The sequence below is a fragment of the Nomascus leucogenys genome, chromosome 9, assembly GCF_006542625.1.
Source record: "Nomascus leucogenys isolate Asia chromosome 9, Asia_NLE_v1, whole genome shotgun sequence".
Taxonomy (NCBI): Eukaryota; Metazoa; Chordata; class Mammalia; order Primates; family Hylobatidae; genus Nomascus; species Nomascus leucogenys.
Window position 1 is genome coordinate 74,621,004 of NC_044389.1, and position 144,179 is coordinate 74,765,182.

At 36.7% G+C, this 144,179-nt stretch overlaps 1 pseudogene; it reads right to left on the minus strand.

Annotated features, from left to right (window-relative positions):
• Positions 1 to 128,546: 128,546 nt before the first annotated feature.
• On the minus strand, positions 128,547 to 130,132 carry LOC100600103 (annotated as a pseudogene).
• Positions 130,133 to 144,179: the final 14,047 nt, after the last annotated feature.

A 144,179-nucleotide genomic window follows, 5' to 3' on the forward strand; every position in this document is an offset into this window, starting at 1 on the left:
TTTCTTAAAACTGTACTATAAAGTTATTGTATGTCAGGCTCAGTGTGAGGTGTTGAGGATGCAAATATAAAGATATATTCCTGCACTCAAGACAAATGATTAAATGAAGAATGCAGTTCTACAAGCAAAAGTTATGTTGTACTGTAAATAATACTGTAGGCATGAACAAGATCAATTGTTAGCCAATTAGTCGTGTTTTGGCTTCTTTTCATTTAGAATCTTTCTTTTTAGTTAGCTATATATTCTTCTTTGATATTAACATTAGTTTAAATGCTTTATATAGCATATCTTCTTTATGTGAAAATAATATGTACAAACTAACAGGAACTATTGATTTACCCTAGAATAAAACTTATCTCTACCTCTTATTTAAATACTCAGTAGATCTATGTTTGAGTTATTGCAATCAACTTCCATAGTGTGTCATCAGTACTACCCTTGAGATAACAGTGGCTCATAGAGTCGAATATCTAGGACATATTAAGAAAGTAGGGGAACTCCTACAGGGAAAGTTAACAGCTTTATGTGAACCTAACTTTCACAATCAACCCAGATGATTGTTGTGTTCCAACCAACTGTACATTTGGCTGAACTGCTGAACACCTGTCCTAGTTTCAGTCACCCCTGCTGAGTGTGCCTATGCTTGAATCACTTCACAAATTAATTATTGCAATCCCTTAATGTTTAGTATCTAAAAACAAGCTTTAAGAATATTGCAAATTTATGCATATTCAAATGTTATAGTGCAACAACCAAAATATGGAAAACAAATGCACTGGAAAACTAAACTTTCATTTATAATAAAATGAACCAGAAAGCAGCATCTTATATGATAATTATCATTTTTTTCAGATAATTATCAGATTATTTGACTGCAATCAAGAGAAACTCATTCTACTCAAGCCAAACAAAATGGATACTATAGAAAGGATATTTGAAACACAAAATCCACTGGATACTAGAAAATCAAACCCAAAATTATAAAAACTAAGACATCTGTAAGGTCCAGAAAACAGAAATAAAATAACACTGTCCTACAGGGATGATTATGATCAGTTATATCTTTGTGATAACTGAAAATCCAACCATTTACCACTTCATTGTCATTCTGCTCACTATCCAATTTTCAGAAGTTACAACATCTAGCATAGAAAATGTGCCATTGAAATAGGAAAAGTTCGCTTATCCCCCTTGTAGGGTGTTCAGTGGGGGTGTGGCTCACTTCTTTGGTGCCTCACAGCTCAAACCCCTAGGGGGAGCATGCAGAAAGGCAGGTCATGGGGAGCCTGAGGAGACAAAGACAGTGTCTAGCGTTGAGTGTTTACAGGCCCCAAAGCCCTAGTGGGTATGTGTTACAGTTAATCAGCTCAATTAGACCCTCTGCCTTAACCCAAGGACAGAGGGCTTTCTGTATCCTGAGCTCTTGCTTTAGTGTACCAGAAAAATTGGAATCACACGTGGACTTGGAGGATGGGTGCAAGGTTTTTTATGGAGTAGTGGAAGTAGCTCTCAGAAGATGTATGGGGAGGCAGAAGGAGGATGCAGTGAGAAGGTGGTCTTCCCTTGGAGTTAGGCCGCTCAGCAGCCACGTTCTCCTCCGACCACCCTCAGCCGAATGTCCTTTAGTGTTCACGTTATTCCACCATCAATGGCCTGCCTGTGTCTGTCAGTGTGTTCTTCTACCAGTGTGTTCCTCTCGATGTCCAGCCACCTGTGTCTGTGCCTGCTAAGGTCTCAGGGTTTTTATAGGCACAGGATGCGGTAGTGGTGGGCAAGAGTAGTCTTGGAAAATTCAACATTAGGGTGCAAAAACAGGAGTGCCTTTCCTCACTTAGGTACATGGGCACAAGCCCAAGGGTGGAGCCCTTGCCAGGGACCCCACCTTTCTCTAACCAGCACTTTCCTGCCCCCCTCCCATATCAGCATTGGTTAGTGACAATAGAGGGAAAAAGAAACTTTTTGAAATGAAACTGGGCATGGTATGTAAATCGATTTTAGACATGGAAAAAATATAAAATATTCACTACATAAAATGTGTACTCCTATTTTTAATATTGCACTCTGCTTAGACAAAGGAAGATTATATTTGTCTTAGTGAGTAAGCAATGCTTAATTACTTATGTAGCATTAATAATGTTTTAAGATAGTCTAGTAAGACTTCCAGTTTAAGTATAAAGAAATAGCTAAAAAAAGAAAAGCTTCCATTCCTATGTTAGAAAAAAGCTGAACATGCAGCAAATTAATGACTTTTTGTGAAACTATCAAATAATAGATATTATAAGACAAATGGCCTTCCCAAAGTAAGAGAGAAACCTTCAGGGAGAGACAGGAGCTAAGCATTTACTATCTGAGGAACAAAATCACTTGGTACCTCTGACGGTTAATATTGAGTGTCAATTTGATGGGATTGAAGGATGCAAAGTATTGTTCCTGGGTGTGTCTGTGAGGGTGTTGCCAAAGGAGATTAACATTTGAGTTAGTGGATTGGGAAAGGCAGACTCATCCTCAATCTGGGCACAAGCTAATCAGCTGCCAATGCGGCTGAATAAAAGCAGGCAGAACATGAAAAGACAGACTTGTTTAGTCTTCCGGCTTACATCTTTCTCCCATGCTGGATGCTTCCTGCCCTTGAACGTCAGACTCCAAGTTCTTCAGCTTTGGGACTTGGACTGGCTTCCTTGCTCCTCAACTTGCAGACAGCCTATTGTGGGACCTTACCTTGTGATTGTGTGAGTCCATACTCCTTAATAAACTCCTTTATATATACATCTATCCTATTATTTTTTCCCTCTAGAGAACCCTAATACAATATCATATCATCTTAAAGTGACAATAAACTAAAAATTTTGATAAATTTCAGAGGATAAGTGTGGGCTGGTATGAGAGTGAGAATCTCTTGGAGGATGCAATCATAGGGTTAGTTCCCACTCTTTTAGAGGCTTTTGCTCTGAGAAACTCCAGGCTGTCACAAAGAAGATGAAGAAGGTTACTGATAAAGGTCACCTATTGAGAATGGCCATCCAGATCCATCTTCCTCACTAATCTGTGGAAGGAAGAGAACAACCTGAGGATACATGTCAAGTCCCATCTCAGTTGGAAGAAGGAACCTGAGCAAACTCCAGTTACCCTGTCTGTATTGGTTTGCTAGGGCTGCAATAAAATATGTCACAGACTGGATGGTTATAACAATATAAACTTATTTCTAACAGGTCTGAAAACTAAAAGTTCAAGATCAGGGCTTCTACAGGTTTTGTTTCTTCTGCAGTCTCTTCCCTTGGCTTGTAGATGGCTGCCTTCTTGCTGTGTCCTCAGATGGACTTTTCTCTGTGTGTTTACAGTCTTGGTGGTACCTCTTTGTGTGTCCTAATATTCTTTTCTTATACACACCAGTCAGATTGAATTAGGGCCCACCCTAACACTTCATTTTAACCTAAACTTGTCTTTAAAGGCTCTGATTTCAAATACAGTCACTTGCAGAGATGCTAGGGCTTAAGGTGTCAACATTTGAATCACTTGTGATATGATTCAACAACAGCACTATATCACCTAAAAGAAAAGGGCACAAGTATTAGTTTGCAAAGAAGGACACCTCAAACACATAGACTGAGAACATTGGAAGACATCATCAAAGCTGAGAACAAAATAGGGGAAGGATTAAAAAAGCTATACCTATGAAGGTAGAACAGAAACATTTGTGAATGTTATACTAAGATACAGGCTCACTGTGTACATTAGTGACTGAGACTTACTCATAACCTTACCATATGCTCCCCTCCCCTACATGCTACTACTACATTAATAGGCCTCTAGCAATAATGCCAAGAGTTTTTAGCTAGGTGATCTGTAAAAGGCACACTTTTTCTGAGGAGTGGTAGAAAGGGAAGATTCAGAATCAGGAGTAGAGAAACAAATAAAGTCACTATATGAATCTGGGGTCTCTAGTACCCATAGCAACACCATACTTTAAAGATAGCACAGCCTCTGACCAGGTTAGTATAAATCCCCACTTTAGAGGCCTATTACCTCAGCATTCACTGACCCATACAACATATCTAGCTTTCAACAACAACAAAAAATTGCAAAGAATGCCAAAAAGTAAAGAAAAAATAGAAAAAATAAAGGAACTGTTACCATCAGACTATGACACAAATATTGATATTATCAGACAGATTTTAAAATAACTATGATTAATGTGCTAAAGTTCTATGGAAAAGATAGTAAAACATGCCAGATGAGATAGGTAATTTTAGCACAAAGATGCAATCTATAAGAAATAATCAGAAATATTAGAAATTGAAAATGCTGTAACAGGCATAAAAATGCCTTCAGTGAGCTCATCAGTAGACTCAAAAAGCCAAGGAAAGAGTAAGTAAACTTGAAAATAGGGCTATAGAAATTAGACAAATTGAGATGTCAGCAAAAAATTGTTTTAAAAAAGAAAAGTATATATTCTGCAGTATAATCTCCAATGATGTAGCATATATAGTTGAAAACCAAATGGAAAAGAAAGTGAGAACACAGAAATCATCTTTGAAGAAACAGTGGATTTAAAATTTCCAAAATAAGTAACAGACAGCAACCCAGAACTTCAAGCTCAAAGAACACCAAAGAAAATAAATACCAACAAAACAAGCAAATGACCTAGGCATATGATTTCCAAACTGCAAAAATAAATAAATAAATAAATAAATGACAAAATCTTGAAGGCAATTGAGGGGTGGACTGAGGGATAGTGGGGGCACTGTACCAACAAGGGAAACATATAAGAATTATGGCAGACTTCTCATTAGAAACCAGTCAAACAAGAAGAAAATGGAGCAAGGGTCTTCAAAGTTAAAAAAAAAAAAAAAAGAAGTGGTCAATTTAGACTTCTATATCCAGAAAAATTATCTTCAAAGGTGAAAGATAAATAAATACTTTCCTAGGCAATGAAAATCTGATTTCATTGACAACAGACCTATTCTTCAAGATTGTTTATAAGAAGATGTTCAGAGTGCTATCAGCAAGATGGCAGAATAGGAAGTCCCTAGCTAGTATAGTCCAACACAAACAATAATCTAACAGCCACTGATGGAAAAAAGTACCTTTCTGGGAGCTTTCAGATCCAGGGAGGATATTATAAAACCTCAGTGAAGCAAAATTCCAGGGAGAGCTGCTTTAAGAAGGCAGGCCCAACCTTCATGGTAGGCTCACCAAACATGGGGCCAGCTGTAGACCAAGAACAGCCTATCCCTCTGTGGACTTTGCTTGAGCCCTACTTGGCTGCAGTCCTGCAACTAGCCCTGTCGATGAAGGAAACCAGAAGAAGTCATGCCTGTTTGTGCCCCAGTAATAGGTCCACTAGTAATGGACTTGACCATGGATTCTAAAGCAGCCCTTTGATATGGCTCAAGGCCTACTCTGCTGGTCCAGAGTGAATCCTTCCTTCACAGGTATCTGGTAGGATACACACTGTTTACAAGCCTGACAACTGGTCCTGACTGCAAATACTGAAGTGATACTGTAACCCGGCTCCAGCCTTGCTCTCCTCCCACCCAGGGATCCAGCAATACCTGTACAAGTCCCTGGGAGCAACCTTGTTGACCTCACTCCTAGTTGTAAACCCCAAAGTCAGTCCCAGCTGTGGAGCTTGAAGCAGAACTGATAATACTAGCCCCATTTGGCTGTGATCTGGGGTAGCACTAACCCTCCACACAAAGAAATTGACAGGCAATATGCTCATCTGAGCCCCTGTTATAGATCCACTGACCAGGTTCTGACTGCAGACTCTGAAATAGCCTTGTAACTTTATTGCTGGTCTAGTCAGTCATGCCAACTCAGGAACCGGATAGGTGCCACGCTTGTTCTCACACTTGGTAACAGGCTCACTACCTGTGGACTCAACTGCAGACACAAAAAAGACCCAGTCACATAGTTCCAGCCCTACTGAATAGTGGTTCCAAAGGTAGTTCAATTCAATTGAATCAGGAAAATAATTCATTACCCAAATGAGAAATTCAACAAAGAGGGATATGCCATAAAAAAACCCAACAAAACAGAAATCTTGGAGTTGAATAACTAAATAAACAAAATAGATATACAATTGAGAGATTCAAACTCAGATCAGATCAATCAGAAGAATACACTTCTGAACTTGAAGACAAGTCTTTTAAAATAACCCACTCAGAGGAAAAAAAATAAAAAAGTACTAGTTCATTCTCACACTGGTATAAAGAATACCTGAGACTGGGTAATTTATAAAGGAAAGGGGTTTAATTGACTCACGGTTCCACATGGCATGGAAGCCTCAGGAAACTTACAATCTTGGTAGAAGATGAAGGAGAAGCAAGTACCTTCTTCACAAGGTGGCAAGAGAGAAAGTGAAGGGAGAAAGAGCTCCTTATAAAACCATCAGACCTTATGAGGACTCACTCACTGTCACAAGAAAAGCATGGGGGAAACCACGACCATGATCCAATTACCACCCAGCAGGTTCCTCCCCTGACATGGGGATTACAATTTGGATTACAATTTGAGATGAGATTTGGGTGGGGACACAGCCAAACCATATAATTATTTCTCATTCATTTGTGAAGAATAGCTTTTCTGGATGCAGTATTACTGACTGCGGTTTTTTTCTCTCAACACTTTGAATAAATCATCCCAGTCTCTCCTGGCCTGCAAGAATTCTGCTGAGCAATCTGCTGACAGTCTTATAGGGATTCCTTTATATGCATGACCTGATGCTTTTCTCTTGCAGCCTTTAGAATTCTGTTTGTTTTTGACTTTTGACCATTTGATTATAATGCGCCTCAGAGAGGATCACTTTGGGTAAAATTTCACTGGGAACATTTGAGCCTCCTGAATTTGGAAGAATATCTCTTCCAATGCTTGGTAAGTTTTCAGCTATTATTTTGTTAAATGGATGTTTTGTGCTTTTCTTAATCTTATTTTCTTTCAGAATTTCTATAATACAAATATTTGTTTACTTAATGTTGTACTGTAAGTTCTGCAGCCTTTTTTATTCATTTTTTAAAAATTTTTTTCTTCTGAATGGGTTATTTTAAAAGACTTGTCTTCAAGTTCAGAAATTTATTCTTCTGATTTATCTAATTTGAGTTTGAATCTCTCAACTGTGTATCTATTTTATTCCTTGAGTTATTCAGCTCCAAGATTTCTGTTTTGTTGTTGTTGTTTTTAATGGTATATCTCTCTTTGTTGAATTTCTCATTTGGATAATGAATTATTTCCCTGATTCAATTGAATTGAACTGCCTTTGGAATCATTATTCAGCAGGGCTGGAACTAGTGACTGGGTCTCTTTTGTGTCTGCAGTTGAGTCCACAGACACTGAGTCTGTTACCAGGTATGAGAACAAGCATGGCACCTATCTGGTTCCTGAGTTCGCAAGACTGACTAGACCAGCAATAAAGCTACAAGACTATTTCAGAGTCTGTAGTCAGATCACTCTTGCTATGCTTTAGCAAAGAGACTGGAGGCACTGTGCCCCTGACCTAGAGATCTGTGGAGCTTTGAACTTGAGGGAGATGATATGAAATTGGAACTCATGTTTAAAAGGGAAACAGAGCATAAAGTTTGGAAAATCTGCAGCCTGACCATGTGGTACAAACGAAAAACTTATTTTTTCTGGGGAGAGATTTAAATCAGCTGCAGAAATTTGCATAAGTAACAAGAAGCTTAATGGTAATAGCCAAGACGATGGGGAACATGTCCCCAGGGCATGGCAGAGGTCTTCATGGCAGGCCTTCTTATGACAGGCCCAGAGGTGGAGGAAGAAAAAATGGTTTTGTGGACCAAGCCCAGGGCTCCAATGCTGTATGCAGCCTTGGAACTTGGTGCCCTGCATCCTTGCTGCTCTATCTCCAGCCATGGCAAAAGGGGTCATGGTACAGCTCAGGCCATTGCTGCAGAGGTTGCAAGCCCCAAGCCTTGGTGGCTTACACATGGTGTTGGTGCACAGAAGCAAAGAATTGAGGTTTGGAAACCTCTGCATAGATTTCAGAGAATGTATGGAAACATCTTGATTTCCAGGCAGAAGTCTGCTGCAGGGGGGAGCCCTCATGGAGAACCCTCTACTAGGGCAGTGCAGAAAGGAAATGTGGGGTCGAAGCCCCCATAGAGTTCCCACTGGGGTATTGCATAGTGGATCTGTGAGAAGAGGGCCACTGTCTTCCTGACTCCAGAACAGTAGATCCACTAAAGGTTGCACCATGGACCTGGAAAAGCCACAGGCACTCAACATCAGCCCATGAGAGCAGCCACAGAGGCTAAACCCTGCAAAGCCACAGGGGTGGATTTGCCCACGGCCTTGGATGCCCACTCTTTGCATTACCCTGGATGTAAGACATGGAGTCGAAGGAGATTTGGATCTTTAAGACTTAATGACTGCCCTGCTGTATTTTGGACTTGCATGGAGCTTTGTTTTGGCCAATTTCTCCTATTTGGAATTGGAACACTTATCCAATGCCTGTATCCCCATTGTATCATGAAAGTAACTAACTTGCTTTTGATTTTATATGCTTCTAAGTAGAAGGGACTTGCCTTGTCTCAGATGATACTTTGGACTTGGACTTTTAGGTTAATGCTGGAATGAATTAAGACTTTGGTGCACTGTTGGGAAGGCATAATTGTGTTTTGAAATGTGAGAACATGAGATTTGGTTGGGGCCAGAGGCAGAATGATATGGTTTGGCTGTGTTTGCACCCAAATCTCATCTCAAATTGTAATCCAAACTAATTCCCACATGTCAGAGGGAGGGAGCTGATGGAAGGTAACTGGATCATGGGGGCAGTTTCCTTCATGCTGTTCTCATGACAGTGAGTGAGTTCTTACAAGATCTGATGGTTTTATAAGAGAGTCTTCCCCTTCATGCACTCTCTGTCCTGCCACCTTGTGAAGAAGGTGCTTGCTTCCCCTTCACCTTCCACCATGATTGTAAGTTTCCTGAGGCTTCCCCACCCAAACAGAGCTATGAATCAAACCTCTTTTCTTTATAAATTAACCAGTCTCAAGTATTCTTTATAGCAGTGTGAGAATAAACTAATAGAAATACTTTCCCAGCAGAGCAAACACTAAATAATTCATCACCAATAGACCAGCCTTACAAGAAGTGCTTAAGAAAGTGCTATAACTGGAAATGAAAGTACAATAATTACTATCATGAAAACACACAAAAGTATATAACTCAGCAATAGAGGTAAATTCATATATGAAACTCAGAATACCTTAGTGATTTAATGTTGCTTTGTAAATCTCTCAATCCCCTAGTATGAAAATTTGAAGTCAAAATGGTCAAAAACAACAACAACTACAATTATTGACTATGTAACACATAATAGATAAATAAGTAAATTAAGGCAGCAAGTATATAAATTTTGGGGGTGATGGAGGGAAGTGTAGATTATTTTATGTAACCAAAGTTAAGTTGCTATCACCTTAAAATAGTATAACTACAAGACTATGTTAGGTCTGTGGTAACCACAAAAAAAGAAATTACAGCTCCACACCTATGAGGAAAATATTAATAAATAAAACAAAGCCTAGAACCACAGAAAACCCTGAAACCAAAGACATCAAGAAAAGAGGAAGAAAGAAATAAAGGATTTACAAAATAACCAGAACCAAGCACAAGAAAAGAATGCCCACTTTCACCATTTTTATTCAACATAGTATTGAAAGTTTTAGCTAGAGCAATTAGATAAGAAAAAGAAATAAAAGACATCCAAATTGGAAAGACAGAAGTCAGTGACTGGTTTGCAGATGACATAATCTTACATATAAAAAGCCCTGAAGACTCCACCAACAAACTTCTAGAATTAATAAATTCAGTGAAATTGCAAATTACAAAATAAACATACAGCAGCTTTTCAATATGCTCACAGTAAAGTATCTGAAAAAGAAATCAAGTAAACAATCCCATTTGCAATACATACAAAAATATATATATCTAGGAATAAATTTAATCAAGGAGGTAAAATATCTCTATAATGAAAACAATAAAACATTGATGAAAGAATTTAAAGAGGACACAAATAAATGGAAAGATATTTTGTCTTCATTTGTTGGAAGGATTAATATTTTTAAAACAGTCATACTACCCAAAGTAAACTACCATTTTGATACAATCCTGATGAAAATATCAAAGACACTCTTCATAGAAATAGAAAAAAAAATCCTAAAATTTATAAGGAACCATAAAATACTCCAAATATTTAATCCTGAGGAAGAAAACTGGATGCATCATACTTCCTGACTTTAAAATATACTACCAAACCATAGAAATCCATAAAATATGATACTGCAATAAATACAAACACATAGCTCTGTGGACCAGGATAGAAATAAATTCACATGCCTACAGCAACTTATTTTGACAAAGGTGCCAAGAACACACATGGAGGAAAGGATAGCCTTTTAATTAATTGTTGCTGGAAAAATTGGCTATCTACATGCAGAATAATAAGAAAATTTTACTGTCTGTCACCATATACAAAAATCAATTCAAAATGGATTACAGACTGAAACGTAAGACCCAGAACTATAAATCTACTAGAAGAAAATTTAAGGAAAGATGTTTTGTAACACTGAGGCTGGGAAAGATTTTTAAATAAGACCTTAAAAGCACAGGCAACAAAAGTGAAAATACACGTATGGGAATACATCAAACTAAAAAGGTTTTTTACAGTAAAACAAACTATTCACAGAGTTAAGAGACAATCTACAAGATGAGAGAAAATATTTAAAAGCTATACACCTGATAAAGGATAAATATTCAGAATATATAAGAAATGTAAACAACTCAAGCTCAAAAAACAAAACCTCATTCAAAAATGGCAAAAAAAAAGACCTTAATAGACTTTTCTTAAAAAATAAAAAAAATAAAAAAATAAAAACAAACACATTGTTAACAGGTATATGGGAAAAATTCTCAACATCACTAAGAAAAGTGTGTTACTTTTACACCATGGCAAAGTTGAAAAATCATAAAATCATAAGTCAAACAATTGTGAGACAGGAATTGCGTGTATAAAATCCATTGCCAAAGGTAAGGAAAAAGTCAAATTCAGAATATTGTAATACTTAAATGATGGTATGTAACTCATTTTTAACTCTACTTAAAGTTTAAAAAAATGTTAAATATAACAATCATTGGTTAATATATACATAAAAATATGTAACTCATGACATCAAAAACATTAAAAGTGGCATGGGAGTAAAATAACAGTTTTGTACGCAATTTAAGTTATTATCAGCTTAAAATTTACTAACAATTATCTTTTTGGTACATAATATTTGTATACTTATTGAGTACATGCAATATTTTCATAATGCAAGCAATATATATTGATCAAATCAGGATTTTTAGGATATAAATACATTTTTATGATACTTAATACATTGACATCCAGATCCATCCCTCCTGCTGCAAACGAAAGGATTTTATTCTTGTATATTTTGAAATAATATTTCATTTCATATCTATATCCCCCAGATAGTGTACTTGAGTACTGGTGGCAAGCTGGCTGGGACTGTCAGGTTCCCTGGTAGTGTGCATACGTTGTAGCACTGATGAGTGGGGTGGAACAAGCTCCAGACCCCCAGTCAGCACACTTGGGTTGCAGTAGTAGTGGTAATGGGCAGGGTAGGCCTATCCTTAGGCTCCGATAGTACATGTGGGCACCAGTGGTGATGGATGGGGTGTGTTCATCCCCAGACAGTGTGTGGGCACTGGCAGTGGCAGTGGGTAGGTGGACCTGTCCTTAGGCCCCTCAGTGGTGTTCAAAGAACCAGCTATGGCAGGTGGAGCAGGTTGATACCCAAACTCCCAGATAGCTGCCTCAGCTGGTGGTGGTGTTGGTGGTGACAGTGATCAATGGCAGGCCTGTCCTCAAACCCTGAGATGGTAGCTGGGTGAGCTCATCCCAGGCTCTCTGGTGCATGCAATTGCACCATCACCCTGCTGCTTGTAAGTGGGCCAAGTTGCTGTTAGTGGCATCAGAACCAAGCAACCTGTTCTGTAGCTCAGGGAAGCACGCATTTCAGTTCCCTTTGTGCTGGGGCCATCCTCAACAGTGTACTGTGCCTCTCATTCCCTGGGATGTAGATCACCACATGAGCTAGAATACTGGAGACCCTGCCAGCAATGCTGGGTCCAGCCAGCATTACAACACTGCAGTCCTCCAGTTCTCATGTCTAGGTGGACATGAAGGGATGTCAATGGGGCTCCAAGAATGTGGTGATGCAGGCTCTGTTGGGCCCCAGAGAAAGAAGTAGCCTGGTGGGGACTGGGCTCTCAAAATTGTGGTGTGCTATAGCTCCTTGGGTGGGCAGAGGAGAGTGTGTGACCCAGTGCTAACACCCTTCCTAGCCTTCCTAGAATAATACCATTGCTTGGACCCTAGGTAGCTCCCTAAGCTAGTCTCAGGACCCACAAAGGCTGAGGGGCTCTTCATGGCTAGAATTGCAGGAGTCAGCGATGGGAATGTGAACCACTGTGGAACCCTCTCTTACCTTTTCTCTTACTGGGGAGTTTCTTCTGGCTTTGAGCCAATCCTTGCCGGGCAACTTGCTTTATTTCCCTATCATCCCATACTACAGAAGTTTTCTGTCATTTCCTTGCTAAATTCTAGTGGTATCTTTTAGATGCTCTACTCAGCAGGTGATTATCTACTCACTGTTTTGGTCTTCTTTGTGAGAGAAGCAGTTGTCTCCAGTTAGCCATCTTGAAGGCTTACTTCCTATAAGATACTTTATATAAGCCTCATATTAATCAGAAAGCAAAAATGTATTATATCTACACAAAATATAAAGAGAAAAGGATCAAATCCTGTAACTAAAGGAAATCATCAAATCACAAGGGAAGACAGGAAGAGAGGAACTACAACAGTCAGAAAACAATTAATAAAAGAGCAAGACAATACTTACCTATCAATAAGTACTTTAAATATAAATGGATTAAGTTCTCAAGTCAAAAGATATATAGAATGTCTGGTGGGATAATAATTTTATAAAATTCAACTATAGGTGACCTACCAGAGACTCATTTCATGTTTAAGGATGCACGTAGGCTGAATGTGAATGAAAAGATATTCCACACAAATGAAAACAAAAAAGAATAGGGGTATTCATATTTATCAAACAAAAAGACTTTAAGTCAATAACTGTCTCTAGAATCAAACAAGGTTATTATGTAATGATAAAAGAGACAATTTATCAAAAAACATAACCTCTGACAAGATATACGTACCCAAGATTGTAACACCTAAATAGATAAAATATCAATACAATAACATTATGGAACTTGAATACACAACTTTCAATATTGGATAGATTATCCAGACAGAAAATCAATAAGGAAACATTGGATTTGAACTACACTGTAGACCAAAAAGATCTAAGAGACATGCATAGAATATTACATCCAACAACAGAATACACATTCTTCTCAAGAACACCCAGAACATTCTTCAGGATAGAGTATATATAAAGCCCAAGCCAAGTTTTTAAACATTTAAGAAATCCAAAATCACATCAAGTATGGAACTGGAAATCCACAACAGGAAGAAAATTGGAATATTCACAAATATGAAGAAAGGATATAATACCCTCATGAAAAACCAATGAGTCAAAAAAGAAATCAAAGGAAATAATCTTGAGACAAATAAAAATGAAATGTCACACAACTTGTAGGATGCAGCAAAATTAGTTCTAAGAAGAGTTGTAGTGACAAAAGTTTACTTTGTTTAAAAAAATTCAAACAATTTAACTGTATACCTCACAGAATTAGAAGAAGAATATACTAAATTGAGATGTAGTAAATAGGATAAATTAACAAAGATTAGAGTTAAAAATTTTAAATAGAGGCTAGAAAAATAAGAATTGATCAACAAAACTCAGAGCCAGTTTTTTTAAAAGATAAAATTCACAAAACTTTAGAATAAGAGAAAAAAAAAGAGAAACAAATAAAATCCAAAATAAAAGAAAAGATATAACTGATACCACAGTGATATAAGGGATCCCCTTCAGTGATCTTATGAATGGATAACTTCAAATAAGTGGATAAATTCCTAGAAACATACAACCTAAAAACACCAAATCATGAAGAAATAGCAAGACTGAACATAGCAATAGTGAGTAAGGATACTAAATCAGTAATCAAAAATCTCCCAACAGCAACAACAACAAAAACAGAACTACATGGCTTCATTGGGTAATTTTACGAAACATTTAAAGTTGAATTAATACCAATTCCAATAATTCTCAAAATTTCCAAAAAAAATAAAATAAAATAAAGAGGAGGGAATAATTCAAAAGTCAGTTTACGAGGCCAGAATTACCTTGACAGAAAAATTATACAAAGATACTACAAGAAAAAAAAATTCTCAGTCCTGATAAATATAGATGCAATACTGCACAACAAAAATACAAGCAGACTGAGTTCAACAACATTATTCCTTATATATTATATATTGTGATCAATTGGGGATCATTCCAGGGATGCAAAAATGATTCTGCATACACAAATCAATCAATGTGACACATCAAATTAACATGATTAAGGAAAAAATATGTTTGTCTCAATAGATGTATAAAAAAACATTTAACAGAATACAACATTCTTTCATCTCTCACCAAATTAGGTACAAAAGGAATGTACCTCAACACAATATACACCATATGTGACAAGCCAATAGCTAACATTAGACTTAATGATGAAAAGATTAATGCTTTACTTCTAACATCAGGAACACAAGAATGCCCCCACTGGCCCCTTTAATCAATATAGTACTGGAAGTTCTAATCAGAGCAATTAGAAAAGGAATAGAAATAAAATACATCCAAACTGGGGGAAAAAAGTAATATTGTCCCTGCAGAAAACATTATCTTATATATAGAAAAAAACCCAAGACTATGAAATAAACTGATAGAATTAATAAACCAATAGAGAAATATAGTAAAGTTATAGGATACTAAATGAACATATTCATTAAGTTAAATTTTTATCCCCTATTAACAAACGCTTAAAAAAATAGAGAACAATCCCATTTACAATAGCATCAAAAGGAATTGAGTACTTAGGAATAAATTTAACCAGGAATACAAATTATTTGTACCATGATAACTATTAAACGATGAAAGAAATTGAAGAAGACCCAAATAAGTGGAAAGCTATCCTGTGTTTCTGGATCAGAAGGGCTAATATTGTTAAAACATTCATGCTATCCAGAACAATCTGCAGATTCAATTCTATTCCTATCAAAATTCCAATAATATTTTTCAAAGAAATAGAAAAAAAAGTTCTAAAATTCATATGAAATCAAAAAGGGTGCTGTAGCCAGAGCAATCTTTAGTGAAAAGAACAAAACTGAAAATATCACACTACCTGGCTTCAAAATACACTACAAAGCTACCATAATCAAAACAGAATGGTACTGCCAGAAAAACAGACAGAGTCCTGTGGAACATAATAGAGAACCCAGGAATGCACTTACTGTCCTTTGACCTTTGTCAAATGTGCTGAGAAAACAAGATGGAGAAAGGACAGTCTCTTTAAGAAAAGGTTTTGAAAAAACTGGATAGCCACTGGCAGAAGAATAACATTGTACTCTTATTTCATACCATATAAAATATCAACTTAAAAATGAATTTAAAAAATTAAATATAAACCTGAAACTGTAAAACTACTAGAAGAATAAATAGCAGAATGATCCCTGACACTGATGTGGTCAATGATGTTTTGGAAATGGCTCCAAAAGTATAGGCAACAAAAACAAAATAGACAAATTGGATTCCTCCAAACTAAAAAGCTTATGTACAGCAAAGGAAACAATCAGTAACCTATGGAATAAAAAAAAAAAATTACAAACCATACATCTGACTAGGGGTAGATCCTTCATAAATAGTTAGCAAGAAAACAAATAACCTTATTTTTAAATATACAAAAGACATGAATAAATATTTATGAGAAGAAAACACATCCATGACCAAAAGTATATGAAAAAATTTCTCAGCATCACTAATTATCAGGAAAACACAAACTCAAACCATAATGGCTAATACGGTTTGGATCTATGTCCCCACCCAAATCTCATGTTCAATTGCAATCTTCAATGTTGGAGGTGGGGCCTCATAGAAGGTGATTGGATCATAGGGGTGGATCCTTAATGAATAGTTTAGCATCATCCTTTTGGTGCTGTTCTCATTATAGCGATCTCAGCAGATCTAGTTGTTTAAAAGTATGTAGCATACCACCTGCCCCCAATTCTCTCCTGCCTCTGCTCTAGACATGTAAGATGCACCTGCTTTCCCTTCATTTTCTGTCCTGATTGTAACTTTCCTGAGGCCACCCAAGAAGCCAAGCAGATGCCAGAATCATGTTTCCTGAAGAAACCATGAGCTGATGAAATCTCTTTTCTTTATAAATTACCCAGTCTCAGACATTTCTTTATAGAAGTGTGAGAACAAACTGATACAGAAAATTTGCACAAGAACTGGGGTATTGCTATAAAGATACCTGAAAATGTGGATGCAGCTTTGGAACTGGGTGATGGACAGAGGTAACATTTTTGAGGGCTCAGAAAAAGACAGGAAGATGAGGGAAAGTATGGAACTTCCTAGAGACTTGTTGAATGGTTGTGACCAAAATGCTGAAAGTGATGTGGACAATGAAGTAGAAGCTGATGAGATCTCAGAAAAAAAGTAAGGAATTTATTGGGAACTAGAGCAAAGGTCACTTTTGCTGTACATCAGCAAAAAAACCTGGCAGCATTGTGCTCCTGCTCTAGGGAACATGAAACTTCCAACTTCAGAGTAATGACTTAGGGTAACTGGTGTGAGAAATTTCTAAGCAGCAAAATGTTCAAGATGTTGCATGTTTCTAACAACCTATGGTCATAGTGTGAGCAAAGAAATGACGTAAAACAGGATCTTAATTCAAAGGGAAACCAGAGTGTTAAAGTTTGAAAAACTTGCAGCCCAGTTATGTGGTAAAATAGAAAAGCCCATTTACAGGGGAGAAATTCAAGCAGACTGCAAAAATTTGCATAAGTTAAAAGGAGCCAACTGGGGAAAAGGCCTTGAAAGCATTTTAGAGACCTTAATGGCAACCCCTCCCATGACAGGCTTGGAGGCCTAGGAGGGAAGAATGGTGTTTTGAAACAGGCCCTGGATCTTGCTGCCCTGTGCAGCCTTGGGACACTGCTTCTGGCATCCCAGCTGCTCCAGCTCCAGCCATGTTTCAATGGGACCCTGGTGCAGTTTGTGCTGCTGCTTCAGATGGTGCAAATCATAAGCCTTGGTGGCTTTTACTTGGTGTGAAGCCTGCAGTTCACAGAGCACAAGAGTTCAGGCTTGGGAGCCTCCACCTAGATTTCAGAGGAAGTATGGAAAAGTCTGGAAGCCTGCTGTAGGGGGAGAGCCCTCAAGGAGAACCACTACTAGGCTGGTGTGGAGGGGAAATGTGGGGTTGGAGCCACAACATAAAGTCTCCACTTGGACACTGCCTAGTGAAGGTATGAGAAGATGACCATCATTCTCCAGACTCCAGAATAATAGAACCACTAGCAGCTTCAACCTTGTATTTCCTGAAACTGGGTAATTTATAAAGAAAAATGTTTAACTGACTCACAGTTTCACATGGCTGGGGAGGCCTCAGGAAACATACAATCATGGCAGAAGGCACCTCTTCTCAGGGCGGCAGGAAAGAAAATGAGTGCAACCAGGGGAAATGCCGGACACTTATAAAACCATCAGACCTCATGAGACTCACTGACTATTACGAGAACAGCAAGGAGGAAACTGCTTCCATGATTCGATTACCTCCACCTTGTCCCACCCTTGACCTATAGGGATAATGAGGATTAAAAGTCAAGAGGAGATTTGGGTAGGGACACAGCCAGACCATGTCCTTCCACTCCTGGCCCCTCCAAAATCTCATGTCCTCACATTTCAAAACACAATCATGTCTTTCCAACAGTCCCCCAAGACTTAGCTCATGATAGTATTAACCCAAATTTCAAGTCCAAAGTTTCATCTGAGATAAGTCCCTTCTGCCTACAATCCTGCAAAATCAAAAGCAAGTTAAGTACTTCCTAAATACAGTGGGGTTACATGCATTGGGTAAATACACCACTCCAAATTGGAGAAATTAGCCAAAACAGTGGGGCTATAGGCCCAATGCATGTCCAAAATTCAATAGGGCAGACATTAAACCTTAAAGTTCTAAAATGATCTTTGGCTCCATGTCTCACATCAGGTCATGCTGATGCAAGAGGTGGGCTCCCACAGCCTTGGAGAGCCTTGCTGAAGTGGCTTTGCAGGGTAACGCCCCCATCCTGGCTTCTTTCACAGGCTGGCACTGAGTGTCTGTGGCTTTTCCAGATGCACTGTGCAAGCTGTTGGTGGATCTAACGTTCTGGAGTCTGGAGCATGGTGACCCTCTTCTCCACTAGCTCCACTAGGCAGTGCCCCAGTGGGGACTCTTTGTGGGGGCACATCCCCACATTTCCCTTCTGAACTGCCCTAGCAGAACTTCTCTGAGGGTTCTGCCCCAATGGGAGACTTCTGCCTGGACATCCAGGCATTTTCATATATCCTCTGAAATCTAAGCAGAGGCTCCCAAACTTCAATTCTTGACTTCTGTGCACCCACAGGCCCAACACCATGTGAAAGCCACCAAGACTAGGAGCATGCACCCTCTGAAGCAATGGCCTGAGTTGTACATTGGCCCTGTTAGCCACAGCTGGAAGGCAGGGCACCAATTACCAAGACTGCACAAAGTGGCAAGGCTCTGGGACCAGCCCACAAAACCTTTTTTTCCTCCTAGGCCTGCAGGCCTGTGATGGAGGGGCTGCCCTGAAGGTTTCTGACATGCCCTGGAGACATTTTCCCCATTGTTTGGTGATTAACATTCTACTCCTTGTTACTTATGCACATTTCTATGGCAGGAATAAATTTCTGCCCAGGAAATGGGGTTTTATTTTCTATTGCATTGTGAAGCTGCAAATTTTCCAAAGTTTTATGCTCTGCTTTTTTTGAATGCTTTGCCTCTTAGAAATTTCCTCTACCAGATATTCTAAATTATCTCTCTTGGGTTCAAAGTTCCACAAATCTCTAGGGCAGGGGCAAAATGCTTCCAGTTTCTTTGCTAAAGCATAGCGAGGGTCACCTTTGCACCAGTTCTCAAGAAGTTCCTTATCTCTATCTGAGACCACCTCAGCCTGGACTTTATTGTCCATATCACTATCAGCATTTTGGTCAAAATCATTCAACAAGTCTCTAGGAAGTTCCAAACTTTCCCACATCTTTCTGTGTTCTCCTGAGTCCTCCAAACTGTTCCAATCTCTGACTGTTACCCAGTTCCAAAGTCACATCCACATTTTTGGATATCTTTACAGAAATGCCCCACTACCTTGGTACCAATTTATTGTATTTGGCTGTTCTCACACTGCTTGAAGAAATACCCAAGACTGGGTAATTTAAAATAAAAAGAGATTTAATTGACTTACAGGTCCACGAAGCTGGGGAGGCCTCAGAAAACTTACAATCATGCAGGAAGGCACCTCTTCACAGGGCAGCAGGAGAGAGAATGAGTGCAAATAGCGTAAATACCAGATACTTATAAAATGATCAGATCTCATGAGACTCTCTCAATATTATGAGAACAGCATGGGGCAAAATGCGTCCATTATCTGATTACCTCCACCTGGTCCTACTCTTGACACGTGGGGATTATGGAGATTATAATTCTAGGTGAGATTTTGAATGGGGACACATCCAAACCATATCACACCCACAGACCGGAAGAGCCACAGACACACAACACTTATCCAAGGAGCAGTTGCAGACACTGTACCCTGCAAAGCCACAGGGACAGAGCTTCCCAAGGCCTTGGGAGCCAACCCTTTGCATCAGTGTGTCCTGGATGTGAGGCATGGAGTCAAAGTACATTATTTCAGAACTTTAATGTTTAATGGCTGCCCTTCTGGGTTCCAGACTCGCATGGGGCCTATAGTCCCTTTCTTTATTCCAATTTCTGTTTTGTTTTTTTTTTTTTTTTTGAATGAGAGTATTTACCCAATGCCTATACCTCCACTGTATTTTGGAAGTAGCTAACTTGTTTTTTTTTTTTTTAATTTTACAGGCTCATAGGCAGAAGGGACTACCCTTTCATCAGATAAAATTTTGGACTTTGGACTTTTGAGTTAATGCTGGGATGAGTAAAGATTCTGGGGACTGTTGTGAAAGGATAATTTTATGTTGTAATGTGAGGAAATGAGATTTGAAAGCAGCCAGGTGCAGAATGTTTAAATCTATGTCCACACTCAAGTGTCACGTTCAATTGTAATCTTCATCATTGGAGGTGGTGCCTGGTGGGAGATGATTAGATGACATGGGTGGATGCATCTTGAATGGTTCACCACCATCTCTTTTTGTAGGATATCCCTTTGTGATGGAGTTCTCATGAGATTTGGTTGTTTAAAAGTGTGTAGCACCTCCCCCCAACAACTTTGCTCCAGCTCCAGCCATGTAAGACATGCCTGGTTGCCCATTGCCTTCTTCCATGATTGTATGTTTCCTGAGACCTCCCTAGAAACTGAGCAGATGACAGAATGCCAGAACCATGCTTCCTATGCAGCCTGTGGAACCATGAGCCAATTAAACCTCTTTCCTTTATAAATTATCAGTCTCAGGTATTTTTTATAGCAGTGAGAGAACAAACTAATACAATGGTTTATCACCTCACATCTGTTGGAATGCGTATTATTAAAAAACAGGCAGCAAGTGTTGTTGAAGATGTAGAGAATAGAAAATACTTATATACTATTGGTTATGATGTAAATTGGTATAAACATTATAGAAAACAATACAAAGAATGCTGAAAAAGTTAAAAATAGAACTACCTCATGAGTCAGCAATCCCACTTCTGAATATATATTCAAAAGAAATAAAATAATGATCTGAAAGAGAGATATGCAATTTGCAATCCCATATTTATTGAGGCATTATTCACAGTAGCCAAGCTATGGACACAACCTAAGTGTCTTCTGGTAGACGAATGGCTAAAAATTGTAATATGTGTGTGTGTGTGTGTGTGTGTGTGTGTATGTGGCTGTGGGTGGGGCAGCAGTGTACATATATAAATATGTATATGATGGAATCATATTCAATCTAAAAAGAAGAAAATTCTGCTATTTGCAATGATATATATGAATCTGGAGCACATAATGCTAAGTGAAATAAACCGGACAGGAAGAAAAATACTGTATGATCTCACTTACATGTGGAATCTAAACAATTGGAAGTCATAGAAACATAGGGTAGAAGTGTGGTTACCAGGGGCTGAGGAAGTAGAGAGACAATGGTCATATGATACAAACTTTCACTTATCAAATGAGTAAGTTCTGGAGACCTAACAAATAGCATGGTGAATATAGATAATGATAATGTATTGTATGCTTGAAATTTCCTAAGAAAAATCTTAACTTTTCTCACTATAGTCACACACACAGAAAACAGGAAAGGTAATTACGTGAGGTGATTAATATGTTAATTAGCTTGATCGTGATAATTATTTCACAATGCATATATATCAAAACATCACACTGTATACCTTAAATATATTTATTAATTATATCTCAATAAAGATGGATAAAAACGAAGTTATTAAGGCAGAAGTAATAGAATCCAATCAGAAACAGATTGCACAAAGATATGAAGATATAAAATATTGACTGAATATAAAATGTATTTTTCTTACATTAATTGCTCTAAAAGGTAGCTGACTAAAGCAATAACAATATGTTGGTTGTTTTATAGCATATATAAAAATGTGAAGAGAAAGACTTTTTAACTATGCTCCAAATTCTTATGCAGCAACTAGCTACTGGTATTCCTAAAATGCAAACAATGAGAACATATTTCCTTGACTTGATTAGTTAATATAATTTATAATTTGCTTGACTTGATTTCGAAAGCTTTATCCCATTAGTTCCTTCCCATAGCATGTTCTTATTCTAATTAGATCTTTCACAATGTGCTTATACAAGTGTGACTCTTCTTGAAACAACACATTCCCACTTGCACAGAGTGAACATTCTTTGACATGCCACAATTCACAGAGGGTTCCTAAAGAAGCCACTCCTTCAATCCCTATGTCATTTCTAGTAAGAGTAGTTTAGCCATTTCTTTCAAATACATAGAGCACTTTATTTATAATACATAAACAAGTCAGGTTCACTAAAATTATTTAAAAAGGGTATTATACAATACAGATTTTAAACATAGTTTAATTGTTATATTGATCATTTAAAACTGGTTGCATTCCTTTCTTTCCCCCATTCAGTTAGCACACATCTTGATTAATTTGTGCTTTATTGAGAACATAATTATAAAGTAATTATGAAAACTTAAAATGTCATTAACTTTGTCCTCCATGGATTTAACAACCTAATAAGACTCATCTAAACTCTTGAACTTTCCTTTAAAATCAGCCAACACATAAAAGACACTAAAACTTGTACGTACAAGTTTTAGTTGTGAGACATTCATTCTTCTCTTAAAATCATTTCCTCAAAATTACCCTATTGGTTTATTAGTTTGTCACATTATATGTTTCTATAATCCCCAGTTTCTTTAGACATAAAACTGAATATTTTTATTACATTCTATAAGTTTTCTCTGTATAAGTATTTATTGTATATGCCTACATTTATAGTGTACACACACACACACACACACACACCATCCCCTCCCCCACCACACACACACACACATCATTAAAGTACTGAAGGGAATATAATATGTTCATGACTGGAAGGAGAAAATTTTAATCAATAGAAAAATTTGCAGAATATGCTTATTCCTCATAGATAATATTGGTTCCAATTTCAAGTTTTGGACCCTCTTGCTTTTAGTCTTCGATGTTTATTTTGCCTTCTGCATCTTTTACAGAATGGAAACAGAATCCTGAATGAAATAAGTTATGCAACTTTAAGGCAAAAATTAAGCAATTTTTTTTGCTATGGTTTTCATTAGTAGAAATTAATAGTGAGATATTTCAATTTAATTATGGATACTAAGGCATATTACTATTATCTAGTTTTCAAAAATCATGAAATCTAGGACAAAATATGAAAAACAGGAGAAAAGAAAACTGTCTTTGTTGAAATATGTAAGTAGTCATGACACACAAACCAGGATCTAAGAAATTATCTGCCAAATAATTTAAATGTGAACACAAGCAAGGGACCTCCTGAGAAAGGAGAAAAAAAATATACAACAAATTATGGTGATTTGTTTGTTTGTTTTTATAAGTGTCATATTTTAAAAAGCCAAGAGTGACAAGGTTAACGTCTGGAAACATACTAGGTGCTTGCATACACACAAACACCACACAACAAAACATGTCCACACATTTTATACATAGAGAGAAAGAGATGTAGGTTTTCATCCATAGTTCCTGGCTCATGATTCCCATTGCCCTTGTTACATCCTTTTTGTTATGATGTTGGGCGTCTTATTTCTCAAGAGCAGGCCTCAGGAAACAGAATCTCTCTGATCTTCTCCTGCCCTCGTTTAACCTACCACAAGGCAGGACTCTAATTTTCCCTGTCTTTCTGATTGTGGGTCTTAAGACCCTCACTCCAAAGAGGGTCTTCCCCCATACCCTAGGGAGGAAGGGCAATCATGAAGCTTCCACAAAAGTCCAAGAGGACTGGGTCTAGAGAGCTTCTGGATAGCTGAACACTTGGAGGTTTTTGGAGGGAGGTGGACCCAGGAAGGGCATAGAAGCTCTGCACCCTTTCCCCCATGCCACACCGTACACATCTCTTCATATGTATTCTTAAGTAATATCCTGTATAATAAACTGGTAAATGTAAGTAAGTGTTTCCTTGAATTCTATGAGCTGCTTCAACAAATTAATTGAACCAAAAGAGAGTGTTGGAACCCCAAAGTGAAGTTAATCAATCAGAAGTTCTGGACTTGTGACTGGTGTCTGAAGTCGGTGAGGGTTAGTCTTGGGGACTGAGCCCTCAACCTGTGGGATGTGACACTATCTCCGAATAGATAGTGTCAGAATTAAATTCAAAGGTACCCACCTGCTGTTCACTCCTTGTTAGTGGGGAAAGCTTCTTAACACAGTTGGTCACAGAAGTCTGTGCTTATTATTGTGGTGTGAAAACAAATGAGAACATAATTTGAGAGTTTTTCCAAAACAAGCTAAAACATTCATGCATCGTAGTTGTATATTTGTGGCAAATTTTGCTGAAGTTATGGAGAGATAGAGAATTATTTTTTCAAAATCAAAACGTCTTTAAAAAATGTATATATTTATGGATGAAACATTCTTTATCTTCTTGTGTAGCATTGTGCTTCCTCTCTGCTTCCTTCCCAATTTATTTACTCTCTTTCCTTACTATATTTAGCAGTATTTTTTTTGTCACAGGTTCCCCTTATATGTAAAGACTCCGTAATGTGTTTCTCAAACATTAGCCATTTACTTCAAGTCCTCTTCTTTTTGCCCTCTTTGACAGCATCTGCATTAATTTCAATAACTTTTAGTTGTATACCCTGTCATGATAAAAGAGTTACTAACATTTTTTAATGCCCACCATATTCTAATAATTTGTAAATGTCTTAATATTTTGATCCTCACAATACATTACAAAGTATATACTTTAATCTCCAATTATAGTTAGAGATCAGAGAGCAAATATCCAAGATAATAGTAACTTATTCAAATTTAGTAACTGGTGAACCCAGTTTAAAATTCATCTAAATATCAAGCCCTTTTTCCATTACATCTATCTGCCTGACCCCAGGTCATCAAAGAATGATTAGCTCATATGCAATACCTCATGTTTAATAAGGCATAGAAGTATGTAATTCACTTTAGGATAATATCCATTAAAATGGTTAAAACAGAAAATAATTGTGGCACTTAATGGGGTAAATGTCAATTTTCTGAATAATTCATTTAAGTGGAAAAGCTCTTCCTCTGACAATGCCAAATAAATGAGATGTTTCTACATGTTACTGTCTGTTTTGTTTCTGCTTCTGTGCATGTTTCTGATCTCCAACTAGCACTTCATTATTGGATTCATTTTCATTTACTAATGAAGCTTTTAGTACATTTAAGGACCTCAGGCATTTTTTAACTCGGTCATTTTGCTTCGTGCTAACTTATCTCCAAGTTTCCATTTCAAAGGGGCATCATTACAATTACTAATACTACAGCATAGTCTGTGCTTGGACTGGCATTAATTTTGGCACAAGCTCAGAAAGTTTTGTTTCTGACTGATCCTGAAAGGTACATTGATTTTGGCTTCATGTAGCCCCTCCTGGCATACCTTTTGTTTTTCTAATAACATTAATCTCAGCTGGGCTTGCAAGCAACTTAAATTCTTCTGGGAAGTTTTGCACTAACCCACAATTTAAACTATATTTTATTTTTTAAAACTAAGTCTACAGATGCTTTGTAAGATGACATGAAAGTTGTTTTTCCTTCAAAACCACCTTTTTCTGACAATATTTGAAATGGTTAGTTTTTTTTTTCATCATGGTGGTTAAACATAATGACCTTGTTTGTGGATTCCCTTATTTTCTTCTTTTCCCATATTTTTTATTGCTCTGTCTTCTGTATACTTTAGTATTAAGAGAGTTGTATACTGATTTAATCAACCCATATCAAAGTAACTTCTAAAGTTAAAAAAATTGAAGGGGGTAGCTGGCAAGATCACTGAATAGGAACAGCTACCATCTACAGCTCCCAGTGAGATCAATGCAGAAAAGGGTGATTTATGCATTTCCAACTGTACCTGGCTCATCTCACTGGGACTGGTTAGACAGTGGGTGCAGCCCATAGAGGGTGAGCCAAAGCAGAGTGGGGCATCGCCTCACTGGGAAGTACAAGGGGTTGGGGAACTCTCTCCTCTAGACAAGGGAAGCCATGAGGGACTGTGCCATGAGGAATGGTGCATTCTGGCCCAGATACTATGCTTTTCACATGGTCTTCACAACCCGCAGACGAGGCGATTCCCTTGGGTGCCTAAACCACCAGGGCCCTGAGTTTCAAGCACAAAACTGGGCAGCCATTTGGGCAGGCACCGAGCTAGTTGCAGGAGTCTTTATTTCATACCCCAGTGGCACCTGGAATGCCAGTGAGTCAGAACTGCTCACTTCCCTGGAAAGGGAGCTGAATCCAAGAGCCAAGTGGTCTCGTTCAGTAGATCCCATCCCCACAGAGTCCAGCAAGCTAAGATTCACTAGCTTGAAATTCTTGCTGCCAACACAGCAGTCTGAAGTCAACCTGGGATGCTCGAGTTTGGTGGGGGGTGGGGCATCCGCCATTACTGAGTCTTGAGTAGGTGGTTTTCCACTCACAGTGTAAACAAAGTCACCGGGAAGTTCAAAATGGGTGTAGCCCACCACAGTTCAGCAAAGCTGCTATAGCCAGACTGCCTCTCTAGATTCCTCCTCTCTGGGCAGGGCATCTCTGAAAGAAAGGCAGCAGCCCCAGTCAGAGGCTTATAAATAAAACTCCAATCTCCCTGGGACAGAGCACCTGGGGGAAATGGCAGCGGTGGATGCAGCTTCAGCAGACTTAAACATTCCTGCCTATTAGCTCTGAAGAGAGCAATGGATCTCCCAACACAGCACTAAAGCTCTTCTTAGGGACAGACTGCCTCCTCAAGTGGATCCTGGACCCCCATACCTCCTGACTGGGAGACACCTCCCAGCAGAAGTTGACAGACACCTCATACAGAAGAACTCCAGCTGGCATCTGGCCAGTGCCACTCCAGGACAAAGCTTCCAGAGGAAGAATCAGGCAGAAGTCTTTGCTGTTCTACAGCATCTGCTGGTGATACCAAGGCAAATGAGGTCTGGAGTGGACCTCCAGCAAACTTCAGCAGACCCGCAACAGAGAGGCCTGACTGTTAAAAGGAAAACTAACAAACAGAAAGGAATAGCATCAATATCAACAAAAAGTATGTCAGCACAAAAACCCCATCTGAAGGTAACCAACATTAAAGACCAAAAGTAGATAAATCCATGAAGATGAGGAAAAACCAGCACAAAAAGGCTAAAAATTCCAAAAACCAGAATGCCTCTTTTTTTCCCAAGGATGACAACTCCTCACCAGCAAGAGAACAAAACTGGATGGAGAATGAGTTGATGAAACAACAGAAGTAGGCTTCAGAAGGTGGGTAATAACAAACTCCTCCAAGCTAAAGAAGCATGTTCTAACCCAATGCAAGGAAGCTAAGAACCTTAAAAAAAGTTAGACAAATTTCTAACTAGAATAACCAGTTTAGAGAAGAATATAAATGACCTGATGGAGCTGAAATACACAGCCCAAGAACTTTGTGAAGCATATAAAAGTATCAATAGATGAATCGATCAGGCAGAATAAAGCATATCAGAGATTGAAGATCAACCTAATGAAATAAAGTGTGAAGACAAGATTAGAGAAAAAAGAATAAGAAGGAATGAGCAAAGCCTCCAACAAATATGGGACTATGTGAAAAGACCAAACCTACATTTGATTGGTGTACCTAAAAGTGACAGGAAGAATGGAACCAAGTTGGAAAACAATCTTCAGGATATTATCTAGAACTTCCCCAACCAAGCAACACAGGCCAACATTCAAATTCAGGAAATACAGAGAACACCACAAAGATACTCCTCTAGAAGAGCAACCCCAAGACACATAATCATCAGATTTAACAAAGTTGTGATGAAGGCAGCCAGAGAGAAAGGTTGAGTTACCCACAAAGGGAAGCCCATCAGACTAACAGTGGATCTCCCTGCAGAAACCTTACAAGCTGGAAGATAGTGGGGGCCAATATTCGATAGTCTTAAAGAAAATAATTTTCAACCCAGGATTTCATATCCAGCGAAACTAAGTTTCATAAGTGAAGAAGAAATAAGATTTTTCACAGACAAGCAAATGCTGAGAGATTTTGTCACCACCAGGCCTGCCTTACAAGAGCTCCTGAAGGAAGCACTAAATATAGAAAGGAAAAACGGGTACCAGCCACTGTAAAAACACACCAAATTGTACAGACCATCAACACTATGAAGAAACTGCATCAACTAACAGGCAAAATAACCAGCTAGCATCATAATGACAGGATCAAATTCACACATGACAATATTAACCTTAAATGTAAATGGGCTAAATGCCCCAATTAAAAGACACGCACTGGCAAACTGGATAAAGAGTTAAGACCCACCAGTGTGCTGTGTTCAGGAGACCCATCTCATGTGCAAAGACACACATAGGCTCAAAATATAGGGATGGAGGAATATTTACCAAGCAAATGGAAACAATAAAAAAAAAAAGCAGGGGTTGCAATCCTAGTCTCTGATAAGACAGTCTTTGAACCAACAAAGATCAAAAAAGGCAAAAAAGGGCATTACATAATGGTAAAGGGATCAATGCAACAAGAAGAGTTAACTAGTTAACTATTCTAAATATATATGCACCTGATACAGAAGAACCCAGATTCATAAAGCAAGTTCTTAGAGACCTACAAAGAGACTAAGACTCCCAGACAATAATAGTGGGAGACTGTAACACCCACTGTCAATATTAGATCAACAAGACAGAAAATTAACAAAGATATTCAGGACTTGAACTCAGTTTTGGACCAAGCAGACCTAACAGATATCTACAGAACTCTCCACAACAAATAACAGAATATAGATTCTTCTTAGCACCACATCGCACTTATTCTAAAATTGACCATATAATTAGAAATAAAACACTTCTCAGCAAATGCAAAAAAAAGGACATCCTAACAGTCTCTCAGACCACAGTGTAATCAAATTAGAACTCAAGATTAAGAAACTCACTCAAAACTGCACAACTACATGGAAACCGAACTAACTGCTCCTGAATGACTACTGGGTAAATAATGAAATTAAGGCAGTAAAAAGTAAGTTATTTGAAACCCATAAGAACAAATACGCAACATACCAAAATCTCTGGGACACAGCTAAAGCAGTGATTAGAGGGAAATTTATAGCACCAAATGCCCACAGAAGAAAGTGGGAAAGATCTAAAATTGACACCCTAACATCACAATGAAAAGAACTAGAGAAGCAAGAGCAAACAAATTCAAAAGCTAGCAGAAGACCAGAAATAACTAAGATCAGAGGAGAACCAAAGGAGATAGAGACATGGAAAACTCTGCAAAAAAAAAAATCAATGAATCCAGGAGCTGTTTTTTTTTTTTGAAAAGATCAACAAAATAGATAGACTGCTAGCCAGACTAACGAAGAAGAAAGAAAGAAGAATCAAATAGACACAATAAAAAATGATAAAGGGGATATCACCACTGATCCCACAGAAATACAAACTACCTTCAGAGAATACGATAAACACCTCTATGCAAATAAACTAGAAAATCTAGAAGAAATGGATGAATTCCTGGCCACATACACCCTTCCAAGACCAAACCAGGAAAAAGTCGAATCCCTGAATAGACCAATAACAAGTTCTGAAATTGAGGCAGTAATTAATACCCTACCAACCTAAAAAAGCCCAGGACCAGATGGATTCACAGCTGAATTCTACCAGAGTTACAAAGAGGAGCTGATACCATTCCTTCTGAAACTATTCCAAACAATAGAAAAAGAGGGACTCCTCCCTAACTCATTTTAAGAGGCCTGCAGCATCCTGATATCAAAACCTGGCAGAGACACAACAAAATAGAAAATTTCAAGCCAATATCCCTGATGAACATTGATGAGAAAATCCTCAATAAAATACCGGCAAACAGAATCCAGCAGCACATTAAAAACCTTATCCACCACGATCAAGTCAGCTTCATTCCTGGGAAGGAAGGCTGGTTCAACATACACAATAATGTAATCTATCAGAAAAACAGAACCAATGACAAAAACCACATGATTATCTCAACTGATGCAGAAAAGGCCTTTGATAAAATTCAATACCATTCATGCTAAAAAGTCTCAATAAACTAGATATTGATGGAACATATCTCAAAATAATAAGAGCTAATTATGAGAAACCTACAGCCAATATCATACTGAATGGCCAAAAGCTGGAAGCATTCCCTTTGAAAACCAGCACAAAACAAGGATGCCCTCTCTCACCACTGCTATTCAACATAGCATTGGTAGTTCTGGCCAGGGCCACCAGGCAAGAGAAAGAAATAAAGTGTATTCAAATAGAAAGAGAGGAAGTCAAATTGTCTCTGTTTGCAGAAGACATGATTGTATATTTAGAAAACCGCATCGTCATAGCCCAAAATCTCCTTAAGCTTATAAGTAACTTCAGCAAAGTTTCAGGATTCAAAATCAATGTGCAAAAATCACAAGCATTCCTATACACCTATAATAGACAAACAGAGAACCAAATCATGAGATAATTCCCATTGAAAATTGCTACAAAGAGAATTAAGTTCCTAGGAATACAACTTACAAGGGATGTGAAGGACCTCTTCAAGGAGAACTACAAACCACCACTCAAAGAAATAAGACAGGACAGAAACAAATAGAAAAACATTCCATGCTCATGGATAGACAGAATCAATATCGTGAAAATGGCCATACTGCCCAAAGTAATTTATAGATTCAATGTCATCCCCATCAAGATACTATTGACTTTCTTCACAGAATTAGAAAAAACAACTTTAAATTTCATATAGAATGAAAAAAGAGCCCGTATAGCCATGATAATCCTAAACAAAAACAACAAAGCTGGAGGCATCCTGCTACCTGACTTCAAACTATACTACAAGGCTACAGCAACCAAAACAGCATGGTCCTGGTACCAAAACAGATATATAGAACAATTGGAACAGAACAGAGGCCTCAGAAATAACACCCCACATCTACGACCATCTGACCTTTGACAAACCTGACAAAAACAAGAAATGGGGAAAGGATTCCCTATTTAATAAATGGTGTTAGGAAAACTGGCTAGCTGTATGCTGAAAACTAAAACTGGACCCCTTCCTTACACCTTATACAAAAATTAACTCAAGATGGATTAAAGACCTTAACGTAAGTCTTAAAACCCAAAAACCCAGAAGAAAACCTAGGCAATACCATTCAGGACATAGGCACGGACAAAGACTTCATGACAAAAACACAAAAAGCAGTGGCAACAAAAGCCAAAATTGACAAATGGGATCTAATTAAACTAGAGAGCTTCTGCACAGCAAAAGAAACTATCATCAGAGTGGACAGGCAACCTATAGAATGGGAGAACATTTTTGCAATCTATCCATCTGACAAAGGGCTAATATCCAGAATCTAGCAGGAACTTAAACAAATTTACAAGAAAAAAACAAAAAACCCCATCAAAAAGTGGGCAAAGGATAATAACAGACACTTCTCAAAAGAAGACATTTATGTGGCCAACAAACATATGAAAAAAAGCTCATAATTACTGATCATTAGAGAAATGCAGATCAAAACCACAATGAGATATCATCTCATGCCAGTCAGAATGACGATCATTAAAAAGTCAGGAAACAACAGATGCTAGAGAGGATGTGGAGAAACAGGAATGCTTTTACACTGTTGCTGGGAGTGTAAATTAGTTCAACCATTGTGGAAGATAGTGTGGCAATTCCTTAAGGATCTAGATCCAGAAATACCATTTGACCCAGAAATCCCATTACTGGGTATTTACCCAAAGGATTATAAATCATTCTACTATAAAGACACATGCACACATATGTTTATTGTAGGAGCATTCACAATAGCAAAGACTTGGAACCAACCCAAATGCCCATCAATGATAGACTGAATAAAGAAAATGTGGCACATATACACCATGGAATACTATCCAGCCATAACCAAGGATGAGTTCATGTCCTTTGCAGGGACATGGATAAAGCTGGAAACCACCATTCTCAGCAAACTAACAAGGGACAGAAAACCAAACACTGCATGTTCTCACTCATAAGTGGGAGTTGAACAATGGGAACACATGAACACAGGGAGCAGAACATCACACACTAGGGGCTGTTGTGGGGTGGGTGTCTAGGGGAGGGAAAGCATTAGGAGAAATAACTAATGTAGATGATGGGTTGATGGGTGCAGCAAACCACCATGGCACATGTATACCTATATAACAAACCTGCATGTTCTGCACATGTATCCCAGAACTTAGAATTTAAAAAAAAGAAAAGATTGAAAACTGCTAGACAGTTTGAAACAGGCATTCAAGCTAAATAAATAGGTATATAGTTTCATTTCTAGCAATTTTTTCAACATTTTCCTGGCTGAATTTTTTTGCAAGTTGACATTAGCACCTACAAATATTTTCAGGGAAAACAATGACTAACAATTGTTTAGGGAACAACTTGAGTAAATTTTATCTACTAATGATACAACCAAGATTCTCATTTGCAATGTTTAAGGGATATACTAATTTACGGCATTAGTGCTGATGCTACTAATTTTCTGAAAGATTACTCATATTCTTGAGTTAAGTATGATTTTAAAATGTAAGTGCCTATCTATAATTTGGGCCATATGAGGCATCTGGAGATAGTGAAATGTTCATAAACTTTGATGACATATATTTCTGCCTTCAAATCATGCCTAGCCATCCATTTGACCTTGATGTCACTATACAAACTCTACAATCCTGTTTTTTCACCTGTAAAAAAATACCTATTTTGAGGAATCACTTTAACAATTTAATGAGGTTTTTAAAAGCACTAAGTAGATTAACTAGTCAAATTTAGCACATGACAAATGGAAACTGCCACCCTTACAAGTTGCTTAGACAACAATATCTGCATTTCTATTAAAGGAAAAGAGAAGAAAGGAAAGGAAGTGAAGAAAAAATAAGGGAAGAGAAGATATTTCCAAAATGCAAGGATCTTTAAATTTTAAGGTTATTCCAATTTCATTACTTTGAAATAATTTCATAAAATAATTACTAGAAACTATTGTACAAATATTAATTGTTTCAGAGAAAATATACATTATTCCCTCAGGAATAACAAAAATGAAAAAAAAAACACCAAGTGCAAATCAAAGAATAAAATCTGTAGGCACAAAGATAAGCATGTGCATAACCAATTCAGAAAACTACTGAATGTGTGCTGTTTTTAATTAGTAAGACATAGAACCCTAATGTATACACAAAATTTACAGGGATGATAACTTCAGATTTTGATATAAATTCTACTTTCAGTATAAAATGTCTGGCATAATCTACATCTATACACAGGAAATATTTCTTGAGGGCCTACTATGTTCAGGCACTCCACTATCTGGGATTATATGACAGTGCATGAGGCAGACTTGCTTTTTACCCTGTTCTAGAGTAACAGAACATTGTACTCCACTGAATAATGTAGAAGACATCTGCTTCAACAAGTCCACATCCTGGCACAATGTCACACCAGTGTCAAATAAATTTCTCCCATGTTAACAACATTCCTCAAAGAGTATATAAATAAATAATGGTCAAAGCAACATGGCACTGAGAATGACCTACTAAATCACAAACAGGTATGAGTAAATATTGTGATAAACTATGATAGCTATTGATTTGTGATTTAAGGCTGATTTGGGGTTTTGTTTTGAATTTTTAATCTCTTCAAGTGAAGAATATAGCACAAAAATTTCTCAAATCACAAGTTGAAAGTTAAGAACTTTCATAAATATGAACAGTGCTCCAGAGCAAAGCCCTATGCCACTTTGCAGGCACATGGCAGAAGTTCTATCAGAATGACTTGGCTGTGACATTTTACTGAATGTGTTTGCTCTTTTTTATACTTGGCACTAATGTATTTGTTAACATTAAATATATTGCACTTGTGTTAAGTGCTAAGTAACACAAGCGTGACAGATTTTGTGTGAAAATTTTGAAAGTGTCTCATAAGATGACGAGTAGATTGTGATGGGAAGTGGAAACTAATACAAGTTCTTATTGAGTTCTTAGAGCAATTTTCAACTGGACCTGTCTAACCTGACTTCAATCTATAGGCAATTTTTCCTTATATGTCAAAGGCACCCCAGATGCTCATTCATCTCCCTCGTTACTATGAGATGATGGGTTATCACATGCTTTGAAGAGAAGGAGATAGGCTTTGAAGAGAAGAATTTGATCAAGATGGCCTTAATGTTCCCCTCAGCTTGACCAAACTTTAGACAGATTTCTTCCTGTCTATAGGCTCCTGGCCTTTTTTTTTCCTTAAAAAACTTGCAATGCAAATTATTTCCTGTTCCTTGAGATATAAATGTTCTTTCAGACTCCTGCCAGTTTTACAAACCAGGAATGTCTTTCTCAAGTACATGGAAGCCATCCCTTTGAAATGTAATCATCAAGAAAGATGGTGCACCTATGTCTCATTTTCTGTGAGAGGACAGGAGTTTAACTACACTAATCACTAATTAGCAAACACAGATGGCCTAATGACACTGACCAACCTCCCAACCCAACATCTTCCAGTATTTTTCCACTATCTCACCCAACAGAGTTGGGCTTAATAGTCTTCATCCCTATTGCCATCATCCTGAATAAAATATTTGTTGCTCATCTAAGTTGTCCTGTACAATTTTCTTTGACAGGCTAAAGATTCTCTAGGGTACTGATGGTCCACACTTCAAACTTCATGTTCTACAAGTGTAGTAGTTGACAGTTGATAGTCTTTTCTCGCCTGTAATCAGAGGCAGAGCCTAAAGCTGAGGTATTCTCCACACAGCTTTCACTTTTAACCAAAATCTTTTCATTCAAACTTTCTCTATTCTGAGTAGTCAGTCTTTTTCTCTTTTGTCCCCAACCAACATCTGGTCTAGCTTCAGGAAGTTACCATAGTTTTTTCAGGTATGCATCCAGTCTTTTTTCTGGCCTTTGATAATGAAGCTGCTTTTGCAAAAGTTATATCAGTGAGAAAATTGTAACAGTCAGCTAAGCTAACCCAACCCCCATCTTGCCTTTCCTTTAATTATTCCTGGGCTATTGGGCCAGCTAATTTTGGAAGACATTCAGGCTACAGTTTAAACGATAATAGGCCTTGCCCAAAACTCAACCACGTTTGTAAAGCTAATAGGAGGTCATCAGGCTGAGTTGGGGGAGAGGAGCCTGAGACCTGCTAAGGTGCAGACATTATTCCAGAGGTTGTAAGATATGCAATGTCTTCAATTGCTCCTGCAAATAATACTAGTATCGTAGATTGGCCTTTTAAGATATCTTTCCAGGTTTCTTTCATGTCTGACACCCAGGGCGCCACCTGGACTAACAACCCCGCTTCTGTGGCCCCACACAGATTTGGCTGGCAGCAGGACAGCTTCAAACCCCTATGATTTCATCTCTACCCTAACCATTCAGCAGCACCCCTTTCCAACCCCCACCCCTTTCCCCAAACTGCTCTTGAACAACCCCTAATCTACGAGCTCTGAATGAGACGATTTGAGTGTGAACTCCATCTCCCATATGGCGTGGCCAGCCTCATGTCTATTAAACTCTTTCTCTCGTACAATGCTGTGCTCTTTCTTTATGCAGTGGGCAGGAGGAACCCCTTGGGTGGTCACAATAAGTAGTGGCTTCTTTTGAGCTCTTGCTCTCCAAGAGATTGAGTCTCATCCGTATTGGAGTAAAATTGGAAATGCTATACTAGGGGTACAGGTGAAAAAGCCAAGAAGTGGCAGAGAAAACACTTTGAGATATAACCCTATAATTAAGGGGAAAAATAGACCCAGGGTGGTAGGAAAATGAGTAATGTTCAGCTTAGGAGAAATGAATTTAAAAGAAAAATAGAAAGTTAAGCAATCTTGTAAAATGCCACTCTTAGCAATCAATTATAATTAAGAAGAGATGAGGAAAATATTTCCAGTTCATTCCATGTAGCACCACAACTCCAACAGTACTTTAACTTCCCCCAGGCTAGAAACCACAACATCTTTGTTACAGAACAGGCGTCCAGATCCAGACCCCAAGTGAGGGTTCTTGGATCTTGTGCAAAAAAGAATTTAGGGCAAGTCTGCAGTGCAAAGTAAAAGCAAGTTTATTAAGAAAGTAAAGTAGTAAAAGTCCAACAACAACAACACCATAGACAGAGTAGGGCATTCCAGAAAGATGTTACAGGAAAGGGGTCCTGATTCAGACCCCAAAAGAGGGCTCTTTTTGTTCTTTTCTATAAAAGTTTTTATAGAAAAACTGAATACCCGTTTAACTTTAGCTAATATGTTCACACACAGATTTTTTTACAATTAATTTTTCACAAACCTTTCATAACTTGCTCAAAGCTTTAGCTTTATTCTATTTAACTGAAAACATTCTTTAATCCCATAAACTTAGGCAAGAAATCCTTGACCTTGTAGCCACGTGGCAGTACCTACTCTTGGTCTCCACCATCACAATGGTGGCTGGGGTTCAGGATTAAATTCCCGGCTTGGGGGGTGATCATTTATCTTCTGTGTGTCTATGTATTTATATGTTTATATTCCGTGCCTTCTTATAATCTTTCACCAAAAACACATTTCACTTCACTTACACACCTTGCATGTAGAACTGTTTCTTCAGCAGTCTCAAATACATGTTACACTGTTAACTCTTAGTGACTTTTACTTTTGGTGAAAAGCCTGGTTAGTAATTGATTTTGATTATGCACTAGGTGTGGAGCCTAGCCTAGGACATACCAGGCAGAAGTGCAGATAAGGTCTGACATTTTCTAGCACAGATAGGGGGCATGGCTAACTCCACATGTTCCCAGGCCTTACCTAGCTGTAAAGCAGGCGAGTCGTACAGTTACGAGTTGTAGTGGCACTTTACGAGGAACCTTCTTTGCATAGCTAGGGGGCATGGCTAATTCCACATGTCCCTAGGCCTTATCTAGAATCTAATGCTCCAAAGTATATAAACTGAACAATTTTCAAAAGTCAAAGAAACTGCTTATGACCTTAAAGCTTTTGTAAAACTTAATATCTGACCTGCATAACTTAGACCGTCTTTATTTTACCAATAATCTTTAAAGCTGTCTTTATTTCCCAGAGATTACTTAAGTCATGTGAACAAAAAGACGTTACACTTTTTACTTTTCTGACAAAATATTTGATTTAAGCTCTTATTATTAAACCAATTAATTAAAGCTCTTTTATATTACACACACATAATACATATAAATACATAGACACACAGAAGATAAATGATCACCCCCCAAGCCGGGAATTTAATCCTGAACCCCAGCCACCATTGTGATGGTGGAGACCAACAGTAGGTACTGCCACGTGGCTACAAGGTCAAGGTCCCAAGGACATGACTGACCAGAAAGAAACCTCATATAGTTTACACACCCATCCCCCTGCCACCCCCACACACACAGAAAGAGAGAGAGAGAGGCTAGAATTCTGACTAGTAAGAAATTCTTGCCCTTTTGCTGGCATGTGAGGCTTTTGTGTTCCCTTTCTTTGAGTGGCCCTAGTGACAGGGCGGCTGGACCCTAGCCCTGGGGGCCAAGCTGAAATACAAAGGAGAATTATCTCTTTTCATCCTGGCCAGAATAAAATATCTGTGACAAAACATAGACATTAACCACTCTGCTTAGTACCCAGTATCAAGCTGACAAGGCTCAAACTTGCCCCATCATCGTTAATTCAACCTCCGACCAGGAGTTTCAGTATGTGGTCTTTGGGCAAGATGGTCGCCCTGAGTAATAGAAAACATAAAAAAGAGAAAAGAGAGAGGAAAGCATTGCATGCAGCGGGGTGGGGAATGTGAAATGCGCAGGGAGGCCAGAGAGGGACTCACCCATTGCAGCCACACTGAAAAGTTCAGGCGGCTGCTGTTGTGAAGGGATTTTTTTTTCAGGGAGTCCCATCAGCTCTCAAGTTTCCCCTTTTCAGGGAGGAAAAAGCTCACCATGTCCCATGATCCTGTATATACCTAATCCTGTCAACCACAGCTGTTAGCAAAGAGTGCAAGGCAGATTATTCCAAAGAGAATAGCAGTTAAAATCCTGTAGTGCCAAACAGGTTCTTAGCCAAAAGGGACTTTAGTGAGAAGGGCTTTTAACACTCTAAATCTTAGACCGGATTCTAACACTCCTAAGTCAGACCCCTAACCCAAGATCCGTCTGGCGTCCTTGCCTTTTATTGATAGGATCCTTTAACCCTCTCTGTCTTAGGAGAGACTCTAACTCCCCTAAGTTGGACTGCTACCTCAACCCCATTCTTTACCCGGGTATATGCACCCCACTTAAGCAAAGTCAGCCAATTGGTGCTCGCAGATCATTTCCCTTTGGATCTCGGGTCTCTTCAGTATAGTCCCTTCTGTGGTTCACCAGAAAGATGTTACCGGACCCCACCACTTACCCACAGGTAGCCTTTGTGTCCCTTCTGTGGTTTCCAGAAAGATGTTACAGGAAGGTGGTCCTCATCCAGACCCCAAGAGAGGGTTCTTAGATCTCGCGCAAGAAAGAATTCAGGGCAAGTCTGTAAAGTGAAAGCAAGTTTATTAGGAAAGCAAAGGAATAAAAGAATGGCCACTCCATAGGCAGAGCAGCCCCAAGGGCTGCTGGTTGCACATTCTTATGGTTATTTCTTGATTATATGCTAAACAAGGGGTGGATTATTCATGCCTTCTGTTTTTAGACCACATAGGGTAACTTCCTGACATTGCCAGGGCATTTATAAACTGTCATGGCGCTGGTGGGAGTGTAGCAGTGAGGACTACCAGAGGTCCCTCTTGTGGCCATCTTGGGTTTAGTGGGTTTTAGCCGGCTTCTTTAGGACAACCCGTTTTATCAGCAATGCCATTTTGACCTGTATCTTGTGCCGACCTCCTATCTCATCCTGTAACTTAGAATGCCTTAACCATCTGGGAATGCAGCCCAGTAGGTCTCAGCCTTATTTTAACCAGCTCCTGTTGAACATGGAGTTACTCTTGTTCACATGCCTCTGACGCCTTGACCTTCCCATTTCACTCTATCCTGTTCTCATTTTCTAGATCACCCCACTTTAAATCCCCAGACCTCTTAATCATAACTTCCTTAAAATTACTGTAAACTCTTGCTTATTTATCACTCTGTCCTCTTCAGACAAAATTTAACTCTTGTTAAAGCAACTCTTTGGTACTCTTCAACCTGGGCCCACATATTTTAACTGTTTGTATAAAACCTTGTAACTATGCTAATTGGTTATGCGATCATTAACCTCCAGTGGGCCCTTAATGCTTGTCTGCTAGCCTACTGTATTTCCCTAATCCTTTAACTCTTCCACTCCTTTTTTCTAGATCAGTGCCTCTCAAACTTGTATCTGCATATAAATCACCTGACGATCTTATTAAAAACACAGATTCTGATTCAATAGATCTCTTGTGGGAGCAGTAATTCTGGAGTTTTAACGAGCTCCCAGGTGATGAGTATGCTGCTGATTTGGGGACCCCACCCTGAGTGGCCTTCCTTTTTATTACATTAACTTGATGACCTTGTTCATATTTCACTGAGAATCAGGTAGAGCTTCCATAAGCTTTTCTTCTCTAAATCTACCAATGTACCTGCATCTGTAGCCACATGCCCCTAATTTCCCTCCTCCAGGAATAGAATTTTATGCTTCTGTTTTTAAGGCCAAATCTACCATTTCTTCACTGGCTTCAACTCATCTTCTACTCAGAGCCACTGCTTCAGTAATTCGCTTCTTTCGTTCATGTGTACACAATTTTTCATTACACATACAGAATCATTCTCAAATACATAATAAACCAGTACTTTATTTGAAAAAAAGTCTTTCTTAATCTCACAGCCTCATTATTTAGGTCTGCATTCCTCTGGTCTCCCCTTTAGAGAAAAATTCTTTGAAAGAGTTGTCTATATATTATTTTTCTACCTCTTATCCCTCTCTTTTCTTCGAAATCTACTGAACTATGTTTTATAAATTTATTAAGGACAGCCACATTGCCAAATTCAATGACCAAGTTTTATTACTTATTTTATTGGTCTAGCAGTAGTGCTTGATATATTGATTTTTCCCTCCTTCTTCAGTATTTTCACTTGACTCTAGGGCCAATTCTCTCTCACTATTTCTTCTTGGTCTTCCTTTCTTGTTTCTTCTTATCTCTGCAACCTCTACATCAATGATTTTTAACATTTTTTTTGGCTACACACTAGAATTAACTGAGGACTTTTGGAAACAGATTCCTGAGGTTTACCTCCAAAGAGTCATAAATAGTTGGTTTGATATGGAACCTGGGCAAAGGTAGCTTTTCAATATCCCCAGGTGTTTCTAACTTGAGTCCAGGTTTGACAGCTACTGCCCAGCCTCAATTGGACCTCTTCATCATTTAGATTTACTCCTAGGTGATGGCACTTTGAAAAAGGAAACACATTTCTTATCATGTGTGCGAGACAGTCAGATATCAGGAGTACTGACTTACCAAATAAAGAACACAGTGCATATTTGAAGGGTGGAAAATCTACAAATCGATCGAAGTTACTAAATTTTCATTAGTCTATTCACAGTGGGAAGACAAACAACTTTCTCAAATGATTATTATATTCATAAAGGCCATGACATATATTTAGATATCAATATATCATAACTCAGGGATTACTTCTTTGTTTTACAAATTCCAGATTTGTGAACAATATCCAAGGTTTTATTATTTCGAGTACCAGAACCAGTTAAAGAAATCCTATTAGTTTTGTTTCAATCTCAGAATGTACAGGTTTTCGTTTTGTTTTGTTTGCTTGTTTTCAAACTATGGTGTATGAAGTGCTTAATTATAATGGAAACAGGGGGAAGTGTCAGTTTTGGTTTCCTGAAGTATGATGGTTTTAAATATTATCTATGTGTAAAATTCCCAGTCTGTACCTTTAACAGTCAATGCCTCTAAATTCCTGATTTGCATGTCCTATTACCTGCTCAGCATCTACTACTGATTATCTGTCTTTTCAAATTCAATATGTTCAAAACTGATATGTGCCCCCACCCTATTTTTCTAAGGTTGTCACTAGGTCAATAAATACATCTCTATTTTACCAGGTGCTTAGGCTAAAAATGTGAGGGTTCTCTTTAGCTTCTCTCCTTTTCTCATAATCTACATCTAATCCACCGGAAAATATTTTTCACTTAATCTTTCAAAAATGAGAAAAATCTCACATGCTTTATCACCTCCACTGTCAGCACCTCACTCAATGCTGCATTGTGTCTCTTCTGAATTAATCATTCATTTGCTTCCTAATGTTTCTCTTTATTTCTGTTACTGCTTCCTACAAAGTATTAGACAGTATTTTCAATAGAATACAGCAACTCTTTTAACATGTAAGCCAGATCACGTCTTTCTTCTGCTCATGTTGCTTAAATAACTTCCTATATCAGAGCCATCCTTATGGTTATTCCCTACTCATCTTCTCTACCCTACTTTGCCCACTTCAGTGGTAGCTTCTTCCCGTTCCTCAAACACTCTGAGCACACTGCTGCCTGTAAGCCTTTGTACTTTCATACTTACTCTTCTCTCCAACTTGAATACACAAGATATACATAAGCTTGACTTCTCAATTCCTTCAAACCTTTCTTCAAACGTCATCTTCTATGAAAAGTCCTTTTTGAGAACTATATTTAAAATCACAGCATTTCCTCCACCCCCTTCTCTTTATCCTTCTTTTTTATTCTGCTTAATAGTGTGCATCACCATTTGACAGGCCATGTTAAAACTTGTTTATTTTGTTTCCTCCTCTCATACCCCAAACTGAAATGTAAGCTCCATTGAAGGCAGGGACGTTTATTTTTGATGGCAGAATAGTACCTAAATTAGTACCAGGCACACAGTATGGTCTTAGTAAATGTTTATTAAATGAATGGGTACCTTAGCCTATGGAGAGAAAATGAGCACCAATCTCAGTTGCTATGGGCCCCATATTAATTCAAAAGAAGGCTGCAAGAGACTTTCTACTTGTTTTGATTTGTTCTGTATTACTAAATTAAACTGCCATATGCAAGGAAATATGAGGAATCCTTACATCAGAGCCTCCCTGATCCCCCGATTCAAATCATAGCATTAATACTACAGGCAACTTATTTATCTTTTGTAAATTACACAAACATACAAATTCCCTTCTTCATGCCCAGTTCCCAGCACATACACACACTCATAGAAACATAGTGACCTCAATATTTTTGGCAGAGACCCACACTGAATTTTCAGATGTAGAAGACAATAATGCAGAGAGGAATAAACACCAATTTCTGGGCTTTCTTTCCCTTTAGGGTTCTTTTCATTTACTAACCTCCAATATGCTAATTCTGGGAGGCATCATATTTTATCCCCTTTGACATAGTCCAAAAATCTTTTCGCTTAATATGCATTGTAAAATGCTCCTATAGCACACGAGGTTTAAAAAATACTGTAGTGCATCCTGGCTGGTTCTCTTCAGTATTTTCTGGGACTCCCATTTTGGAGGTGTGCTGCTGCTGTGTTGTGCTCTGCTTGAATTAAATTGTGAAGCACTCCTGTTGGATGGGAATGTTTGTCTGGCCATACAGCTGAAGAGAATGTAATTCTTACATTAAAACAATGGAGGCAAAACCATGGAGAAATATTCGGCTTTATGTTGAGGCCAAGCATTTGAATGGTCTCCCAGATTTAAACTTGTCTTCACAGATCTGGTAGCAGCACTGACACCATCACACATGCTAGGGTCGTGTGGTGACTCAAAGAAAAATTGTCCCTCTTGGCAAAATGCTCTTCTCAGGGAGCATGGCAGCAGCTGGCTCCACTGATGGTGGAGTTTCCAACTATGAAGCCAAGGGTCAACCTGGGCAGCACTGACTCTAGCTCATTTAGTGCTCTGGGGCCTGACGTTGGGAAAAAGGGGCAAAGGTGAACCAGTTTCTTCCCAAGAGGATGATTCATTTTAGTGGCTAACAGCCTGCTCCACTTTCCTAAGGTGAGAAAAAGCAAGCACATTGACATTCCTGCCCACAATACCTTCTGTTATGTCCATGTGGTTAGCTGGCATCAAGTTGCCTCCTAGAGGAAATAAAAACTAAAGTGGTTGTTCTGCTAAAATTAACTGTTTTCTTTTCTACTTTATTTAGCTTTTTAGGCATATTATTTCACCCTTATTTCTCATGCATATAGATGTATTAATTTATTTGAGAGAGATTTCAGGGTCACTAAAATTCATCTTTTGAAGGTCACAAACCTGCACCATTGAATCCATAGTTATGAAGGAGTCTGCCTTTAACCATTCTAATACATAGTCCATAAACTCTATAGTGGCATATAGTACAGAGAAAATGCTTTATTCAGTTATGTCTTTGAAAAGTAATAATCACTGCTAGCACTGTTGGTAGTCCATCAAGAGAGAGAGTTTTCTAAGAGTGACTAATTCTACCTAGTAATTTAAATAAGGCTTATGTTCAGAATGACTGATAAAGATTAAGTAAATGCTATGCAATATTTTGTACAATATTGATGTTTTGTTCTAATCACACAGTTTAAGTGTACATTTACCAAAAGGGGTGAGGAAGAAAACACATTACCATTTTTGGGTATGGATCTATCTAAATTTTTATAAGCATTTTAATGCAGACATAAATATATATGTATACCAAAAGCAAATGCAACTGAATACCATTCTGGCTGCCAAAAAAGCTGTAGGCATGTACTATTGAAATTAAAAATTAGACTTTAACCTCTAATGTATTTTTAAACATAATTAAAACATAAGAAACCAGCTGGGCTTATTACAGGTCCAGAACCTTCTGAGTTAAACAGCATGTATTAAACAAAAGAATCAAATCATGCAGACATTTTTTAATTTTTCTGTAACCTTATTCAGTAATACTTAACTTCCAACAAATACAGATTGCCAGCTGTTAACATCCTTTTACTGCAAGATGAGGGTAAGAAATTTAATGCTGGTTGTTTTGTGTTTATGACTGTTGACCATAAATTGCACACTGGTTATGGTGAATATTTGTTAGCATTTTTCTTCCATTTGAAAATTTATTCCAAATATGACAAGCTGCCTAATTCCCTGTGAAACAGCATTAGTTGTTATTTTGAGAAGCTACTTAGTTTGCTCAAACATTCTCTAGAATCTCTATAAGCAACTAAGTAAAACTAGAATTGGGACACCAAGAAAGGATGTACAATTCTTCAAACGTACGATCTTATCTCATTCTGGTCAAATCTAAAACAGGAAATTTTGAGACATAAAGGGGAACCAATTTTTTGAAATAATGATAAGAGTCTGGTATGCTTTAAACAATTTAGATAAATAAAGAAGTAATGCTATCTAGAGAAGAAGAGTGGGAATATTCCCAACGTAAAGAAAAGATAAAGGTTTGAGGTGATGGATATCCCAATTACTTCTGATTTTATAATTACACATTGCATGCATGTATCAAAATATCACATGCCCCAAAAGTATGTACAGCTATTATGTTTCAATTTTAAAAAGATAGAAAAAAATGTTAGAGTAATGCTATCATTAGTTAATTTGAGACAGCAGTTTAAAACAAGAACAGACTTGGGGCAGGAGAAAATGAATCAACCTTAAACTAAGTCAAAGCTACTTCAATAGAACTTTGTTATATTTTGTATAGAATTTCCTAATGAATACTGTTAATTGCAATCTCATATATTACTAGACTAACCATTCTAATTAAAATAAACAACTGAACCCATAGGATCAAGTGCTCACTTCTCTGAATGGACCTTAAGAAAAAGAAAGTGATACAAAGTATAGAAGATATAACTTCTGATGTCTCCCTTAGGAGTAGAAAGTTGGAACAATGGAGAACTGAGTTTAATCTAAAGAAGCAGGTAGAGCATTGTTAGGTGGGGAAGGTACTAGTAAGTTCTTAGTTGCATAATCCATTTTTTTTTCTGATGTAAGATCAAAACAACAAGTTACGTTTATATTAATAAGAAAATTTAACAGTATAATGTAAAAAACAGCATGGTAGTCTAAGGAAGTGGATTATAATATATACCAGAATTAGAAATACAGCAAAGCATTTAGGGAGAACCGCATTCATTCATTCAGAACTACTAGAAATATTGTAGAATGATAGATGTGTAGGGCAATGCAACCTTACATGATTGTAGAAGCTGCTAAAACAATCTTGGTTTGGCTATTTCTTCATCTGGTGCTAAGTGTGAAGTAACTGGATAGGCAGTCAGAGGGAAAGTGGGGAAGAGCAGTGGCAACCGGGGCTCCCAAGGAACAAGCTGGAATTTGCTGTTTATCTCTCATTGGAATGAATCCATGATGGTCTCTAACTATCCCCTTGCCCTTCTCACACAATGATTTGGAGGTTATAATGGAAGAAATTTCAAGAGGACTGGCCTTTGGAATCATTTGTTGCCCAAATCAACAAGATGATCTAGCAGCTCTGCAAAGACATGCACAATCTAATTCAACCTCCCAACAATAAATATGGCCATTGCTTCCTTTCTGCCTTCCAAATCTCACACACACTTGTCTTGTGACCAGTCTTAACCAGAAACATTATTGGAAATGTAGTTCAGCTTCGCCAGATTGAAAAACCACAGTGTCATAGAAATCTCAACAGGAGTTTTTTGGCTGCATAAATGTCTTCTTCTGAGAAGAGCCTGTTCATATCCTTCGCCCACTTGTTGATGGGGTTTTTTTTTTTCTTGTAAATTTGTTTGAGTTCTTTGTAGATTCTGGATATTAGCCCTCATACCAGTTAGAATGGTGATCATTAAAAAGTCAGGGAACAACAGATGCTGGAGAGGATGTGGAGAAATAGGAACAGTTTTACACTGTTGGTGGGACTGCAAACTAGTTCAACCATTGTGGAAGTCAGTGTGGTGATTCCTCAGGGATCTAGAACTAGAAATATCATTTGACCCAGCAATCCCATTACTGGGTATATACCCAAAGGATTATAAATCATGCTGCTATAAAGACACATGCACACATATGTTTATTACGGCACTATTCACAATAGCAAAGACTTGGAACCAACCCAAATGTCCAACAACGATAGACTGGATTAAGAAAATGTGGCACATATACACCGTGGAATCCTATGCAGCCATAAAAAATGATGAGTTCATGTCCTTTATAGGGACATGGATGAAGCTGGTAACCATCATTCTCAGCAAACTATTGCAAGGACAAAAAAACACCGCATGTTCTCACTTATAGGTGGGAATTGAACAATGAGAACACATGGACACAGGAAGGAGAACATCACATGCCGGGGAAGGGGGGAGGGATAGCATTAGGAGATATACCTAATGTAAATGATGAGTTAATGGGTGCAGCACACCAACATGGCACATGTATACATATGTAACAAACCTGCATGTTGTGCACATGCACCCTAAAACTTAAAGTGTAATTAAAAAAAAAATCTCAATAGGAGTTACAGTACTGTAAACAAACTTCCACTTTAAAAGTTCTTATGCCCTATATGGATTATTTTCTTACAGAATCAAAATGTATTATAAGTTACAGATCATGATTCTGGGCTCAAATAGCCCTAGGGTCACTAATAGATTTAATATAAATGAATTTAAAGGTTTTATTTACTCTGAGGTGTTTAGAATCACCAGTTGAGAAGGTTCAGCATTATGGGCTGCATTCTCTACTGAAAAGTCCCTTGTTTTCTGTTACATTTCTCAAAGAATCAAAATTCAAATAAACGACTTTGCTTCTATTTTTTTATCAGAAAATTTTAATAAGCAGAGAACCTCATTTGTTAGATGACAAATATATTATCTTTAGCCTTTTGCTTGTCTTTTGGCCACTAGCTTCTTTTGTTGTTTTCCCATTGGCATCCTATTTTTTATTTCCTTCCAAAAAGAAAAGAAAAATAAGAAAAGAATAAGAAAAAGCTACAGGGCCTTTCTACCATATAATCTTCATTGATCTGGTCTAACTGTATCATAGTTTTCTCTCATAAGCATCCAAATTTATCTCCATTCCTAAAGAGATCAACAAATTTTAGCAAATGCATTCTCATCCCTTCCTAATTGTACAGTAAGCTCTTCATTGCAAGTCTGCTATTTTAGAAAACTCCAGTTTAGATTGCTTCACTGATTGAACTTGCTTCTTTAACCTATATAAGACTTCTAAACAAATTAAATGAAGACAGATTTTCCTCAGAGGGAATCAGTGTCAGGAGAGAGAGTGATTTTCACTTTCCTTCCCTCCTCTTAGGAGCCAGCACTTGGGGCTATAAACCAGGAATGTTCATCTGAGCAGCATGTGTCCAAGATAGCAGATCTGCGGCAAATGGGCAGGATGAGCTGATCCACTACTCAATTAGGGCCAAATGGCTTTCTACCAAGACACTATTATGTATGAGCCAAGATCCTCTCCAAGGTCACTTCATGCAATTGACACACTTGGAAAAGGAATTTGATATACTTAAATTCATTCAATCACATTGCCTCATTAAAAAGATAAGGCAGCTAAGGTGAATTCACATCAAAGTTGCTAACTAAACTTAACTCATAGTGAGGTATGAAAATCCCACTTTTTTCTCTGATAAGAAATTAGTTCTAAAGAGCTCTGCTTTTAATATAAGTGAAAAATAGTATAGATCCTAAACAAATTTTAGGGACTAAACTAATCTTAGTCAAGGGACTAATGTATAGCCCTCTGCCTCAAGAAATTTGTGGTAATACTATCCTACAGACACACAAATGTATGTGCATTCTGCAGAAGCTGCATTAAGTTAAAGGGGCAAGAAATGTTTCACAGACTTTTTGTTTTGAATGAGTAGAAATGTCTATGCCAGTATACAATTCAGAAATTAATTTTCCTTCAGTACTAATAATTGATTCCAATAAAATAAGATAGTTATATGGTAACTTTAAAAAATAGAAAGAATTAGAGAGCAACTTTATAAAAATATATTCCTGGTGATGATTGATTTTTATATCATTTTATGTGCATTACAGAGGAAGCCATTTTTCTAGAATCTTTTGTATTTTTCTTACATCTTCCATTGAACATTTTTCTTATTCTCAGTATTTTCTTTTTTATATATCTTTTTATTTCTCTCTTATATGTACCAATATATCTTTATTGCATTTTAGAGCTCTGTAGATGAATTTTAACTCTTAGAATACCTTTTTTTTCTTTTTCTTTTTTCTTCCAGTACAGACGGTATTCTCTATCTTAGTACACTTCAAGGTCTACTATTATGTGACTATTTCCTTTCCCTCCTGTTTCCTATTCCCAACATAAAAGCCATTCTGGCACAGATATAAAATTAGTTTTGCTCAATGGATTTCTTGTCATGCATGTGCAGAAAGCTTCATTTACCTTCAATTTAGGTTTTTGTTTTCCTCTGGTGACTCATTTTGCTGCATCTGTGTTTGTTCTATAACCTGTGGATAAGGCATGTTTCTCTGGCAGGGAGCTGGCTGAGCACTTGCTGTAGGCTGCCATGTGTTAGCAATTTTTGAATGCAGTTCAGGGGTACCCCATCCTCTGCATCAGATATTACTGCTCTTTACATAATTCCTATGTGGTTGTCAGCTTAGATCTTGTTTGTTTATCTCAGGGATTTGTTGTCATTTTTATTGTTGTTAATTCATTTAGTATATCACAGATGCTTTTGTTATATTCCCAGTGGTAAATAGATACAAGTTTTACTGATTGTGGTAAAACAGATCAGATATTTAGTTATGGTTACCAGTTTGCCCCTTTTCCAATGCTAAATGTGGCCATAATGCTTTATTCTCTTTTTTTTTTCTGATCTTTTGTAAAATTTACTCTCCACATTTCGGTCTTTCTTACATAACAGTGGAAACCCATTCCAGTCACAAGCTTTTCATAAACAGTTCACAGCCTATTGTTTTCAAATGGATTGCTACTTAAATGTCTGAGATATTTTTCCTTCTGAATAACTGCATTACGTCGCCTATTTTACAAAGTAGTGTTGTTTAAATACTTCTTAAGACGTGAGTCTTAGTTTTAGAGTTTATGTGGTTAAGGTATAGCATCAGTAGCCAGAAAGAAAAGCAGCTTATGCAATAAGAATTGGCACAGAAAAAATTTACTGGGCAATTTTGGAGCTTGCTTAAATCTTGTGTTTTTGATATTTGGGACAGCAAATAAATTTCAAAATAATTAGATTTAATTTTTGTATTTAAGCATAGACGGTTACCAAACAAGACTTTTCACATACTTAAAGAGAGAATTGTGAACCAGTCATGGGGATTGTTTAATAACCCCCTTTCTTGGCAAGGCTATTTGATTCTGAGAGAAAATGACTAATCACAAATTATTCATTGCTTGGAAATACCTCAAAACAACTATAGGGAAGTAGAATTGCTTCAACGGTGAAACTGGGGAATTGCTTTTGTCCCACTGTCACCTCTGTTCCAATTTCAAAGCTTGTTCATCCCGTCACATGAACAATAATTTTTTAAAATCCCAGTGTCAAAACCATGGCTCTTCCTTGTGTATTAGGTGATGTTAATTGCTGCACTGAATAAACCCAAAAAAGTCCACAATGACTTAAAAATTGTATCACTTTCCTAGGGATGCCAAGCCAAAGTGCCACAAACCGGGTGGCTTAAAACAACACAAATTTATTCTTTCACTGTTCTAGATGCTAGAAGTTTGAAATCAAGGTACTGATAGGGTTATGCTTCCTCCAAAGCTGCTAGAGAGGAGAATCCTTTCTTGCCTCTTTCAGCTTCGGGTAGGTTTGTGGAAGTGTTACTCCAGTGTCTGGTTCCATATTTATGGCTGTTTTCCCACTGTGTCTGTCTTCATGTCTTTACATGATGTTCTCTTTGCGTGTCTGTGTCTGCACCCAAATTTCCCACTTCTTATAAGGACATCAATCACATTGGATTAATGGCCTACCATACTCCAATATAACCTCATCTTAACTAATCACATTGATAACAGCCCTATATCCAAATAGATCACATTTTGATCTATTGGGGATTATGATTTCAACATGTCATTTTGGCGGGAAACAATTTAACCCAAAACAAACACTAAGAAGATTATTTCTTGCTAAGGTAAACTGCTGTATAGGTAAAACAGGTTGACAGGGTTATTCTCCATACAGTCAATCAAGAACAGACTAACAGAAGCTCTGACATCATCAAAACATGGTTTCCAATGTTACCTTGGAATGTATAGCCATATCAGACTTCCAGAAGGGATAAAGAACATAGAGGGCAGGCCGGGCACAGTGGCTCTCGCCTGTAATCCCAGCATTTTGGGAGGCCGAGGTGGGTGGATCACCTGAGATCCAGAGTTCGAGACCAGCCTGACCAACATAGTGAAAACCTGCCTCTACTAAAAATTCAAAATTAGCTGGGCATGGTTGCATGTGCCTGTAATCCCAGCTACTCGGGAGGCTGAGGCAGGACAATTGCTTGAACACGGGAGGCGGAGGTTGTGGTGAGATGAGATCACGCCATTGCACTCCAGCCTGAGCAACAAGAGCGAAACTCCGTCTCAACAAAACAAACAAACAAAAGAACATAGAGGGCAAAGAGTGAAAGATTTTTACAGGCCAGATGTGGAAATAGCACCTGAAACTCCTGTTCACAATGAATTAGCTGGAAAGATAAGGAAGCCTGGGAAATGTGGTTTAGCTGTGTGTCCTTGATGAAAAGAAGAATATGGGTCTTTTTCTGAGCAGAAAGGAATCTCTCACTCTTCTGTACGATTGCATTCTAGGGCATTTTATGAGAGAAAATGAACATTATCTTATATGATTGGGGTAACCATACTTCCTGGATTCCCTAGGACTACCTTGATTTAAGCTTATTGTCTCTGAACAATTATTAATAGCACTTCCACTTTTTCTATAAACTGACCCTGATTTGATGATTTGGTTAATAATTTATATGTTCATCATATCAGATGAGAAGCCAAGGAGGAGAATTCTCCATTTTGTAAAAGAATATATCAAATGTGCCTATTGAAAACAAGAAATCAACTTGCTGGGCTCCTCAAGGAAAAACATTTTGTTTAGTATGTTTCCAATTCTACTAAAATGAGATTTGGCAAGATTTTGGACCATATGTCTTTAGCATTCTCTAAACTGGAATGACTAAAAAGGTGTTTAAAAATTTTAACAAAGTACAAATATATACCTGTCTAGAAAATGTGTCCTTTAAAATGAATTTCTAAGTCATCTGAAAAATAGTAGTGGCCCCTATACTACTTTCTTATCTATACTCAAAATAAATATATCTTGGTGCTTTGTTAATAAAAGTTATTGTTATCATTTTGTTTTGTTTTTGAGACAGGGTCTTGCTCTGTTGCCCAGGATGGAGTGTAGTGGTGCTCTTATAGCTCACTGCAGCCTTGCCTTCCCAGACTCAAGCCATCCTCTCACCTCAGCCTCCTAAGTAGCTGGGACCACAGGTGTGTATGCACACCACCATGCCTGGCTATGTTTTTCTAAATTTATTTTTTAATTAATTAATTAATTATTATTATTTCTTTTTTGGTAGAGATGGGGTCTCCCTGGGCATAGGCTGGTCTTAAACTCCTGGCTCAAGTGATCCTTCCATCTTGGCCTCCCAAAGTGCTAGGTTTACAGGGATGAGCCACTGTACCAAGCCTAATAAAGTTTTTGATAGGTCATCATTTTATTGAATATTAAGGCAGAAAAAGACTTCCTAAGAGAAATCTGGTATCAAGCCCCTAAATTATTGCAATTCTGCTTACATGAATTGAGTCTGGCTTTACTTTGTAAAAGCACATATTGAAGTGTTCTTAAGATTGTCTGTCCTTCTTTGGGCTGCTATAACAAAATACCATAAAATGGGCAGAATGTAACAACAGAAATGTATTTCTCACACTTTTGGAGGCTGTGAGGTGCCAGATCAAGTTTCAGTGCCTGGTGGAAGTCCAACTTCCTTTTTCTTGTAACCTCATATGGTGGGGAGTAGGGTTGGGATTATTTCCCTTGGGTCTCTTTCATAAAGACACTAATTCCATTAATTAAGGCTTTGCCCTCGTGATTTAATCAGGTACTGAAGGTCCCACCACCTAATAAGATCACATTAAGAATTTTAATTTTAAACTATGAATTTTAGGATACACAAGCATTCAGACCATAGCTTCATCCTTGGAATTTCTTCAATCCTTCTGAGATTCCTCATCATCATGAAATGTTCTGTATACTATATTTAAGAAACAAAGTATGCCCCTTCATTTTAAAAATAAATCCAAGTATAAAAAGACCTTGAAAGAACTCATTTATCTTTTGCTACACCTCTATAGAGTACTTTCATAGCTGTCACCAATCCCTTGGTAAAAAAGAAGTCGAAACCTCTAGAATTTGAGCTTAAATTCTCCTGTAGATGATTCAGGAAAGCATGCTAAAAATCTTATAATAGATAGTAAGATTTAAGTTAGTTTTCATAACACAGCTGCATAATAAAGTATATATATATATATATATATGTATGCACTTGCTTTTACATAAATAATTCACATAAGAGTTCAAGCATATGTGTCAAAGGCATGATTGGGAATATGTTTCCCATTAAGCATTTTGCTGGGGTCAATGAATTCAGGGACTTCATGGGAAGGTTTACAGTCATTGTGCATCCTTGCCAGTATCTCTCAACTGACAATAAAACACAACTGAAAGGCTTTGGTTTATTCACTGGCTGCAAACAGAAATTTTCTGAATGTCTTCCAGAGTCTTATACAAGTCTCCTCTGGTATTATGCTGGAAAAAAAAATCTGACTCCATTTATTTTACTATTGCTTGAAAATCTGAAATAGTTTGTCCTTGACAGCTATCCAAGAAAACAGGGACAGTATTTTGCACAATAACAATAATGCCACCAGTGGTTTCAAATGTAGTAGACTCAAAAATCCCTCTCTCATTACAATTATAGATACATCATCCAGTTAGTATCCTATAAATTTGGATCATAAAAATATGCTCAATACACATGCCAAAATACTTTCTTTAGAAGGTATTTAGACAAGTTCTTGATTACAAAAAAGAAAAAAGAAAAAAAGGAAGGAAGAAAAAAAGCAAGGAAGGAAGAAAAAAAGCAAGCAAGGAAGGAAAGAGAAAAAAAATCAAATAATTGAAGGGGAAGGGAAAAAAATTAAATAATTGATGTAACACTAGGTTTTATGCTTTTGTTCTTAGCACTGTGAAAAAAAAGGTAGAATATTGAACCAGAAAAAAATGAATTTATATCTACAATTTCATTGACATGTATTCCATATTTACTGTAATAGCAATTAACATATTTTTCACTGATATAATTTTCAAGAGATTTTGGGTCATTAAGATGGGTAATTAGCACTTGATATTAATAGGTATATTTGTAATCCAGGTATAGGTAATTGCAACAGTCAGTTAACTTAATAATCACTCCATTCTGCACAAGTCTCCAGATTTTCTGAGCACTTAACTTTGGAAGAGCACTTTAGAAAATAAATTTCTCATTTCTAGTAGCCTAAGTGAGTCTCGCAGAGGTGCAATTTTTAAAGAGTGTACATAGAATCAATTAAGAAGTGCAGAATTAGTAATGTGTATGATTTGAGTTCTAATGATGCATGAAAATAATTTTGGGCATTTGTTTGATAAATGTTTCACAAATGGACTTAAATGCCTTATATACTTTTTAAAAACACATTATTAAGCAAAGACTAAAAAAAGTTTTCACAAACTTTTAAAGAGGAAAGTGTCACCTTCCAAACCTTATTTTTAGATACTCTGAGTGTGAGTCACTGTTGAATTTTGCATCCAAAACCTCATGAGCAAAATTGGCTATAAATTTCATCTTATTTTTCTTATCTTTTCTCTTTCAGAAATATTTTTGAATGGTTCCCAAGTTATTCTTGTCTAAATCCACCATTCTCCTGTACATATTCTGCCTCACAAAATAAATTATAAATATGGTTGACAAATAATGGCATCCATTTTTAACTCAGCCCTAATCAATACTGAAATTGTGTTACCATCACTGAATGGGCACCTGCTTACTAGTATTGTGGTGTCAGTGGCATTGCTTATACTTATTAAGCACCACTACTGTCCAGGAACTCTGCTGGGGGCACAGATTCAGGGTGGAAAAATCCTAGGATATAGACTAGTCAGATAGACTTGGATTCTGAAGTTAGCTTCTTCATTTATTAGCTGTGAGCATGTTAAGTCACTGGGGTTTTCTTGAGATTCTTTGAAATCTTTGAATTCTTAGTTTCCCCATGTTTAACATATTTTAAATTCTTCACAGATAGGAGAGTCTGAAGATAAATTAAATGTACTACTTAAAGTGTTTTCCATGAAGTAAATATTCAAATATTAGTTCTAGTTCATTCCTGCCTTCTACTTTTTTTCTATCAATTTCTTTCCTTTTCCTGATTATATTGCAGAGGTTTATAGATTTTTCTCACTTTCTACTTATATACTTTTTATGAACTCAAGAAAAGCCAGGGAATGTTCATTCTATTTCAAGGACTTTGCTCTTAAAGAGATTTCTACATTTCCTCCTGAATTGTCACTACTGTGGTTCTGTGGTCTACATTCAATATTTGCTTGTTTTAATTTTGCGCTTTCCACATTCCATGTGTTTCTTTGCAGCATGAAGTTTTCCTCTATTCCACTTTTTTTCTGTGCTCTACATTTATGCTGAATAAAGTACTTTTTTGGAATTCATCTTCCACTTATCAAAGTGTTTTAGGCCATATAATCTAAGGAAAATCCCATGGCTTCCTAGTCAATGGAATTGACTAGCATTGCTTTCTTGTTCTAGTGATTCCCCTGACTACATAGAAAAACTATGTTTGGCTTTTTCCTATTCCCTTCTGTGGGATGCGAGGTGTAGTTAATTTTTAGAACATGTTTTCCCCAATGGAACAATATAGTAAACATTTTTAAGGGTTGTAAAATGTGCCTTAACATTTTTAATGGCTATGTATACATGATGAGTTATAATTAAGACCATCTTGATCTATACAATTTTCTATTATTTGCTGTTACAAACATCACTAAATGTCTGTTAAGCTTGTGCTAAATGTTTGCACATATTTAAGAATGTTAGTTGTCAATTGAGAAAGTTCTCATTTATTAAGGATATTTATCTTATTTAATATATTTTCAATTTTTTTTTCCAGATTGTCTTTGTTGCTTTTGTGATTTGTTTTATTTCATGTACTCCTGTGGCAAATGCTTTTTATTCCTGTCTGTCAATATTTTCTGTAATATTCAATTTTGGAATACTGTTAATATCCTTCTCAATTAGGATTATTTAAATTTTTATCACATATAGAGTTCTAGTAATATCATGGTTTAATTTTTAAAAATTATTTAAATATTAAGTCTATCCAAATTAATTTCATTGTATAGTATTAGGTGGAATCCTAAGTCTCCATGTATTAACAAAAGCATTTACTATTTTAAATTATCACGCTGATTTCAAATGTAGCTTTGAGCAAGTGTGCATGTATGTGTGTATATATGTGTTTGTGCTCACATGAATATATTTCTCCTTTCAAATTGCTATGTTCTATTTATCTATTTCTTTTTATGCTAATTCTATATCACTTAATTATTATACTTTTTAAATAATTGTTATATATAAACACAATTTACCTCATTAGTATTCATTTTCAACTTTGTCTTCACTATATTCTTGTGTTTTTATTTAGCTATTATATTTGAGAAAATTAATATTTTCACAGTAGTTATACTGTATCTTTCCATTGCCTCAAGTTCTCAGTATTCTTTATGTTTTTCTTCATTTAGAGTTTTAAGTTAATTTAATTTTTTCCTATGGTGACTTTTACAATTTCCTTCTTAGTACTTATTGTTATTTTATAGAAAACTATGAATTGTGAATACATGCAGTTGTTTTACATCTATCAGGAGTCTGAATCTACAGTCAAATTTGTAATAGCTATGACAAATGTATTATACTGCCTTTCTTCACCCTTGCTTAACATTGCAGACCAGCTTCCTCCAAACAGGGAAAACCTGACCCAAAACAACATCTATGTTTTCGCTACGGTTTCAACTCAAATTTAAAAACAAAAACACAAAACTTTAAACCTAAACACATTTTGATTTTGAGCAAATTACCTGATCTTTCCATGCTTCAGACTCTTCATCTGGAAAAGAACTTAAGTACCGAATTCTTATTTTGTTGCAAAGATTAAAAGGGTCGTAAAGCAAAGCGCATATATTTAAATGTCAATAATTGTTAATTTTGACATTGATATCATTATTAATACTGTTAAGAAAGTCAGAGGTCGTTTTTATTCTCTGTTTAATTGTCCATTTGAATTCATTAAGACTTTTAATTTCAGGAGACAGAAACCTAACTCTCATAACCTCCACTCCAAAAAGCCATGGGGAATGAGATCAATAGCTTTAGTAAGATGTTCATCAATTATGTACAGAGGACAATGATCATAAAACAAGTTGGCTTTTACTGGAACAATATTTTATTCATTTTCAAAATTATATAAAAATATAAATATATACATAATCGTATATAAATATAAAGTTATGTATTATATAAATAAAAACTTATTTCAGATTTTTATCTTTTACAACTTTCTACTTGTCTTCTGGTATGCAATGTGCTTTTTTTCTAATCTATTGAATTGCATTCTTAACTCACTTATTTTAATTATTTTTGAGATTAAAGACATTTAAAATTACAATTTGAATTTTTTGAATACAGCTATTATGGCAACTCATATGTTTGGATATGAAGAGTTCTCAATACCATTATCACCATAATAAGCTGAAATTGTAGTCATAATTTTCATTTTGAAGGAAGAAATGTTTAGGAGCCTAATTTTTAAAAATTTTTAAAGTCATTTAAAATGTAATAAGCTGTTATTTCCAAATTTTGTTGAATTCCTATCATAAATTTCGTCTACCACATCAATCTCTGGAAATATATTGGGGTATTGTGGCATGCTAAATTATTATCCAATGTTCCATCTGTAAACATATATTTAGCATTTTTAAAATACTTTTTTTAAATTAAAAATTTTAAAATTTCAAATTTGTTCAGAATTCTAGTTATTCTGTAGCTTTCTGGGAATTATTTGAATTTGAGCCTTGCAAGCTTATGACAAGTCAAATATACTTCCTTATCTTTGTGTCATCCCTCTTTGAAGGAAAGTTCTTTTGATATGATAATATCTGCTTTAAATGGCCACTCACCAGCCTACACAGAAAATAGTCATTACAAACTGCATTACCTCCACATCATAACAACTAAAACTCTGAACTCCTTATAATTGTGTAAAAGATAACAAATAGCTATAAGTTTTCTGTCTCAAGAATTGTCAATCTTTATGTTAATGTCTACATGTGTTTTTCCTAATACTCTGAAATCGACATTATATAGTCAACATTTTACAAGTGAGATAAATACTTTTATAAGTATTGTGTCATAATACGTGCTAATTCCATACAATTAATCAGCTTGCTTATATTCATCCTCACTCTAGCAATACAATTTGTGACTCAGAAACAAAACAACAACAAAAAAAGTAGCTGCTAATTATGTAAAATTGAAACTAGAAAATGTTAAGTAGATAAACTCCCTCAAAACATGTTGATATCCTGGGCTAAGGAATTTTAGTATTAATTATTTACCTTAAGCTATTATTACTATAAAACATATAAATCTAAAATAATAAAATCAGTGGTGAACAATTCAGCCTTCTGCTTTATTTTAACAAGTCATCACTCACATTTCTTCTTTCTTAAAAATGATAGTTTTCCTATTGGTGTCTGCGGATAATTACTATAAATGACTTAATATTACATGATTTATATTTTCATGATTTATGATTTAATATTTTGAGTAGTTATGAAGTTATAGATAGTAGTTAACCAACTAATATACCATCAAAGGGCTTTAAGTAGATATTGGCATTCTAAAGCTGACTGTCCAGATATAAATACTTGTCTAGCTTACTGTCTCTATTCTACTACATGTATTTTTTGGTTTATGTATTTACTTTCTTCCCTCCCTCTCATTTTTCTTTTTCTGTCATCAATTCTTTCTCCTTCATTCTTCCCTATGGAGTCCTAAGGAAATGAAGTAGATGACTAAACTTTGATGTATTTACTGAGTAAATTGTTATATTTTTCATTATTTTTAAAAATAGGTGAGTGAAAAGAAGTTGATATTTTCTTTTATAAAGAGGACCCAAAAAAGAGTTAACATTAGATGTCATTTTCTGTAAATCATTGATTCTCTACAATCTCTATTAAGGGGTAAGTAATTAATATTCACTTTGCTATACCACCCCTTTTTGCATTTAAGTCCATTTTGATGCAAATTCTTTCAAACTCAGCTAAATTTTAGCAAAGTATTTTTGTGCTCTGCAAAATTCTTACAGTTGTTTTTCCTGTGCTATACAGTTAAGAACCATATTTTTCCCATTGTATTCATCAAATTATTCTCCCTTTTGTGCAGATACTTTCCAGCTAGACTTAGGTAACAGTTGACAAGAAGCACAGCATATAAAATTCTTTTATACAAGGCTTGAGTTGCTGTTACAATTACTTCTTTGTTTCAAGACCTCCATGATTCCAGGTTTGCTCCTCCCCCTTTTCTGTATCATTAAACATTACCTCTCCTTGTAAAAATTGTTTACAGTCACCCTTAGGAGGTACTCTAATAATTTTTTTTTTATTATACTTTAGGTTTTAGGGTACATGTGCACAACGTGCAGGTTTGTTACATATGTATCCATGTGCCATGTTGATTTCCTGCACCCATTAACTCGTCATTTAGCATTAGGTATATCTCCTAATGCTGTCCCTCTCCCCTCCCCCAACCCCACAACAGTCCCTGGAGTGCGATGTTCCCCTTCCTGTGTCCATTTCTCATTGTTCGATTCCCACCTATGAGTGAGAACATGCAGTGTTTGGTTTTTTGTCCTTGCAATAGTTTACTGAGAATGATGTTTTCCAGTTTCATCCATGTCCCTACAAAGGACATGAACTCATCCTTTTTTTACAGCTGCATAGTATTCCATGGTGTATATGTGCCACATTTTCTTAATCCAGTCTATCGTTGTTGGACATTTGGGTTGGTTCCAAGTCTTTGCTATTGTGAATAGTGCCGCAATAAACATACGTGTGCATGTGTCTTTATAGCAGCATGATTTATAGTCCTTTGGGTATATACCCAGTAATGGGATGGCTGGGCCAAATGGTATTTCTAGTTCTAGATCCCTGAGGAATCGCCACACTGACTTCCACAATGGTTGAACTAGTTTACAGTCCCACCAACAGTGTAAAAGTGTTCCTATTTCTCCACATCCTCTCCAGCACCTGTTGTTTCCTGATTTTTTAATGATGGCCATTCTAACTGGTGTGAGATGGTATCTCACTGTGGTTTTGATTTGCATTTCTCTGATGGCCAGTGATGATGCCTTCTCTCACCGCTCCTATTCAACATAGTGCTGGAAGTTCTGGCCAGAGCAATCAGGCAGGAGAAGGAAATAAAGGGTATTCAATTAGGAAAAGAGGAAGTCAAATTGTCCCTGTTTGCAGATGACATGATTGTATATCTAGAAAACCCCATCGTCTCAGCCCAAAATCTCCTTAAGCTGATTAGCAACTTCAGCAAAGTCTCAGGATACAAAATCAATCTACAAAAATCACAAGCATTCTTGTACACCAATAACAGACAAACAGAGGGCCAAATCATGAGTGAACTCCCATTCACAATTGCTTCAAAGAGAATAAAATACCTAGGAATCCAACTTACAAGGGATGTGAAGGACCTCTTCAAGGAGAACTACAAACCACTGCTCAATGAAATAAAAGAGGATACAAACAAATGGAAGAACATTCCATGCTCATGGGTAGGAAGAATCAATATCGTGAAAATGGCCATACTGCCCAAGGTAATTTATAGATTCAATAATTTTCAATACTAAAGGTTACTGTCTGGAGACATTGTTTCGTAGGTAACAGAAGCTAAAATCTAAGCTCCCATTGTTATGTGAAAAATATTCCTTTTTATTGTCTTCATATTTTTTCCTCAAATGCACTACAAATTTCTTTTATATCATATCATTATAGAGCAGCTTCTTTGATGCAGTTGACAGAATGAAATAAAAATCTTTTATATCTACAGATAGCTTTTGCCTAAATTCAACTAAAGTAGTATTTCTTTATTAAATAATGCTTGATATTTTAATTAAAATATTTTAATATAGTATGCTTCTATGTTTTGTGTAATTGCAAGTGTATCACTCATTTCAGGAATCATAGTAAAATATTAAAATTATAGAACTATAGTTCCTTAATATAGAATACAGTATATTAAAACTTTTTTAATATACTTCTTAAAGTATGCCTTTATTGTAATGCCATTCATGCATCCAGAAATTTTGCCTTTTAGAAATGATTTTATATTCATTACCAAAGCTTAATCTAGACATACGGGGAAACCTATGTAAATGCAATTTAAGTTTAATAATTGATTGGATAACTTTATTAGGTATATCCCTAAGGATCAAGGGCAAGATGTACAAGGTAATTTTTTAAAACTTAATTATTATTCCTATTTTTTCCAATTGAATTTTTTTGTATCAGGTAGTGTGTCAAATTTTCCAGTAGTATATGCTGTATACATATCTAACATAAAGCTGTGTGTCTTGTTTTTTGCTTCTATGATAGACTCTATTATCTGTGAGACATTCTCATGGGCTACTATACAAATAAGGTAAATTTCAGATTGAGTGTAATTTCTCTTCACTATCTGTAACTTTTTCTCGTAACTGAGTTACAATTCACCATAATATGTGGTTATGCATACCCAGTTGAGTTGTCCTGGGATATCTCATAAATTCTTCTAGAGTATCCTAAGTACTCAGTTACTTATTCTAAAGTTCCTTTCAGAATTGAGTCTCTTCACTACAACCAACTGAACAGGTATATTGGAAACTACTTGAAAATCCTCCTACAAAATTGGACAAATTGGATCTATTTGTGGTTTTGCTTGCTGATGTACAAACTGACAGTGGCAGATGCCTAGGGATTCATTGAGGTGGGAGTGTACCATGGCAGAAATAGATTGCTCATTTGCTTGATGGATAGACATAGAAAAGCAAGCAGTGTACAGAAGATTGCCCTAAAGGTGACTGTTGTTTATGGCTGTGGGTGTGAATGGAGGAATCACTTTGTCTGGCTTAGTGACTTGGCTGCTGAATTGGAAGCAATAACTGCTATGCTGGGCAGAAGATTTAGAGATGCCATGTACCCTCTGCTTCTGCTCTTTTAAACAAGAAAGAATCCACTGAACCCAGAACAAAATACAAATTTACATTTCTGTAGTGACAATATGGCATAAATTAAGTCACCTCAAAAATGGGAAGTTTTCTATTAAATCTGTAATAATAAATATCTTTGTGCCATAATGATAGTTTCCTCTCCTTCTATTAAGTTTGGCTTCACCTTGAAGGCTTTCAAGGCATTTCTCCATGAAAGTTCCGCCACAAATCTATAAGTATTATAAATAGCTAATCTTAAGGAATCAATGTTTCTCATAAGGGCTACTTAATGGCTTAGAAATCATAGTAGTGGTATCACTTGACTCAGATATGATTGCTTACAAGATATAGACTCCATGTGGATTCAACTGGACTAATTTTAATATAGATCTGTTCTACCAGTTCCTAGTTACTCAGGAAATTGTAGTAATGTGTGCTTTATACTGCATACGAGGAGCTATCAATCAATCTGTCTTTTAAAAATTTGGAACATTAGAAAAATAAATTCTATCTCATCTTCTTATGAAATTCTAGCCAACTCTTGATTTAGCAGTTTTAGACCTCTTGAGATGAAAAGATTTTCAAGACTTCATTAAATGTACAAAATAATTGATAAAATTTTACTATTTCAAATGTTATTTTTCCAAAAGTATTTCAAATTTTGTTGTTATTACATACCATTCCCTTTTTCCACTGATGATTCAGTCAATTCATTTCTACTACCACCCTCTAAAAATGAATAATTGCTTGATAGATGCCCTGAAGCAATTTGTGCACACCTTTTAATACCATATATTTTATTGAATACATGGTCTCTGGATTTTCTATTATTCAAATTATGTACATACATACGTTTTAGGCACTAAAGTGCTGATAATTTATAGGTATAATTTTAAGTTAGATCTTATATATGACAACTCTATATGTGAAAGTGGGAAATACATTGAGTTACAAAATTTACAGTTAACTTGTTCCAGTCAGGCTAGTAATGGAAGTAAGGAATATTTCATTTATATATATCAAAAATGAGATAATTATATGTTTTCTATTTTATTAAATAATAGACTAATAAAATAGTATCCTATAAAAAGAGACAAAACACTATTCTTGAAAAATGTGCTTTGTGAAGGTTTCAGATAAGCTCTTGTTTGCATAGCTATAGATGTTAATAAAAATGTTTTTAGTATAAGAAAACTAATGCCTTTTTCTTTAGGGTTTATATATATATATTATGATATATGTATATATGAGATATGCACATATTCTTGTGTATGTATTTCCAAATAACGAGAAAATTAGCCAGGTGCGTACCTATTGTCTAAACATTTTACTGTTGAAAAATCCTATTGTTAAACTGTGAGAATACATGTTTTCACTTTGTGTTTTACTGCAAACTATTTTATAGAACTTCAAATTATGAAACTATAATCCAGTGCATGAAACCACTGTCATCTATATTGACAGAATTACATCAAGTGTAGAATTCAATTTAAATTAAGGTGAACTGTAAACTGTTGAGTGGTGAGGAAGGTGCCTGTGATATCACTGTATTCCTCAAAATGTGCTTATACACAATAAGCATGTAATACATATTTTCATGAACATATTGAATTTGGGATGATATTATGCATCTTTTCTTCTACAAGAACCCTTGTGATAGTAAATCTAAAGGGAAAGGTTAAAACAATTCACCAAATATGCCATGAAAATAAACTATGTTTGAATAAGACACTTCAAGTAGCATGTATGCCATTGGTATAAATATCTAATACGGTTTGGCTCTATGTCCCCACCCAAATCTCAGCTGGAATTATAATCCCCATGTGTCAGAGGAGGGGCATGGTGGGAGATTTATTTATAATATCTATATAATATTTAATATATATTTATATTTTATTTATTTGATTTGATTTATTTAAATTTATTTAATGCTATATATCTCATATATATATTTATAATTATGGGAATGGATTTTTCCCTTGTTTTTCTTGTGACGGTGAGTAAGTTCTCATGAGAGCTGATGGTTTTAAAGTGTGGCAGCTCCCTCCTCACTCTCTTTCTCTTGCCCCCATGTAAGATGTGCCTCGCTTCCCCTTTGCCTTCTGCCATGATTGTAAGTTTCCTGAAGCCCCTCCAGCCATGTGGAACTGTAAGTCAATTAAACCTCTTTCCCTTACAAATTACCCAGTCTAAGGTAGTCTTTTATAGCAGTGTGAAAATAGACTAATTCAGAAAATTGGTACCGGAATTTGGGGGCACTGCTATGAAGATACCTGAAAATAAGGAAGTGACTTTGAAACTGGGTAACAGGCAGAGGTTGGAACAGTTTGGAGGGCTCAGAAGAAGACAGGAAGATGTGAGAAAGTTTGGAACTCCCTAGAGACTTGATGAATGATTTTGACCAAAATGCTCATAGTGATATAGACAATGAGTTCCAGGCTGGGGTGGTCTCAGATGGAGATGAGGAACTTATTGGGAACTAGAGCAAAGGTCACTCTTGCTATGCTTTAGCAAAGAGACTAGCAGCATTGTTCCCCTGCCCTAGAGATCTGTGGAACTTTGAACTTGAGAGAGTTGATTTAGGGTATCTGGCAGAAGAAGCTTCTAAGCCACAAAACAATCAAGATACAACCTGGCTTTTTCCTAAAGCATACAGTCATATGCTTTCATAAGTATGCCAACTCAAAAAGAGATGGTCTGAAATTGGAATGTATGTTTAAAAGGGAAGTGGAGCACAAAAGTTCATAAAAATTTACAGCCTGACCATGTGGAAGAAAAGAAAAACTGATTTTCTTCCTTTTAAAAATTTAATTTAATTTTAAATTCTGGGATACATGAGTAGGACATGCAGGTTTGTTATATAGGTAAATGTGTGCCATGGTGGTTTGCTGCGCCTATCAATCCATCACCTCGGTATTAAGCCTCATGTGCATTAGCTAATTTTCCTGATGCTCTCCCTCCCTCCACCCCCAACAAGCCCCAGTGTGTGTTGTTTCCCTCCCTGTGTCCATGTGTTCTCATTGTTCAGCTCCCAATTATAAGTGAGAACATGTGCTGTTTGGTTTTCTCTTCCTGTGTTAGCTTGCTGAGGATATGGCCTCCACCTCCATCTATGTTGCTGCAAAGGACATGATCTCATTCCAGTTTTTTGGCTGCATAGTGTTCCATGGTTTTTACGTACCACATTTTCTTTATCCAATGTATCACTGATGGGCATTTGGGTTGATTCCATGTCTTTGCTATTGTGAACTGTGCTGCAATGAACATATGCATGCATGTGTTTTTATACTAGAATGGTTTATATACCATTGGGTATATACCCAGTAATGGGATTGCCGGGTCAAATGATATTTCTGGTTCTAGGTCTTTGAGAAATCACCACACTGTCTTCCATAGTGTTTGAACTAATTTATATTCCCACCAACAGTGTAAAAGCATTCCTATTTCTCCATAGCCTCACCAGAGTCTGTTGTTTCTTTTTTTTTTTTTTTTTTTTTTTTTTTTTTTTTGGAGACGGAGTCTCGCTCTGTCGCCCAGGCTGGAGTGCAGTGGCGCAATCTCGGCTCACTGCAAGCTCCGCCTCCCGGGTTCACGCCATTCTCCTGCCTCAGCCTCTCCGGGTAGCTGGGACTACAGGCGCCCGCCACCACGCCCGGCTAATTTTTTTTGTATTTTTAGTAGAGACGGGGTTTCACCGTGGTCTCGATCTCCTGACCTCGTGATCCGCCCGCCTCGGCCTCCCAAAGTGCTGGGTTTCTTGACTTTTTAATAATCACCATTCTGACTGGCGTGAGATGGTATCTCATTGTGGTTTTGATCGGCAATTCTTTAATAATCAGGATGTTGAGCTTCTATTCATGTTTTTTGGCCACATTAAAGTTTTCTTTTGACAAGCTTCTCTTCATATCATTTACCCACTTTTTAATGGGGTTGTTTGTATTTTTCTTGTAAGTTTGCTTAGGTTCCTTGTAGATTCTAGATATTAGACCTTTTTCAGATGGATAGACTGCAAAAATTTTCTCCCATTCTGTAGGTTTCTGTTCACTCTGATAGTTTTTTTGCGGTGAAGAAACTCCCCAGTTTGATTAGATCCCGTTTGTCAGTTTTTGCTTTTGCTTTTGTTGCAATTGCTTTTGATGTTTTTGTCATAAAAATCTTTACCTGTGCCTAAGTCCTGGATGGTATTGCCTAGATTTTCTTCTAGAATTTTTATAGTTTGGGGGTTTTACATTTAAGTCTTTAGTCCATCTTGAGTTAATTTTGTATAGGTGTAAGAAAGGGGTCCAGTTTCAATTTTCTCATATGGCTAGCCAGTTTTCTCAGCACCATTTACTATATAGGGAATTCTTTACCCATTGCTTGTTTTTGTCAGGTTTGTTCACGATCAGATGGTCGTAGATGTGTGGTCTTGTGGTTTATATCTGAGTTCTCTGTTCTGTTCCATTGGTCTATGTGTGTGTTTTTATGCCAGTACTATGCTGTTTTGGTTACTGTAGCCTTGTAGTACAGTTTGAAGTCAAGTATCACGATGCCACCAGCTTTGTTCTTTTTGCTTAGGATTGTCTTGGCTATATGGGCTCTTTTTTGGTTCCATAGCAATTTTAAAGTAGTTTTTTCTAATTCTGTGAAGAATGTTAATGGTAGTTTAATGAGAATAGATTGGATCTATAAATTACTTTGGACAGTATGGCTATTATCGTGATATTTATTCTTCCTATCCATGAGTGTGGAATGGTTTTTCATTTGTTTGTGTCCTCTCTTATTTCCTTGAGCAGTGGTTTGCAGTTCTTCTTGAAGATGTCCTTCAGTTCCCTTGTTCACTGTATTCTTAGGTATTGTATTCTCTCTGTAGCAATTGTGAATGTGAATTCATTCTTACTTTGTCTCTCTGCTTGTCTATTGCTGGTGTATAGGCATGCTTGTGGTTTTTGCACATTGATTTTGCATCCTGTGATGCTGCTGAAGTTGCTTATCAGCTTAAAGACCTTATGGGCTCAGATGATGGAGTTTTGTAGATATAGGATCATGTCATCTGTAAACAGAGATAGTTCGACTTCCTCTCTTCCTATTTGAATATGATTTACTTCTTTCTCTTGCCTAATTGCCCTGGCCAGAACTTCCAATATTATGTTGAATAGGAGTGGTGAGAAAGGGCATCCTTGTCTTGTGCTGGCTTTCAAGGGGAATGCTTCCAGCTTTTGCCCATTCAGTATGATATTGGTTGTGGGTGTGTCATAAATGGCTGATTATTTTGAGGTATGTTCTATCAATACCCAGTTTATTGAGAGTTTTTAATATGAAGGGATGTTGAATTTTATCGAAGGCATTTTCCACATCTCTTGAGATAATTATGTGCTCTTTGTCTTTAGTTCTGCTTATGTGATGAATTACATTTATTGATTTGCATATGTTGAACCAGCTTTGCATCCCAGGGATGAAGTCAGCTTGTTTGTGGTGCATAAGCTTTTTGATGTGCGGCTGGATTCAGTTTGCCAGTAATTTACTGAGGATTTTTACATCAATGTTCATCAGGGATATTGGTCTGAAGTTTTCTTTTTCTGTTGTATCTCTGCCAGGTTTTGGTATCAGGATGATGCTGGTCTCATAAAATGAGTTAGAGATTAGAACTATTCCTCCTTTTCAATTGTTTGGAACAGTTTTGAAATAATGGCACCAGCTCCTCTTTGTACCTCTGGTAGAATTCAGCTGTAAATTCATCTGGTCCTGAGATTTTTTTTGGTTGATAGACTATTTATTACTGCCTCAATTTGAGAACTTGTTATTGGTCTATTCAGAGATTCAACTTCTTTCTGGTTTAGTCTTGGGAGGGTGAATGTGTCCAGGAATTTATCCATTTCTTCTAGGTTTTCTGGTTTGTTTGCATGAGGTGTTTATAATATTCTCTGATGGCTGTTTGTATTTCTGTGGGGTCAGTGGTGACATTCCCTTTATAATTTTTATTGTTGTTTTTGATTCTTCTCTCTTCTTTATTAGTCTAGCTAGCGGTCTATCTATTTTGTTATTTTTTTCAAAAAACCAGCTCCTGGATTCATTGTTTTTTGTTTTATTTTTGTTTTTGTTTTGAACCATGAAAAACTGATTTTCTAGGGAGAAAATAAAGCTACCTGCTGAAGAAATTTGAGTAAGAGAAGCTGAGTGTAAATAGTCAAGACAATGGGGAAAATTTCTCCAGAGCATTTCAGAGATCTTCATGGCAGCTCCTCCCATCATAGTCCTGGAAGCCTAGTAGGAAAAAATGGTTTCTTGGGCCAGGCCCCACTGCTCTATGCAGCCTTGAGACATGGTACCCTGCATCCCAGGTGCTCCAGCTCCAGCCATTGCTAAAAGGGTCCCAGGTAAAGCTTGGGCCATTGCTTTGGAGGGTGTAAGCCCTAAGCCTTGGCAGCTTCCATGAGGTGTTTGGCCTGCAGGTTGCCAGAAGACAAGAGTTGAGCTTTGGGAGCCTCTGCCTAGATTTCAGAGGATATATGGAAATGCCTGGATGCAGAAGTCTGCTGCAGAAACAGAACCCTCATGGTGAACCTCTACTAGGGCAATGCAGAAGGGAAATGTGGGGGTGGGACCCTCACACAGAGTTCACAACTGGGCACTGCCTAGTGGAGCTGTGAGAAGAGGACCACTGTCCCCCAGATTCCAGAATGGCAGATCCACTGACAGCTTGCACTGTGTGCCTGGAAAAGCTGCAGGTACTGAATGTCAGCCTGTGAAAGCAGCTGAGGGGGCTGTACCCTGCAGAGCCACATGAGTGGAGCTGCCTAAGGCTTCGCGAGCTCACCTTTTGCATCAGCATTCCTTGAATGTGAGACATGGAGTCAAAGGAGATTATTTCCAGACTTTAAGATTTTATGACTACCCCATTGGGTTTTGGACTTGCATGGGGCCTGTGGCCCCTTTGTTTTGATAAATTTCTCCCATTTAGAATGGAAACATCTCCCCAATACCTGTATCCCCATTGTATCTTAGAAGTAACTAACTTGTTTTTTATTTTACAGGCTCATAGATTGAAGGGACTTGCCTTGTCTCAGGTGAGACTTTGAACTTGGACTTTCAAATTAATGCTGAAATGAGTGAAGACCTTTGGGGACTGTTGGAAGGAATGATTGGTTTTGAAATGTGAAAAGGACAGGAGATTTGGGAAGGGTCAAGAGTGGAATAATATGGGTTGGCTCTGTGTCCCCACCCAAATCTCATCTCTAATTGTAATCCCCACATGTCAGGGGATGGACTTGGTGGGAGATTACTGAATCACGACAGCAGATTTCTCCCTTGCTATTCTTGTGATAGTAAGTGAGCTCTCATGAGAGCTGATGGTTTTAAAATGTGTCACTTACCCCCTCACTCTCTCTCTCTCCTGCCACTATGTAAGATATGCCTTGCTTCCCCTTCACCTCTGCCATGATTATAAGTTCTCTCAAACCTTTCCAGCCATGCAGAACTGTGAGTCAGTTAAATCTCTTTCCTCTATAAATTACCCATTCCCAGGTAATTCTTTATAGCAGTGTGAAAACAGATAAATACAATATCTCATACAGGAAATAGCAGAGCTTTCTACTGCAATCCCTTTTTCCAAAGCAGGAAGTAAGTCTATTCAGCCTCAGGAGTCAAGTCTGTCAATTACTTAGCTATTGTTCCAAATGTATATTCTCTACTTCTTTTCATCTTGTTGAATTATTGTATAGCATTAATATGAGTTGATTAATTATTTTAAAAAGGAGACATTCTCAAGGAAGTAAAAGATATTCCCAAATGTGTAAAATTTCTGATACATAAATGTAAAGCGAGTAATGTCCACTTGGATTATTTTTCAAATGCATGTAGAAGGACAGAGAATAAATCAGATTGTATCTTTTCAATTAAATCTTTTAGCCACAGCAGAACTCAGGCCTATGAGTGATAGAAGGCCAATTCCAATTAGTACCTAAAGCAGATTTTTCCAAAATCCCTTCAGCAACCTTACTTGTAAAGGAGAGTCATTTAAGGGAAATAATTTACCATATTTTCACCATTAAGAGAAAGAAAGAAAGTATCTAGTGTCTGGGCCAAATGTTTTCTTTGAGAGTTTTGGTAACTTGCCAACCCATAAGGTAGGAAAAGTTGTCTTTGCCAAGAAATGGTCACAGCATTATGTTACAAACCACTCATTGGAAAGAGGCTAGAATCAATGAAGGTTTGGCCTTAGGGCTAAGGCTTATTCTCATCCTTTACAGTAATATAACTCAACCGTGCAGAACCACTTTTTATTTAGCTCTGTCTGACATTAAACATAGATCTTGGACAACTTTTATCTTTAGACATGGTAAGAAGGGGCAGTCAAATAAACGTTTAGACTGACTAATGCGTTTGACAGACTCGGAGACTTCATAGTCAGCAGGGGAGTTACTCTGCCAAAAATCAAATGAATCAAAGAACATGCCAAGGAACCAGCTAGCAGGGAGGGGGTTTGTGGGCAGCTGCCATAGAGCCCAAGTCTGCTCCTAGAAAATCTGTTCAAGAGCTTGGCATCTGGGTGTTAGCTTGCCAGCTGCCAAGTGTGTGGCCACAGCTGTTAGTTTGGAGGGAGAAGCTGAAAGTACACAAGGGCAAAAGGGAAGAGTGGTCAAGAACACAAGGGACAACAATGCCAAATAGATCTTAAATGCAAAGAGGTTTGTTTTCTTGCTGTCTTAATATTTGACAACTTTTGAGAAGAGGTGGTCAGGCTTTTTCAAGTTTTTATAATGTACCATAGAGAAAAAAAGCACACAATTGAAACGAATTCTCCAATACTCTTTGAAAATAACACCCGTGATATTTTAGCCAATCCAAAACTGTGTAGCAGGCAAAGATAGTTTGGCTGCTCTTTCTCTTTTTCTATAATCACAAAGGCTCTGGCTAATGTAATGTAAACCTATAGCAGTTCAATGATCCCTTCCAGTGCTGTGCTTATACTTTTCCCCTGAGGTTAAGCCCTGGAAGATAAGCCTTTTTCCTTATGTCATTCATACAATCAAAATCAATCCTTCAGAAGCTTCATTTTTACATATCTATTTTCTGTTCTAGAATTGTTACACAATAAGGTATATTATTATTATTGTTAAGGGGTTTATATTAACAAAAGCATCTTCCTATTTCTGGGTCTGTCAATACCCTTGAGTTTTGAAGGAAAATATAATAAAGTGTGGATTACTAAATCCAAAGTAGCCCCCTCTGTAATGTTTGAGGCAATAAAGATCAGAATCGGACTCCCTTTGGAAACCTTTAATGATGTGTAGGAGCTTAAAATGTGTAGCAGATTTATCAGATTCTACTGCCAGACTTTCCTTCACTAGGTACCACGTCGTCTGAAAATAATCTGAATATCTTGGAGACATTCACACTTTGGGCTCTCCTCTTAAAATGTGGTGAAGGTAACTATTCATCTAAATAGTTCAGAAAAATCTAAGTTCACATGAGAAAGACAAGATCCAAAGGCAGATAATCCTGTCTAGCTTAATCAAGGACTGCCCACCTCGGCCATTCAGGAACACCATGATCAAAAACTTTCCCATAATGCCTTAGGAGACAACACACTCTCTTCTTTATAATGTTATTTGTGAATATTTAAGCTAATATTTCAGAGCAATGTTTATTTTTAATAAAAGTACATTTAGTTACTACTTGCTACTTTAGGCCCACCATTTTTTCAACTTGCTAAAGATTTTTTTCCAGATGGATGTCTGTACTTTTAGTTATTTTAAAAAACAAATTTACCTCTGAGAACAATGAAAAATTAAATTAATAGAGTACTTGGGGAAGTTCAGATAGTCTAGAGAATGAGGTAAGGATACAAGTCTCACAGAAAGATTAAAATAGTTTTGTTCTTCACCTGCTTAAGTAAAAAATAACAACAATAATTTACTGTGTACCTAGAATGCACAAAGCACTAGGGTTATCAAAATGGATAAGGCACTTCCTTTCCTTGATGTAATAAGTACTATTTTTGCAAAAATTATAATAATAAGCTAGACTTGTATAGACACACGCAAAGCTTTTCTTTTTTTCTTTGACAGAATCTCACTCTGTTGCCCAGTTGGAGTGCAGTGGTGCAATCTTGGCTCACTGCAACCTCTGCCTCCAGGGTTCACGCTATTCTCATGCCTCAGCCTCCCAACTAGCTGGGATTACATGCGTGCACCACCACACCTGGCTAATTTTTGTTTTAGTAGAGATAAGGTTTCACCATGTTGTCCAGGCTGATCTGGCATTCCTTTCCTCAAGCCGTCCACCCACCTCAGCCTCCCAAAGTGCTGGAATTACAAGTGTGAACCACCACACAGGCATGAGCCACTGCACCTGGCCATACAAAGCATGTTTAAGTGAGGTTCTCATTTGAGGCTTAGAGTTATCCAGCAATCTGGATACTAATTCCATTTAGCCTGACATCAAATTTCATACATCTATTTTATTGATGAAAATGAATTATAATTTTAAATCAGCCTTAATACAGTAATACCATACATATCATACATCTTATGCCCATAAAGTGGTTTCATGGTGATAATTTAGGTGTGTTACTCAATTTGTTTGTAGCTCTGCATCAAAAATCATTTCCTTTTATGCCATATTAATGTTCAGATCCCAATTTACTCAGCATTTTGAATGCAACAATATTTTAAGAAAAACATTGTGTATATTCTCTTTCCCCACCCGCTGCCCCCACCTCTACTTTTAAACTATGCATTAGCCCATTAAGCGTTAAAAATATTTATTTGTCAAAAAGGAGAGTAGGAGTTGTTAAAGAATGAAGGCATAGAGAAAAATGAGGTAATAGTTCACTTCTGGAATATGAAAACAGAAATTTGAAATAAGAAAATACATTATTATCTTGACAAAGGAATGCCTAACAAAATTCTTTTTCTTTTTCTTTTCTTTTTTTTAGTTTGCCAAGGTCCAAGTCTAAAAGATAAGGTTGATTGAATTCTTCTATTAAAAACAACCCATTTTGCTTCTAATAACAAATTAAGGAAACACACTGCTCAATGCTAAAGGCAGATAGCAATGTTATATAAGCAGTGATAATTACAAATATCTAACAGTGGTTACAGCACAGTCTGCTTATTCAGAGTAGACACTGGCCATTCCAGGCAGCCCTAGACTGTACTTGCTAAGTCAGAATTTTTTGTTTCTGGATGACAAGTAAATCCAATGGGTGTCAAAGAGAAGACTGGATGTTTGGGTGGCTTATGGGCTTTGGGAATATCACAGAAATGGCTATTTGTCAAACTGTCTGGAAGTATTTCAATATTTTATCAATTGGTTGATCATAGTGTTGCATGCCATTTGAAAGGAAGAAATAAGTTATACATCTTAAATAAATGAATAAGATAATCTACTGCTTTGATGAAAATAAAACATAGAAATGTCATAAGAGAGACTAATCATGAGCTTTAGATTTGAGTCTCTAAATTGGTGACATTTAAATTGAAATCTGGATGACAAGAAGGAAAGAGCACTGCAAAACTGTTGGGAAGAACACTTTAGGGGACATGGCCAGCAGGTATACTATGAAACTTTTTTGTTAATTTAAAAATTAAAATGAAAATCAGCATTAGAGCAGATATAGTCATAAGTTCCTTACCACTTAGCAATTAATATGAAGATAATATATAATGACAATGCTGGGGTAAAATAAATGAAAAAAAGAACTGAAGCAGAAGGAGAGCTGCCAACTGGGAAAGCTTAGGGAATTATGGTTATAAGTATAACATACTATAGAAATTTGAAGTCAATATAACTTCTCTATGATAGGTCATTAATTATAATTGTTTAAATTATATATATAATTTTAAATTTTTAAAAAGGCCTTTGATAGAAGAATTGTATGTGAATCAGATGCCTGATTTCCAAGGTGCCAAGTATTTTGACTCATGAGTGTGTTCAAGTATGAGGTTGTTAATGCAATTGCAACCCCTTGGTTCATAGTCTCTTGAATTCATGCTCTTGACAATGAATCCTCTAACAACAAACCTGGGCTTGGCCATGCAGTTTGCTTTGGCCAAGCAAACACGATGCAACAAAGACTGTAAAAGTTTTTGCATATTGGGACTTTCTTTTGCTGCTTTAATTCTGAGATCATCATGTGAAGAAATCCAGCTAGCCTGCTAAAGAATAAGGGGCCACTTGGAGCAAAGAAGCTCTCTGAGACAACCAGATTAAGCAGCCAGCCTACCACAGGTTTTTCTGAGCCAGCCACGAAGAAAGAGAGAGAGAGTGAGTCTCCCTCTGTCACCCAGGATGGAGTGCGTTGGTGAGATCTCAGCTCACTGTAACCTCTGCCTCCCTGGTTCAAGCAATTATCCCACCTCAGCTTCCTGAGTAGCTGGGATTACAGGTGCCCACCACCACACCCAGCTAATTTTTGTATTTTCAGTAGAGATGGATTTTTGCCATGTTGGCCAGGCTTGTCTCGAACTCCTGGTCTCAAGTGATCCACCCACCTCGACCTCCCAAAGTGCTGGGATTACAGGCATGAGCCACTGCCTTCATACCAGTGCTTGTTATTTCAAGTCACTAAGTTTTGTGGTGGTTTCTTGCACAGCAAAAGCTGACAGCTACGTGGACAAAGGAGAAAAAAGTGTGAGTAGCAAGTATCTCATATAAAAATGAAGCAGATAGTGACAAAACAAAAAATCTCTAGAAGCCTGGATCCTGAGGTAGTAACTACATCACTAACAAGAAAAACTGCTGATACATATAATGCACTTCAATTATAATTCAAGAAAAATTATATAAGTAATATAAATTTTGTGCCAGGCATTATGTTAGGTATAAAAGTAAATGCCCCTTCTGTCAAGGAGCTCAGGGGTTAGGGATGAAACTCACACAGATGCAGGGGGTAGGGAGGGTAGTGAGGGCTTTACTGTTAATAAATTATTTCAACTTCATGTTAGTTTCCACAGACCAGGATCCACCAACTATGGGTTTTTAAAAATTGTGAATTCTTTTTTCTCCTTTGAAAATAGTTCTTTGTCTCCCAAATTAATTATACTATTATAAGCATATATGTAAATATTTGAAATGCTTACAAATTAGTCCTCTTCACGGAGTTTAGAAAAAGACAGTTTTAGGAATGACTATGAGTGATTTTAGAGGCTAATGACTGAAAATATCGTACCCATGATTTACCAGGTATCTTTAACTCTCCTACTCCTTTTACCCTTTCTTACCTTCTACAATGGGAGACTGGCTATAAGAATGAGTACATCTTCCTCACCTACTCTGTCCTCTCAAAGCAGACATTGGAACAGAATAAGAATGGCTGTAAACAACAACAACAACCTTTATAAGGAATATAAACTGGCAATCTTCTTTGTAATATGGCTACATATATATTACCATTTTCTTTCTCAAAAAAAAATAAACTATGATCCTTCCTGGTCATGGTATTCTCTACCCAAAAACACACACAGATTCCTCTTTGTAATTCTACAAAGGCATGTGAGGATATGGGGTCACTTAAAAGCACAAGTAGGAAACCAAAGAGTTACTGTTTTCCACAGATTTTTGACCTTTCTCCCCTGTAGTTGCAGCTACTCCAATGGTACCAGGAACCATTAAGAGTCCATAACAGTGTTTCTTCCCCATTATCTGGCATTCCCATCTTATGCTCTAGATCACCTCCTCAAGTTATTGTTTGCAGATTGTTTACATTACTTAAGAGGTCTAGTTTTTCAAAGGTCTTATTTATTTTATAAATGTAGCACTAGGTTTTTATTTTGATGGATTAAATACGCTGTAATAATTTGAGTTTCTCATGGAATTCAATCAGAAGAGATTACGCTTGTCACTTGCTTTTCTATTTTTTTAGCTGTATTTCTCTGAAGGAATATAGGTGTTTTTGTCTTCTTTTTATCTTTATAGGCTTATAGCAATTCGTGATCTGTTCCAAAAATTGGGTAAAAAATCAAAACTTAAGTAAAATATTAGGTAATGGAATATTTTTGAATATGCATACTTATAGGATGAAGACAAAATATACTGCTAATAAGGACTAACTGCAGGCATAATTATAAATAAATGAATTTTAAATGTTCATCGACTTTGTCCTATTTGCCCTATCTCACTGGGCACTTCTCAGGTTCACAGGATCAGAATTATGTCCCCAATTTGCTTTGGGCTCCTCAGTGTGATGACTTATTGGATCCTATATTTTAATTTCATTATAAACATTAAAATCATTTCCATATAATTTTCCCACTAATTCCCATTTTTGCAGGATAATTTCATGAAAAATATTCATGAGGTAATTTGAGGCAAGACACAATTATTATTATCTATACTCTTCACTACTTTTCACCCAGTGCCTAACACTATACCCTGAATATATTAGGCCACTAATAAACACTTGTTGAATAATCATCTGATTCTTTTTGCATTTTAAATTTCCTACTCCCAGAAATAAAAGAAAGTTATATAAGTTCCTATGTGAAAAAGATTTTCAGTTGTAAGGAGCAAGGCTATTTACAATAGTTGCCCCAGCACACATCTCCAGAGGTCACTCTCCACACTGTGATCTATGGCTCCTCCATCTGTGGAGTCATCATGGTCAATCTGAAAATACTCTATTGCAGTTTAAAGTCCCTTAAACTGCAAGCCATGATACTATTGTTAATTGTAGAGATTGTAAAGAATTGTTAGTTATCGATAAACAAAATTAGCTTCAAAAACATTTGAAAAGTTGAAATATATGAAAGAATATTTATCTCACACAAGTGTAGGAAGAAAAGTAAGTTCTCACCAATGTTTGGGATTGAGAACTAGGAATTCAGGGAGGGGCTTCAAGATGGCTGACTAGAGGCACCCATCACTCACCTCCTCCACAAGGAGACACAAAAATGGTGAGTAGATAATCACACATTGAATACAATGTCTACGAGAAAATACTGGAATTCATCAGGGAAGTGACAAGGAACTGTTGAGGCACTGAAGGAGAATAAAGCAAAGCAAGCAGCCTTGCCAGAATTAGCTGAGAGCCAGGAAAAACTGCCCAGTGTGAGGAAACAGTAATAAGACCAGAATGTAGACCAGTGGACCATATTCCCATCGTGGACTCCTGCGATCCTAGCCATGGCAGAGCCCCTCAGCCATTAAGGGCCCTAAGATTAGTATAGGAAGCTGCTTGGAGTTTGCCCAAGACATTGTTCTAGAGGGGGAGTTTGTGCTAGGTCCCACACACTCTACCCCAAGACCCAAGCAGTTGTAGCACAGCACCATTTTGAGTGCCCAGTCACTACCAGATGTCATCCCCCCATACAGTCCAACAGCCCCTGCATCTCCACATTCCTAGAGCCCCGCTGACATCCACTCACACCTACCCAGAGGGCCTCAGCATCATGATGCTGGCTATACTCAGTGGTGTGACTGAGTACCCAGCACCAGCCCATGAAGTGTCTTAAATCCCCAAAAAATGATGGTGCAGCATTCCAGGGAGGCTGCCCTAGGGACAAAAGGTGCCAAAGCCTCCCCAGAATGTGAAAGCCACCTACCTAGGGCTGTTGCCACTGACAGCAATATACCCCGCAGCAGCAGAGCCAGTGAGCACTTGCACCAGCACCTTCAGTGGGCCTGGGGATCACCCCACCCTCCTCACTGTTATAGAACCAACAGGTTTATATTCCCACTGTGCAGTAACAGACATATTACACTAAGACAGCAGAGTCGGTAGCAGAGAAAGAATTTAATGATCACAGGGCACTGAGTGAGAGGGCTGGGGGAGTCCCTCAAATCTGCCTCTCTAAGGAGTCCTGGGATAGAGTTTTTAAAGGGATTTTGGAGAGCAAGGGGCTGGAAAATTGGGTTGTTGATTGATTGGGACAAGGGGCATAAAGTCGTCAGGATAGGGAAACTGCATTCTTTGGTGAGTCAGCTTATTATGGGGTCCCTCAGGCCAGTTGAGCCAGTAAGGTCCTTTAGACCAGCTGATGTAATAGTTTCATTTGTACATACAACTTGAAGGAATGTCTCAAAGGGAAAACTTAACATTTCATACTGTTCAAGTTGTTTTCTATGGGGAAATTAAGGGGAACTATAATCTTGTAACATGATCTACATTATTCTAGGAAAATAGGCACCAATTAACTATGAGGAAGCAGGTCAGAGAGTAAGCTGATCTAATGATTAATACGAAATGAGCTGCAAGCTTGGTTTAGTTTTGTTCCCCCTCCCTTCTTCCCTGATTAATTTCATAAAGTTTGTAGGGGTGGTTTTGCCACCACAGCTTGTACCTGTATGCACAATCATGGGACCTGACAATAGGCCCAGCTACCTGGCACCACCCTGCCAGAGCCCAGATATGCTGTCTGCGGGCCTAAGGATCATCCCACCCTGTCTGCCACTTCTGGCACATGCATGAACTATAAAGGGCCTTAAAAACAAACCCAACCCACTTGCCACAATCACCCAAGCCTACTGTCTAGGGACTAGAAATTGCCCAACTCTTGCCCATCACAGCCTGACCCATGCACAGCATTGGGGTGCCTAAAGACAAACTCATCTTACTCAAAGCCACTCCTGCAAGGGCCAGCATGTTGTCCAGAGACCAGATGATCAATCTGTACTGCTCGTTGCCACCAGCACTCGTGCACACCTTGCCAGAGCCTAGGAGAGGACAGCCAAGGTTGTCAGTGCATGCACACATTGACCAGGGGCCTGGGATTGACTAGTTTTGCCCACAAAAGCCTGTTCGCTTGAGCACCACTGGGGGCCTGAGGACAGGCTCATCTTGCCAGATATTACCCTAACAGTGCCTGTGTGTTGTGTTGTCTTGGGTCTTGGCAATCAACCCATCCTGCATGGCACCACTGGCATCACTGAATTCCTCCTAGAGGCCTGAGAATAGGCCCCCCAGGCCTACTGGCACCTGCACATATCATCCAGGGGAATGGGGATTGATCGACACCACTCACCAGCACTGGTGTCTGACATATGCATACACCTCCTAGGCGCGTGAAGAAGGAACAGCTCAGCCTGCCACCACCACTGCCACCAGCACCCAGCCACCCAAGCCATCTGGGGGCCTAAGGGTCTGGGGACTGGCCAGCCCAACCCACCACTGGCACTTGCACATGTTGCCTGAGGCCCAAGGGTTGGTCCATCACCACTACAGCTATTGTATGCTCACCACCCAGGGGCTTAAAGAAAAGCCCACCTACCTGACCCATCACTGTCACTGCTGGCACCTGTGCAAGCTCCCTGGAAGCCCAAAGATAAACCTGCCTGGACCTAGGAACACCAGTGCCTGTGTACACCACTTGGGGTTCCAAGGATGGGCATGCTCAGCCTGTGGCTATCACCACCAGCCCACCTGGCAGTCCCATCTCCAACAAAACCTCCCCAGGGCCTCCATTAACAACCACAGTCTATGCCATTGAGGGACTCACAGACATCATTGACAATTTTCATAGCCCAAAATACCATGTAGAGACTACACTAATGCATTCACTCAAAGTCAAAGCTAAAGCACCCTACCCAACCAACACTAATGGTACCTCTTGAGGAAAAAAGTCTTTTCCTACAAAAGCCTATCCAAAAAAGTAAAACTTATACCTGATGTGCAAATATCAATGTAAGGACACACACACACACACACACACACACCATGAAAAAGCAAAGAAACATATTACCTCCAAATTAACACAACAGTTCTCCAAAAACAGATTTCAACAAAAAAGAAATCTATGTAATGCCTGAAAAGAGAATTCAAAATAATGATATTAAAAGAAGCTTAACGAGATACAAGAGAACATTGAAAAACAATACAAAGAAATCGGAAAAACAATATATGATCTGAATGAGAAATTCAACAAATTGGTAGACATCATAAAAAATGACCAAATAGAAATCCTGGACTGAATGAAATAAAAAATACAACTGAGAGCTTAAAAGATAGATCAAGCAGAAGAATTTCTGAACTTAAAGACGAGTCTTTTGAAATAACTCACTCAGATAAAAAAAAAAGAAAAAATGAAGAAAGCCTACATGACATATGGGACAACAATATAATGCAAGAAAATGTTTGAATTTTGGGTTTTCCTGGAAGAGGATGGCAAAGGCATAGAAAACCTATTTAACAAAATGATTCCTGAAAATTCCCAAGTCTTGCAAGAGATACAGAAATTCATATACAGGAATCTCACAGAACTATAAATATATTTAATCCAAAAAGATCTTCTCCAAGTTATATTATAGTCAAACTATCAAAAGTCCAAGAGAATTCTAAAAACATCAACAGAAAAACCATCAAGTCAAATATAAAGAAAATCAGACAAACACCAGATTTCTCACAAAAACCTTACAGGCCAGGAGAGAATGAGATAATATGTTTAAAATGCTGAAAGAAAAACTTTCAATCAAGAATGCAATACCCAGCAAAGTTTTCCTTCATAGGCAAAAGAGAAATAAACTATTCCTCAGACGAGCAAAAGCAAAGGCAATTTGTGACCACTAGAAAGTTCCTACAAGAATTGCTTAAGGGAATTCTACACCTGGAAGTGAAAGGACAATATCAACCTTTATGAAAGCACATAATAATATAAAGCTCACAGGTAGAGCAGACACACAAATAGGAAGAAGAAAGAACTCAAATGTGACCACTACAAAACCATCAAATTGCAATTTGACAAATAATAAGAGAGAAAGGAAGGAACAAAGAAAATACAAAACAACCAGAAAACAATAATACAACAGAAACAAAACCTCACATATTGATAGTAACCCGGAATGTAAACAGCATAAATTGCCCACTTAAAATATATAAACCGCCTGAGGCCAGGCACGGTGGCTCATGCCTGTAATCCCAGCACTTTGGGAGGCCAAGGCGGGCAGATCACGAGGTCAGGAGATCAAGACCATCCTGGCTAACACGGTGAAACCCCATCTCTACTAAAACTACAAAAAAAAAAAAAAAAAAAAATGCGTGGTGGCGAGTGCCTGTAGTCCCAACTACTCGGGAGGCTGAGGCAGGAGAATGGCATGAACCTGGGAGGCAGAGCTTGCAGTGAGCAGAGATTGCACCACTGCACTCCAGCCTGGGTGACAGAGCAAGACTCTGTATCAAAAAAAAATAAAAAAAAAAAAAAAAAAAAAAAAAAAAAAAATATATATATATATATATATATACTGCCTGAATGGATTTTTTTTCATGACCCAACAATATGGTACCTACAAGAAGCTACTTCACTTGTAAAAGCACATATAGACTGCAAGTGAAGAGATAAAAAATGTTTCCATGCAAACAGAAACCAAAAGAGAGGATAATTAACTATACTTACATAAGATAAAACAGACTTTAAGTCAAAAACAGTAAAAAAAGAGGTAAAAAAGGTCATTATATAAGAATAAGGAGACCAATTCAGTCTGAGGATATAACAATTCTATGTATACAGGCACCCAACACCAAAGCACCCAGATTCATAAAACAAATACGACTAAATATAAAAGAAGAGATAGATTCCAATATATTAATACCTGGGGACTTTAACACCCCATTCTTAGCATTGGACAGATTGTCTAGACAAAAATTAACAAAGAAACATTAGATTTTACCTGATTTTAGACCAAATGGACCTAACAGACAGTTATAGAACATTTTATCGAACAGCTGCAAATATACATTATTTGCAGCAGCACATGGAACATTCTCCAAGATAGACCACAAGTTAGGTACAAAACAAATTTTAACAAAATTTTGAAAATGGAAAGCATATCAAGTATCTTCTCAGACCACAAAGAAATAAAACTAGAAATCAATAACAAGAGGAACTTTGAAAAGTATACAACTATATGAAAATTAAACATGCTCCTGAAAGACCAATGGTTCTATGAAGATTTCAAGAAGAAAATAAAAAATTTTGTTGAAAGAAATAAAAATCAAAATATAGTATACTAAAACCTATGGGACACAGGGAAAGCTGTGCTAAGAGGGAAGTTTATAGCAATAAATGCCTATATCAAAGAAGTAGAAAGATTTCAAATGAATAACCTGAAGATACACCTCAAGGAACTAAAAAATCAAGAACAAACAAAACCAAAAATTAGTAGTAGGAAAGAAATAACAAGGATCAGAGCAGAATTAAACAAAATAGAAACTAAACAAATACAAACAAAAAAAACAAAAAAGGTTTTTAAAAAGACAGACAAAATTCATAAACCACTAGCTAAACTGACCAAAAAAGAGAGAGAAGACTCAAACAAACATAAGCAGAAACGAAAAATGAAACATTAAAACTGTTACCACAGAAATACATAAAATCTTCAAAGACTATTATAAACAACTATCCTCTAGCAAATTATGACACCTAGAGGAAATGGCTACTTTTCTGGACACATGCAACCTACTAAGATTGAACAAAGAAAGCATAGAAAATCTGAACAGGCCAATAGTGAGTAATGACACTGAATAAATAATAAAATTTCCCAACAAAGAAAAGCCCAGGCCTAGATGGCTTTACTGCTCAATTCTTTCAAAGTTTAAAGAAGAACTAATTTTCTTCAAGAACACCAATTCTTCTTAAACTATTTCGAAAAAATAAATGAAGAGGAGGGAATTATGCCTAACTATTCAAAGAGGCCTGTATTAACCAGATACCAAAATAAGACAAGGACACAACAACGAAAACTAGAGGCCACTATTCCTAATTAACATAAACATAAAAATCCTCAAAAAATACTAGCAAATTGAATCCCATAACACATCAGAAAGATAATACACCATGATCAAGTGGGGTTTATCCAACAGATGCAAAGAAGTTTCAACAAATGCAAATCAATAAATGTGGTATATCACTGAATAGTACGAAAGACAAAAACTATATGGTCATGTCAACAGAAGTCAAAAAAGCGTTTGATAAAATTCAACTTCCCTTCATGATAAAAATTCTCAACAAACTAGGGTAGAGGGAACATACCTCAACATAACAAAGGCCATAGATGACAAACCTACAGCTAATATCATACTGAAAAGGAAAAACCTGAAATGCTTTCCTTCAAGAACTGGATAAAGACAAGGATGCCCATTCTCACTATTCATAGTAAACATAGTTCTGGAAATCCTATCCAGAGAAATGAGGCAAAAGAAAGAAATAAAAGGCACCCAAAGCAGAAAAGACAAATTCTAATTGTTTTTCTTTGTAGACAACAAGATCTTACATACTAAAAAACCTAAAGAGTCCACAAAAATCTTTGGAACTGATCATTGATTTCACTAAAGTTGCAGAATACAAAGTCAACATACAAAAATCTATAGTGTTTCTATGCAACAATAACAAGCTAGATTAAACAGAAATCAAGAAAACAATCCTGTTTGAAATAGTTACAAAAAATAAAATACCCAGGAATAAATTTAACCAAGAAGATTAGAGACATCTACAAAAACATTGATGAAGGAAAATGAAGAGGACACAACAAATGGAAAGACATCCCATGCTCATGGATTAAAAAGATTAACATTGCTGAAATGACCATACTACCCAAAGCAATCTACATATTCAATGCAATCTGTATCAAAACACCAGTGATATTCCTCACAAAAAAGGAAAAGCAATCCCAAAACTTGTATGAAATAAAAAGTCCAGATAGCCAAAGCAATACTGAAAATATTAAAATAACCAGGCTGAAGGTATACTACCTGACTTAATCTACAAAGCTATAGTAGTGCAAAGAGCATGTGATTTGCTATAAAAACAGACAAATGGACTAATGGAACAGAATACTAAATTCATAAATAAATCCATGTGTTTATAGCCAATTGACTTTTGACAAAGGCACCAAGAACATACATTGGGAAAAGGACACCCTCTTCAACAACTGGTGCTGGGAAAATCAGATATGCATATACTGAAGAATGAAAGCGAACGCTTTCCCCTCATCATATATAAAAAAAACCTGAAAATTGATAAAAGACAAACATAAAACAGTAAACTATAAAACTACTAGAAGAAAACATAGAAGAAATTTCACAGGACATTAATCTAGGCAAAGGTTTTGTGGCTAAGACCTCAACAGTATAGGCAACAGAAACAATCAACAGAGTTTAAGAGACAACCTGTTGAATGGGAGAAAATAATTGTAAACTATTCACCCAACAAGAGACCGGTTTTTGGAATATTCATGGAACTTAAAAAACTCAACAGCAAATAAAATAATCCCATTAAATGGTGGGTGAAGGATCTGAAAACATTTCTCAGAGACACACAAATGGCCAACAGGTATTTAAAAAAAAATGTTTAATATCACTGTTCATCCGGCAAATGCAAATAAAAACTACAGTAAGTTATCATTTTATCCCAGTTAGAATGGCTATTTCAAAAAGACAAAATATCACAAACACTGGTAAGGATGCATAGAAAAAGGAACTCTTATACACTGTTGGTGGGAATGTAAATTAGTACAGCCATTATGGGGAAAGTATGGAGGTTTCTCAAAAGATGAAAATAGAGCTATTATCCAATCTAGCAATCTCACTGTTGCATATTTTTCCAAAGGAAAGGAAATCAAATGAATACTTGCATACCAATTTTTATTGTAGCACTATTCACAATAGCTAAGTAAAGCTGTTATAAAAATGGAAGAAACCTGTGTGTCCACAAATGGATGAATGGATAAAGAAAATGTGGTATCTATACACAATGGAATATTATTCAGCCATTAAAAAGAATGAAATTCTGTCATTTTCAACAACATGTGGATGGAACTGGAAGTCACTATGTTAAGTGAAATAAGCCAGGCACGGAAAAACAAATATTATATGTTTTCACTCATATGTGGGAGTTTAAAATGTTAGTTTTATGGAAGTAGAGTAGAACGGTAGTTACCAGAGGTTAGGAAGGGTATGTGTCCAGGGTGGGAAGGGGATGTAGAAAGGTTGATTAATGGGAACAAACATATATTTACATAGAAGAACTAAGTTTTAGTATTTGATAGCACAGTAGAGTGACTATAGTTAATATGTTGTATTTTTTTAATTTTTTTAAACTTTTATATTAAATTCAGGGGTACAAGAGCATGTTTTTTACATAGGTAAACTTGTATCATAGGGGTTTGTTGTACAGATTATTTCATTAACCAGGTATTAAGCCTAGTACCCCTTAGTTATTTTTCCTGACCCTCCTCCTCCTCCCACCCTCCACCCTCTAAAAGGCTCCAGTTTGTATTGGTCACTATTTGTCCACATGTTCTCATCATTTAGCTCCTACTTATAAGTGAGAACATGCAGTATTTGGTTTCCTGTTCCTGTGTTACTTTCCAAAGGATAATGGCCCCCATCTTTCTGCATGGGACATAATCTTGTTCTTTTTCATGGCTGCATAGAATTCCATAGTATATTTATGCCACATTTTCTTTATCCAGTCTATTATTGATGGGCATTTAGGTTTATTCCATGTCTTTGCTATCATGAATAGTGCTGCAATAAACAAATGGGTGCATGTTTTTTTATAATAGAATGATTTATATTCCTTTGGGTAAAGATTTCTGGATCAAATGGTATTTGTGTCTTTAGATCTTTAATATTTTAAAATAACTAGAAAAGAATATTTGAAATGTTCCCAACACAAAGAAACAATAAATGTTTGAGGTGATGGTATCCCAAATACCCTGATTTGATCATTACCCATTGTTTGCAGGTATCAAAATACCACTTGTGTTCCATAAATATGTACAAATATGTACTAATAAAACTCTAATGCTCAATGGTTTCTCACTTCTTTCTCTCCACACAGTGGATTTATTATTAATTCTCTCTGGAGACTGGCTTTTTCTGGTTTTCTCTAGTTCTGTTTCTCCAGGCATTTCAGCTTGAGTGTCAAAATTCAATCAAACATATTTAATATAATTTCAAATTTTTGGAAGAAGAAATTGGGTCAGGCATCCACATCAACTGTGCCACAAAGCAGGGTTAATTATATCCCTATTTTCTCAGCCAGAATTCTGGGAATTAAAACAGCAATTTCAATGAGAAGAAGCATGAGATAGAAACGAAATTCTAGGTATTAATAGGACATCAGATATAGCCAAATTTGATCTCATTATCTTCCGCGATTATAAACCAGCAACTTTTTTTTTTTTTTTTTTTTGTGAGATGGAGTCTCGCTCTGTCTCCCAGGCTGGAGTGCAGTGGCACAATCTCCGCTCACTGCAAGCCCTGCCTCCCGGGTTCATGCCATTCTCCTGCCTCAGCCTCCTGAGTAGCTGAGACTACAGGTGCCCGCCACCACGCCCAGCTAATTTTATTTTTTTTTTGTATTTTTAGTAGAGATGGGGTTTCACTGTGTTAGCCAGAATGGCCTTGATCTCCTGACCTCATGATTCGCCTGCCTTGGCCTCCCAAAGTGCTGGGATTACAGGCGTGAGCCACCGCACCCGGCCTTCTTATAATGTGTCTATTTTGGAAAATAGGACCATTTATAAACAGAGTTTAGAAACATCCTTAACTCTTCTCAGAAATCTATAACTAATTATTCTTTACAGATTATACTTCTGAAAGCCATTTCTTCCTTTCCATTGCCATTAGACCTGTTCTTATTATCTTATCTGAACCTTTAAAATAGCTTTCTAAAATGTACTCCACACTACAACAATTTGCTTCATCTCATTCTTGTCAATACTTTAATAAGAAACACCATACCTACATTTATGTCATTCCCCTGATAAAAATGTTCAGTGAACAATTCTTTCCTTTAAAATAAAAAAACCTACAAACTTCACCCTTTAAAGTTTTCCACAAGGTGAACCAAAGTTACCTTTCTTGGTTTGCCTTATTCTACATACTAACAAATATCTCATGCTCCAATCAAACTGGACTATGCTATTTCCAAATATATCTTGTATATTCAGCTCCATCACTCGATTCATAGCAGATTTTCTTTTTAAAATGCCCTGTTTTCCTATTTGCATTAGTCTGTTCTCATGCCACTAATAAAGACACACCTGAGACTGGGTAATTTCTAAAGGAAAGAGGTTTAACTGACTCACAGTTCCACTGGCTGGGGAGGTCTCACAATCATGGCAGAAGGCAAAGGAGGAGCAATGTCATGTCTTGCATGGCAGTAGGCAAGAGAGAATGAGAACCAAGCGAAAGCAGAAACCCCTTATAAAACCATCATATCTCTTGAGATTTGTTCACTACCATGAGAACAGTATGGGGGAAACTGTCCCTATGATTCCCTTATCTCCCACTGGGTCCCTCCCACAACAAGTGGAAATTATGGGAGCTACAATTCAAGATGAGATTTGAGTGGGGACACAACCAAACCATATCGTTATTCAAATCTAAATATCTGCTATAAAAATTATTTACATCATTTAAAGTCCAAACCAAAGACCTTTGCTAAAGATGCTCCTGATTGGTTGTGATCTCTTACTACTTTGGTCTTCATATCAAGTTGCTCGCACTTTGTGTGTGACATATATATTAACAGTATGCTAATAACACAAGAGCTTTCTATATTCCAAGTGTTGGTCTAAATATCTTTTTAATACATTTTCTCATCTAATGCTTATATCAAATAAACAATTTGCATACTATAATTATACTCATTTTAAGGATGAGAAATTGTGATTTAGAATGTTTAATTAATCATCCCAAACTCACCTAGCTAGGAAGTAGCTATATTTTCTAGTTACTCTATGTCTCTCCTGTTATCAATTTTAAAAGAAAACTTGAGGTCAGCTTTTTATCTCTTCAAGTACCTAGCCTAGTATTGTCAGTAAGTGGGTAAGCAGATAGATTAGATTAACTGGATTAAATAATATCATGAAGAAAATGTCAACAGGGAACTTCAGTCTTTAATTTGTAAACATGGGTTGGTACAAGGTTTACTGGGAGATATTAGAAACTAGTTTATATTTAGTTTGGCCTTTTGTGACTATGTTAAAACAACTATACTCATGAGTTGTGAGATTACCCTGCTTTACAAGTGAGCAGTTTTTCATATGTGAGCTGCAGTAGATAAACCAATTCATTTCTTTTCCAAAGCACTATAAATAACAATACTCTAGCACATTCCTGTAAAAGAGAACATTTTTGGTTTGCCCTTACATGTGTTGTTTCACTAGTTTGAGATGTATTCATTAAGACTAGTTTCAATTTTTGTTGAAAAAACATTTTCTATTAAATTTGATTTGAATCATAGAGACTAAGAAATTAAATGTTTAGAAAGAATATTTTCAAAACTAATTAGATATTTCAAGGCTGTCCAATCATATAATATAAGGGACAAATTTTCTTCTTGTTTGCTTAAATGCTGGTAGAATTTACTAAGGATTTACTATAATATTTGCTATGATTAGATGAGCAGGTGTGGCCTATATTTCATTAATATTAGTGACCACCTGCAGCCTAAGAAAATGCATTTTAACTTAAATGTCATTCAGCTGTATTTTTCAAACTTTTTTTTTTTTTTTTTTTTGAGACGGAGTCTCGCTCTGTCACCCAGGCTGGAGTACAGTGGCGCGATCTCGGCTCACTGCAAGCTCCGCCTCCCGGGTTCACGCCATTCTCCTGCCTCAGCCTCTCCGAGTAGCTGGGACTACAGACGCCCGCCACCACGCCTGGCTAATTTTTTTGTATTTTTAGTAGAGACGGGGTTTCACCGTGGTCTCGATCTCCTGACCTCGTGATCCGCCCGCCTCAGCCTCCCAAAGTGCTGGGATTACAAGCGTGAGCCACCGCGCCCAGCCTTCAAACTTTTATTCCACCCAAATTCTCCATAGACCATCAGGGAAATGTGCTTACCATTAACCAAGAAGGGAATTACTGCACACAATATGTATAGGAACTGACTGAGGTAATATCCTGATGTTCAGTTTGCTTGACTATATCCAGAGCAGTACAAATCAAATTTAATTCCTAAATATTTGATCGGATCTACTTATGCAGGCAACCATTTTTTTTTAAAGTAGACTGTGAGTATCCATCTGATTGATGGCCTATGTTCAACTTCTACGATAGTGAGCAAAAGTCAATCTGATCACCTAAATATTCTGAGAGATATTAATCACACACTATTAAGACTAGAAGACTTTAGAGATCATCTGGTTAATCTGGTGAATGCTGTCTCTCAATTTAGCAAACCCAGTCTCAGAAAGATTGCATTTTACTCAAGTTTTTACTTGGAGTTAGTGGAAAAGCCAAGCTGAAACTTCATATTTCCTACCTCCAAAGAACTACACTTTCCAGTTAGCAATTTTTGTGACCCAGGGTTAGGGCATCAAAGGGATGATTCTCAGGAAGAGATGGAGCAGTAGAGAGAAAGAAGAAATGCTTCTGTAAGGATATCGATGTCCTGTGATGTTTTAATGGGAACTTGGCATGCTACCACCCATGATAAGCTACCTAAATATTTACGTACAACAGCCTAGGAAACTATCACAGGATATTATAAATTAGTTCATTTTCTCAAGGGTCATTTGCATTTCCATTCAGGTAATTCCTCATCATAATGTGGTTATTATATTTGCTGAGGCAAAACTAGATCATCTTTTTTGCATTAATATAAAACCATCATTTATTCAGTGATATGTTGGAGAAGGCTTATACCTGGATGAAGCAATTATTAAATTTTTTAAAAATTTTGTGTAGTTGATGTTAAATACAGCTATTACTAAATATTAAATTATATAAATGTACAGCGAAGTAGATTATAAAAATATCATAGGGAATCAATACTTAAAACTAATCAGTTTCTATTTATTTTACTTGGAATTTATTATTTAGTATTTACTATTACCTATTTTACTATTATTTTGAGATTATTTATGTCTATTGTACTGTATGGTAGAAATACCATACAACATACTGCTCTACAAAAATCGCTTTCCAACTTTTCATTTAGTAAGTACATTTGGTAGCTTGGAATCAGTCACAGAATGAGTATTTACACCATGAAAATTAGAAAACACTACAAAGCAAGGTTTGGTATGTTGATTTTTCTTCTCCCAGAAGCCAACTTTTAAATATTTCCCAGCATACCACTGCTTAAAATCCACTTATGATTCACCTCATGCCTTAACAGGTACATGAAACCTCAAATCTACAGCCATTGCTATATTGACCACAAACGGGCATGCTGTGTATTCTTGCATAGGGTGTCATGGTATTCTGAACAGCATTGTTTCAGATCAAGAAACTCACTTTACAAAGTGTAGCAGTGGGTCCACATTCACGGAATTCACTGTTCTCCTCATGCTTCCAGCCATTCTAAAAATGCTGGCTTGATAGAACCGTGGAATGGCCTTTTGAATAGTCAGTTACAGCATCAGCTAGGTGGCAATACTTACATAATTGGGGCAAGGTTTTCTAGAATGCTGTATATGCTCTAACTCAGTGTCCAAATATATGGTGCTATGTTTCCTGTTGCCAGAATTCATAGGTCTAGGAATCAAATAGTGGAAATGGGAGTGGCACTACTCACTGTTATCCCTGGTTACCCACAAGCAAAGTTTTTGATTCCTGTTCCCATGACCTTATGCTCTGATGGTCTAGAGGTCTTAGTTTTAAGGCAAGGAAGCCTTCGACCACAAGACACAATGATTCCCCTGAACTCGAATTTAAGACTGCCTCCTGGTCACTATGAAGTCCTCATGCTCTAAATCAACAGAAAAGGTGGGAGTTTCTATGCTTGCTGAGGCGATTGATGTTGATAACCAAAAAGAAATAGACAACCACTCCACGATGGAGGTAAAGAAGAGCATGTACAAAATATATGAGATCCCTTATGCATCTCTTAATATTACCATCAATGATTAAGGTCAATGGAAAATTACAACAACCAAATCCAAACAGGAGTACTAATGGCCTGGATCCTTCAGAAATGAAAGTTGGGGTCATATCTTCAAGTAAAGAACACAATCAGCTGAGGCACTTGCTGGACACAAAAGAATATAGAATAGGTAGTGGAAGAAGGTAGTTATAAATTCCAGCTATGACCATATGACAACTTATGCAAATAAGGGCAGTAATTATCATGAGTATCTTCCTATTTTGTTAAAATATGTGTGTGTGTGTATATACATATGCAATCTTTGTTTTTTTGCCCTCTCTGATTCCTTTATCATGTAGCCCGAGCTACATGATATTTATATATTTATATCACAATATTTATTGATTTTTACATGGTAGTATTTAAGTTACAAGATATCAAGAAGAAGAGTAAATGTCACTCAGGAACTTTATCTACTGTCCTGAGGAAAGGGTTATTGCACTTTCAGTGGTATGCAGGATATTTATAACATGTAGGAGAAATTATGACTTTGTTTTTTTTATTTGGACATTAAGTATGGTTTAAGGACATGCTTATGGGTGCCAGCTAGATAAAGAAAGGACTTGTGATATTTAATTTTGTATGTCAGGTTGACTGGGTCACCTGGTGCCCAGATATTTGGTTAAACATTATTGTGTGTGTATCTATGAATGTGATTCTGATTCTGGATAAGATAAACAATTGGTAGACTGAGTAACGCAGCTTACCCTTCCCCAAGTGGGTCGACCTCATCTAATTAGTTGAAGGCCTGATTAGAATAAAATTTAAAAAAAGGCTGAGGAAGGAAAAATTCTCGCTTTCTGCCTCATTGTGTTGGAACATGGACATTAGTCTTTTGCCTTCAGACTTAAACTTGAACTAGAACTATACCATCAGCTCTCCTGGGTCTCCGGCTTGCCAACTAGATCTTGGGATTTTCTCAGTCTCCATAATTGCACGAGCCAGTTCCTTGTAATAAATATCTTTATGGATACATCTACTACTGGTTCTATTTCTCTAGATAACCCAAACGAATTCAAATAGCTTGATACAATGGCAGGAAACTGGATTATAGAGGTAAATGGACCAAAGTCCCAGTTCTATGCCTATTCTTGTCAACTTGCAACCTGTTTTTCTTAACCTCCCCGAAGTTATCTATTTCTGTTTGGTAGTCAACATCAATCACCCTAGCCAGCATAGTAACTTCCACATTTCCTGTTGATTCAGAGCACTGGTGTATAATTAATTAACACTAGGACATCCTTCTCCCAAAACAACAATAACAATAAAACACCTCATTGTAACCCAGTCTGATGTTTATGAATTTAGATTTGAAGCCAGCCTTGTGTAAGTCCCAATAGGATTGAATTTGACTATATATTTTCCATAAATGTTAGAATCATGCAAGGTGCAGTGACTAGTAAACCTAAGTTTACCTAAGTACCACAATGTGGATACCTCATAAAAACAAAAAGTGGACCAGACCCACAGAGTCTTTGAATCCATCTTGCATATAGAGGCATAGCTTTAAATTAGCTTAATCAAAGTAAAAACACACTGCTAGCCTACTTCCCAAACATCATTCCTTCCACAAGTATGTTGAAGTGTTTGCCCTCTAAATCCTCATGATGTTCTATCTCCATAGAATCACCTATTTACAGAAGCCTACGCACCAAAACAACAGATTTATGAAAATGTCATTGAAATATTTTTTCACCAAAAGAGTTACCATGGACGTTCTTGTGCAGCTCTTAAACCAGCCGTTATTCAAGTGTAATATTGTATGTGTTTTTTAAAAAATAGGCCAGGTGATAAGGATGCAAATACTGAGTTTTTCTTCAGAAAAAGTAGACCGCCACAGAAACACACTGCAGAGGATATTATATTTGAAAGGGTCTCTACACATCCAGCCAGAGAAGGTCTGATTTTACTAACTTACGTGGTCACCAGAATTATACTGACAATGAAAACGCTATGTACACTCATGGGTAGGCCTGGCTCTAGAAATTTGATGTGATGATTTTCAGAGTGAATGTATCAAGGCCTGGAAGAAAATGGGTAGAATTCTTTTAGGGCTCAACCTCACCCTGAAAAAGAGAGAACAAAATGTCGGTAGAGGGAAGATGCAAGTGGCGATAAAATGGTTACAGAAATAACTTTTGTAATGGATAAGTATGCTAAGTTACTACTCATTTTTAATTCTTCAATCCTTGTAAAACTGAAAATATATCGGTGATTTCTCTGAAAAATTATATCTCTTCTCTTTTCTCCTAAAGCACCTTCCCATTTACAGAGAGTCCTTATGTTTGAATTTTAGTCTATTGACCTAGAGCTCCCTCCTGCCAGAGTATTCCTGCTGAATAACCTAATCTGAATCACTCAAGCAGCCAGGCAAATTAGCCCATGTTAGTTCTCACAGTCCATTTCAATTCAGGCCATGTAAGCAATCCATACAGAGTGTAAAATAACAAGAGCACACTTGGATACTTATCTCTGTATGCCTGAGTTACCACCTCCCAAACAACCTCAAATGGTGAGTACACAATGACAAAATCACGACTTCTTACTATGCCTATTTAGAAAATCGTCTTTAGCTTTCATGGCTCATGGTCCTATAGAGATCCACTAATAACCTGTATAAAGCATAATCCCCAGTTTGCAGAACTGGTATGCATTATTATAATTTCTTTTCTTATTGATTACTGAATATGGATATATTTCTTAGAAATATTTATAAAATAAAAACATACTAATTTAGTAACACATACATTTATTTAAAATATATTTGTAAAATATGTATGCATTAATTTTTATTAAAATTAAGAATTTTATCTTAAGCATTAGATGGTTTCCTATTTAGAATCAGTCTAATGTAGTGGTTTTTGAGACATGTGAAAAGTGTTGTAAGGAGTCTTCCTGATTCTAGCTTGTTTTAACTGCAGTGTGGGCAATCATTTTTTGATCTTTTGTTTTTATCTAAGACATGAACTCTTTGAATTATAGTGTAAACTTCAGATAATATGCCAGCAATAAAGCCACTTGAAATATCTTATAGAATAAAAAAATCCTATAAATACCCATCTACTCCAAAATCACTCATTGGATTTTCCTTGGTAAACAAAAGCTAGAGTTGGAGTACAGAGAATAAGATAAAGAACTGCTTTATGTCAATTTAAAGCTCTTAGGAGATTGCTGTATGTGGAAACTTCTGCATAGTGTTAAAATTCCGTGTGGATGTGTGTTTATCTCAATACTCAGTAAATGGTTGTATGGAAATATTAGAGCATGACGACTAGATTGTGGTATTAACTGTTCAGTTCTTATCTTTACTCTGTATTTATCAATTTTGATATATTAGACAAAACATTTAGCACTTAGTGTCTTCATCAGTAAAATTACAATTTTTTTTTTCCATGTTGATATCTCTCAAAATTATCTATGTTAATGAATTAAATTTCAGATTCAAAGCTCTCAAACTACTATACAAATGCCAACTCAAATTCTTCATTTACTGAGATGTTTACACATCTACATTGATTGAGATCCCCACCATTGTATGAAAATTGTATTTAAAGGTCTATCAGAACACTTACTCTAGTTAAAAATTTCAGTTGTCACACTTTTTCTCCTTTTCAGCTCTGAATTTGATGAATAAAGCAAAACCCCACGTAGGAGGTATTGTTTAACTCTATGTTCAGTAGATCATCTTTTAACAGACTTTTTTCTAACAAAGTATGTGAGTGTAAGTTAAGAAGAGATATAGAAAAAGTTAACATATGAATGTTCTGAGCACCTACACATTTTAATAGAGATAAGAATTATCATAACAGGAGGTAAACTCAATTTTTTTAACTACTAGATGTGCATAAACAGTGCTATTTTCAAGAAATATTTAAACATATTCATGACTTTTTCAAACTACCCTCATATTTGAAACTCATAAATGAGTTGCTGTATTCTAAAGTTTGTAAGTTAATGCATTTTAAAATGGCTTGCATTTTTTAGGATTGGTAAAATCTCATACTGATATTGATCAATTCTGGTGCTGGAGATGGTGGGTAAATAAGTCACAGGCGATTACACTAGTGAATACAATATCAACGCTAACCTTAAAGGTAAATGGGTTAAATGCTCCCACTTAAATGGCATAGAGTGGTAATCTGGATAAAAAGACAAGACCCAGCCATCTGCTGTCTTCAAGAGACCCATCTCACATTTAACAACACCAACAAGCTCAAAGTAAAGGGATGGAGTAATATCTACCATCCAAATGGAAAGCCAAAAAGAGCAGGAGTCAATATTCTTCTATCAGCTAAAACAGATCTCAAACCAATAAAAATAGACAAAGAAGAACAATAATGATAGAGAGTACAATCCAACAAGAAGAATTAACTATCCCAAATATATATGCACCCAACACTGGAGCACCCAGATTCATAAAACAAGTTCTTGGCCTACAAAAAGACGTACACAATCACAAAATAACAGTGGGACACTTCAACACCTCAATGACGGCTGTAAACAGATCATCAAGGCAGAAAACTATTAACCAAACTTTGGACTTGACACTTGACCAACTGGATCCATTGGACATCTACAGAACACGCCACTAAACAACTACAGAATATACATTCTTCTCATCTGCACATGGAACATATTCCAGGATTGACCATATGGTCAATCATAAAGCAAGTCTCAATGAATTAAAAAAAATTGAAATCACACCAAGCACACTCTCAGACCACAGTGAAATTAAAACAGATATCAGTATCAAGAAGATCTATGAAAACTACACCAATTCACGGAAATCAAACAACTTGCCCCTGAATAACTCAGGTAAACATTGAAAACAAGGGAAAAAACAAAATTATTTGAAATTATTGAAAATAGAAATACAATATACAAAAAAATCACTGAGATGCAGCTAAAGCAGTATTAAAAGTTTGTAGTGCTAAATCTCTTCATGAACAAGGTAGAGAAATCTAAAATTACAATCTGACTTTGAACATAGAGAAACTACAAAAAAAGGAACAAACCGTCCCTAAAGTTAGCAGAAAAAAAAATAACTAAAATACAGAAGAACTGAATGAAATTGAGATACAAATATTCGTTGAAAAGTCAATGAAATTGAGTTGGTTCCTCAAAAAGTAAACAAGAGTGATACACTGAGAGCTAGATTAACAAAGAAAAAAAGACAATATCCAAACAAGTAAAATCAAAAATAATAAACATGATAATACAACTGATTTCACAGACATACAAAAGATTCTCAGAGAACAATATGAACAACTCAATGCATGCAAATGTCAAAATCTAGAGGAAATCGATAAATTCCTGAAAACTTACAATCCCCCAAGATTGAATCATGAAGAGACTGAAATTCTGAATCAGCCAATATTAAGCTCTGAAATTCAATCAGTAATACAAAACCTACCAACCAATAAAAGTCCTGGATCAGATGGATTCACAGCCGAATTCTACCAGCGTACAAAGAAGAGCTTGTACTGATTCTATTGAAATTATTCCAGAAAATCAAGAAGGAGGGGATCCTACCAAACTCATTCTATGAAACCTGTAATAGCCTAATACCAAAATCTGGCAAAGACACGACAAAAATTAAAACTTCAGACCAATACCCCTGATGAAAAAAGACTCAAAAATCCTCAACAAAGTGCAAGCAAACTGAATCCTTCAGCACCTCAAAAAGTTAATACATCATATTCAGGCAGGTTTTATTCCTGGGATGCAAGTCTCATTCAACATACAAAAATCAATTAAGTATGATTCACCACATAAAGAGAATTAAAAACAAAAACCATATGATCATCTCAATAGATGCAGAAAAAATGTGATAAAATCCAAATTCCCTTCATGATAAAAATTATCAATAGATGAGGCACTGAAGTAGCATACCTCAAAATAATAACAGCCAATTATGAAAAACCCATGGCCATATCCCTGATGAACATCGATGCAAAAATCCTCAATAAAACATGGGCAAATTGAATCCAGCAGCACATAAAAACCTTATCCACCATGATCAAGTCACCTTCATCTCTGGGATGCAAGGCTGGTTCAACATACGGAAATCAATAAATCTAATCCATCACATAAACAGAACCAACAACAAAAACCACATGATTATCTCAATAGATGCAGAAAAGGCCTTCAACAAAATTCAACAGCCTCTCATGATAAAAACTCTCAATAAACTAGTTATCAGTGGAACATATCTCAACATAGTAAGAGCTATTTATGATAAACCCACAGCCAGTATCATACTGAATGGGCAAAAACTGGAAGCATTCCCTTTGAAAACCAGTACAAGACAAGGAAGCCCTCTCTCACCACTCCTATTCAACGTAGTATTGGAAGTTCTGGCCAGGGAAATCTGGCAAGAGAAAGCAATAAAGTGTATTCAAATAGAAAGAGAGGAAGTCAAATTTGTCTCTGTTTGCAGAGGACATAATTGCATATTTAGAAAACCCCATCGTCTCAGTCCAAAATCTCCTTAAGCTGATAAGCAACTTCAGCAGAGTCTCAGGATTCAAAATCAATGTGCAAAAATCACAAGAATTCCTATACACCAATAACAAACAGAGAGCCAAATCATGAGTGAAATCCCTTCAAAATTGCTACTCAGAGAATAAAATACCTAGGAATCCAACTTACAAGGGATGTGAAGGACCTCTTCAAGGAGAACTACCAACCACTGCTCAAGGAAATAAGAGAGGACACAAACAAATGGAAAAACATTCCATGCTCAGGGTTAGGAAGAATCAATATCATGAAAATGGCCTTACTGCCCAAAGTAATTTATAGATTCAATGCTATCCCCATCAAGCTACCACTGACTTTCTTCACATAATTGGAAAAAACTAATTTAAACTTCATATGGAATCAAAAAAGAGCCCACATAGCCAAGACAATCCTGAGGAAGAAGAACAAAGCTGAAGGCATCATGCTACCTGACTTCAAATATTACTAACAGGCTACAATAACCAAAACAGCATGTTACTGGTACCAAAACAGATATATAAACCAACAGAACAGAATGCAGACCTCAGAAATAACACCACACAACTACCACCATCTGATCTTTGACAAACCTGACACACATAAGCAATGGGGAAAAGATTCCCTATTTAATAAATGGTGTTGGGAAAACTGGCTAGCCATATGCAGAAAACTGAAACTGGATCCCTTCCTTACACCTTATACAAAAATTAATTCAAGATGGATTAAAGACTTAAACGTAAGACCTAGGACCATAAAAATCATAGAAGAAAACCTGGGCAATGCCATTCAGGACATAGGCATGGGCAAAGACTTTATGTCTAAAACACCAAAAGCAATGGTAACAAAAGCCAAAACTGATAAGTGGTGTATAAGTAAACTAAAGAGCTTCCGCACAGCAAAATAAACTATCATCAGAGTGAACAGGCAACCTACAGAATGGGAGAAAATTTTTGCAATCTATCCATCTGACAAAGGGCTAATATCCAGAATCTACAAAGAACTTCAACAAATTTACAAGAGAAAAGCAAACAACCCCTTCTAAAATGGGCAAAGGATATGAACAGACCCTCCTCAAAAGAAGATATTTATGCAGCCAACAGACATATGAAAAAGTGCCCATCATCACTGGTCATTAGAGAAATGCAAATCAAAACCACAATGAGATACCATCTCACGCCAGTTAGAATGGTGATCGTTAAAAAGTCAAGAAACAACAGATGCTGGAGAGGTTGTGGAAAAGTAGGAATGCTTTTACACTGTTGGTGGGAGTATAAATTAGTTCAACCATTGTGGAAGACAGTGTGGTGATTCCTCAAGCATCTAGAACTAGAAACAACATTTGACCCAGCAATTCCATTACTGGGCATATAGTCAAAGGATTATAAATCATTCTACGATAAAGACACATGCACACATATGTTTACTGTGGCACTATTCACAATAGCAAAGACTTGGAACCAACCCAAATGTCCATCAATGATAGACTGGAATAAGAAAATGTAGCACATATACAGCACAGAATACTATGCAGCCATAAAAAAGGATGAGTTTATGTCCTTTGCAGGGACATGGATCCAGCTGGAAACCATCATTCTCAGCCAACTATCATAGGAACGGAAAACCAAACACTGCATGTTCTCACTCATAAGTGGGAGCTGAACAATGAGAAGACATGGCCACAGGGAGGGGAACATCATACACCGGGGCCTGTGGGGGCGGTGAGGGGCTAGGGGAGGGATAACAGTAGGATAAATAGCTAATGTAGGTGATGGGTTGATGGGTGCAGCAAACCACCATTGCACGTGTATACCTATGTAACAAAACTGCATGTTCTGCACATGTAACCCAGAACTTAAAGTATAATAATAAAATAAATAAATAAATAACCCATAGCCAACATCATACTGAATGGGGAATAGCTTGTAACATTCCACTTGAGAACTGGAACAAGACAAGGATGCCCACTTTCATCACTCCTATTCAACATAGTACTGAATGTCCTAGCCAGAGCAACAGGCAAGAGAAAGAAAAAAAAGACATCCAAACAGAAAAAGAAGAAGTCAAACTATTTCTCTTTGCTGACAATATTCTTTACTTAGAAAACACTAGACTCTGCCAAAAGGTTCCTACAACTGACGAACATGATTTTAGTAAGGTTTCAGGATGCAACATCCATGTACGAAAATTAGTTGCATTTCCATACACCAATAACATTAGATCAAGAACACAGTTCCCTTTACAATAGTTAGATCGAGAACATAATTCCATTTGAAATATCTAAGAATACATCTAACCAATGAGAAAAAATATCTCTATAAAGAGAACTACAAAACACTGCTGAAAGAAATTGGAGATAACAAACAAATGGAAAAAAATGAAAAAACATCTCATTCTCATGGATTGGAAGAATTAACATCTTTAAATGACCATACTGCCCAAAGCAGTTTTCAGATTCGATTTTCCTATCGAACTACCAAAATCATTTTTCACAGAAGTAGGCAAAACAATCCTAAAATTGATATAGAACTAAAAAAGAGCCCAAATAGCCAATGCAATCCTAAGCCAAAAGAACAAAGCTGGAGGCATCACACTACCTGACTTCGAATTGCACTACAACACTATAGTAAATAAACCAGGATGATACTGGTATAAAAGCAGACACATAGATCAACGGATCTGAATAGGGAACCCAGAAATAAAGTCACATATCTACAGCCAAGTAATCTTTAACAAAGTCAAATATAACATACACGGTGGAAAGCACACTCTTTTCAGTAAATGGTACTGGAAAAATTGGGTTGCCATATACAGAAGAATGAAATGAAACTTGACTCCATTTCTCTCCATATAAAAAAATCAACTCAAAGTAGATTAAAACTTAAATGTAACACTTAAAACTGTAAAACTATTAGAAGAAAACATAGAGAAAACTCTTCTGGATATTGGTCTGTGCAAAGAATTCATGATTAAGACCTTAAAAGCACAACCAACAAAACAAAACAAAAAAAGTAGACAAGTGGGATTTAAACTAAAAAGCTTCTGCAAAAGCTAAAATCAACGGAGGGAACAGAAAATCTGCGGAATGGGAGAAAATATTTGTAAACTATCTATCTGACGGGAGTAATATGCAGAACATGCAAGAAACTCAAACAACTCAACAACAACCACAACCACCACCACAACAAAAATAATCCCATTAAAGAGTGGGCAAAGGACATAAATTGACATTTTTCAAAAGACACACAAATGTCCAAGTATATGAAAAAATGTTCAACATCACTAATTATCAGAGAAATACAAATTAAAGCCATAATGAGGTATCATCTTACACCAGTCAGAATGGCTATTATTAAAAAGACACACACAAAAAAACAGATGTTGTTGAAGATGTGGAGAAAAGGGAACACTTATACATTATTGGTGGGAATGTAAATTAGTACAACCTCTATGGAAAATCGTACGGAAATTTATCAAAGATCTGGAAGTAGAACTACCATTCAATTCAGCAATCTCACTATTGGATATCTACACAAAGGAAAGAATAATTATACCAAAAATATTTCTGTATTCTATTGCAAAGCAATGTCTTTGCAATATCTTACTTTGTTTATCCATTCTACTATTGACACTGGCTCCATCTCTAATTTTTTTATTTCAATAGTTTTTTGGGTACAGGTATTTTTTACTTACATCCATAAATTATTTAGTGGTGATTTCTGGGATTTTGGTGTACCTGTCACACAAGCAGTGTAAACTGTACCCGATACGTAGTATTTTTTTCCTCACCCACCTTCTACCCTTTCCCCTTCCCCGAGTCCCAAAGTCCATTATATTATTCTTATGCTTTTACATCCTCATAGCTTAGCTCCCACTTACAAGTGAGAACATAGGATATTTGAATTTTTATTCCTGAGTTACTTCACTTAGAATAATGGCCTTCAGCTCCATCCAAGTTGCTACAAGGGACATTATTTCAGTTCTTTTTATGGCTAAGTAGCATTCCGTGGTGTATATATACCATCTTTTCTTTATCCGCTCGTTGGTTGATGGGAACTTAGGTTGGCTCCATATTTTAGCAATTGTGAATTGTGCTGCTATAAACATCCCTGTGCATGTGTCTTTCATATAATGATTTCTTTCCTCTTTAGGTAAATACCCAGTCGTGGGATTGCTGGATCAAATGGTAGTTCTATTTTCAGTTCTTTAAGGAATCTCCACACTGTTTCCTATAGTGGTTGTACTAGTTCACATTCCCAACAGCAGTGTAAAAGTGCTCCCTTTTCACCACGTCTATGACAACATATATAATTTTTTGACTTTTTAATTTCTAACTGCTATGAATAAAACTGCTATGAATAGTCTTACACAAGTATTTTGTAAACATGTTTTTATTTCTATTTGGTAAACACCTAGAAGTGGGAATGGTAGGTCACAGGGAAGGTATACAGTTGCCTCCCAGCATACATGGAATTCATTCCAGGACCCTTGTATATACCAAAATCCCCACATATTCAAGTCCCGCAGCTGGCCCTGCATATATTGCCCCTCCATATACATGGGTTTCACACCCTGTTAATACTGTATTTTCAATCCACTTGGTTGAAAAACATTCACATGTAAGTGGATCCTTGCACTTAAAACCCATGTTGTTCAAGGGTAAACTGCATAATTACTTTTGTTATGAGCCTTCAGACCTTTTCTAAAATGGTTGTATCATTTTACCATTCTACCAAATATGTATACAAATTCCAATTATTTCACATTTTTCTCAACATTTGGTTTTATCAGCTTTTTAAACTTTAGTCATTCTGATGAATGGGTGGTGGAAACATATTTTTTTTTAATTTGTATTTTCTGGTCAGTGTGGTGGCTCACACTTGTAATCCCAGCACTTTGGGAGGCCAAGGTGGGTGGATCACCAGAGGTCAGGAGTTCGAGACTGGCCTGGCCAACATGGTGAAACCCCGTCTCTACTAAAAACACAAAAAAGTTAGCCAAGTATGGTGGTGGGCACCTGTAGTCCCCGCTACTCCGGAGGCTGAGGCAGGAGAATGGCGTGAACCGGGGAGGCAGAGCTTGCAGTGAGCCGAGATTGCGCCACTGCACTCCAGCCTGGACGACACAGTGAGACACTGTCTCAAAAAAAAAAAAAATATATATATATATATGTGTATATATATATATATATATTGATGACTAATACATTGAACACCTTTTTATGCAAAATAATCATTTGCCCTTATGGACATATTTGTTTATATTGTATCACACAAATTATATACAAGCACCTTTCTGTCCATGAGAATAAATCATTAAAATGGAAATAGCAAGAAAAAAATGCAACATTTTTTTTCCTTTTACCTCATGTATACATAGAAGTACATATATGGTAAATTAATCATTTTAATACAGAAAAATAAAATGAAAAACAAAATACAATCATCATTCTATTTTTATTTAACATACAAACAAAAATTATTTATGGTATGATTTGGGACAAGAGACAATCTTGTAAATTTTCTAGCTTTCTTTTTCTTTTTATTCTTAAAATTTTAGTTTATTTAAAATTTAAAGTTTTCTCTAGTAAACTTCATGTCAGCTTCATTTATGTTGTTCGGTAAATCTGTTTGAAAAAGTAAAAAAAAGATTTCAAAATTCCTCTCCAACTTTAAAATGTTGGTACAGAAAAGTTTAATCAGAATATATTTCTATGCATTTGTGGTAATGAGTAAAAATATTTTAATTTTTGTGTTCATTTGATTTTTATTCATTCATAAAAAGTAAACAGATGAATTTCTTAAAAAATATCAAATATAATTTTACCTCATATATCTTTTTTTTCTTTTTTTGAGACAAGGTCTTGCTCTGTCACAGCTTGGAGTACAGTGGCTCATCTGCAGCCTCAACCTCCCAGGCCCAAGTGAGCCTTCTGAGTTGCTGGGACCACAGGTGTGTGCCACTATACCTGTCTAATTTATTTATTTATTTATTTATTTATTTATTTATTCATTCATTCATTCAGTCATTCATTGCAGAGATGGGATCTTTCTATGTTGCCCAGGCTGGTCTGGAACTCCTGGGCTCAAGCTATCATCCCTTGCTTGGTCTCCTTTAGTGCTGGGATTACAGATGTGAGCCACTGTGCCCAGTCTTTGATAACTTTTCTACCACTTCAATCATTCATCTTCTATTTATTTAGTTCTGGTAAGTAACAGAGTGCTAAAAAGATAATGGATATTAGGATTATTGAAATATAAAAAATTCAGCTGTCTTCTTTAAAGATAGTATTTAAGGGCATTTTTTGACTGAATTTTCCATGTGATTCAATTTTCCTTTTTCTATTTTATATGTAGATAATTTAAAAGAATTAACCAGCAAAACAAAACAGCTGGGTTAGTCTTTTCCCCTGCAAATTAGAAGTAAAGCTCATTTTATGGTTTTCATGTTATGTTACTAATATCTCTCCATATATTGATTACACTGATTATCAATTCATAGAACTTCAGAACTTGGAAATAGCCTCAGGCATCACCTAATTCAGTATTGAATTCAACATGGTTCACAAAAAACTTCTACTTTAGAATCAGATCACTCAAATGTTTGTTAAAAATGAAGATAACTTTGCTGTGCATAAGCTTTTTAATTTGATGTAATCTCATTTTTTGGTTTTTGTTTTTGTTGCCTGTGCTTTAAAATTCTTATCCAAAAAAAAAATTATTCCCTATGCTGATGTCATGAAGCATTTCCCATATGTTTTCTTCCAGTAGTTTCAGTTTCTGGTTATACATTTGTCTTTAATTCATTTTGAGTTGATTTTTGTATATGTTTAGAAATAAGAGTCCAATTTTATTCTTCTGCATGTGAATATTTAGTTTTCCCAATAACATGTACTGAAAAGACTGTCCTTTCCCCAATGTGTGTTGTGGCACCTTTGCCAAAAATCAATCAGCTGTAAATGTGTGGATGTATTTCAGGGATCTCTGTTCTGTTCCATTAGTCCATGTGTCTGTTCTTATGCCGGTATCACGCTGTTTTGGTTAATGTAATGCTTTATAGAATGTTTTGAAGTCAGGTTATGCTGATGCCTCCAGCTTTATTCTTTTTGCTTAAGATTGATATGGCTATTTGTGGATTTTTGTTGTTCCATACAAATTTTAGAATTTGTTTTCCTATTTCAATGAAAAATGTCATTGGTATTTTGATAGGGATTAGAATGAATCTGTAGATCACTTTGGGTAGTACAGACATTTTAACAATACTAATTTTTGAACCCATGAAGACAGTGTATCTTCCCATTTATTTGTGTCCTCATTCATTTCTTTCATCAGTGTTTTATAGTTTTCATTGCAGAGATCTCTCATATTTTTGGTTAAATGTATTCCTAGAGGTTTTATTTTTTAAAGATATTGTAAATGGGATTGTTTTCATAGTTTCTTTTTCAAATAGTTCACCATTAGCTTATAGAAATTCCACAGCTTTTTGTACGTTGAGTTTGTACCCTGCTACTTAACTGAATTTTTTAGTTCTAACAGTTTTTTGGTGGAGTCATTAGGGTTTTCTGTATATAAGATTATGTCATCTGCAATAATGACAGGGACAATTTAACTTTCTCCTTTCAATTGGGATGCCTTTTATTTCTTTCTCTTGCCTCACTGCCCTGTTGCTCTGACTAGGACTACCAGTCCTATGTTGAACAGAATTGATAGAAGTCAGCGTTCTTGTCTTATGCCAAATCTTAGAGGGAAGTCTTTTAATATTTCCCTGTTCAGTATGACATTAAGTTTGGGATGATCTTATATGGCTTTTATTGTGTTGAGGTACATTCCTTCTGCACAACAACGGGCAAAATCAACAGAATTCATTGAAAGTCTACAGTATGGGAGAAAATATTTGTGAATTATACATCTGACAAGGAGTTAATATCCAAAACATATAAGGAACTCAAACAGCAATAACAGAAAAATCAAATAACTTAATTTCAAAATAGACAAAGGACCTGAATAGACATTTCTCAAAAGAAGATGTACAAATGACCAACAAATATAGGGAAAACATGCTCAACCTCACTAAACATCCAGGAATTGCAAATCAAAGCCACAATGAGAAATCATCTCACCCCAGTTAAAATGGCTATTATTGAAAAGACAAAAGATAAGAGTTTTTGAAGATGTGAAGGAAAGGGAACACTTACACAGTGTTCTGTGGTGGGAATGTAAGTTAGTATAGCCATTAAGGAAAACAGCATGGAGGTTCCTTATTTTATTTTATTTTATTTTTTATTTTTGGAGACCGTATCTTACTCTGTCACCCAGGGTGGAGTGCAATGATGTGATCTCGGCTCACTGCAACCTCCGCCTCCCAGGTTCAAGTGATTCTCCTATCTCAGCCTCCCGAGTAGCTGGGATTACAGGCCTGTACCACCACGTCCAGCTAATTTTTGTATTTTTAGTAAAGACAAGGTTTCACCATGTTGGCCAGGCTGGTCTTGAACTCCTGACCTGAAGTGATCTGCCACCTCAGAAAGGTTCCTTAAAATACTAAAAATAGAACTATCATACAATCCAGCAATCTCATTTCTATCCAAGGAAATAAAATGAATATACCACAGAGATATTTACGGTTTAATGTTTATTGTAGTACCTTTCACAGTAGCCAATATATAGGATTAACCTAAGTGTTCATCAAAATATAAATGAATAAAGAAAATGTGGTATAAATACACAATGGGATACCATTCAGCCACACACACACAAAAAAGAAATCCTGTCATTTGTGACAACATAGATGAACCTGGAGGACATTGTGTTAACTGAAATAAGCCAGGCACAGAAAGTCAAATACTGTATGATCTTACTTATATGTGGGAGCCAAAATAGTAGAAGAAGGAGAATATAATAGTAGTTACCAGAGACTGGTGGTTAGGGGGAAGAGGCTGATGGGGAGATGTTGGTTAAAGGATACATAATTACAGTTTGTAGGAGGAATTGATTTCAAGAGATACACTGTAAAGCAAGGTGATTATAGTAAAGGAATATATATATTATATTCTTGAAAAATGTAAAAAAGTAGATGTTACATGCTGTCGCCACAAAAATGATAACTATGTGAGGTAATACATTTGTTAATTAGCATAAGTATTTCACTGTACACATATATATTTAAAGTATATATATTTATATATTTTTTTTTCCTTTACACTCTTCTTCTACTACAGATAATGTATCCATATTTTGTGATATAAAATTTTTAAGTTGTCAATTTTATAGTTTTTTAATCAAAATAAACACGTGGTATTGTGTAGATAGGATCAAAATATTTCTGAAACTATGTATGTCAATTGAATCTTTTTCACACTCTTGGATTTAACATAATTCCTCTAAGTGGCAAGATTTGAGTACAAGGGTATCTGAGCTACCCATATCCAACCTTTTTAATATTTAATTTATTGTGATTTTTATTAAGCTTTTCCTTCTAGTTTATACCTAGGTCAAAATGAAAGCATTTGGTTAAATTATTTACATTATTTAAGTGCATTTAATCTATCAGAATTCCTAATTAAATATTTCAATATCACTGGGATAAAACTGGTAACCAAATACATTTTCTAGACAAAGAAGAATATTTCCAGCAAACAAGAAACCCAGGGGAAGTTACGTTTTAAAATCATCTCCTCATTTTTTAAATAAGCATTGATATTAATAATTTTATCTTCAAAAATATGAATCCTTGACAGTCTAATTAAGCATCATACAGCATCTTTAAAGAGAAAACATCAAGTGCTTGAGAGATAAAGACTTTATTTTTATTCAATTTAAATTAAATTTATTATTTTTTTCTTTTTTTGAGACAGAGTCTTCCTCTGTCATTCAGGCTGGAGTCCAGTGGTGCAATCACAGCTCACTGCAGCCCCAACCTCCCATGCTCATGCAATCCTCCCACCTCAGCCTCCCAAGTGGCTGGGACTGCAGACATGTATCCCCACATCTGGCTAATTTTTCTATTTTTTTGTGGAGATAGAGTCCCACTATGTTGCACAGGCTAGTCTTGAACTCCTGGGCTCAAGTGATCTGTCCTCCTCAGCCTTCCAAAGTGCGGGGATTACAGGTGTGAACTACTGGCCAAGACTTTTTAAAGAAACACTGAAACCTCTGTCATTAACAAATAAATTAATCAAAATTTAAAGATTTCAAAGTTGGAATGGTATACAAAAAGTATTAAAAATTTAAATATATATTTAAATGATTTATATAGAACACATATTATCTCCTGACTTGTAAATATTTATAAGTAGATAGATGACTAAAATGTTGTTTTCTGCTTTGATCATGTAATGTTTACTAAACTATTCTGATTCATATCATTTGTTCAGTTTCTTTCCCAATGGGCTTAATCTTGCTGCACAAATTGTTCAAAGAAATGTAAGTCCTCAAATCCTCTGTGTCTTTTTGAACTATACCCTCATTGAATCTTTATAATTATTTTATAAATTCCTCTGTCCTAAGGGGATGAGAAATGCAGATGTTAAATTACTGTACTGTAAATACTCCAGGATTCAAAATGTGTTATGAAGTCATAATGAATTTTATTCAGGAAAAATGAACATAAAACTGATACAAAAAATAAAGTAACTCAAAACCTACCAGTATTTAAAATAAGTTCTGGGACATAGAAGTGCTCAGTAAGTATTTCTTTAACTGATTTAAACTATATTATGCAGCATACTATGGGAATATTTGAATCCAGAAATATTTTTAAAGTATAATTTTAACTATATAATACTATGAGTGAGAGGAAACTGAAGTCAGTATTGACAAACATTCCAGAGCTAATAGCAAAAGAAGGACTCAAATCCAAGTCTGTGGATTCCAAAGACCACTCTTTATCCACTGTCCTCACTCCCTCTCTTTAAGGATAGGATAATGCACAAGGCATTTGAAACACTTAAAATAAAACCATGCAGAACTCCATCACATAAAATTTTAAGCTCTAAATATGTAGAACAATCAGCATCCAGAATCAATCTTTTCCCAAATGCTTCAGAAATAACCATTCTAAATATGTATTTTAAAGCAACGAATATTATACATGGATCAATTTCAGTATGCCCATATGTGTAACACTACCTTTCCTGTGGTTGGCCGTTTAAATTATTTTCTCTATTGAGTTGTAAAAAGAAATTTTAAAGGTAGTTAATATCCAAAACTCAGAACAATTGGCCTTCCAATATCGATCTTGATATTGGATCTATTTCCTTTGGTTTGAAAATCTTTCTTCAACACCCGTCAGGCCCTTGGTAGAGACTACACTATTTTCTGATCTAGCCTCTGCATTATCATTTCTTGATCAGCTGTATATTCCAAGCTTAGCATCTTCCCTTGTGGGTGAGGCTCTAATACTCCAGTCCTGCGTGACCTAACTCTAGCCACGTTTTATCTGTTGAAAACTCTATCGCTAATCTCTACTCTCTTTAAAAGAGAGGGACCATACTAATAATATATCATCCATAAGGGCTGTCAGTACATATAGATATTAGCTTTATTTAGCTACAGAAGTAATTTTGCAAGTACTTTCCCGGTGTTTACACGTTCACCCCAGAACTACAAGCAATTATAAATTACTTCATTGCCAATGACATTATAATAGTTTATCCCATATGGTAGTCATAGTAATTTTAATTTTAATACAACATCTTAGAGATCAGAAAATATATTATCACCCTTCTTTACCTTTACCATCACCTATGAAGTTTGGATCGTGTAGTAGAAATTGATGACAATGGAAATTCTTATTTTATGGCTTTCATAAGAAATTGATATGAGATCCACAAACGCAGATTACTGAAAATCACTGAACTATAAATATGAAACATGGAAATAAATATTTAAAATAAAGATAGCATATTAAATTAAGTTTATGTGCTAAGAAGGTATTTATCATAAATTTTTATGATTGATATTAGGTAACAGTCTCTTCCATGTTCATTTAATTTTGGTTAATGAGCTACATTTCCTAAACAATTACAATGTAATGGATGTATATTCTGGTGTTATTATCATGTTAGTGCTATGGAGTTCATAAAAGGTACTACAAAAATGGTACAAAATATACACTAAAATTAATTATGGCAGGAGTCTTTGTTGTTTTAATTTTCTTTGGAAATATTGACATATTTATTTCAAAAACTTTTTTTTCTCATTATTATTGGTAATGTATTTGAGGTCTATATTACAAAAATATAGACTATCCCATATTATATTTAAACTGTGTCACAGCTTTGGAATCTATCTATCTATCTATCTATCTATCTATCTATCTATATTAGAGAGACAGAGAGAGAGATATATATATATACTTATATTTTTAACATTTAAGTTTTTGTTTACTCCTTAGGGCATTTCACAATATTTTCATATAATTTAATATTATGAGAAGCACTATCAATCTTTTGATAATACTTTTAACAATCAGGTGATCAAAATCCTATCCTGAGTAACACAGACACTTCATTAATTTCTTTAACAAATACTATGGAGATGTGGCTATGGAGCACTGTAACAAGTAAGGAGATAAACAAAATACTGCATGAAATGTTTTTCATTACAATGGTGGTAGGTGCCATAAAGGAAAACTTTCTCTTGTTACGATTTGTGGAAAAGGGAACAGTACCTGGTTGTCTTAGTCTGTTCTCACTCTGCTAATAGAGACATACCTGAGACTGGGTAATTTATAATGAAAAGAGGTTTAATTGATTCACAGTTCCACACAGCTGGGGAGGCCTCACAATCATGGCGGAAGGTGAATGAGGAGCAAAGTCATATCTAACATGGTGGCAGGCAAGAGAGCATGTGTAGGGGAACTCCACTTTATAAAACCATCAGATCTCATGACACTTATTCACTATCATGAGAACAGCATGGGAAAGGCCTGCTCCCATGATTTGATTACCTCCCACTGTGTCCCTCCCATGACACATGGGAATTACGGGAACTACATTTCAAGATGAGATTTGGGTGGGGACACAGCTGAACCATATCACTGCTATAGGAGATTGTGTGTGACAAAATGTTCCCTGAGCTTAGTCCTGAAGGATTTACATGCAAGACACTGACAAAAACTGGGGATAAATCATTGCAGGCAGAGGGACTGGCAGGTATACATTTCTATAAAATGATGTGACAAAATTTTTATCTTGCAGAAGAAACTGAATTAAGTTCAGGTTGTCTGCAGTACGTTTGTATTGAAGAGAGATTCAAAACAAGATTATAGATGTCATTAGTGAGTTCCATTTATCCACTCTTATAATACATATAAAAGATTTTCTACAATATCCAAAAAACATGGGAAGCCACTGAAGGATTTTAAGCAAAAGAGTGACATATTCTGGTTTGTATATTTTAAAGTTATCTCTGGCTGTACTATCAAGAAAGGAGTAGTGTGAAGCCTGCTCCTTTGCTCCTTTTGCTTTGCCTTGACTATTGGACATGTTTTTGGTTCCATATGGGTTTTACAATTAATTTGACTAATTCTGTGAAAAATTATGTTAGCAATTTTATGGGAATTGCATTGAATCTGCAGGTTGCTTTGGGCAGTGTGGGCATTTAAACAATATTGCTTCTTCCAATCCATGAGCATGGAATGTTTTTCCATTTGTTTGTGTCATAAATAATTTATTTCAGCAGTGTTTTGTAATTCTCCTTGTAGAGCTCTTTCACCTTCTTGGTTAGATGTATTCCTAGGTATTTTTTTTGATAGCTATTGTAAGTAGGATTGCACCCTTTATTTGGTTCTCAGCTTGAACTGTATTGATGTATAGAAATGCTAGTTAGTTCTGTACGCTGATTTTGTATCCTGAAACTTCACTAAAGTAGTTTAGCAGATCTAGGAGTCTTTTGGAGGGAGGTTTAGAGTTTTCTAGGTATAGAATCATACTGTAAGCAAATAGAGACAATTTAATGTCCTCTTTCCTATTTGGATGCCTTTTATTTCTTTCTCTTGTCTGATTGCTGTGGCAAGTAACTACCATGCTATATTGAATAGAAGTGGTGAGAGCAGATGTCCTTGTTTTTGTCCAGTTCTTTGGGAAAATGCTTTCAACTTTTGTCAGTTCAATATGATGTTTGCTGTGAGTTTGTCATAAATGGCTGTTATTATTATTTTGAAGTATGCTCCCTTGATGCCTAGTTTATTGAGGGTTTTTATCATGAAGGGATATTGGATTTTATTGAATGCCTTTTTTGCTTCCATTGAGATTATCACATGGTTTTTGCTTTTAATTCTGTTTATGTGGTGGATCATGTTTATTGATATGCTGATATTTAACCATCCTTGCATCCCAGGACTAAAGCCCACTTGGTCATGGTAAAATATCTTTTTGATGTGCTACTGTATTCATTTTGCTAATCCTTTTGTTGAGGATTTTTGTGTCTATGTTTACCAGGGATAACGGCCTGTAGTTTTCTTTTTTTCTTGTGTTTTTGCCAAATTTTGGTATAAGATGATTCAAGTTTTATAGAATGAGTTAGGAAGAAACACGTCTCCTCAATTTGGGGGTAATAATTTCGGTAAGATTGATACCAGCTCTCTTTGTACATCTGGTACAATATTAACCTTTACCATAAATGGTGTAAATGCTCCACATAAAAGCCAGCATGGCAAATTGGATAAAATAAATAATCGTCTGCTGTCTTCAAGAAACCCATTTCACATGTAATGACAATCATAGGCTCAAACTAAAGAGATGGAGAAAGATCTATCATGCAAATTGAAAACAAACAAAAGCCAGGGTTGCTATTGCTATATTACATAAAACTTACTTTAAACTAACAATAGTGAAAACGTACAAAAAAGGGCATTATAAAATTCAACAAGAAGATATAACCATCATATATATATATATATATGCACCCAACATGAAAGCATCCTAATTTATAAAACAATTACTATTAGTCCTAAGAAAAGAGATAGAAAGCTACACAATAATCATGGGGATTTTAACACCCCAGTGATAATGTTAGAGAGACTATTGATGTAGAAAACTGATACAGAAACTGTAGACTTAAGTCGAACACTTGACCAAATGGATTTAATGGACAGCTACAGCATACTCCACCCAACAACTACAGAATATACATTCTCCTCATCCACATATGGAACATTCTCTAGGACTGACTACCTGCTTGGCCATAAAGCAAGTCTCAATAAATTCAGAAAAATCAAAATTATACCAACCATCTTCTTTGAACACAGTGGAGTAAAATTAGAACTCAATACCAAGGGAATTCTCAAAACCACACAAATACATGGAAACTAAAAAACTTGTTCCTGAATGACTTTTGAATAAACAAAGAAATTAAGGCAGAAATAAAAAAATTATTTGAAACAAATGAAAATAGAGAAACGACACGCCTAAAACTCCGAGTTTCAGCAAGAGTAATGGTTAAGAGGAAAGTTTAGAGCACTATATGCCTACATCAAGAAAATAGAAAGATTTCAAATTAACAACCTAAAGTTACACTTAAGGGAGATAGAAAAACAAGAACAAAGTAGACCCAAAGCTAGCAGAAGAAAATAAATGACTAAAATTAGAGCAGAACTAAATAAAATTGAGACCAAAGAATGAACTTATACAAAGGATCAGCAAAATAAGAAGTTAGCTTTTGAAAGGGTAAACAGGACTGATAGACTACTAGTTAGATTAACAAAGAAAATAAAGAGAAGATACAAATAAGCACCATCAAAAATGACAAAGGGACGTAACAACTTATCTCACAGAAAAACAAAAATCCTCAGAGATTACTATGAAGATCTCTATGTGAACACACAAAAAAACCTGTAGGATATGGATAAATTCTTGGAAACACACAAACCTCTCTTCATTGAACCAAAAAGAAACTGAAACCCTGAACAGACCAATAGTAAATTATAAAATTAAATTGGCAACAAAAAACTAACCAACCAAAAACACTTCTGGACCAGTTAGATTTACAGCTGAATTCTACCAGACGTACAAAAAGAGCTGGTTTCAATCTTACCGAAATTATTACCCCCAAATTGAGGAGACGTGTTTCTTCCTAACTCATTCTATAAAACTTGAATCATCTTATACCAAAATTTGGCAAAAACACAAGAAAAAAAGAAAACCACAGGCTGTTATCCCTGGTAAACATAGACACAAAAATCCTCAACAAAAGGATTAGCAAAATGAATACAGCAGCACATCAAAAAGATATTTTACCATGACCAAGTGGGCTTTAGTCCTGGGATGCAAGGATGGTTAAATATCAGCATATCGATAAACATGATCCACCACATAAACAGAATTAAAAGCAAAACCCGTGTGATAATCTCAATGGAAGCAAAAAGGCATTCAATAAAATCCAATATCCCTTCATGATAAAAAACCTTCAATAAACTAGGCACTGAAGGAGCATACTTCAAAATAATAGCAGCCATTTATGACAAACTCACAGCAAACATTATATTGAACTGACAAAAGTTGAAAGCATTTTCCCAAAGAACTGGACAAAAACAAGGACATCTACTCTCACCACTTCTATTCAATATAGCATGGTAGTTACTTGCCACAGCAATCAGACAAGAGAAAGAAATAAAAGGCATCCAAATAGGAAAGAGGACATTAAATTATCTCTATTTGCTTACAGTATGATTCTATACCTAGAAAACGCTAAACTTCCCTTCAAAAGACTCCTAGATCTGATAAACTACTTTAGTGAAGTTTCAGGATACAAAATCAGCACACAGAAATAACTAGCATTTCTATACATCAATACAGTTCAAGCTGAGAACCAAATAAAGGGTGCAATCCTACTTACAATAGCTATCAAAAAAAATACCTAGGAATATATCTAACCAAGGAGGTGAAAGAGCTCTACAAGGAGAATTACAAAACACTGCTGAAATAAATTATTTATGACACAAACAAATGGAAAAACATTCCATGCTCATGGATTGGAAGAAGCAATATTGTTTAAATGCCCACACTGCCCAAAGCAACCTGCAGATTCAATGCAATTCCCATAAAATTACTAACATAATTTTTCACAGAATTAGTCAAATTAATTGTAAAATCCATATGGAACCAAAAACATGTCCAATAGTCAAGGCAAAGCAAAGGGAGCAAAGGAGCAGGCTTCACACTACTCCATTTCCAACTATACTACTAGTTTATAATAACCAAAACAGCATGGTATTATACAAAAATAGGCACATAGATCAATAGAACAGGATGGAGAACTCAGAAATAAAACCACACACCCACAACCAACTGATGTTTGACAGAGTCAATGAAAATAAACAACGAGGAAAGGACACCTTTTCAATAAATTGTACTGGAAAGACTGGCCAGTCATATAGAGAAGAACAAAACTGGATCCCCACCTGTCACTATATACAAAAATTAACTCAAGATGTAGTAAAGATTTAAATGTTAAGACCTCAATCTATAAAAATCCTAGAAGAAAACCCAGGAAAAATTATTCTGGACATTTGCCTAGGCAAATAATTCGTTACTAAGAACACAAAGGCAAATGCAACAAAAACAAAAATTGACAAATGGGACTTAATTACACTAAAAAGCTCTCTATACAACAAAAGAAACAATCAACAGAGTAAACAGACAAACTACAAAAAAGGAAGAAAATATTTGCAAACTATGCATCTGACAATGGATTAGTATCCAGAATCTGTAAGCAACTTAAACAAATAAAAACTAAATAACACCATTAAAAAGTGGTCAAATAACATTAACACTCCTTTTTCAAAAGAAGACACACAAGCAGCCAAAAAATTTATGAAAAAATACTCAACATCACTAATCTTCAGAAAAATGAAATTTAACAACAATAAGATACCATCTCACATCAGTCAGAATGGCTATTAATAGTCAAAAAATAATAGAGATTGGCAAAAATGCAGAGAAAAGGGAATGCTTACACACTGGTGGTGGGAATATAAATTAGTTCAGCCTCTGTGGAAAGTAGATTGGAGATTCCTCAAACAACCAAAAATAGAACTACCTGTTATTGATATCTAACTAATGGAAGAGACGTTATTCTACCAAAAGACATCTGAACTCATCTTTATTGCAGAACTATTCACCACAGCAAAGTCATGGAATCCACCTACGTGCCCAACCACGGTGGATTGCATAAATAAAACTGGTACATATACACTATGGAATACTACACAGTCATAAGAAAGAATGAGATCATGTCCTTCGCAAGAACATGGAGGCAACTGGAGGTCATTATCACAATTGAATTAATGAAGAAACAGAAAATCAAATACTGCATGTTTTCCCTTATAAGTGAGAGCTACAAAATGGGTACACACAGACACAAAGACAGAAACAATAGACACTGTGGTCTCCAAAAGTGGGAAATGAGGGAGGGAGGGGACCAAGGTTGAAAAACTACCTATTAACTACTATATTCACTATTTGGGTGATGAGTTCAATAGCAACCCAAATCCTAGTACTGTGCAATATATCCACGTAACAAACCTGCACATGTACCCTCTTGAAACTAAAATTTAAAAACTATAATAAATTATCTTATTTTCACATTGATGTCATCTACAACAATAGTGACATTAAATGGGTTTACCTTATGTTATTTTAAAATTCTTCTCATAACATTTTGATCAATACACTGGTATTTACAACCATGGTTCCCTTCATTACATATCAGTCATCAACATATCAATTTGGCTTATCTTTCAGCAAATATAAGGTAATATTTTTGCTGCTTAATAAAACAATAATTCTGAAGTCTCCTGCATTGTCTTCTAATTACCACTAGGAAAATATAGGCAACCTCTTTTTTCTTTACATATTCTTTATTTCTACGTCAATTTTCAGATTCTTCTTGTATAGGTCATGTTCAGCTTTTCACTTCCTAAGATGCATGCATTCCATTGTCTTGTGCCTACTTCATGATTGTATCTAACTGTTCGTTATCAGGTATGTTTCAATCAGATAAGCAGAGTTACTGTTAATAATATGAATAGAGTGTGCTTTTATAGGATTTTGAACGTGCTCAATTGTGAGGGCAAGTTAAGCAGCCTATTTAAGGCTGTTGATTCTGCTTTTGGTGCTAGATTTCGTCATCAGGTCGAACAGCAGGAAAAAAATTGGATGTGAAATATGGAGAGCAAGGACAAACTAGCAGCTCTGATGATGTGGTGGAACCTCTGGGACAAATTAAAATCATCATCTGTTTCTCAACGCCTCCAGCCACCAAATTCACATGAGGAAAACGTTAGCAACTTTCCCATGAAACCGCACAGATAGGAGGCACAGGAATTAGAGAAAATGAAGGAGGAAAATTTGTATATACTACATACACAAGCTTCAGGCATAGCTGTTAGCCCACACCAACAAAGTGACCCAGCAGACCAGAGACAATGTGCATGAATTGCAGCAGCGCTTTATCCAACTTTAACTAGCTAAGCCTACAGGTGGCTGCTGCTTCACTTCTGCCTTCCAAATATTGAGGAGAATTCTCCTGTGGAAAATCCTAACCTGGAATCGCATAGGGAACAGACTTCTAGGGAACACAGTTTCACTTTAGCCTTGTTAACATAGTATACATTCATTACATTATTCCTATATATGTACATATTTCTGGTTCTCATACTTACAATCTACTGAGTTAAAAAAACCATGTCCATTTTAATCTTAAGAGCTACGCAATATATAAAGATAACGGAACAGGCTGAATAAAAATAGGGAGGCTATAATTTATTATATTTTCTTAATTGCTTTAGGAAAATATAGTATATATAGGATGGCTTCATCATTATAATTAGTATTACCAAGAGTAAAATCTGCATGACTCATCAATTACTACTGCATTGAATGTTAAATAAGATTGTTAAAAATTTATAGTGTATACTGCTTTCCATATAATGATGATGAAACTCATTGTTTTCAGTAAGGACATATAATAAATCATTCTCAATTATATAGCATTTCAAAGTTTATGTGCTGAGTTTCATGTGTTAGATTAATATGCTTTAGGTCCTTATGTTTTTATATTAATTTAACTCAGAGTTATTATGTACTTGTTCAAGGTCAACCATTTGGTATATGGCTGTAAAGAAACTTAAAATTCAGATTTATATATCTTTTGACTCTAACTACAGTGATCTTTCAGCTGTAACACCCACACAAACATAAACATTGTTATGTTTAAATACATATCTATATGCCTTGTGATTCAAGGTTACGAATTAAGTCTATACATTGATCTACTTTATGCAAAGATACTAATAAGATGACAAGGAAAGGTTTTTAAAGGTATAAACCCATGACAATGAAGATCACGGGAAACAGATAATCATAAAATGAAATATTTCAAATATTTTCTGGAAAGTGAATATAAATGGAAGTGACTAAAGAAGGAAATTAAATTTTCACAAATGAGAATGCGTGCAGGAAGGTTTTAACCAAAGAAGGAATTCCTCTCCTTGGAAGAATTCTAGACAAGTTCAAGGATGCAGGACAGGAGGGGATGCAAGCATAAGATGTAGCACTAAAAATTAGGGATTCAATTGCAGCAGTATTTAAGAATCCCTTGTCTACGTGCTCTATATCCAGACATGCAACCAACATTCAATATCAACTGTAACAGAAAACAGTCAGTCTCCAAGCATTAGTGTTGGACAAACACAAAATCAAAATTAGTTATTTTCAAAATAAATTCAAAATACTATTTTAGGACAAACAGAGCAACTCATGTAAGTGAAGCTTTCTTAATTGTGTTCTTTAAAGAAACAGCAGCATAATGGCTTGTTAGCTGTTCAGTTGCCCAAGACCAATGTTACAGGTAAGTAAGCTTTGCCCTGCATTGAGTGAATTACTGTTCTTCTCAATGATTTGTTTTAGATAGAAATAGAAACAATGAATCAACACATATCTGATATATCTTCTGAAAAAAGGAATTATAATGATAAACAAATTTTAAAAACCAAGAAAAAAAGAAAATCCTAAGATGATCTGATAATTTAAATATCTTAAAATTTCACTTTGAAAAGATCAAGAAAAATGTATATCTATAAAAAAACAAATTAATATGAGAAAGAAAAAGAAAGCATTTAAAAAGACATTGGAAATTTATGCAACATTTTCATGAAATACACATATGTATATATGTATACATATACATATATGGGCTTAAATCAAGTCATGCAGCTCTATGATTTTAATAAAGTGAATATATCCTCGTAATAAGATAAAGATCAAAATACAGTATAATATCAACACCACAGATGCTGTTGTCATCATCATTTCCAGCCTCTTTCCTTCTTGTCAGCGAATAAAATTACTATACTGGTTAGTTTTGCTTATTAAAAAAAAGTTACATATATTCATACAGTAGGAACTCTTTTGTGATTGGCTTCTTTTGCTCAACACTGTTTTTGTGATTATACCCTGCTATGTTGCTCAGTGATAATTTTGTTCACTTTCACTCTCAGTAATAGGTGTATTTATTAATGCTACTCATGTCTGCATTGTTTCCAGTTTGGGACTATTATGAATAGTGTTATCATAAACATCATTGAACTTGTTTTTCAGTGTACACGGGTCCACATTTCTGTTACATTTACACCTGGGAGGAGATGTGCTGCTTCAAACAGTATGCAGATGCTAAACAGTATGAAGAAGCTAAACATTAGCAGATACTGCCAAGTTATTTTCCAAAATGATTCTAATCATTTATACTCCGACCATTAGTTGCTCCACACCCTTGTCAACACTTGGTGTCAGTCTTTTTCATTTTTGCAATATGAATGGGTGTAGAGTAGTATTACGCTGGGATTTAAATTTGCACCTTCTTAGTGATTAATTAAATTTAGCATAAGTCGATATGTTTATTGGACATTTAAATGCTGTATATTGTAATATATCTAGTCAAGATTTTTGCCACATTTCTTTGGAGTTTTCTCTTTTTTTAGTAATTCATAGGAGTCTTAACAGTAAGTATACAGGATATGAGTTCTTTGTCAGATAGAAGTATTGTAAATATCTTCTCCCAGTGTGTGGCTTGAATTTCTATTCTTTCAATAATGTTTTTGGAGGAACAGAAGCACTTGGTGTTTAATGTTGATAAATCTCATCTCCTATTTGTATTTTTTTGTGTGCCTGTAAAGAAATCATTATGTAATCTAATGCCATTAAGATATTTTTCTTGGTTTTCTAATAAAAACTGTAAGAATTAAAGAAAGAGGAGAGAAACACGAAGATTGGCTTTACAGTTAGCAGGGACAGGTTTATTTTAAACAAACCTGAGAGGGGTTGCTGGCCAAGTTAGATTAGAGCCATACTTTTCTACAGACTAAGAGTTTTTAAGGATTTAGGGTAGGAGAGTTTATTAGAGGATTGGACTGCTTTTGTGTCTCTTTTTTGTGTTTATCTGAGAGGGAGAGTTGTGTGTTTGTTCCCATACATCTTTCTGCAGCTGCAGGCATATCCCCTGGAGTTTGCTTTTAGCTTCCCTACCTTACTGCACCTCAACGGAAAGAAATGTTCTTATTAAGGCCTACTATTTTACTGGGGCCCACTGTATGAGGGTGAAGTTTGGCAGTCACCCAAGAGACTTTCCCCCTACTTTTCTCTGTGCCCGAGCTGTCTTATCTGTGTTTTACTGTCTGCTCTTTCTGTCTGGTTGTAGTTAGAAGAGAAGTGATTTCCTTGAAATGCATGAAGCTAGAAAGGGAGCTAGAACTTAAAGTGGCAGTGTTTGTCCAAGATGACGGTGCTCCTGCTCTGTCATTAAACGTTATAGCTTACTTGTTACATTTTGATTTGCAATATTTCTGTAACTGTTTTTGCATGTGGTATTAAGTAGGTCAAGATTTTTTTTTCACAAAAATAGCTAATATTTTCAGCAATAATTATCGGCAAAACTGTTATTCTTCCATCACACTTTAGTGTTACCTTTGTCATAAGTCAAGAGACAGATATGTATGAGGGTCTTTTTTTGACTCTCAGTTATGATTTATTGGTCTTTCCTATGTTGGTACATACACTATATTCATTGCTGTATCTTTATACTAGGTTTTAATCTCTAACACTATGAATGCACCAGGTTTGCTATTCTACAAGATTGAATTGACTATTCAGATTTTACAAATTTGAAATATAACTTCCATAATAATAATTATAATAATAATAAAAAAATAATAAATAAAATAAAAATAAAAATAATAAAAAAATAAAATAATAATAAAAATCTACTGATTTTTTAAATCAGTAGAAGTCTTGGAAGATAAAAGCAAGGGAATATGGTAGAATGGATAACTTAAAAATAAAACCTAAAAAGTGAAAAGAAATATACCAAATAAGCTGGTATAAATTTCCTAAAATATAAATTTATGGAAAAATAAGAGATGCGGGAGGCAGTTGGCAATCATAGAATAATTATTTTAGAACAATTAATGGTATTTTAATGGAAATTCTAGGGAGCTCTACTTCCAACTCAGATTCTACTCCCATCTTTAGTACTTTGAATTAAGACCAGCCGAACCACTGCTCATCTTGCTATTCTAAGTATCTGAGATTAAAAACATTTTTTAAAGCTAAAGTAATAGCTCATTCTCCCATGGATTAAGTAAGGACATATATGGCAAAAAAGTATTTGATTTAGGATAAAGATATATCTTTATTCAAACACTTAAGTATCTCAACACTTTAAAAATCAGGGTTTTAAAGTTTTGCAGTATTTTAACACATGAGATTTCACTTCACTTAAAAACTGTGCTTCTTATCATGTACTAAATTTCTCTCCTGAAATACAGACATAATATGAAGAAACAAGTTGCTAAAGTGTGTATTCAAAATGCGCAGAAAATTAAATGCGTTTTACGAGTGAATACTTTGCCAAAATTCTTAATATACAATTTCATATAATTTAAAGTAAGTCAGCTTCAGTGTAGCAAGCAAGTAAAGGTAATATTTTTGAAATCTTTATTGTTTTTGTGGTTTGTATGTTTATTTTATTTCTCTAAATAATAAGCCTCATGGGACATAGACAATGCTTCAATAAAATCTGTTTGAAAGTTCAAATTAACTTCCACATACTTATGTTAACAAATTAATGAATCTGTGAAAACTTTTAAGGTTCATTGCAGTGCCTCTTGATGCCATAGGGCTTCACATTTGAATTACGCCCTTGTCAAGGAGTCTGGACTATTTGATTTGGGGTGTTATTACAATGTAGTTTTTAAATTAATGTGTACTAGTTTCATGGCATAACTCTCTCTTCCAATGTTAGATAACACTTCAAACTCATTAAGATATAATGATATATAAGCAACTATTGTTAGTCCTAATATTAATTCTCTGTTCTCAAGTAATTGAACCTAGTAGCAGTGGCACAGGAAGAATTACTGATTTAATTTAGGTTATTTCTTAGTGAACATTTTATGCTAAGTACAATATAAACTACCTTGAATTGACCTAAGATGAATACAAATAATATTATATTAAAATAAGAAATCATTTATTTGGAAAATGTTGGTATTATAATTGTTCAAATTATAGGGGTGGTGCTAATGTGCTTTTTCACAATCACTACCACTACACTCTATATTCAGACTGCTTTAAGTATGAAATCTTTGAGGTCAGCATTTGTACTTCATCTTGTTGCAGAACTTTCTCTTTACTTAGTTCAGCTAAAACTGGGTTCTTGTCACATGACCAAAAAAGATTAGGCTCGTGGACACATAGAAGGGTGGGGAACAAAATTTACTGGGTGAAAAGAAAAAGGAAAAAAAAAGAAACTCAGCAAAGTGAGATGGAGTCCTGCTCACAGGCCCTCCACCTCATGGATTGAATCCCAGGTCACCACACAGGAACTGAAGAGGCCAGGCCTCTCCCAGCTGCAAATGGCATGAACTGCCTGAGGCTCCACCCTATTCTCCCAGGGTGCAGGTGGGCATTAGTCAGAGAGAATCAGTCAGGAAAGGGGAAAGGGTGGGCTTCGTCCAGGAGCAGCAGTTTGATTTTTCAGCCTTCATGCTGTTTTAGGCTAGAAGGCAGGGTTTTGCCATGGACCCTTGGCTGTCTCCTGTCTGTATCAGTCCTACTTGCTCTAGACTGCAGATGTTTTGAAGGAGTATGGAGAAAAGAAGTCTAAAAAGGAGAAATTCTAACAGATTTATCCAAATTTTAAAATATGTTTTGGATAAAATATAACTATACTGTGCATTTGATATTGGTTAAGAGAGCAAGGAGTCAGAGGAGGTTTAGATGAAAAGAAAACAGTATTATTTGTTGAGAACTTATTATATATGTAATTATGCCAAAGTTATATAGATTGCCTATCTCATTTAATGGTCATGAAAACTCTGGAAGATAGATATTATTATTCCTGCTTTATAGTTAGAGAAACTGACAGCCACAGTGTTAAGTAACTTGTTCAAGGGCACACAGATAGCAATTGGGCTGTATGTGCAAACATATGTTGTTTTTGCCAGTCTTGCATCTTTTTCTTCTATTTTTTAGTAACTATTAACTAGTTTTCTTCTAGTGACCATGGCATGCTGGCTTCAATTAAGAGGATCTCAGTGAACTTCAGGGAGACCTGACACCTATCCCTGATGGTTTTGGAGGTGTATATATGAATTGGGTTTGGCCAATTTCAAACCCTGGCCAAAGTAATTGGTTCAGAAATAGGGTCATGACCTAAGACAAAAGAATTCATATTTAATTTGATATATCAAAAAATATGTTCTTTCTAACTCTAGTGAACTTGAAAATTAACTGGGACCTGTTAGCTCTTATCTAATGTAGCTTGCCAAAGAATTGCACCCAGTGGATGAAAAGTAAGTTATTATAAGGAGAGAAACAGTATTTAAATATAGCACTTGATTTCCTAGGTTGATGTGTCTAAAGTTTGACCACTAATAAAGTTCCCTGTCATTTTATTTTTTATATTTCTGCTTAAGCCAATTTGGGTAAGATTTTCTGTAAATGACAGGTGAAAGAGTCCTTATTAGTTGACAAAGTTAGGATTCAAACCCAACTCTGTGTACTCTTTGTGTGTACTTGGTACAATTGTCCATGTTAAGTAACTTTAATTTCCACACACTAAGTAGATCTAATTATTATAAGTTGAATTAAAAGCAGGTGAACATTTTCAGTAAAAAAGTTACAATGTTCTAATTCAGTAAATATCACAAAAAAAGTTTAGAGAGACATTTCACAATAAATAGAAAGCATGGCTCGTATTTTAGAGCTTTGAGCTTACCGTCTACTTAAAAGGATATAAAATTTCCTAGGTTCATGGATCAGTGTTAAGAGATCTCTAGCTCTCCTGAAATTATATGCCAAAAATTATGTGTGTGTGTGTGTGTGTGTGTGGGTGTGTGTGTGTTTCCCTGGGCTGAAATTAGTAGCTATTGTTTAAACAATTCTTAAAAGTATCCATGCTCCTTAACAAATTTAAAGACTACTAAATCAAAGCCTAGCTCATAATGGTGATAATCAAGGAAGAGCTACTGATTACCTGAACTGCTGATGTTTGCCTAGTTCCAGAGAAACAATGGAATAGCTTTTGTACCTACTACTGCTTACTGAGACATTACTGAAATCCACATTAGCTGAAGTCCAAAAAAAGAAAACAAAAAGTTACAGAAATATTTTAATAGATAGCAATAATTTTAAAAACTATATCTAGATATTATACACGGAAATAAAAACTTTTATTGTATAAAATATGTGTTTATCCATGTTACTCATGGGGCTGACGATACAGACACCTTCCTCTCTTGAACTGCCAAAGCCTCAGCCATGTGCAGTTATATAGAACCAACGTCAGACTCTAACTCTGCCAGGTTTTCAGCCATGGTCTTTGTTCCCTGGCCTCACTGGGGCCCATTAGTGTAAATTCTGCAGCATGCCAATAGCACATGCTTAGTCGGGAATGGGGAAATAATTTTCATTTTTATTCCTGAGTCTTAACCATTTAATCCCATCATCTTTCATTACATTTTCTATAGAAAACAAAATCATCTCTACCTCTCTTCTAACCTCTCATTCTTCCATCTCCATTATTGCTACTATTGAAAGATGTATCAGAATCTTTTTCCTGGAGAAACTGAGCACAAAATTTGGCATTATTAACTAGTTTTATTTGGCATCATTGACTGGTCTAGCTTCCTGATTCATTTAATTAAAGACCACAATAGGCACATTGAAATCCTAGCTATGAACATGCATTGAATAAATATTTATGAGGTGAAAGGGTTATAATCATAGAATGCCATGGAAGTGTTTCATTTTCATTCATCTATATATTACTTCATTTAGTTTTTACAAATATTTATGTATTCATTCATTCAAGAAAATGTATATTGACTGCTTACTATGTGTTAAGCAGTGCTCTAGGCATGACACATAAAACATTAAACAGACTTCTAGCCCTCATGCTGTTTAAATTCTAGGAAACACAAAAGGAAATTAGACATGTAAAACACATACAATGCAAATTCTGGTAATAAACAGGGAAAATAAACCTAGTATGAAAAACTTGTAGATGAAATTCCAACTAAAAAGAAAGGCTAACGCCAAAGATCTGAGGCAGGAACAATCTCAGCCTATTCAGGAATTATCTACTATTCTACTAGTTATGCATATTTTTCACCAAGAAAGAAAGTGAGACTCATATAAATTGTATGACCTTGCTCAAGACCACACATTTTGTTGGTAAGACTCCTAGAACCAGAGCTAAGATTGGTAACTGGTAACTCATAGCACAGACAATGAAGATGGTTCTTTCTAATAAAAAGGTTACCCAGTGAGGCTCTGTGAAGGAAAATGTGGCATTGACATAGTGGATAAATACAGATTAGGGATACACACTGTCTCTCTAATATCCCCTTAAGACAAAAGGCTTAATTTTATGCATTTTTGTATTCATATGCATTAGTGTTATGTCTACTAAAAAACAATTAATATAAATCAAGATTGCATTTAATTCTGAGATTTGGAGTTTGGCATCTTGTGTTCAAGGATATACCACTTAATAACAAAATACTCCTGGTAAATCACATTGTTATCCTGAGTATTTCCTTACTTTAAAAAAATACAAAAACTTATACTTGTAATAAATAATAGTGTGCATATGAAAAGTTTTTATTAAGTATCATATTCAGGGTATATATCATAGCTACTAAACTATTATATTTTCACAGATGACGTTGGCTGACAGCATAGGAAAAACACCCATATTGTCAATGCTAAAGTACAATCCCAACTGGGCATGGTGAATATAGTCCCTAAGTAGCCAATATTTTAAAGCACTTGTGGATAATGCAGGCTGTGCCTTTGAGAATCTTAAGGAATTCTCCTGTTAAATATATGTGGTAACATCAGGGTAAAGAATAACAGAAAAGACAATAAAAACCAAAAGTAGAAAATTTAGAAAATTCAAAAGTTCCTACATACATACAACATACCAAGACTGAACAAGAAGAAATCCAAAACCTGGACAGACCAATAACATGTAATGAGCTTGAAGTCATAATAAAAAATGTCTCCCAGTAAAGACAAGCCCAGGACCTGATGACTTCAGTGTTGAATTCTATCAAACATTTAAGGAAGAACTAATACCAATTCTACTCAAACTCTTCTGAAAAATAGAGGAGGACATACTTCTAAACTCATTGTATGAGGCCAGTATCTAATACCAAAACCAAAGACACATTTAAAAAGAAAACTACGGGCCATATCTATGATGAATATTGTTGCAAAAATTGTCAACAAAATACTAGCAAACCAAATTCAACAATACATTAGAAAGATCATTCACCATGACCCTGGGAGATTTATCCCTGGGATACAAGGACGATTCAACATATGCAAATCAATGAATGTGATACATCATATCAACAGAATGAAGGACAAAAATCATATGATCATTTCAATTGCTGCTGAAAAAGCATTCGATAAAATTTAACGTCCTTCATGATAAGAAAGACATTCAAAAAACTGGGTATAGAAGAAACACAACTCAAGATAATAAAAGCCATATGTGACAGACCCACAACTAGCATCATACTGAATAGAGAAAAACTCAAATTCTTTCTTCTAAGATCTGGAACAGGACAAGGATGCCCACTTTCACCGCTGCTATTCAACACAATACTGGGAGTCCTGGCCACAGCATTCAGATCAGAGAAAGAAATAAAGGGCAATCAAACTGGAATGGACGAAGTCAAATTATCCTTATTTGCAGCTGATATAATCTTATATTTAGAAAAGCCCAAAGACTCCACAAAAAAACTGTTAGAGCTGATAAATTCAGTAAGGTTGCAGGATACAAAGTCAACATACAAAAGTCAGTAGCAATTCTATATGCCCATAGTAAACAATATGAAAAAGACATTTAAAGGGCAATTCTATTTAGAAAAGCCCAAAGACTCCACAAAAAAACTGTTAGAGCTGATAAACAAATTCAGTAAAGTTGCAGGATACAAAATCAACATACAAAAGTCAGTAGCAATTCTATATGCCCATAGTAAACAATATGAAAAAGACATTTAAAGGGCAATCCTATTTAGAATAGCCACACATAAAATTAAATACCTAGGAATTCACTTGGCCAAAAAAGAGAAAGAGTTCTACAGTGAGAACTATAAAATACTGACGAAATAAATTGAAGAGGACACACAAAAAAATGGAAAGATATTTCATATTGATAGATTGGAAAAACCAATATTGTTAAAATGACCATACTACCCACAGCAGTCTACAGATTCAAAGCAATACCTATTAATATACCAATGACATTCTTCACAGAAATACAAAGAAACAGTCCTTAAACTTACATGGAACAGCCAAACCCAGAACAGCCAAAGTCAGCCTAAGCAAAAGGAACAAAACTGGAGAAATCACAATACCTGGCTTTAAATTATTATACAGAACTATTGTAACAAAAACAGTACAGTACTGGCATAAAAACAGACACATTAACTAATGGAACAGAATAGAGAACACAGAAACAAATACACACACCTACAATGAAATCATTTTTGACAAAGGTGCCAAGAACATATACTGCAGAGAAGACAGTCTCTTCAATAAATAGTGCTAGGAAAACTGGATATCCATATGCTGAAGAATAAATCTAGACCCCTAACTCTCTCTATATATAAAAATCAAATCAAAATGGATTAAAGACTTAAATCTAGGACCTCAAGCTATGAAACTACTACAAGAAAATATTAGAGAAAATCTCTAGGACATTGGTTGGGGCAAAACTTCCTTGAGCAATACCCCACAAGCATAGGCAACCAAAACAAAATAGACAAATGGGATTACATCAAGTTAAAAAGCTTCTGCACAGCAAAGGATATGATCACAAAGTGAAGAGACAACACACAGAATGGGAAAAAAAATATTTGCAAACTACTCCTCTGACAAAAGATTAATATCCAGGATATATATGGAGTTCAGACAACTGTATAGGAAAAAAAATCTAACAATCTAATTAAAAATGGGAAAACTTGCTGGGCATGGTGGCTCACACCTGTAATCCCAGCACTTTGGGAGGCTGAGGCGGTGGATCACAAGGTCAGGAGTTCGAGACCAGCCTGGCCAACATGGTGAAACCTCATTTGTGCTAAAAATATAAAAATAAACCAGGCATGGTGGCACGCACCTGTAATCCCAGCTACTTGGAAGGCTGAGGCAGGAGAATTGCTTGAATTGGGGAGGCAGAGGTTGCAGTGAGCCGAGATCGCACCATTGCACTACAGCCTGGGTGGCAAGGTGAGACTCTGTCTCAAAAAAAAAAAAAAAAAAAAAAGGCACAATTTTAAATAGAAATTTCTCTAAAGAGGACACACAGGCAAACAGGCATATGAAAAGGTGCTCAACATCATTGATCATCAGAGAAATGGAAGTCAAAACTACAATGAGATATCATCTCACCCCAGCTAAAATGACTTTTATCTAAAATACAGGCAATAACAATTGCTAGCAAGGATGTGGAGAAAAGAAAACCCTTGTACACTGTTAGTGGGATTGTAAATTAGTACAACCAGTATGAAGCACAGTTTGGAGGTTTCTCAAAAAAAACAACCATAGAGATAGCGTATGAGCCAGCAAAATCATTATATTTAAGAGATATCCATACACTCATGTTTGTTGGAGCACTGTTAATAGACAAGATTTGGAAGCAACCTAAGGGTCCCTCAATAGATGAATGGATAAAGAAAATGTGGTACATAAACACAACGTAGTACTATTTAGCCATAAAAACAGAATGAGATTCTGTCATTTGCATCAACATGGTTAGAACTAGAGATCATTATGCTAAGTGAAATAAGCCAGGCACAGAAAGGCAAACACTGCGTGTTCTCAATTATTCCTGGTACCTGAAAATCAGAACATTTGAATTCCTGGACAGAGAGAGTAGAATGATGGTTACCAAAGGCTGGGAAGGGTAATTGCAGGGCTGGGGCAAAGGAGGTACAGAGAGTTAATGGGTGCAAAAGTAATAGAAACATTGAATAATACCTTTTTTTTTTTTAGAAAGATGCCAGCTCTTTATTACCAGGGAAGCGGGCGTGCACACGCGTGGACCGCGCTCCTCGGAGCAGGCCAGGCCCTTGCCTTCTCCCGTTTGTCAGAGGTGAATCCTGGTACCTGACACAGGAACTTGGTGGCCTCTGGGGGGCTCTGATAGTTTGGCCTCTGCTGCTTCCCGGCTCAGGGCTTGCCCCTCTCAAGACACCATGTGCCTTGAGAGCCCCTGAGGAGGCGGAGCGCTGACCCAGCCTCCTCATGGCACGCTGCCCTCCAGCGCTCGGCACTTCGACTGCTTCCTGGCTGGCCGTGGTCAGAGTCAGTATTTACTCCACTGATTCGCACATTCAGGTTCTGAAGGAATGCAAACTGCGTGGGTGCTCTGGAGACATTGTTTGCACTGTTTATACAACCAGACAGCGTTTTAGACTAAATTCGTGTCCAAACTAACACGCACGGGAACAGGCGCCAGAGGCAGCTCCTGGGTCCATCAGGCCAGGGAGCGGCTCTACCGGAAGAGCCGGTAAGTCCTGAGCAGGCGCCGGTCCTTGCTCCACAGGGCGGTCTGGATGTGCTCGTAAGTGGGCAGGTCGGTCAAGTTGCCCAGGGCGGCCAGTGCCGGCTTCCCCTGGAGTATCTTAGAAGCAACTCTCTTCACGTCTCCCGGCTTCTCGTTGCGGATGAACGTGCACAGCTCCTGCGGCAGCTTTCTGGAGCGAGTGGCCAGCACCTGCCTCCCCACATCCTCGAAGATCACAGGCCTGGACTGCAGGTTCATCATGAGCATGGATATCAGCTGCGTCCTGGCTCGCTCCAGCTCCACCGCGTCCACGGTTCCGCCCATTAAAATAAACTCCTTTGTGATGATTTCTACCATTTCTAGAACCTGTCTCGGGTCGGCACTGGCAAGGATGCACAGAAGGCCAGTGTCCTCGTAGCTGAGGTAGTAGGAGGTCGCGTTATATATCCAATGGTGCCTGCTGAGCACATCCAGGTAGAGCCTGAAAAACATGCCCTTGCCGGGCTGCCAGCCGAGAAGGAGCCGCCTCCGCCCATCATCATGTTCAACAAAGCGAAGGGTATGAAGTCCTCCTCCAGGAAGGAGCAGCTCTCCAGTCCGATCCGCCATCGGGGATGGGGGTCTGGCCCAGGCTGACGTCTCTTTCTAGCTTGGCAATCCCCCCAGTGTACTGGCCACGGATCTGTCAACATCCACGGCCTCCGCGCTCCCCCAGGCCGCCTGGACACCCAGGAGGTACTTCCGGGCCCATTCCACCAGGTGCTCGTGCTCCACACTCCCGCCAGCCAGTACCATGCGGTCCGGGGTGTAGTAGTTCCGCAGGTAGGAATGCAGCACTTCCCGATTGATCTTTGCTATGTTTTCTGTGGGGCAGAAACGGCGGAGGCCAACTGTGGTGCCTGTTGAGCACGTTGAGGTGGAGCCTGTAAGCCGCTTCATGAATCATCTCGGTGAGGAGTGGCTCTGGGTCAGGCTGTATGTTCAGGTCCTCCAGCTCAAACTGGACTGCCATCCGCATCATCTCGACTTCTTCATCTGTTAGCTGGGGCTGCAGAACCACATCAGCCAGTAAGCCGAACACCGTGTCCAAGCCTTTACTATCAGCAGACACAGCATACATGGTGGTGTCACTTGACGTCTGGCAGTCACAAATACCTCCATGCTTTTCCAACGTAAGCAGAATTTCATCTTTGCTGTCCAGTCGAGCAGTAGAAGAAAATGTCAATTTTTCCAAAAAGTGAGCAATTCCACTAAGGTATGTTGCTTCATATCTTGATCCTGAATTAATAAGAATTCCTACTATACAAAACTGTCCAAACTTATTTTGAGAGGCCACGGGAAACCCATTATCCAATATGGTTTGAAACTTTGGATTCAAACTTTTCCTGTCCATCAACTGTAACAAAAACATGCTTGGGTACTCCTGGTAAGGGAGAAGAGAGGGGGATGTTGGGATAGGTGCCACTGCTACTAAACTGTCTGTACGCAGGAGGTTCAAACCTCAGCCGCTAGCGGCCCCAAGAACCTCAGCCCCTCAGCGACCGCGTAGCAGCCAGCACCATAGCCGCCATCTTGAGTCTCTGCCCATTGCTTCTGTCCGAGACCTACTTTTTGATAGCAAAACAAGAGTTACTACAGTCAATAATAACTTAATTTTACATTTTAAAATAACTAAAAGGGTATGATAGGATTGTTTGTATCACAAAGGATAAATCTTTGAGGGGGATGGATGCCCCATTCTCCATGATGTGATTATTATGCATTGCACGTCTGTATTCAAATGTCCCATGTACCCCGTAAATATATGCACTTACTATGTACCACAAAAGTTAAAAATTAAAAAAAACTAAAATTATAAAATAAAAAATACTGTAAGTAAACAACGATTATAAAGATCTCAGGCTACAGAAACCCAGATTTATCTTTATGTTGTTTTAATAAACCGCCCGCTGCATGCATGCTTCGGTTATCCTGGATAAAAATATCAGAGTAGTCTTAGGCACATAAAGAAGGTAATATGAGCCTATTGGTGACTGTTAATTTAAAACAATGATTGCAGTATCATATAACCATAGAACCTGATCATTTTAAAAATACGATTGCAGAAATTCAATAGTAAACTATGAAACCAAATCCACAGCTATTTTTTTTTTTTAACAGATAAAAGCTGTATTACTTGGGTGGAGTACCCTATAGAAATTAGCTTGGCTGAAGGACTACGTGAGAATCTATGTTTGGCTGAGAATAACCTTGGATTATATCCTATGTACAAGCTAACTTGTTTAGTCATGGATGCTGGCAAAAGATAAGAGGGTTGGGTCAGAATCAAAAGAACTTCTCACTCTCATGACATAGCAGGCGGTTTAAGCTTTATACTTCCTTTGGATTGCTCTGTTTATCTCCAAGCACCACTAACATAATTAGAATGGCCCAATGCAGGGAATTTGTGTTATATAGTCAACGAACCCTGGATCTGAGAAACCTCAACTTTGCCCGAGAGAGAAACATTGTCCTTACTATTCTCAACAACAGACAAACCTGCCTCTCTTCCAAATGGAAATACAATCTTTATTATGTTTCAAGGATGTTTGCTATACAAATATCTTTGAAAAGATAGTCTGGAACGAAAGCTGTCAATGCTTCTGCTCAGAAAACATATGGAAACCCAAGATTCATAAAGAGTTGTCTCCAACAGGTAAGCTAAGAAAAATTCATGCAGGTCCTTCAAGGGTTTTGAAGGTTAGGCCTAATTAATAATCTATAACAATTTAAGATTTTAAGCTGATTTTATTTGACATAAAAAGGGGGAAGAATGTTTTATTTTAGCATTATGCTAACAGAAAGACCAGTTATAAAATAAAGAATGGGAAATGTTAGGGTCTGTACTTAAATGATATCAGTAAGAATTAGTTTATTGGAAAATTCAATGGAAACTGTGCAGTATTACTAATGGGACCTAATAACACTATAGGAAATAAAAGATAAGGAATATTTTTAAGTGACATCATCCCTACATATAAAATTTAATATGTGAAAAAGGTGCATCTTAAATTAATTAACAAAAAAGTATATTTTCCATGGGTGTCCAATCTTTTGGCCTCCCTGGGCCACATTGGAAGAAGAAGAATTATCTTGGGCCACACATAAAATACACTAATAGTAGCTGATGAGCTAAAAAAAATCACACAAAAATCTCGTAATGTTTTAAGAAAGTTTATGAATTTGTGTTGGGCCGCGTACAAAGCTGTCCTGGGCCACATGCAGCCTATGGGCTGCGGTTAGACAAGCTTGTTTTAAAAGATATTAGAGCAATTGGTTAGTCATTTGGGGAAAAAATAACTTAGACTTTCACCCTTTAACACTTTCCAACCACATGTAGATAATTTTAAATATTACTGAGTTTTTAAATTTAAAAATGTATAAAATGGATGTATTAGAAGAAAATATCATTGTGGGTGTATAGATGTGTGTAGAGGAAATTAACGTGAAGACATTATAGCTATTTCTCCATAATATTATAGATAAATAACCAAGCCATAAAAACAAATATTTGTGTCATTGTGAGAAAAATCTTCCTAAATACACAAACAAATATGGAATTCATAAAGGCAAGTACCTTATAACACTTGCTTTTATTTACACTATCACTTTTACACTAGTTTTGCATGTTACTCTAATTGAGATACATTTTCAACACCACTAAATATTATTAGTTTTATTTTATGCAGTGAAAAATAACTTGTATTTACTCATAGATTTATCTTTTCCAGGACTCTCCATCCTTTCCTGAATTTTCTTTTTTTTTTTTTTATTATTATACTTTAAGTTTTAGGGTACATGTGCACAATGTGCAGGTTTGTTACATATGTATCCATGTGCCATGTTGGTTTACTGCACCCATAAACTCGTCATTTAGCATTAGGTATATCTCCTAATGCTGTCCCTCCTCCCTCCCCCCACCCCACAACAGTCTCCGGAGTGTGATGTTCCCCTTCCTGTGTCCATGAGTTCTCGTTGTTCAATTCCCACCTATGAGTGAGAACATGCGGTGTTTGGTTTTTTGTCCTTGCGATAGTTTACTGAGAATGATGGTTTCCAGTTTCATCCATGTCCCTACAAAGGACATGAACTCATCATTTTTTATGGCTGCATAGTATTCTGTGGTGTATATGTGCCACATTTTCTTAATCCAGTCTATCGTTGTTGGACATTTGGGTTGGTTCCAAGTCTTTGCTATTGTGAATAGTGCCGCAATAAACATACGTGTGCATGTGTCTTTATAGCAGCATGATTTATAGTCCTTTGGGTATATACCCAGTAATGGGATGGCTGGGTCAAATGGTATTTCTAGTTCTAGTTCCCTGAGGAATCACCACACTGACTTCCACAATGGTTGAACTAGTTTACAGTCTCACCAACAGTGTAAAAGTGTTCCTATTTCTCCACATCCTCTCCAGCACCTGTTTTTTCCTGACTTCTTAATGATAGCCATTCTAACTGGTGTGAGATGGTATCTCATTGTGGTTTTGATTTGCATTTCTCTGATGGCCAGTGATGATGAGCATTTTTTCATGTGTTTTTTGGCTGCATAAATGTCTTCTTTTGAGAAGTGTCTGTTCATGTCCTTTGCCCACTTTTTGATGGGGTTGTTTGTTTTTTTCTTGTAAATTTGTTTGAGTTCATTGTAGATTCTGGATATTAGCCCTTTGTCAGATGAGTAGGTTGCAAAAATTTTCTCCTATTCTGTAGGTTGCCTATTCGCTCTGATGGTAGTTTCTTTTGCTGTGCAGAAGCTCTTTAGTTTAATTAGATCCCATTTGTCAATTTTGGCTTTTGTTGCCATTGCTTTTGGTGTTTTAGACATGAAGTCCTTGCCCATGCCTATGTCCTGAATGGTATTGCCTAGGTTTTCTTCTAGGGTTTTTATGGTATTAGGTCTAACATGTAAGTCTTTAATCCATCTTGAATTAATTTTTGTATAAGGTGTAAGGAAGGGATCCAGTTTCAGCTTTCTATATATGGCTAGCCAGTTTTCCCAGCACCATTTATTGAATAGGGAATCCTTTCCCCATTTCTTGTTTTTGTCAGGTTTGTCAAAGCTCAGATAGCTGTAGATATGCGGCATTATTTCTGAGGGCTCTGTTCTGTTCCATTGATCTATGTCTCTGTTGTGGTACCAGTAGCATGCTGTTTTGGTTACTGTAGCCTTGTAGTATACTTTGAAGTCAGGTAGCCTGATGCCTCCAGCTTTGTTCTTTTGGCTTAGGATTGACTTGGTGACAGGGGCTCTTTTTTGGTTCCATATGAACTTTAAAGTAGTTTTTTCCAATTCTGTGAAGAAACTCATTGGTAGCTTGATGGGGATGGCAGTAAATCTATAAATTACGTTGGGCAGTATAGCCATTTTCATGATATTGATTCTTCCAACCCATGAGCATGAAATGTTCTTCCATTTGTTTATATCCTCTTTTATTTCATTGAGCAGTGGTTTGTAGTTCTCCTTGAAGAGGTCCTTCACATCCCTTGTAAGCTGGATTCCTAGGTATTTTATTCTCTTTGAAGCAATTGTGAATGGGAGTTCACTCATGATTTGGCTCTCTGTTTGTCTGTTATTGGTGTACAAGAATGCTTGTGATTTTTGTACATTGATTTTGTATCCTGAGACTTTGCTGAAGTTGCTAATCAGCTTAAGGAGATTTTGGGCTGAGACAGTGGGGTTTTCTAGATATACAATCATGTCATATGCAAACAGGGATAATTTGACTTCCTCTTTTCCTAATTGAATACCCTTTATTTCCTTCTCCTGCCTGACTGCCCTGGCCCGAACTTCCAGCACTATGTTGAATAGGAGTGGTGAGAGAGGGCATCCCTGTCTTGTGCCAGTTTTCAAAGGGAATGCTTCCAGTTTTTGCCCATTCAGTATGATATTGGCTGTGGGTTTGTCATAGATAGCTCTTATTATTTTGAGATACATCCCATCAATACCTAATTTATTGAGAGTTTTTAGCATGAAGTGTTGTTGAATTTTGTCAAAGGCCTTTTCTGCATCTATTGAGATAATCATGTGGTTTTTGTCTTTGGTTCTGTTTATATGCTGGATTACATTTATTGATTTGCATATGTTGAACCAGCCTTGCATCCCAGGGATGAAGCCCACTTGATCATGGTGTATAAGCTTTTTGATGTGCTCCTGGATTCGGTTTGCCAATATTTTATTGAGGATTTTTGCATCAATGTTCATCAAGGATATTGGTCTGAAATTCTCTTTTTTGGTTATGTCTCTGCCAGGCTTTGGTATCAGGATGATGCTGGCCTCATAAAATGTGTTAGGGAGGATTCCCTCTTTTTCTATCGATTGGAATAGTTTCAGAAGGAATGGTACCAGTTCCGCCTTGTACCTCTGGTAGAATTCGGCTGTGAATCCATCAGGTCCTGGACTCTTTTTGGTTGGTAAGCTGTTGATTATTGCCACAATTTCAGAGCCTGTTATTGGTCTATTCAGAGATTCAACTTCTTCCTGGTTTAGTCTTGGGAAGGTGTATTTGTCAAGGAATTTATCCATTTCTTCTAGATTTTCTAGTTTATTTGCATAGAGGTGTTTGTAGTATTCTCTGATGGTAGATTGTATTTCTGTGGGATCGGTGGTGATATCCCCTTTTTCATTTTTTATTGCATCTATTTGATTCTTCTCTCTTTTCTTCTTTATTAGTCTTGCTAGCGGTCTATCAATTTTGTTGATCTTTTCAAAAAATCAGCTCCTGGATTCATTAATTTTCTGAAGGGTTTTTTGTGTCTATTTCCTTCAGTTCTGCTCTGATTTTAGTTATTTCTAGCCTTCTGCTAGCTTTTGAATGTGTTTGCTCTTGCTTTTCTAGTTCTTTTAATTGTGATGTTAGGGTGTCAATTTTGGATCTTTCCTGCTTTCTCTTGTGGGCATTTAGTGCTATAAATTTCCCTCTACACACTGCTTTGAATGTGTCTCAGAGATTCTGGTATGTTGTGTCTTTGTTCTCATTGGTTTCAAAGAACATCTTTATTTCTGCCTTCATTTCATTATGTACCCAATAGTCATTCAGGAGCAGGTTGTTCAGTTTCCATTTAGTTGAGCGGTTATGAGTGAGTTTCTTAATCCTGAATTCTAGTTTGATTGCACTGTGGTCTGAGAGACAGTTTGTTATAATTTCTGTTCTTTTACATTTGCTGAGGAAAGCTTTACTTCCAACTATGTGGTCAATTTTGGAATAGCTGTGGTGTGGTGCTGAAAAAAATGTATATTCTGTTGATTTGGGGTGGAGAGTTCTGTAGATGTCTATTAGGTCCACTTGGTGCAGGGCTGAGTTCAATTCCTAGATATCCTTGTTAACTTTCTGTCTCGATGATCTGTCTCATGTTGACAGTGGGGTGTTAAGATCTCCCATTATTATTGTGTGGGAGTTTAAGTCCCTTTGTAGGTCACTCAGGACTTGCTTTATGAATCTGGGTGCTCCTGTGTTGGGTGCATATATATTTAGGATAGTTAGCTCTTCTGGTTGAATTGATCCCTTTACTATTATGTAATGGCCTTCTTTGTCCCTTTTGATCTTTGTTGGTTTAAAGTCTATTTTATCAGAGACTAGGATAGCAACCCCTGCCTTTTTTTGTTTTCCATTTGCTTGATAGATCTTCCTCCATCCCTTTATTTTGAGTCTATGTGTGTCTCTGCACGTGAGATGGGTTTCCTGAATACAGCACACTGATGGGTCTTCACTCCTTATCCAATTTGCTAGTCTGTGTCTTTTAATTGGAGCATTTAGCCCATTTACATTTGAAGTTAATATTGTTATGTGTGAATTTGATCCTGTCATTATGATGTTAGTTGGTTATTTTGCTCGTTAGTTGATGCAGTTTCTTCCTAGCCTTGATGGTCTTTACAATTTGGCATGTTTTTGCAGTGGCTGGTACCGGTTGTTCCTTTCCATGTTTAGTGCTTCCTTCAGGAGCTCTTTTAGGTCAGGCCTGGTGGTGAGAAAATCACTTAGCATTTGCTTGTCTGTAAAGTATTTTATTTCTCCTTCACTTATGAAGCTTAGTTTGGCTGGATATGAAATTCTGGGTTGAAAATTCTTTTCTTTAAGAATGTTGAATATCGGCCTGCACTCTCTTCTGGCTTGTAGAGTTTCTGCCGAGAGATCAGCTGTTAGTCTGATGGGCTTCTCTTTGTGGGTAACCCGAGCTTTCTTTCTGGCCGCCCTTAACATGTTTTCCTTCATTTCAACTTTGATGAATCTGACAATTACATGTCTTGGAGTTGCTCTTCTCGAGGAGTATCTTTGTGGCGTTCTCTGTATTTCCTGAATCTGAATGTTGGCCTGCCTTGCTAGATTGGGGAAGTTCTCCTGGATAATATCTTGCAGAGTGTTTTCCAACTTGGTTCCATTCTCCCCGTCACTTTCAGGTACACCAATCAGACGTAGGTTTGGTCTTTTCACATAGTCCCAAATTTCTTGGAGGCTTTGTTCATTTCTTTTTATTCTTTTTTCTCTAAACTTCCCTTCTCGCTTCATTTCATTCATTTCATCTTCCATCACTGATACCCTTTCTTCCAGTTGATCGCATCGGCTACTGAGGCTTCCGCAATCTTCGCGTAGTTCTTGAAACTTGGCTTTCAGCTCCATGAGCTCCTTTAAGCCCTTCTCTGCATTGATTATTCTAGTTATCCATTCATCTAATTTTTTTTCAAAGTTTTTAACTTCTTTGCTGTTGTTTTGAATTTCCTCCCGTAGCTCGGAGTAGTTTGATCATCTGAAGCCTTCTTCTCTCAACTCGTCATAGTCATTCTCCATCCAGCTTTGTTCCGTTGCTGGTGAGGAACTGCGTTCCTTTGGAGGAGGAGAGGTGCTCTGCTTTTTAGAGTTTCCAGTTTTTCTGCTCTGTGTTTTCCCCATCTTTGTGATTTTTTCTACTTTTGGTTTTTGATGATGGTGATGTACAGATGGGTTTTTGGTTTAGATGTCCTTTCTGTTTGTTAGTTTTCCTTCTACCAGACAGGACCCTCAGCTGCAGGCCTGTTGGAGTTTGCTAGAGGTCCACTCCAGACCCTGTTTGGCTGGGTGTCAGCAGCGGTGGCTGCAGAACAGCGGATTTTCGTGAGACCACAAATTCAGCTGTCTGATAGTTCCTCTGGAAGTTTTGTCTCAGAAGAGTACCTGGCCAAGTGAGGTGTCGGTCTGTCCCTACTGGGGGGCGCCTCCCAGTTAGGCTGCTCGGGGGTCAGGGACCCACTTTAGGAGGCAGTCTGCCCATTCTCAGATCTCCAGCTGCGTGCTGGGAGAACCACTACTCTCTTCAAAGCTTTCAGACAGGGACATTTAAGTCTGCAGAGGTTCCTGCTGACCTTTTGTTTGTGCCCTGCCCCCAGAGGTGGAGCCTACAGAGACAGGCAGGCCTCCTTGAGCTGTGGTGGGCTCCACCCAGTTCGAGCTTCTTGGCTGCTTTGTTTACCTAAGCAAGCCTGGGCAATGGCGGGCGCCCCTCCCCCAGCCTTGCTGTCACCTTGCAGTTTGATCTCAGACTGCTGTGCTAGCAATCAGCAAGACTCCGTGGGCATAGGACCCTCCGAGCCAGGTGCGGGACACAATCTCCTGGTGTGCCGTTTTCCAAGCCCGTTGGAAAAGTGCAGTATTAGGGTGGGACTGACCCGATTTTCCAGGTGCCATCTGTTACCCCTTTCTTTGACTAGGAAAGGGAACTGCCTGACCCCTTGTGCTTCCTGAGTGAGGCAATGCCTCGCCCTGCTTCAGCTTGTGCACAGTGCGCTGCACTGACTGTTCTGCACCCACTGTTTGGCACTCCCTAGTGAGATGGACCCGGTACCTCTAATGGAAATGCAGAAATCACCGGTCTTCTGTGTTGCTCACGCTGGGAGCTGTAGACCGGAGCTGTTCCTATTCGGCTATCTTGGCTCCACCCCCCCTTTCCTGAATTTTCTTACTTCTGTCTTTGATTATTTAGCTTTTAATATGAAATAGACAATTCCACATTTTATTAGTCTCAAGTTTCCATATATCAGCTTGGTTGTGACCTGGCTCATCTGATAGCTAGGTTCTGTCATGCTTTTGTGGTCAGTTGGCAGTCCAACTGATTGCAGCATGATCTAGAATGGCCTGCCAGATGTATGAGATAGTTGACAAGCCATTGGTCTAGGATGTGTCTGAGTTGGGAAGACACAGCCACGAGACTTTAGGAGTATTTCATCTTCCACTATGTTAGCCCACTATTTTTCACATAGTGGTTTCAGAGTTCTAAAGAATGATAAGAAAGCAGTTCCCGTAAGCTTTTCCATAATTTCCAAAAGGCGTAAGCTCTTTTCAAGCTTCTGATTATGTCCTGTTTGCCAATTTCCATTGTCTAAAGCAGTACGCCTGTGTATTAGTTTGCTAGATTTGGCATAACAAAGTACCACAGTCTGAGTGGCTTAAGGAACGGAAATATATTTTCTCAGTGTTCTGCATACTAGATGTCCAAAGTCAAGTTGTCAGTAGGGTGGATTTTTTCTGAGGGCTGTGAAAGAAGGTTTCAGGTCCCTCTCCATAGATTGTACATGACCATCTTTCCACAGTGTCTCATCATATAGTCTTCCCACTATATATTTCTATCTGTGCCCAAATTTCCCCTTTTTATAAGAACAACAGTCAGATTGGATTAGGACCTAATGACCTCCCTTTAACTTGATACATACATAAAACTCTATCTCCAAATAAAGTCACATTCTGAAGTACTTGGTGGTTAGAACTTCAACATATGAATTTTGGGGGTACACAATACAATCAATAACAACCTAGGAAACGGGTTCAATTGATGGTTTCATAGACTCCAAATCCTGATGGGAGGATCAGGGACAGCAAGGAGATAGGTAGAGGGAGGGGTAAAAAAATTGGCCACTTTTACAATCAACAACAATCCAAAATCATCTTCTTTCTTGAAAAATTATTTAATATCTCTTCTGGTGGGATGTCATTAATAACAAAATCCTTCTTTGTTATTCCTGAAAATGTATTTATTTCACCTAATTTTTGTCACCACGGCTGGAGTGCAGTGGTGCGATCTTGGCTCACTGCAACCTCTGCCTTCCAGGTTCCAGCAATTCTCCTGCCTCAGCCCCCTGAGTAGCTGAGACTACAGGCACGCTCCACTGTGTCTGACTAATTTTTGTATTATTAGTAGAGATGGTGTTTCACCATGTTGGCCAGGCTGGGCTCGAACTCCTGACCTCAGGTGATCTGCCCGCCTCAGCCTCCCAAAGTGCTGGAATTACAGGCATGAGTCACCATGACCGGCCTGAAATATATTTAATATAGAATTATAGTTTGCCAGTTCTTTCAGCACTGTAAGGGTGTCATTGTGCTCTCTGGCTTCCATGGCTTATGATGAAAAGTTGCCCATTACCTTTATTATTATTCCTTGAAGGTAATGAGTCTTTTATCTATAGTTGATTTTATAATTTTTCTTTGGCACCAGTTTTTCATAGGTTTACTTTTGGAAAATGCATAGACTATGAAAAGATCATCATGAATAAGTTCTAGCTCAACTTCTTGTTGTGTGGGGTCTGGCATTATTCTAATTTCTCTTATCTTCAGGGCAAAACCAAAATTGAATCTCAAACTGAAAGTCTGGGGTATTTACAAGTGCCTCTACTATTTGATAATCCCTGAGTTCCAATTTTTGTCTTTCCAGCCAAATGAGTCTTTTGCTCTCTTTACTTAACATTTTATCCTCTAATTAACTGTGTTTTGCTTATATTCACAATAACTTGCCCTGGGCATATGCAGTTTAAGAATCAGTAAATGCCTCAAAAGGAAATTGCAGGAAGACTATCAGGCTCGCTCCTCTATACAGTATTTTTCTTTCCTCCAAGATTTTGACTCTCAAATCATGGTTGCTTTGGCAGCCTTGAGCTCCAATTTTTGTCTACAAAGCCCACAGAGATTGCCACAGGCTCTAGAATGTTGTTTTCTGTTTGACGTTTATGTCCAGTGTAGTGAATGAGCAAATGCACCCAGAAGAAATGTAAATCTCACCTCAGTGTGTTTCTTCTCTGCAGAAACTGTGCCCATCAAGACCTGGCTGCCTTGATTGCTTTATAATATATTATATTATATTATATTATTATATTATATTATATTAATATATTATATATTATATTATATTAATATATTATATTATATATAATATATTATAAAGCAATCAAGGCAGCCAGGTCTTAAATATAGGTATATTTATATATTATATAAATATATATAAATAAATAAATAAAAATATAATATAAAAATATGTAATTTTTTTTTTGACGGAGTCTCTTTCTCTGCCACCCAGGCAGGAGTGCAATGGCACAGCACGATCTCGGCTCACTGCAACCTCCGCCTCCCGGGTTCAAGGGATTCTCCTGCCTCAGCCTCCTGAGTAGCTGGGATTACAGGCGCCTGCCACCACACCTGGCTAATTTTGTATTTTTAGTAGAGGTAGGGTTTCTCCATGTTGGTCAGGCTGGTCTTGAGCTCCTGACCTCAGGTGATCTGCCTGCCTCGGCCTCCCAAAGTGCTGGGATTACAGGCATGAGCCACCATGCCTGGCTTGCAAACAGGTTTTTAAAACTTTTTTTTTAGTCTTATTTTTACAGCTCCTGTTAGTAGGATGGTTAGTCTGATATATTCAGTCATAGAAGCAGAAATACTCATAACAAAATTTAAAGGTCAAACAACATTTGGGTGTGTGTGTGTGTGGACACACACACACTCTCTGTACATGAGTTAATTATGAAACATGATATCATGGAATAGACTTTAAGGCAAATTTGCTCATATGTAGATGGATACTTGGGACTTTTATGGAACTTAATTGCTAAATGTGAAGTGTAGAACTGAAAATGTCATGTCAAAGTCATCTATTAGAGGAGTTGTGTGCTCTACTTTTTAAAAATATTTGTTATTCCTCCTTGTGAATTTGCTTCATTCTTCCACTTTTTAATGCAAGCCATCTGTCTTAGTTTGTTTGTGTTGCTATAAAGTAATACATGAGACTGGCTGATTTATGAAAAAAGAGAAAAAGCTTCATTTGGCTTATTGTTCTTCCAGCTGGAAAGTTCAAGACTGGGCACTGGTGAGGGCCTCAGCTCTTTCCACTCATGGTGGCAGAAGTCAAAGGGAAGCCAGCATATGCAGGTATCACATGGTGAGAGAGGAACAAGAGGTAGAGGAGGGAGGTGCCAGGATCTTTTTAACAACCAGCTTTCAGGAGAACTAATAGAGCAAGAACTCACTCACTACAGAAGGATAACAAGAACTAATTGAGCAAGAACTTGCTCATTACCAAGAGGATGGCATCAAGACATTCATGAGGGATATGTCCCTATGACCCAAACACCTTGCATTAGGACATACCTTCAACATTGGGGCTCAAATTTCAACATGAGATTTGGTAGGACAAACATCCAAACTATAGCACCATCTAATTTCTCATTACTTATACATTTACTTGGCCAAAATGTGAAGGCAGATTTCAAGTCCATTGACCTTATGTCTACAATACCTATCTCCAGCTGATTGAACTGAGGTTTGTAATCATTTTTAAATAATGTTAATTCTTAATGTTGACAAGATGTACCAAGCAAGCTTGCTTACACTCCTAATTTAATTAGCATCCATATTCTCTTCATTGCCCTCTTGTTTCAATGGATGGATTGTGTCTGCTCCTGCCTGATCGCCAGTTCCTCCATCCCTTCTCAAATACTTAACTACAGTACTTCAACAGTTTTCTTTTTTCTCTGCTCCATCAATTTTCTATCTCAATTGAATCATTTAAATGGAATATTTAACCTTATTTATGTGGTTAATAATTAATAATAACCTTATTATTTTCTCATCTCAAATAATAAGTAATACACAAATTTGAGAAACTTCAAACACCTCTTCTCTACTTCTCTCTCTAGATACTGCCTCCATTTATCTTGCAGTCTTTACTGCAATACTTCTGGAAGTATTGTCTATACATACATTCTCTCATTTTCTCTAGAATATACCTCATTTAGAATTTGCCCTGTCCAATTCACTGAAACTGCCCATGTCAAGGTCACCAATGATAGTCTCCAATTATTAATAAATGTGATCATTTAATTTAATCTATCTGCTGAACTTGATCATTCCTATTTGTAACTCTTTTACACTTGCTTCCAAGACATTTCATTCACTAGTATCTCTCCTATGATAATCCTGGCCTTTTTTTCATAGTCTTTTTGCTGCTTCTTTCTCAACTCCCAACCCTGAAATATTGGTGTACACTGGAGCTAATCATTGGAATATTTTTATCTTCACTCTCGCCATATGTGATCCCCAATCTCATAGCTTCAGATTTGTATTCTGAAGACCCCTACCTTCTACCTCTCCCTAATTCCCAGACTCACATATCCAACTGCCAACTGACATTTCTACTGAAACTTCTAATAAGCATCTCAAATTTAACACATCCAAAAACCTGCTTTTTACTTCTGTGCCAAAATGTTCTCTGTAGTTTTCCATAATTCCCTATGTGAGTTAATAATTCTATTCTTGCACTTTCTCAGGCCAAAACCTTGGGGTTATTTATATTTCACTATCTGCCACCATATCCAATCAAAAATAAAATCTTATTACATCTATTTTTGAAACATATTCAAAATTTGACTAGTTATCACTGCTCATGCTGTCAATACTCTGGTCCAAACCACTACCATGTGTCTAAAGTACTGCAATAGTCTCTTAAGTAATATCCCTATTATACCCTTGCAGTTCTCCAGTACATTCTCAGCAGAAAAACTGGGGTGAGCTTATTAAAATGTATGTCATATCATGTCATAATTGTATTTGCCAAATTGGCTGGATTAAGGGATGCCTAGATAGCTAGCAAAACATTATTTCTGGATGTTTCTGTGATGGAGTTTCTAGAAGAGATTAGCATTTGAATCGGTAGACTGAGCAAGAAAGATAGATAGTAACCAATGTATGTGGGCAAAATCCACTCTGTTGAGGGCCTGAATGGATCAAATAAAACTAAGGAAGAGTGAACTTGCTCTTGTTTTTTGAGCTACGAAATCCATCTTCTCCTGCCCTTGGGCCTCGAGACTCAGGACTTACATCAGCATCCCCCACCTCCATCTCTCTTTAACCTCAGACTGGGAGTCACGCCAGCTCCCCTGTTTCCTGTTACATAGGCCTTTGGACTTTAACTGAATTATACTACCAACTTTCTTATTTTATCAGCTTACAGACAGCATATTATGGGACTTCTCTGCCTTCATAATCATGAAAGCTGATTCTCTTAATAAGTTTCCTCTTAGATAGATAGATAGATACATACATACATACATACATAGATACATAGATACATAGATGAAAGAAAGAGAAAGAAAAAGAAAGAAAGAAAGAAAAAGAAGGAAAGAAAGAGAAAAAGAAAGAAAGAAAGAAAGAAAGAAAGAAAGAAAGAAAGAAAGAAAGAAAGGAAGGTTCTATTGGAGACTTCTATTAGCATAGAATTAGATTAAAGCCCAAGTCTTTACTACGTTTTGTATCGTCTTGCTCCAAAAATATCTCTTCAACCTCATCAGTAACTATT